The following is a 113,476-nucleotide window of genomic DNA, read 5'->3' on the forward strand; positions in this document are numbered from 1 at the left end:
GAGCAGCCTCCAGCCCATGTCCTCGCCCCCCGGGTCTCCCGCACAAGGTATATGGAGGGCCCATGGCACCTTACAGCTTCTCGGGCAGCTCTTAACCCAACCCAGCTGTGACTCTTTGGCCCCAAGGCCCCGCCCCCAGGCCAGGCCTGAAGCAGGAGCTGGGTCAGGATAAGAGCTGCCCAGACAGCTGTGGGGCGCCCTGGACCCACCATCTACCCTGACTGGGAGTGGGGCCTCAGGGAGGAAGAGAGGAGACTGGTGTGGGGCCACAGAGGGGCAGGGCCTAGTGGCCCCCCACTTTTATGAAGAATCTGTCACCCCTGCTAAGACTTCTTCATGGCAGCTTTACCTGCAGTTCACCCTCATACCAGTATGACTCCCACCCTAAAGGCTTCCTCTTCATGTATTCATTTCTTCACTTCTCCAATACCCAATTTGCACCCAGTACAAGTGAAGGGGAATTTATTGGGCTGTATTCAGGTTGGTGCTGTTCACCCGTCTCCTGTGCAATCCGATCCAAGAATCTCACGTATGGATATGATTCATTAGGAAATGCTTTAAAAAATGAAGTTTACAACGAGCAGTATTTCCTCCCTGGGAAGTGTATATTTTCTGTACCCATTCCGGAGGCAAGATCTTCTGTTCATGCATCCGATGAAGTGAGCTGTAGCTCACGAAAGCTTATGCTCAAATAAATTTGTTAGTTTCTAAGGTGCCACAAAAGGTACTCCTTTTCTTTTTGCGAATACAGACTAACACGGCTGCTACTCTGAAATCTGTTCTAAAGGGAAATTCCCAATAATATCTCACAGAAAACCATGGTCCTGTGTTGAAGTCTGTTCTCATTTACACCTGTTATAGTCCAGTGTAACCCTAATCAGGCCCTGTGTTTTCTGGGTTAGATCTCTGCTTGCTTAATTCTGTTTCAATGCACAGAGCACAGAGTTCATGTGTCACATTCACCTAAACTGGTGAAACACCATTGACATCAGATGTGAATCTGGACCCATGTCACTAGCTGTTACTCTGACAAAACATGTGACAGCCAGTCAATCAGGTAACATAACTTTCTAGCCCACTAACCATTATTTACTGAACAAAGCAGGAACTGAACATTCAAATGTCAGTCATCTGATTCATACCAGTACAGTATACTGCTATCTGATTGGTCAAAACACCAAAGGCCCGTTCACTATAAGGAAGACCAAACTAGATATCTAGGCCTAATGCTATGAAATGATGAAAGGTTCTATCATCACCTTGTTGTAGGTTTGCATCTCTCATAGGAATGACGGTCAAAATGTTCAAGTTTGGGTGCTTAAAGTTTGGCACTTAAATCCATGTTTAGGAACTGAAATAAAAATGGACAGACTTTCAGAACTGCTGAGCACCTTCAGCTCCCACTGAGCTCCCGCCCTCCGTGGTTGCAGAACATCTCTGAAATCCTGCCACTTGCTTAGGTGCCTAGATATTTATGTAGGCGCAAAGCTTTAACCACCCAAGTTTAATACATTTTGGCCTAGGTGTGTATCAAAGAAAACCAAGATGTGAGAAGCTACAAGAAACATCAGTTACAATGATGCAATGGATTCACACTTCTAACCATTCTTCAAGGGAAGGAAGGAACTAGGAAATCAGAAACTCAACAGGATTTAGAGACCAGAGTGGTAAAGGCTAGAGACCACAGCTATAGTACCTACTGCTGTTCTGGCCCTGCCCACCACCCACAGCTCGGCCGAGGCACCTCCTCTGATCCAAGCAGACATGCTGCCACTGATGTTCAGACATCACAGCGATCCCCACAGCATAAACACTAGATAGACAGATACATAAAGAGGAGCAGGAACCTCACTCTTCCTGCCAAAATTCTGCTAGGGGGAAGTGAGCCAGTGCAGTATCACCCTACCTTTCTCTGACATCATGGAAGCCCTTTCATGGAAACTCCAGGTTTCTAGATCTAAACTTACCAAGTGGGTTGGTTGGCCTAGCTGTGGCTGCAGAGACCAAGGCAGCATATAGCTCTTCTGAACACAAGATTCACATTAGAATTTCAGAGACCAAACCAAACTAAATAATCAATTCCATCCAAAAACCTACACATTAAGGTTGCTAAGTCAAGTATTCAGAAGTTAGACTTAATTCTGTCATTCTCTCTCTGTTCAACCTTAATTTGCCCCCCTTTTGTGTATGCATTATCAGATAGTCTTTAACTATATGACTGTGTCCTGTCCTGTTGTGTACACAGGACTCCTGCCTCATTCAGTTAACAAATTGTCATATATATGTCTGTGACATTCCCCAGGATGGCTCTCCAAAGAGGGGGCCATGCGCAGGGTTTGCCATGCCTGAGTCCCACCTGACCTGTCGAGGGCCAGCTGGGCCAAGGGAGGCAGCAGGCAGGCAGGCGAGCAGCAGTGTCTGGAGCGGGGGAGGGACCCAAGCTGTAGGGGGGCAGTTGATGACCAGCCAGGTGACTCCTCCAGAGCAGGGATGCCCCTCCTCCCCCCTACTCCACTGCTGTGTGCAGCCGCCACTGCTCCTGTTCCCCCTCCCTGCTCCCCCAGTTCCTCCCCCAGAGCCACCCCTGGCCACCCTGCTCAGGACTGGGAGTGTCCTGTCTGCTATGTGGGGGGACAACCGGAGACAGGCTGATGTCAGGGTGTCCCGCTCCTCCCTGCCTGTGTACCTGGTCTTCGCTGAGCTGGAGTGGTGAGACAGGGGGAAATTTGTCTGCGCTGCTGCCTCTCTAGGTCCGAAGCTGCTGGTGTAGTGTATTAAACTGTTCCACGAAGGAATGTGCTACTGGTAGCAGTTACTGATACATATTAGATTGTAAGAAACCGCTTTTGTAAAAAGAGGCTACTTCCTTTATAGTAGACCTTAATTTTTTTCCCCTTTCTTCTCTGGACTGTCTCCAATTTGTCCACATCTTTTCTGAAATGTGGTGCCCAGAACTGGACACAATACTCCAGTTGAGGCTTAATCAGCGCAGAGTAGAGCGGACATCCCAGAGTAATCTGTTTTTTTGCAGTAGCGTTACACTGTTCATTCATATTCAGCTTGTGGTCCACTAGCACCCCCAGATCCCTTTCTGCAGTACTCCTTCCTAGGAAGTCATTTCCCATTTTGTATGCATGCAGCTTGTTATCATTCACAAACTTTATAATTGTACTCTCTATGCCATTATCTCAATCATTGATTAAGATTTTGAATAGAAACTTAACCAGAACTGATCCCTGGAGAACCCCACTCGTTATGCCCTTTCAGCCTGACTCAGCCCTTTCAGCTTGTGAATCACTGATAACTACTCTGTCGGAATTAGTTTTGCACCCATCTTATTTTAGCTCCATCTAGTCTGCATTTCCATAGTTTGTTTATGAGAAGGTCATGGGAGACAGTATCAAAAGCCTTACTAAAGGCAAGATAGACCATGTCAACCACTTCCCCCCATCCACAAGGCTTGTTACACCGTTAAAGAAAACTATCAATGTGGTTTTACGTGAGACTGCTTGAAATAGCTACATCAGATGTCCTTTTTTAGCAAAGTAGGACCTCTCACTGTGGAAGTAGCCCGGTTGTACAGATAGCATTTTCACACACACACACACACATGCGCGCGCGCACACACGTAAGAAACTGCAATCTGTAGGGATGTGCTACTTGTAACACTGCAATCTGATGAAGCTAATTCCTACAACTAGCAGTATCTCTCACCATAGGTACATGAGACTGCTATCTGTAGCAATTAGCTACATCAGATGTCCTTTTTTAGCAAAGTAGGACCTGTCGCTGCTACATATGTTTCTGGATGGTATAAGGCCCTGGAATCTAATCATAGAATCATAGAATATCAGGGTTGGAAGGGACCTCAGGAATTCATCTCGTCCAACCCCCTGCTCAAAGCAGGACCAATCCCCAACTAAATCATCCCAGCCAGGGCTTTCTCAAGTGTGACCTTAAAAACCTCTAAGGAAGGAGATTCCACCACCTCTCTAGGTAACCCATTTCAGTGCTTCACCACCCTCCTAGTGAAATAGTGTTTCCTAATATCCTACCTAAACCTCCCCTACTGCAACTTGGGACCATTACTCCTCGTTCTGTCATCTGCTACCACTGAGAACAGTCTAGATCCATCCTCTTTGGAACCCCCTTTCAGGTAGTTGAAAGCAGCTATCAAATCCCCCCTCATTCTTCTCTTCTGCAGACTAAACTAGCCCAGTTCCCTCAGCCTCATAAGTCATGTGCTCCAGCCCCCTAATCATTTTTGTTGCCCTCTGCTGGACTCTTTCCAATTTTTCCACATCCTTTTTGTAGTGCGGGGCCCAAAAGTGGACACAGTACTCCAGATGAGGCCTCACCAATGTAGAATAGAGGGGAATGATCACGTCCCTCGGTCTCCTGACAATGCCCCTACTTATACAGCCCAAAATGCCGTTAGTCTTCTTGGCAACAAGGGCACACTGTTGACTCATATCCAGCTTCTCGTCCACTGTAGAACTGCTGCTTAGCCATTCGGTCCCTAATCTGTAGCTGTGCATGGCATTCTTCTGTGCTAAGTGTAGGACTCTGCACTTGTCCTTGTTGAACCTCATCAGATTTCTTTTGGCCCAATCCCCTAATTTGTCTAGGTCCCTCTGTATCCTATCCCTACCCTCCAGTGTATCTACCACTGCTCCCAGTTTAGTGTCATCTACAAACTTGCTGAGGGTGCAATCCACATCATCCTCCAGATCATTAATGAAGATATTGAACAAAACCGGCCCCAAGACTGACTCTTGGGGCACTTCACTTGATACCGGCTGCCAACTAGACATGGAGCCATTGATCACTACCTGTTCAGCCTGACGATCTAGCCAGCTTTCTATCCACCTTATAGTCCATTCATCCAGCCCATACTTCTTTAACTTGCTGGCAAGAATACTGTGGGAGACCATATCAAAAGCTTTGCTAAAGTCAAGGAATAACAAATCCACTGCTTTCCCCTCATCCACAGAGCCAGTTATCTCGTCATAGAAGGCAATTAGGTTAGTCAGGCATGACTTGCCCTTGGTGAATCCATGCTGACTGTTCCTGATCACTTTCCTGTTCTTTAAGTGCTTCAGAATTGATTCCTTGAGGACCTGCTCCATGATTTTTCCAGGGACTGAGGTGAGGCTGACTGGCCTGTTGTTCCCAGGATCCTCCTTCTTCCCTTTTTTAAAGATAGGCATTACATTAGCCTTTTTCCAGTCATCCAGGACCTCCCCCGATCGCAATGAGTTTTCAAAGATAATGGCCAATGTCTCTGCAATCAAATCTGCCAACTCCTTTAGCACCCTCAGATGCAGCGCATCTGGCCCCATGGACTTGTGCTCGTCCAGCTTTCCTAAATAATCCTGAACCACTTCTTTCTCCACAGAGGGCTGGTTACCTCCTCCCCATGCTGTGCTGCCCAGTGCAGCAGTCTGGGAGCTGATCTTGTATGTGAAGAGAGAGGCAAAAAAAGTATTGAGTACATTAGCTTTTTCCAGATCCTCTGTCACTAGGTTGCCTCCCCCATTCAGTAAGGGGCCCACACTTTCCTTGACTTTCTTCTTGTTGCTAACATACCTAATGTATACACATTAATCCTCACGGGGCACATCACTATACAAAAAAAGTTTTGTCTGTGCCGGTAGTGGGATGGCTTCCCCACTCCGATAAGCAGGGGGATAAAAGCAGCCGAGATAGGCTGATTGTGGGAAGCAGTCACAGCTGTGGCCATCTCAGTTAGAGCCCAGCTGGCCCTGGTAAGAGGGCTGTGGGCCAGAAGCTGGAGAAGTCTCACTCTAGCCCTGGAGTAGGAAAGGGAGCAAGGTACCTGAAGTGGAGCAGTGCTGGGGAAGGGCAAGGGTTGGGGGTAGACATAGTAACCATAGTGACTCTATGCTGACATAACTTGAGTTAACACATGCTTAAAGTATAGATATGGCCTTAGGTACATTAAATGTTTGGGAGAGGTAACAGGAACAGTATGAGGTTAGACTAAAATTCATTCAGGTGTTTAGGCTCAAGGCATTGGAACTAACCTTACTGCACCCTACAGGCTCAGGAACAAAGAGGCACATAAGAAAAAGATATCATTTATTTATTAAAATTTCTTGAATCGAGGGTGTATAACTCATTATTTTAGAATTCTTGTGGTTGTAAAGGTATCTTGGGGTTGTAGATGTGTGTTCATTATATTTTGAAAGGCAAAACTATGAATGGGTTGAACAAAGAATTAGATCAGTTCTTCAGGATAAGTACATTGGCTATTAGCCAAGACAATCAGGGATGCAGGCCCATGCTCTGCATGTCCCTAAACCGTCCTTTGACTGCCAGCTCCTGGGAGTGGACAATGGGATGGCTCATTGAGTCATTGCCTGGTCTGATCATTCCCTTAGAAGCACCTGGCATTGGCCGCTGTCACAAGACAGGATACTAGATTAGGTGGACTATTGGTCTGACCCACGATGGCAGTTCTAATTTTCTGCAAAAATTACAATAGATTTTTTTTCCAGGGAGAAAGATGTTCTAGGAGATAATATGCTGCCTTTACTGAATATCTGAGAATCAAGCTGTACACAATGGCATGCGGAAAAACATTAAGGGCTAGACTGAGAGGCAAAATAACAGTTGCAAAAAATGCAATCCCCCTTGGTGGATTGACTCAAAACAAAGTTTTGACACTAGGCCAGAAATCCAGTCAGCTCTAAAATAAGAAGAAAAAATTAAATTTAAAAATTCAGGGAATCCCAGCAGCAGAGAAGACAACTTGGGAAACTGCTATGAGACTCTCTGCATTCACATACAGTGAGAAGGGATTCTTTGTTCCTGAGGGGATATATGTAAAATGTTTCACCGAATTAAGTCTCAGGGATTATCCACGCTGGCAAGTTAAAGTGCTCTAACTTGCTGGCTCAGGGGTGTGAAAAGTCACCCCCCCGCCCCGCAGCAAGTTGGAGCGCTTTAAAGCGCTAGGGAGGACAGACTCGGCTCCCAGTGCTCTGAGCGTCCAGGTGGGTCACCAGGAGCACTGGCGCCAGCGGCAGCGCTTTGAACTGCGTAGTGTAGACATAGCCTCAGTAGATTAGATCAGACAAAGAGGAGCTGCATTGACTGGGCCTGGGGATGCCTTTAAGAGCCCAGCCCTGGGAAGCCGATGCTGAGAGGCGCTGTCTGTGAGGGGAAAGAAAAGAAGCCCCTTTGCCCCCCCCCCGACCATTTTGGCAAACACCCGTGTCTCAGTCCCACTGGGGTCACTGCTACCCCCTGTGCCCCTGCCTGTGCCGGCGTCTGCCCTCGGACACCCTCCGCCAGAGCCTCACTCCCGGGCTTATCTGCTGCTCCTCCCCCCCACGCAGCCCTGGCTTTGCCCTTTAGCCCCTCTCCTAATCCTGCCTCCAGCTGCTTGACCCCCCCGACCGCCCCCTGCCCAGAGCCTGGCCCCGTCAAAAGCCGTCCGCAGCATCCTACGGCTAATAAGGGCAGGGTGAAGGGCAGCGGCTTCAGCCACTGAACTGAGCATGCTCAGTACAGGGTCAGTAGCACTCGGCTAGGGAGAGCACTTTACTGCACTACGCCTGTAGCTGCTCACGAACGCTTCTGCTCTAATAAATGTGTTAGTCTCTAAGGTGCCACAAGGACTCCTTTCCTTTTTGCGAATACAGACTAACACGGCTGCTCCTCTGAAACCTGTCTGATCCCTGAGTCTGATCCCGAGTGCTTTCGTAAAGAGACAGCGCGCTCATACACTCACTCGGGCACACACACACTCCCCTCAACACACACACACACACTGTCTCACACATACACTCTCACACACATACACTCACATGTACGCTCTCTCACATACTCCCCCGACACACACACACACTCACACACACAGTCTCCCCAACACACACAACACAAACACTGCTTCCAGGTCACTTTCCCCATGTGGGCTGAGCTGTGAGGCAAGAATCAGGAGCTGCTGCTCTCTGCCCTCCCCTTACACAGCCCAGGCTGGGAAAGTGACCTGGATGCAGGGAGCCATGATGTTGCTCCTCGCTCCCCCACCTCACAGCCCCCTCGAGGTGCGTGGGGCGAAGGAGCAGTAATCCAGCGGGGGAGTGAGCAGCAATGCCAGCTGCTTCGAGCATCCAGGTCCGTTTCCCCATGTGGGCACATGAGGGGGTGTGGGGTTAGGGGCAAAGGAGGCACAGTGCAGGGGTTAGGGGCGCAGGAGGAAGGTTTAGGGATGAAGGGGATGTAGGGATTAGGGGCAAACGGGTTAGTGCAGGGGTCAGAGGTAAAGGGAGGATGGGGAGCCTGGGGAGACCATGGGCAATGTGGGGCCAGGGGCATCAAAATGCAAATATGCCCAGGATGCCATTTGCCCTAAGGCCGACCCTGCCTTTTACACTGCTTTGCTAGTGAACAGCAAACCTCACCACAATCTCCTCACTCGCAGCCACCAGCCGGCAAAGTTAGTCCCCGCTGAGTACATGAATACGATGCCCACCATCCATGAATAGATACAGGGCAATACCCATGTATTGCTCAGTCCCAGTCTTGCCCCCAAGAAAAGTGTGTCCTGTACTGTTCAGTAGCCCACTGGTCTGTATAAGTTCATAATTAGTTCATCATTCCAGCAAAGGATAATGAATATGCACCAGTCTTGTTGTCTCAAGTGGAGGCTTCCCAAACACTTCAACTAAACACTCTGGTTTAGATAGTAAACTTGTTTATTGTTTTAACTAGAGAAATATACATTTTAAGTGACTATAAGTGATAAGGCATATAAGTCAGAGTTGGATATAAAAGAAATAACAAGATAAATGTACAAGCTAATTCCTAAACTTTACCAAGGCTAATAAGCAAAAAGTTTTCTCTCACCCAAAAACTTTTCACAGTCTGTACTGGCTGGAAAACCTCCAGGCCGAGACCACTCCCCCCAGATCAGTGATGCCTTTCAAGTGATTTTGCTGCTGGCAATAGGGATGGGGGATGAGAGGTGATGAGGTGGTCACTGTCTCTCCTTTTCATACACTGGTCCTTTGTACTGGAAAAGTCTTTGCTGGGTCATGGGGTCAGGCAGTTCCATGGCGTATGTGAGCTGCCAATTGTCCTTCAGGTGAATAGTAAATTTCTTGTTTGCAACTCCCCTGCTGATGAATCCTGGCATGCCAGTGTGCCTTCGTCTTTGAGAAAATGGATCTGAATACCTAGAACTACAGCATATATCAGTAACAAGCATATAGCAAAATCTCAATTTTACATGCAGTGATGTTACACACATTTGAACAGGATAATAACATTCAGAAGATTATGAGTTTTCAAATGATACCTCATAAGACATACTTCATACAAAACATATCCTAACCATATAAAAGTGGTGAAAATGGGGCACAAAGTGTCACAATGTCATTTACCAGACATCATACAAATTTTGCCATAACTACAAAATCATAATCAAATCCCTGCTGAGGATTTCTGTGGTGCTCTCACTGTAGTATCTGAGTGCTTCACAAACATTTGACAAAATTTATCTTCACAACATTGCTGCTACAGGTGGGGATTTGAGACACAGAGCAATTAAGGTCAAAAGTGCCCATTAATTATGGGTGCCCAACTTGAGATACCAAGACCCTGATTTTTCAGAATACATTCTATTATAATAGCACTTTATATATTCGAAGCACAGCTCCCACTGAGATCAGCTGCAGTTGAGAGCTAGGGTGACCATATTTCCCAAAGGGAAAACAGGACATCGTGCAGGGTTTGTCCAAGCCCCCAGCCCCGCCCCTGCGCAGAGCTAGCCCAAGCCCCCGTGGCCGCCCACCACACAGAGCTGGCCCCACCCTCTCACACAAGCCCCCAAGCTCCCCACCGTACTGAGCTGGCCTGAGTTGCTTGCACAAGTCGCCCCCCTTCGCCTAGGCAGAGCTGACCCGATCCCCCTGCCCTCCCGCTTGCATGCGGAGCTGGCACAAGCCCCCCATCCTCCCACTGTGCAGAGCTGGCCACAGTCGCTTGCATGAGCCACCCCCCTCATGCGGAGCTGGTCCAAAGTGCTCACACAAGCTGCCCCTCCCCAACATGGAGCTCACGCAAGCAGCTCGCCTGAGCCCCCAGCTCCCTCATTGTGCAGAGCTAGCCTGAGTCGCTCGCCCGAGACACCCTCCCAACCCCAAACGGAGGTGGCCTGAGCCACCCTCCTCTTCTGTGCAGGGCTGGCCTGAGCAGCTTGGTATTGCTGCCCCCTCCACCTCCCACTAGGGGCGCACCCCACTTTTTGGGGGGGGGGGCAAAACTGGGTATTTGTCCCATTTGCTGTTGCCAAATGATCATCCAAATTTGGGATGGTCGGGACAGGATTAAAAAGGGATCTGTCCTGGCCAAAGCGGGACATATGGTCACCCTATTGAGAGCGCTCAGTGCTTCTGCAAGCCTGGCTCCGTGTCTCAAGTTGCACAGGCAACCTTATAGATTCATAGATACTAATGTCAGAAGGGACCATTCTGATCATCTAGTCCGACCTCCTGCACAGCGCAGGCCACAGAATCTCACCCACCCACTCCTACAAAAAACCTCACCTATGTCTGAGCTATTGAAGTCCTTAAATCATGGTTTAAAGACTTCAAGGAACAGAGAAGCCTCCCTCAAGTCACCCATGCCCCATGCTACAGAGGAAGGCGAAAAACCTCCAGGGCCTCTCCAATCTGCCCTGGAGGAAAATTCCTTCCCGACCCCAAATATGGCGATCAGCTAAACCCTGAGCATATGGGCAAGATTCACCTTAATTTGCCCCCTTGAGTCTGTTTTATGTTGTAGTCTTTAATTAGATGATCACAGACTATTTTTTCCACAGGACCCCTGCCTCATTCAGTGCACAGGCTGGATGATGCTCACTGAATTGGCAGCTCTTCAATGTGTCTTTTTATCTTATTCATCCAACGTGTGGCCCCAGGACTCATTTACAGCACATAATCTTCCCTTCCTTGGGAGTTTTACCATTGACTCCAGTGGGAACAGAGGCCAAGACACTTTTGAAAATCCTACCCAGAGACTTGAGGCCCCCAAGTTCATTTATCTCTCCATTAGAAGAAGGACAGTTTGTGATTAAAGGACTGCACAGGGACTCAGGAGATCTTGGTTCAAAGTCTGGCGCTGCCACTGACACACCAGCTGACCTTCAGCAAGTCAATCTCTGTGTGCTTCATCTGCAAAACAGGGATAATAATATCCACCTATTGGACAGAATAGTTGTGAGTATAAATCAATTACTGCTTGTGGGGCTGTCAGATACCAGTGATGGGGGCCTGTCACAGGCTAGCTGGCACTGTAAAGCAAGCCAGGCTCCGCCTGGCCTGTGTCCTACCAGCTAGCCCCTGCTGATGGTGATACAGCAACTGACTGATAACTAGTGACCCCAGCGGCAGGGAATCAGGAAGGATATTTAAATAGAGCTGGGCATTCAGTCTAGGGGGAGAGATTGTAGAGAGGGTAGGACGCTCCCATAGGCAGGTGAGCCCAGAGGAAGCAGATCAGGCTTCTGTGGGGGAGGCTCTCAGGTAGGGTCAGTAAAGGCACTTCAGTGGCCCCTGAGGGGGATAGCAGACTCAGTAGTTCAGCAGGTGCCTGAGAACCAAAGGGAGGCTGTGTTAAGCACAGGCTGGGGGGAAGCAGCCTAAGGGAGCTCAGAGGTAGGAAGTGGCCCAAGGAAACAGCAGCGTGTTTGAAGAAGCAGACTTGGCTGCTTAATACAGGGTCCCTGGGCTAGAGCCCAGAGTAGAGGGTGGGCTGAGTTCCCTTACCAGTCCCTAAGGAAAGGGAATACAAGCCCAACTGTATGAGCCAGTTAGGCTCTAGGGAGGGCCAGTAAGAACAATTCAGGGACCTGAGAGGTAGGGAAGAATTATTATTTGGATGCTTAGCTTGGACTTTCAGCTGGACCTTTTGTTATCCTGGAAGAGGACCGAACCATTGAAGACCTGGTGAGAAGCAGATGGCCTACCAGAGGTGCTGGAGACAAACCCTTGCAGCATTGCACCTGACACGGGGGGCTCTATGGGTGATGAGTACACTACCTTACAGGGCTATATAAGAACCTAGGAAATGGGAGGAGGAACATAACTGGTGATTTCCTGGATTTTTACTGATTGTGGTGGTGTCCTGGCATTGGAGTAGTCTTAAATCCAAACACTGAACAGCAATCCACTTATATCCCCGGTGTGGCCCCACTGGGTTGCAGTGTCCCCTATGGTACCTGCTGAGTCCTGCTTCCCCTATTGAACCCCCTCTATAGCTTCACTCCTCCCTCCTGGCCACTGTGGAGCCTGCTTTCCCCCATGTCTTTTGAACACTGCCTAGAGTGAAGTGGTGCTACTCCCCCTACGCAGCCCTGCTTTCCCAGATGGCCCTCAGAGCTCATCACACTCTTCTCGTATTCCCACTGCTGACTATGTCCTTTGACCTTAGCACTTCAGTATTGAAAAAATAAATGTAGTAGGTCAGTGAGGAGAATGGAGAGGAGGGTGGCTCTTTAGATTGCAGAGTCTGGAAAAACACAGGACTCTGAGGGTGTGGGGGAATCAAACAGGGCTAATGTTTATCCATTTTCTCTGCCAAAGTTAGTAAATACATCAATAAACAATATGGAAAATGCAACTTGCCTCTGAAGGGTAAATGTGTTTAAATTTGAAAATTAAATTCAAATATTAAGTGTGAACCAATGGGATCTAATGTTGGTTTGAATGCAATGCCCAATGCAACCTGAACTATGGAGTTGCCAGGGTACATCCATAAAAGTATGTAACATGATCCAAGTGCCAGTGGCAGGGCAGGGTGTTGTTAGTCAGCGAAGCTGTAGAGCTACTCCATAGACCAGTGGTTTTCAAACTTTTTTTCTAGCAACCCAACTGAAGAAAATTGTTGATGCCCGTGACCCAACGGAGCTGGGGATGAGGGTTTGGGGCATGGGAGGGGCTCAGGGCTGGGGCAGAGGGTTAGGGTCCAGGGGGTGAGGGCTGCAGGATGGGCCTGGGAATGAGGGGTTCAGGGTATGGGAGGGGGTCAGGGCTGTGAGCTGGGGATGCAGGCTCTGGGCTGTGGCTGAGGGGGTTGGTGTGCAGGAGAGAGCTCTGAGTTTGAGGGGGGGCTCAGGGCTGGGGGGAGGATTGGGGCATGGGGTTGGGGCGCAAGGTTACCTCTGGTAGCTCCTGGTCAGCGGCACAGACGGGGTGCAGAGGCAGACTTCTCACCTGTCCTGGCAACGCGGACTGCACTGTGCCCTGGACGCAAACAGCAGCATGTCCGGCTCCTAGGCGGAGACACACAAGCGTCCCTGCGCGACTCTCACCCGTAGGCACCGTCCTCCCATTTCTCAGTTCCCCACCTAGACGCCCCATGGCCCCCCCACCTGAGAGCCGGATCTCCTTCTGGCCGCTTCCAGGGTACAGCGCGGTGTCAGAACAAGTAGAGACTAGCCTGCCTTAGCCAGGCAGCACCACTGTTGGGACTTTTAACAGCCTGGTCAGTGGTCTGCCAATACTGGGTCACGACACACAGTTTGAAAACCACTGCTATAGACTACTCCAGTCTGATGCCTGGGTGAGATAAAACAAATTTAAAAGTCTGCTAATTTTGAAGAATCCATACTTATCCAGGGAAGTTACCAGGAGCAAGACCTCAATGACAATGCAAGCTATGTAGAATTGCATTCCTGAAAAGGCAAATAACTGCAGTAGCATGGGATTTGGGACCACTGTGGGTAAGCATATTCCCTAGATTGGCAGGCAGATTGTATACTGTATGGGAAGACCACTGGCTTGTTGGCCAAATTCTGCTCTCAGAAATACTGGAGTAAATCCAGAACAATTCTGCAGAAAAAAGAAAAGGAGTACTTGTGGCACCTTAGAAACTAACAAATGTATTTGAGCATAAGCTTTCGTGAGCTACAGCTCACTTCTCACGTGACCATTACATACAAGTTAAAGTTATTTAATCAACAATTAATTTTAAAAAGAATAAGGAAAAATGGGAAAGGTTAAAGGAAACATCACCCTGCTCTGTGGCAGGGAACATCACAAACAGTGTCTCTGGAATATCAGGGCAGTTCAGTCTGTTCCTTTTAAGTCCCAGGCCTTCCTCTCAGGCCCTGGCTGTGCTGCAGGGATGCTGTGGGTTGGACACTTGCTCTGGTGGTGGCCACACGGACTCAGGCTCTAAGTGGTAGGACCCTTCTTCCCAGTGTCGCCCCCGCCCTGTCGAGGTTACGATCCAAGCCTGGCCTGCAGAGCCTCTTGGCTGAGGCGTCTCCATGTGCTGGGCCTGCTGCTCAGGGTCCCCCTCGGTCTCCCCAGCTGCTCACTGCACCCAGCTCCGGACTGCTCCAGCCCCAGCTGCACCACGCTGTCTCTGCCTCCAGCTCCCTGGGTTGCTTCTCTGGCCCCTCTGGCTCTGGTTACTACAGCTCTGCTCCCAGGACAGGTCTGCTCTGTAGGCTGCTTCTGTGACTCTGCTCCCAGCACTGCCCTGCTTCGTGGGCTGCTCTTCTAGGCCCTCTGGCTCCGGTTGCTGCAGCTCTACTCCCAGGGCAAGTCTATTTTCTCTGGGCTATGCCTCTGGCTTTGGGGCTGCAGCTCTCATCCCTGGACAGGGTCCGCTCTCTCTGGATCTGGCACAGCTCTGCTCCCCAGCTTAGCTAGAGCCCCTGCTTTCTCCTTAGCTTGGCCCCACTCCGTCTGACCCAGACAAATCCAGCTCACACAGAGGATGGGACCTCCCTGGCCTCCTGACTCCCTGATTAGCCTGCTCGCCCTGTCATTCAGGCTGACCTAGAGCATTGGCCTCTCCCCATTGTTCCTGGGGACTGTCAGTCTCAGGGTCCTGATTCCCCATTGACCCTTCCCCCTTTTTAGTACTGGGAGCTAGGAACTAAAACATCCCCACTGAATGTTAGTAAGGGGGCAACAGTCCCCTTACATTCTGGAAAACCCCGACTAGTGTGACCTAGCACATCTGGTGCGTGTGAGGTCTTGCTTTGTAGAGGACTCCATTTGGAGAACAAAATGGCAGTTCTGCTGCTGATGCACAATGTGGAACAGAACCATTTCGTTGTCCCATTGTGGTCTATCTCTGTTGTGCCACTAGGGGTAAAGCAATTAAAACAAACATTATACTGTTGTCTCTGATGCAAGAGATGCCAACGTGAATACAAATAGGGACCTGATTCTCCTGTCACTCAAACAGGAGGGGGAAGACATTTCTGTACAGACTGTTTAATACATGGTGAGTATTGGTTTGTTATCTATTTAACTCAAACTCTTATAAAACAGTTGGGAGGGAAGATATCTTTGTTAAACATTCAACACCTCCCCCGCCCCGTCAACTGAGGGCTGAGCAATCACCCTCTCCAGTTTTCTGGTCTTCCTAGAAAAACAACTGCAGCTGTTTTTCACCCTCTGTACTTCAGCAAGGGCACCCCACTCTTAGGCTTCGGGCTTCCCTCGCCATCACCTCTCTTGCGTGGAGACATACCCTGGTCAGCATGGAGTGAGATGTATCCATGGAGTGAGATAAGCTCCCTGATTATACTGTGAATTCACCAGCAAAGTCAGCCTGCCTGAGCAGGCCTGCTTCGCCTTTCTCCTCAGAGACAGTTAACAGTGCAGTTGCCACAGTTATGAATTACCACACAGCACTTCCTATGCAAGCCTATTTATTCTTGGGGCATAAGCATTACAGACAAAACATATTAAAAACAATAAAAGAACCTACACACACACTAAAGCTTACCACAAATCCCCCCAAACTATCACCAATATGGGATCTGGTAGGTGAGTCCTTCAAACTGCCAAAGGGGTCTCTTTTTTATAGTCACACGTTCATATCAGCCTCAGCTCAGAAGTAACACACTCATGAAAAGTTTAGTCCTTCCTTTAAACAGTTTGGAGATCTTTGAACTGGCATATGGGGGAGAAAGCAATCTGTTTCTGTCCTCACTGTTCAGTTTCAAAAGGATGGATTCAAAGTGGGTCACTTGCATTCGGCTCATCCCCAAATATTTCCTAGGAAATGCACTTCACATGTAGTATCCCCACTTTGACATTCCTAATATCTGCCCAAGACTGCATTAATCCTTTCTCCTCCTAAAGAAGTTCCACACAATCCCACAATAGTACACAAACATTTGCATTTTCAATACAATGGTCCCCAAAGCTGATAAACATACATCCGTAAGGTTTGCCCAGGATATTGCAGAACACTGTCATATCTGTCGCAAACAGCAAAAACAGAAGACATTTCTGATATTTCTAAGGTAAAAAAAAATCCTCTCAGGCATTCTTTTCCTCCTAAAGGAATAACAAACTGGCACAAGTTTGGTTTCTGTTGCGGGTCCCCCTTAAGTTAGTGTTTTCCAGATTTCTCCTTCTCATGGAATATTCCTGTCTGTTATTTTACCCCAAATGCTTCAGGTGCTTCTGGTAGCACAGTTTTCCCCCCTTTCCCCTGTTTTTAAAGGTACCCCTTTCCCTGGCCAAGCTAGATTCCCCCCACCCCGGCACATGTTACAGTTTCTTCCTGTATATGCTATTTAAAAGGGCTTCAATCAGAATATAGATATTTTTAATGTGCTATTTTGACAAGTTGACAGTGTCCCTTTGAGCAGAACAAATGCTAGAGCCAACGGTTCTGGGAGAGGCTAGGTCTGCCCCCTCCAGCCCGGATCCACATCCCTCGTAGCTCATGAAATCAAGCAGGGTGGTCTTAGGCCCCTGTGTAGTTGACATAGCAATTCTTTCCTTTGCGAGGAATGGGGGTCGGTCTCTGGGATTTCCCTTCCATTGTGACTCTGCAGCAATAATGCTGCTTATCTCTGAATGGGGAGTCTCCTGCTCTGATTTTCAGTCACACTCCAGCTGCTACCAGCTGCTGCCACCCTGATGGGATATTTAGCCCGGGTGCTCCTTTATGGCCTTTAGCTTGTAAACTTTGGCCCCATCTGTACTACAACTCGTAACCAGCTCATGAGACCTAGCTACTGCACACATGTCCATAATACAGAATCCAACTGTGTCCCTATAACACAGATTGGTTAGGACAGCCTACAGGTTCAGCCCATTAGGGGGACTCAGTTAGAGTCCATCTTCTCTGCAACTGTTAACCTTGTGGTAATTGGATTGGGCTGGTTTGCACTGTGATTTTCCTGCTCATTTCTGGATTCCCCTGCCCTCCATGAATTCCCTTGTCTGGAATTTGCAGCCAGTAACAGCTCATCCTGCGTCTTCCTTTTTCCATGTCTCTTGCATTTTCTCATTCATGGCTTCGGAAGCTAGTTTTTAACAGCTTCATTTGTTTTGAAAAGTATTTTTATGAGGGCACATAAAACTTCAGTCTGATTAAGCATATTTTCAGTTGTAATTGATGATGTAAGAGGGACACCTGCTGGCTAACTTGGGCCATGACAAGGTAGCATATAAATAAATCGAAAGACAAATGCTCCAAAAATTGAATGTGCAGCTTTAGCGCTATGTTTCTCTTCCCACCAACCTGTGCAAATAAAACAAACTTATCCAAACATATTATAATTAACTATGACACTGATGGAAATAAAATAAACAGGCTAGAAAAATTATTGCTGTGGATCTCATGAGTAATTATTCAAATAAGATAGTGCATGATTTCTTTGCAGTCATTACTGATCCTTTAGAAGTTTTATGTTGCAAAGGACTTTTTTCCCTAGTGTAACTGGTAGTTTACAACTAGAGTCTTTTGCCTCTTTTTAGGATTACAACTGCTAAACTTATTTTTTTCCAAACGAATCGCAGTAATTGACCAGCCAAATGACACAGCTTCCTCTAGCTTTGCACAAGTAACCCATAGATCAGATATGCAAAAACCAATGTCCTTCAGTGGTAGACATGAGCCAGTCACAGCTGCCTGCCTCCTACCAAGATCACTTATGCAGCCTGCTGGAATCTAAGATGAGGGAGAATGCTGCCAAGCAATTGTTCCGTGTATTGTTGTCCCTTCTGCTGAGTGGTAAGTGGTCTTTGGGACCTTACGGTGGATACCTCATTGGGAGAGGAACTGGTGACACAAAGGCCTGGTGTACACCAGGAAATTAGTATAACTACTTCACTCGGGGTGAAAACAGAGCTAGGTTGATGGGAGAATTCTCCCATTGACCTATCTACTGTCTCTCAGGGAGGTGGAATACCTATGCCAATGGGATACTCTCTTCCATCGGCATAGGTACTATCTTCACTGAAGCACTAGTGTGGCACAGCTGCAGTGGCTGCAGTGTTTTAGGTATAGACAAACCCTCAGACTTACTGGATGTTTCCTCTTGGTCTATTTCCTCTTAGATTTTGTCTACATTAAGAGCATTTGAACCAGTGTAACTACAATGATTTTAGTTACACCACAGCAAATTTTATTAATATAGACAATGTAGGGTTGCCAACTTTCTAATTCCAGAAAACCAAACACCTTTGCCCTGCCTCTGCCCCACCCCTTCCTGAGGGCCCCCCTGCTGACTCGATTCTCCCCGCTCCCCGCCTCCGTTGCTTGCTCTCCCCCATCTTCTCTCATGTGCTCATTTTCACTGCAAGGCCCAAACAGGCATATTTATAGTTTTGATGGATGTACTATGCTAAGTTCAGGTTTTATTTGTTACAGGATGCTAGAGCTGGCAGCAAAGTAGTAAAAAGGGTAATTTAAAAAAAATTACATTTCACAAAGGTTTTCATGATTCTTTCCCTCCCCTCTTCCCATTTTTCTTAACCAGCTCCATCTTTTTTGTTCACTAAAGTTATTGTAATGTTATGTGTGGAATTAGGACCACACATCACAGCTGCAATGGGTCCATTAAAGGCCCACTCCTGAGCCCAAATACAAATCCATAGAGCACCACCACAGAAATGCACATCTGTCCACATACCCATATAAATAAATCTGTAGAAACTGACTCCCATACCTACATGCAGATACACACGTATTCATGTGTACACATCTAGCATGCACTAAGAGAGAGTCTGACCGCAGCAAAGAGTTTATAATGTACTAGACAAAGGTGGGGAGAAATGTATGATACATTGGCTCTTCTGCAATTACTAGTCAACAACATTCACTTTAAAAGAAATCTATTATATCTTAAAGAGTTCCCTTCTCTTTTAAAAACTTATTATGAAATGAATACACACATATTTTACGTCATCAATTTTTTTGTGCACAAGACAGCAAAAGGAATAAAAATCAAAGAGTTAGGCTGCAAATTTTATTCACACAGGTATACACGCATGCGGCAATACACACACCTCCCTACACAAAAACACACATACAGTAAGGTGGATAGAAAGCTGGCTAGATTGTCAGGCTCAGCAGGTAGTGATCAACAGCTCGATGTCTAGTTGGCAGCCCATATCAAGTAGAGTGCCCCAGGGGTCGGTCCTGGGGCCAGTTTTGTTCAACATCTTAATTAATGATCTGGATGATGGGATTAATTGCACCCTCAGCAAGTTTGCAGATGACACTAAAATGGGGGAGAGAGGTAGATACGAGAGGGATAGGGTCCAGAGTGATATAGACAAATTGGAGGATTGGGCCAAAAGAAATCTGATGAGGTTCAACAAGGACAAGTGCAGAGTCCTGCACTTAGGAAGGAAGAATCCCATGCACAGGCTGGGGACTGACTGGCTAAGCAGCAGTTCTGCAGAAAAGGACCTGGGGTTTGCAGTGAACGAGAAGCTGGATATAAGTCAGCAGTGTGCCCTCGTTGCCATTGGCACCAACTTTTCTCGGCGCCGGTGGCTGCTCAACCCCCCCAGCCCCGCCCCAACTCCACCCGGCCCCGCCCCTCCTGCCCCTGCCCCGCCCCCTTTCCAACCCCTTCCCCAAAGTTCCTGCCCCGACTCTGCCCCCTCCCTGCCCCATTGGACTCCTTCGCCAAATCCCTGCCCTCGCCCTGCCTCTTTCCTGAGCGCTCCGTGTTCCCCCTCCTTCCCCCTCCCTGCCAGCGCTTGCCGCCATAAAAAGCTATTTTGTGGCAGCAAGTGCTGGGAGCTAGGCATAGAAGTGGAGCCATGGTGTACTCAGGGAAGAAGGCAGAGCGGAGGCGGAGGTGAACTGGTGTGGCAGAGTGGGGTGCAGAGCTGCTGGTGGGTGCAGAGCACCCACCAATTTTTCCCCGTGGGTGCTCAAGCCCTAGAGCACCCACGGAGTCGGTGCCTATGCTCATTGCCAAGAAGGCAAATGGCATATTGGGCTATATTAGTAGGAGCATTGCCAGCAGACCAAGGGAAGTGATTATTCCCCTCTATTGGACACTGGTGAGGCCTCACCTAGAATATTGCGTCCAGTTTTGGTGCCCCCCACTACAGAAGGGATATGGAAAAATTGGAGAGAGTCCAGCAGAGGACAACGAAAATGATTAGGAGGCTGGGGCACATGACTTACGAGGAGCAGCTTAGGGAACTGGAGTTATTTAGTCTGCAAAAGAAAAGAGTGAGGGGGGATTTGATAGCAGCCTTCAACTACCTGAAAGGAGGTTCCAAAGAGCAAGGAGCTAGGCTGTTCTCAGTGATGACAGTTGGCAGAACAAGAAGCAATGGTCTCAAGTTGCAGTGGGAGAGGTCTAGGTTGGATATTAGGAAACATTATTTCACTAGGAGGGTGGTGAAGCACTGGAATGGGTTACCTAGGGAGGTGGTGGAATCTCCATCCTTAGAAGTTTTAAAGGCCCGGCTTGACAAAGCCTTGGCTGGGATGATTTAGTTGGTGTTGGTCCTGCTTTGAGTAGGGGATTGGACTAGATGATCTCCTGAGGTCTCTTCCAACCCTAATCTTCTATGATTCTATGGGCATGGCTACACTTACAGATATAGAGTACTTTGAGTTAAATCTGCCTTTGGAGAGAGCAGTAGGGAAAGCACTGCAGTCTGTCCACACTGACAGGAACTAGCGCACTGGCGTGGCCATATTTGTAGCACTTGCAGTGAGTGATATTGGGAGCAGTGCATTATGGGCAGCTATCCCACAGAGCTCCTCTTCCCATTCTGGTGCTGTGGCTTGTGGGAAGGAGCGGGGAGTGCGGGGCATTCTGGGTCCTGTCCGAACACCCCCTGATGCATCGGTTTGTGTCCCAGCAATCCCTGTGCTTCTGTCCACATTTGGCGCCATCTTTCAATGTTTTTTGTACTGCGTGCTCTGTCTTCCCTTTTGGTCTGTGGGAATGGAGCCCAAACTGCTGAGGTGTATGCTAACGAGTGTCGCCAGCACGTCACGTTTGGCAGTCAAGTTATTCCTTATGATCCAAAGTGACAGTGAGGGCTCTGACAATGATATCAACTCGAGTAACGCATATGACACGAGTTTGCTTGTGGCATTCACAGACATGCTCACCACCGTGGAATGCCAACTTTGGGTTTGGGAAACAAGCATTGAGTGGTGGGATCATATCGTCATGCAAGTCTGGGATGATAAGCAGTGGCTGCAGAACTTTTGAATGAGAAGAGCCACTTTCATGGGACTGTGTGAGGAGCTCGCCCCGATCCTGTGGCGCAAGGACACAAGATTGAGAGCTGCCCTAACGGTGGAGAAGTGGGTGGCTATTGCAATCTGGAAGCTGGCAACTCCAGACAGCTACCAGTCGGTCACTAACCAGTTTGGAGTGGGAAAGTCAAACATTGGAATCGTGTTGATGCAAGTTTGCAGGGCCATTAATCGCATCCTGCTCAGAAGAACTGTGACTCTGGGTAATGTGCACGACATTGTGGAAGGCTTTGCACAAATAGGTTTCCCTAACTGAGGAGGGGTGATAGATGGCACACATATGCCAATTCTGGCACCAGCCAACCTCACCTCCGAGTACGTTAATAGGAAGGGGTATTTCTCTATGGTTCTCCAAGCACTTGTGGATCACCATGGACTTTTCATTGCAGGAAACTGCAAGCTGGGATGTTTTTCCCAGACCAGAAGATCACTGTAGGGGAAGTTGAAATGTCCATTGTGATCCTTGGAGACCCTACTTACTCTTTAATGCCATGGCTCATGAAACCCTACACAGGGAGCCTTGATAGCAGCAAGGAGTGGTTCAACAACAGGCTAAGCCGGTGCAGAATGACTGTGGAGTGTGCTTTTGACCATTTAAAGGGCTGCTGGCAATCTGGAACCCAGCACAAACCCAGATTGTATGCGAAGCTGGACCTGGCTGATGTCAGCAACCTCTCAGTTATATCCGTGTGCTGTACCCTTCATAACATTTGTGAAGGGAAGGGTGAATGATTCACTCAGGTATGGAACTCGGAGGTTCAACATATGCAGGCTGAATTTCAACAGCCAGAGAGCAGGGCTATTAGAGGGGCCCAGCGAGGGGCTCCAAGGATTACGGATGCCGTGAGGGAGCAATTTGAGGCTGTAAGCCACCAGTAATGTCTGGTGCCCTGCACCGGAGTGAAGTGCAGTGGTTTCAATGTTAGTAGCAGCTGGGACTGGACAGCTTCCTCCCCCCAAACACTGATGAGGTCCAGCATCTCGCCATTGTTCCCTACTGGGGAGCATGGAGGCATGGTCACCTGGAAAGATTCGCTGAGAGCACCCCACACCTGGCTGAGCAAACAGGAAGGGGATTTTCAAAATTTTCAGAGAATTTAAAGGGTGGGTCTGACAGTTGGTCACCTGAGGGCAGGGCAGTAGAGTTCAAAGTGATGACTTCTGGAGGCCAATCAGAGGGCACTAACAGACCAGGGCATCCACACTGGTGCTGCGGTGCTCCAGCGGGGATGCACAAAACGTTATTCCACTCCCCGAGGTGTAGTACCAGGAGTGCTCTAGCCGCGGAGTCAGAGCGCTCTATGTGCCTTGCCAGTGTGGACGGGTAGTGAGCTAAGGCACCCGGGGCTCCTTTAATGCGCTGTAACTTCAGTGTAGCCAAGCCCTATTCTATGAATGCATGCATGCACACACTTGCCTATACAGAGACACTTTTTCATCCACTTTTCCTGGGGCTGCCTAAATCACCCAGCTGGGAATGGAGGAGGGTGGGCTGGAGGGCAAAAGATGGGGATAGAGGGGAGGAGAAAGGATGGGGAGGGAAAGAAGCCAAGGACAAGAGCAAGGTGGGGGTGAGAGGGGACAGTGAAGGAGAGAGGAGGAGGTGTGGGGGCTGGATGGGGATGCAGAAGACTACGGGTGCATGAGGATTTGGGGCACACAGGAGTGTATAGGGACATAATGGGTGTGCACAGTGTATGGAAGTGAATAGGATGCAGGACAGTGGGGGGTGAGGGACATGGGGGTGGCAGCTCTGGGAGGTGGAGAGGATGGGTGGGAGAGCGCTGTAAGGGGTACAGGGCTGGGATGGGTAGATGTGCAGGGCAGGATGGGATGGGGAAGGCTGCAGTAGGGGGAATGGGGGTGCAGCCCCATTTCTAGCATTTGGAGATGGGGATACACATACCTGGAACTCCTGGGGGCTGGTGATGGGGCAACAGACAGACCGCGGTTCGCCACAGGGCACATGCCACAGCTCAAGCCTAGCCACACAAGGAGCGTGACGAGAAGAGGGATGGGCAGCAGCAGGAGAGGAGTGCACCACCCGACCCTTCAACTGAGCACTCGTGCGTCACGCTAGCTCCTCTCCTGCCCTGATCCAGCCAATGGAAGCTGCACCTTCAGGTGGGGAGTGGGGCAGCTCATTGACTCCCCTGGCTGCCCCTAAGACTAGGAGCCAGACATGCCGGCTGCTTCCCAACCCGGGAGCCGTGCAGCGGCTAGTATGGAGCCTATCAGCCCCCCTACATGGTGCGGTGGCACCGCCAACTGGACAGTCAACAGCCTGGTCAGTGGTGCTGACCAGGGCCACCAGGATCCCTTTTTGACCAGGTGTTCTAGTCCGAAACTGGACACCTGGTCACCCTAAGATAAGATCTTACTCTGTTTTATGTACAATGATCCTGATACTCCTTCTATGCCAGTCAACTTCAAAAACCTAATTGTTACTAAAGCTGGTTGAAATATTTCGAGCAAAAAAAAGTTTAAATAAATGGAATTTTTTTAAAATTATACTTTTTTAAGTTTTTGATCAAACCTTTAGAGAACAAAAGTTAGCCTGTTGCTTGTTCTTCAGCACAGCTTTTCATTATTTTCATTTGCAAGATTTTGTTTTTCAGGTTTTGGTATGACTTTTTTTTGCAATTTTGATTGCTAGTAAAGTCACATGGTGGTATTTTTTTTCAAAGCTGAACATTTTTGTTTTCAAATATTATGATTCTCAACAATGGGGAGAAAGTAAAAAAAATAGTTCTATGGAAAAAAAATTTAAAATGAAAAATTGGTCAGTTTTGCAAATAATTAGTACAAAAATATTTTCAAACTCTGTGCATAATGTTTTTATTTTTCCAGTCCCCTCTAATTGTTTTTAACTTTATCATTCTCAGTACAGGAGATTCTAGATACATATATTGCTTTCAAATGGGCCATTCCCTGAAGTCCTTACTCAGGCAAAACTCCGAGTGCATAACTGATTTGGCCCTTTTTGTCTGAATTATTACATTATCCTGTAATTTTTCATTTGAAAAGTGGTTCTTACTTCTGAGATGACGGTTCTGATTTCAGTATATGCTATGTCTACACTAGGGGGCTCTGCTGATATATCAGGAAAGCATTTGTAATGTAGATGCCAACTAATCTCTTTTTCAGGAAGGTTTCAGAGGCAGGGCTGCAAAATAAGAGCTGAACAAATAACTGATTGTTCCATTCGAAGGTTGAACCAAAATATCTGAGAAAAAAATGTTTCAGATCAAATGAAACATTTCATTTGATTAAAAAAAATAGATTTTCATTTCATTTAATTTTTGGCTGTTTTTTACCTTTTTTGTTTGTTTAAATAAATTTAGCAACATTTCTAAATGAAACGTTGTTTCCAGATCAAAAGTTGAAATGTTTCATTTCCAAATGAATCATTTTGACTTTTCAAAAAGATTTTTTCATTCTTTTTTGGCCAAAATTATTCACGGAAATTACAAATTGTTTTGGTGCCTTGAAAAATGTATGTTTTGATAATCAAATGCACAAAGCCTTGGAAACAAGCAGGGAGAACTGGAGGTCCTGGTGATGTCAAGGAATTATGACGTGATTGGAATAACAGAGACTTGGTGGGATAACTCACATGACTGGAGTACAGTCATGGATGGTTATAAACTGTTCAGGAAGGACAGGCAGGGCAGAAAAGGTGGGGGAGTAGCACTGTATGTAAGGGAGCAGTATGACTGCTCAGAGCTCCGGTACGAAACTGTGGAAAAACCTGAGTGTCTCTGGATTAAGTTTAGAAGTGTGTGCAACAAGAGTGATGTCATGGTGGGAGTCTGCTATAGACCACCGGACCAGGGGGATGAGGTGGATGAGGCTTCTTCCGGCAACTCACGGAAGCTACTAGATCGCATGCCCTGATTCTCATGGGTGACTTTAATTTTCCTGATATCTGCTGGGAGAGCAATACAGCGGTGCATAGACAATCCAGGAAGTTTTTGGAAAGTGTAGGGGACAATTTCCTGGTGCAAGTGCTAGGGGAGCCAACTAGGGGGAGCGCTTTTCTTGACCTGCTGCTCACAAACCGGGTAGAATTAGTGGGGGAAGCAAAAGTGGATGGGAATCTGGGAGGCAGTGACCATGAGTTGGTTGAGTTCAGGATCCTGACGCAGGGAAGAAAGGTAAGCAGCAGGATACGGACCCTGGACTTCAGGAAAGCAGACTTTGACTCCCTCAGGGAACAGATGGCCAGGATCCCCTGGGGGACTAACATGAAAGGGAAGGGAGTCCAGGAGAGCTGGATGTATTTCAAGGAATCCCTGTTGAGGTTACAGGGACAAACCATCCCGATGAGTCGAAAGAATAGTAAATATGGCAGGCGACCAGCTTGGCTTAATGGTGAAATCTTAGCGGATCTTAAACATAAAAAAGAAGCTTACAAGAAGTGGAAGGTTGGACATATGACCAGGGAAGAGTATAAAAATATTGCTCGGGCATGTAGGAAAGATATCAGGAGGGCCAAATCGCACCTGGAGCTGCAGCTAGCAAGAGATGTCAAGAGTAACAAGAAGGGTTTCTTCAGGTATGTTGGCAACAAGAAGAAAGCCAAGGAAAGTGTGGGCCCCTTACTGAATGAGGGAGGCAAGCTAGTGACAGAGGATGTGGAAAAAGCTAATGTACTCAATGCTTTTTTTGCCTCTGTTTTCACTAACAAGGTCAGCTCCCAGACTGCTGTGCTGGGCATCACAAAATGGGGAAGAGATGGCCAGCCCTCTGTAGAGATAGAGGTGGTTAGGGACTATTTAGAAAAGCTGGACGTGCACAAGTCCATGGGGCCGGACGAATTGCATCCGAGAGTGCTGAGGGAATTGGCGGCTGTGATTGCAGAGCCCTTGGCCATTATCTTTGAAAACTCGTGGCGAACGGGGGAAGTCCCGGATGACTGGAAAAAGGCTAATGTAGTGCCCATCTTTAAAAAAGGGAAGAAGGAGGATCCTGGGAACTACAGGCCGGTCAGCCTCACCTCAGTCCCTGGAAAAATCATGGAGCAGGTCCTCAAAGAATCAATCCTGAAGCACTTAGAGGAGAGGAAAGTGATCAGGAACAGTCAGCATGGATTCACCAAGGGAAGGTCATGCCTGACTAATCTAATCGCCTTTTATGATGAGATTACTGGTTCTGTGGATGAAGGGAAAGCAGTGGATGTATTGTTTCTTGACTTTAGCAAAGCTTTTGACACGGTCTCCCACAGCATTCTTGTCAGCAAGTTAAGGAAGTATGGGCTGGATGAATGCACTATAAGGTGGGTAGAAAGCTGGCTAGATTGTCGGGCTCAACGGGTAGTGATCAATGGCTCCATGTCTAGTTGGCAGCCGGTGTCAAGTGGAGTGCCCCAGGGGTCGGTCCTGGGGCCCGTTTTGTTCAATATCTTCATAAATGATCTGGAGGATGGTGTGGATTGCACTCTCAGCAAATTTGCGGATGATACTAAACTGGGAGGAGTGGTAGATACGCTGGAGGGGAGGGATAGGATACAGAAGGACCTAGACAAATTGGAAGATTGGGCCAAAAGAAATCTAATGAGGTTCAATAAGGATAAGTGCAGGGTCCTGCACTTAGGATGGAAGAATCCAATGCACCGCTACAGACTAGGGACCGAATGGCTCGGCAGCAGTTCTGCGGAAAAGGACCTAGGGGTGACAGTGGACGAGAAGCTGGATATGAGTCAGCAGTGTGCCCTTGTTGCCAAGAAGGCCAATGGCATTTTGGGATGTATAAGTAGGGGCATAGCGAGCAGATCGAGGGACGTGATCGTTCCCCTCTATTCGACACTGGTGAGGCCTCATCTGGAGTACTGTGTCCAGTTTTGGGCCCCACACTACAAGAAGGATGTGGATAAATTGGAAAGAGTACAGCGAAGGGCAACAAAAATGATTAGGGGTCTAGAGCACATGACTTATGAGGAGAGGCTGAGGGAGCTGGGATTGTTTAGTCTGCAGAAGAGAAGAATGAGGGGGGATTTGATAGCTGCTTTCAACTACCTGAAAGGGGGTTTCAAAGAGGATGGCTCTAGACTGTTCTCAATGGTAGCAGATGACAGAACGAGGAGTAATGGTCTCAAGTTGCAATGGGGGAGGTTTAGATTGGATATTAGGAAAAACTTTTTCACTAAGAGGGTGGTGAAACACTGGAATGCGTTACCTAGGGAGGTGGTAGAATCTCCTTCCTTAGAGGTTTTTAAGGTCAGGCTTGACAAAGCCCTGGCTAGGATGATTTAACTGGGACTTGGTCCTGCTTTGAGCAGGGGGTTGGACTAGATGACCTTCTGGGGTCCCTTCCAACCCTGATATTCTATGATTCTATGATTCTATGATAAGTTTATTTATTTAAAAAATGTTCACCCTGTTCTAGGTTAAATACAGTGTAAAGTATATATGGGACTGATATGCCTTGAATGATTAATAACTAATGATTCCTTCTGGCCCTCAAAAATTAGAAAAGCTATCCCACCTCTGTTTATCCCAAGATAAGATCCACCTATGAAGACAGCAAGAAAATGGTTCACATGATGTGAGACGTTTTGTCTAAGGATTCACATCAGCCAAGGTCAGGAATTCCCCTCCCCAAATGTAGCAATTAAAATGGCTAAATGGAGGGTATTGTTAATCACCTAGGCAAGAATCTCTCATTATTTGCATATATATACATCTTTCCCCCTCACAATCTAGCAAAAAAATTCCAAGTTACCAAAAAAAGAATTACACCCTACTTCCTTTGCAAAGTGGTTCATTGCATGTTGAGTGGCTCAAGAAGAGATGGGTAGGGAAGCTGAACGTTTAAAAAAAAACAAGAAATGTGACCATACGATTGATGGTCAAACTGGGTAGACTTACCCCAAGAAATCCAAGCCATCTGTTTTCACCCCAAATTATAAAGTATACATTGTTTCCTTGTAAATCAAATATACCATGAATAATCTGTATATTGCCCCAAATTAACATCTTCACATTTGGTTGCCTTGTGAGCTAGATATATATCCCTTCTATATGTGGAAAAGTGTCTTGTTCTGTTGCAAGTCCTAAGTAAAGTGAAATGCTTAGTATAATCAAAGAATGTACAGAGTATGTCCTCCAAATTTAGAAAATAAGGATTTTGTTGGTTTTCATTGTAAATAATTGTTGCACTCTAGAAGCAATAGGAATTGTCTGTCACAAGGAAGGAGAAATTTTGAAAGATATATACTGTGACTAGGTTATAATTTTGGGATATTAAGATAAATGGATTAAAAGGGGAATCCCAATTGATAGTAGGGCTAAATAATTAAATATAATCCTTGAAATGAACCAAATTTAGAAAGCTTCTGACACGAAAAAGATTAAGGAAGTTTGTTATATGCCAATGCTACCTACTGGATACCAATGGAAGCAGCACAGGAACTAAGAGAGCTGACAGTTGAGGACCCACCTCACACATCTGTGTCCAATAGCCTTGAAACTAGCATACATAAACTATGGTCTCCATGTGCTCAGCAGAGTTGACTGAACTCAACACAAAAGGCAATAGAATCCCAAATAGACCGACACCCAGACCAGCCATGTGGAAGGACTCTCACTCATTCCAGCGTTTAGAGGATAAGAAGTGATGAGATTTCATCTCAAAGATTGTATTTCCCCTTCTATTCCTTAATAGAAATAGCTGTAGTTTATCTTCCTGAGTCTCTCTAGTGAGAGTTCGAATAACCATATTTTAGCTGTTAACTCTTTTATAAATCCAAGCAAATTGGCCAAGTAAGAGATTGAAAGGAATTGTTTTAAGCAATTGCTTTTAATATTCTAAACGTGTCCCTTTTGGACTAATCTAGTCAAAGAGAAATAACCACACTCTTCAAAGTGCCTAAAAGACAAGTGTACCCTTGGAAGTGCAATAAATGTGTTAGGTACTAAAGAATTGAGAATTGCTGGTAAAAAGAAATCTTGGTAATTTGCATTGTTCTTTGACATAATTGATGACCCTCAACTGGTTGTATCTACATTTGAGAGGTGAACTGTTGATTAAATATTAATGTGGTTCTACGTGAATTAACAAATTGTTGGCTGGTTAAGAATAAGCAAGTGTCCTTATCTGAGAAGTACTGTTTGGGTTAAAAGTTGACCTGAAAAAAACCCAACATTCAATTAGTAAGCTAATATTTCCTGGACTCAATACAAAGGGGTTATCCCACTGAATTCTATTATATATGAGCAAACCTCGTTTGTTAGATTTCAGCTTTAAAATCTAAATGGCACCATGACAAATTCAAAAAATTGACTTCCTTTCATGCTTACAACAGCCACAGCTCCTCTCAGCTGGATTTTCCCTCTTTTCCCCTCCTGACACTCAGATTTCATACAACAAGCTGGATATGCTGAAGAAGACCCTGGTCCTCTCAGTCTTGCTGGCTCAGTTTGTGGTTACTCCATTACAAGGCAATTCAACCCCATTATGGACATGGTCCCATTTGTTATTTTAATATGATCTCTTTCTTACTCTTGCTGAAGATTCTCATTCTCTCATTACTGTTTCCTCAGAAACCTTGCACAGTAGACCCAGCCACTGGTGAAGATCAGTCAAGATTGCAGACAGAAGCTGTGGGTTTTACAACAGCTTTTGTTGTTCTTTATTAAAGTGATATTTATTACTATAATTATTCAGCATTTGCACTTAGCAGCCTAGTTGTGCATGGCACTAGACTGGATGGATTCAGAACTACACACCTATTTGTCAGAAGCCATGTACTGCTAATGGTGATTCAATTTCAGCTCTGCAGTTGGGGCCTGGATTTTTGGAGCAGGAAGATGTGCGTCCTAGCCTTGGTGCTGCTTTGAATTTCCGAGTGAGCAGGGAGTGCAGCATGGTGACAACCATAACAGTTTAGGAGACCATATATTTCTTACAGTATTTTTATTTTTATTATAATTTTCCCCTTCTTTCTGGTTAGTCATACAGCTATTTTTGTTTGTTAACAATTCTCATGGCCCATCTTCTCCTCCTGCAGTGGAATGCAACATTTCCATTGCAACAGATAGCAATGTAAACATAGGATCATAGCAACATCATATTTTTCCAGGACTGATCTGAAGAGAAAATGAGCTGGGAGGGTGTAGTGTTACTAGACCCAGTATTGCATGCTGGGAGTTGTAATCTTTGTGTTTAGAAAACTAAGAAGCAGAAGTGTGTATACTGCCAGCAGGTACTGAGACAGGCAGGTCTAGGTCCACCCAACACTAAAGGCCTGCCCCCTCAAGTAAGGGACAGGATCCAGGCCACAACTGAGTACTTGGGACAACAAATGAAAACAAGAGTGAGGGTCAAAGGTTGAAAATTAGTGAACCAGAAGGGGACACCAAGCAGAGAACCCTGGCAGTGCCCACTGCTCCCCAAAGGCGTTTGAGGAGTCAGTGAACACCACCCAAAGGAACACTGCTCGGAGGTGTGATCAGACAAGAGACCAGAAATAGGCCCCACAGTTGCAGAGCACCTCTGTCCAGCTTCCTCCTCTTGAAGTGATGGATGGCCATCTTGAACTGTGGCAGGAGGATGTTGATAAGGAGGTCCCATGGCTTTGTGGGGCCAAGAATGGGATGTGAATGAATAGGGTGTGGAGAAAAGTGAAACTGGAGCTTCAGTGAGAGATTCAGGAGGAGCTGGAAGGGGGGCTGCAACCTGACTCTTTCTACATGGAGATGTGCCCGCCAGGGTCTCCCTCACACCCCAACAGGGGAGTCTGTAAACCACACCAGAACATGCTTGTGCTTACTGCTTCATGGAGAAACTGCCAGCTAATATCCCCAGCAGGCCATCAGAAATGTGTGTATGTGCCACAGCTGGGGTCTGGCGCCGCTGTTGCTGCAGCTGCTTCGGGTGTTGTTTGATTGTTGGATTTCATCCTTCCAGTTTTGGCCTCCAATACTCAACAGAAGAATGGAGGGAGAATGCTCTAAATAAGACTGAAGCATCTTTAGCAAGTAGTATCTTAGAGATTGGTGTGCAAAGTGAATAGGATTTTATACAAATATTTCCTTCATTCCCATCTTCGTCACTCCAGATAAATTGACCCCACAAGACTGGCATGGGATCTCAGTAGTAGTGCTGACCATGGAAATTGCATTATTGGGAAGTTAAGTTATTTTTCTCATATTTTCTATTCTTTTCTTTCTCCAGGAGAATCCAATATCCCTGAATCTGGGGAACTGAGAGGGGAAGCTAGTGGGGAATTAAGCACGGAAGCAAGATGAGAACACAGTAGAGAAGTTAGCGGAGAAGAAAGAGAGCAAACTGTTGGGGCTTAGAGTGGGGAAGTAGGTGGGGACTGGAAGATGGAAGGAGGTGGGGGACAGGGTGTGGAAGCTAGTGGGAAAGCTAGCAGGGATATAAGTATAGAAGCTAATGAGGAAACTATTGGGGAACAAAGTATGGAAAAACATGGGGAAACAAATAGAGAAGGCAAGTGGAAAAGCAGAAGGGGAACAAAGTAGGGAAGCTAGTAAAGATCAAAGTGGGTAAAGAGGTGAAGCTAATGGGGATTGGAGTAGCCAAAAGTGAAGCTAGTGGGGATCAAAGTGGGCAAGTTAAATTGGATCAGACTGTGGAAGCTAGGGAAGAATATAGTTAGGAAACAAGTGAACCTAACCTGGGGCAAAAAGGGCAAGCACATGGTGAACAAAGCCTTGGAGCTAATGGGGCACACACTGAGGAAGCCTGTGGAGAACAAAGAGGGGAACCAGCTGGTGAATTAAATCTGCGTCTATCTCCCTTTTTTTCCTCCCAATCATTTCCCCTTAGCTCTTGGTAATTCAAAGCCCCTGCTTTCTTGCACTGAGTTGGACTGAAATGCCAAAAGCACATTTTCCCTCTTTTTTGCATCTTCTCTTTACCCCTTATCCTTCTCTTTCGCATGTTCTCTCACCAGATTCTTGCTCTCACATATCTTGAGCAGCTCCCTGATTCAGCTCTTTGGATCACCTGGGACAGGACAATGTGTCAATGTTAACAAGTCTAATGCTAGATAAATGTCCTCTTTAGTGCTCTCCTCACCCCTGAGACCCACTGACTAGGGCTCCCTCATGTTCTGGAGTTAGTTATTAGAGTTGCAAGATGTTTTTTTACAAATGGGTTCCTAGGGAAATGACTCACTGGGTTTAATACAGAGGAATCCACCTTCCCTGAGGAAAACTGCAAGAGCCTAAGTTTCCTTCCTTTATTTATTTATGATGCCCCCATTACTCATTTTCCCTATAAAGTGTCACATCCTTGCTATTTACACACCCTTTAATTACTTGGACTTGCAATATATCTATCTGTTATATTTCTAGGGATCCTATGATCTTTTTATCTAAGGTTGAAGAATCCCAGATGAAATATCACCACAGGCTTCTGCTTACTTCATATTTCAGTATCTAGGGATTTAGGGGAGAATGTCCCTGCCATGCTGGCAAAGAGAGCCTTCCTGCAAGGCACAGAACTGACATAGCCGGTGGAACCACACAAAGAAGATGCTGAATATAATGAATCCACAAGGCTTCTCTTTAAATGAGATCATCCTCTTTGTAACACAGGTTTTAGCTTTTAACTCACACTGTTGGCAGGGGGAGTTGTATTTGTAACTCAGAATTACACACAGGTATATTCTGAAATATTTGGAGCTGAATCCAGATTTGCATTTTGAAGCCCCCGTGTCCCAAAGCTTTGGAGTTATTTGAATGCAGGGCTTTGGTTCAACAATACAGGTCCATTGCTACTCTTTATAACTGAGTTGAACTCTCTTCTCTGATGCCAAGCGCTGGGGCCCTCAACCGTTTTCTTTCGGAGGCCCCCCCAACATGCTATAAAAATTCAACAGCCCATCTGTGCCCAATCTGCATATAAAATCCAGGGCCAGCATTAGGGGATAGCAAGCAGGGCAATGAAGCTAAGCTGCTCAAGCTTCATGTTCACCTCCAGGAGGTGGGGTTTCGGCTTTCTGACTTTGGACAAGTCTAATGCTGGCCCTGCTTGGCAGGCCCCCTGAAACCTGCTCACAGCCCCCCAGTGGGCCCCGGATCCATAGTTGAGAACCACTGCCCTAGTCCTTCCAGGTGGAAGGAAATGACCTGTCTCCAAGACTTCAAATTCAGTGTTGGAAAATTAACCTTATAGAAACGAGCACAAGTTTTCTCCCATCCCAGAACTGTTTGTAAAATGTCAGCAATAGCTGATGGTTGGTTTCTATTATATTTCAAATAGTGTCATTTTCCTTTATAATGTATCAGACTTCAATGAACTGGATGGATCTGTTCAGAGACAATGTGTATTAGTATTTATTATTTGTATTATTGGAGCACCTGGGATCTCTAGTCATGAACCAGGACTCCACTGTGGTAAGTGCTATATGAACACAGAACAAAAAGTCAATGATAACTGGGTCTTCACCTCTCCTTTGAAAATAAACAGGTGATACTATTCACTCTGTCACTGATGTTGCAACATTCTCAGTTCATAGGAGATTCAGATTAGTTAGGGATTGAAATGCACTTCTCCCACCGAAAGCCAAAGTATTTCAATCAGCGTGGCAACATCTGAGAAGAAATGGTTTTATTGCTCCACCATACTGGTCTAATAGGCTCATATCTTTCTCTCCTAAGGTCTTCTGGTAGCTCTTTTTTTACCCTGAACTTCCTCCTCCCACATCTCTGATGTCTGGAAAACTGCCTAGCACCAACTCTGTACTATTGTATAATGAGATTGCTGTTCCCCACAAATTATCTGGTTCATGTTTTCAGTTTATCCCTATTGCATTAATAGTCTTAGGTTACTTAGTGACCAAAAACCTGGGAAACAAACTTGCTCTGAGCCATTGGAACCCTTTTCCCTGCACAGCCCAACTGGTGCAGGTGTCCACCCATATAGAGTAATTGTCAGGATTGGGGCCCTGGTCACAACTATTACTACACCAGCCAGTAATGGCCAGTGCAAAGGCAAGAAAGTCTTGAGGTGCTCTTGGGACTGTAATACTGGTAGACGAGGTGCCAGATCATGCCAAGGCTGTAGGCATCAGCTGAGCACTGACAAATTCATACCTGGAAATCAGACCAGCTCACCTGTATGTTAATATTGTTCCAGATAGGTGTTGCGCTTGTAAGAATATGTTTAAATTCTATAAAATGCTTGTAAGTTGCTGAATGCATTAATGTTACTTGTAAAGTCTGTATCCCATGCTAGAAGGTAATATGTAAGTGTGACTTCCCCTGGTGTTATCTGGACCAGTGATCTGCTAGGTCACTCCAACCCTCGACTCTGGGAGCCAGCCTTACCCTTCTCTGCTGTGAGAACCCCCACTCATGGGCTGTTCACATACAGCCTCTAACATGTAAGCTGCTCCTTGGATTGTGCAACTGAATGACACTAGCCAATATCTCTGGTCCCAGACACAACCCTAGGAATCTCCATCTTGCAGTGTCTAGTTATGCCTGCTGAACACTGCAAGCTTACATGAGTTCATCAATTTAACAAAGAAATTGATATGCACCAGGCTTGTTATCCCAAGGGGAGTCTCTGACATGCTTCAAACCAAATGCACTGCTTCAAGTAGAACAAACAAATTTATTAATTACAAAAGATAGATTAAGTGATTATAAGTCAAAGCACAAGAAATCAGATTTGGTCAAATTAAATAAAAAGTAAAACGCATTCTAAGCTGATCATAACACTTCCAGTGCCCTTATAAACTTAGATGCTTCTCAACACAGGCTGGCTGGCTGCCCTTCAGCCAGGTTCTCCCCTTTGATCAGTGCTTCAGTCGCTCAGTGGTGATGTCTGTAGATGGAGGTGGAAGAGAGAAGAAGCAAACGTTGCTCCCTTTTATCATGTTCTTTCTTCCCTCTTGGCTTTGCCCCCCCCTTTACCCCCCACCTTCAGCGTCAGGTGACCATTACCTCATTGTAGTCCCAAACTGACGAAAGGAAGGTGGGTGACTTACTCTAGAGTCCAAAAGATCCTTTGTTGCTGCCGAGGCCAGTGTCCTTTGTTCCTGTGAGGCTGGGCTGGGTTTATCCCATACTTGACCTGATGAGGTGTGAACTGCTCTTGGAGAGTTTTTCCTGGGTCTGTTTTAAGCCACGAGGACACATTTTCAGCCTCAACCATATACATGAAATTACAACCTATAACATTACTGTAACATTACTGCAACAACAATTACTATAACATCACTATAACAACAATGCTCAGTGCATCATTAGCCTTCCAAAGACACCCAACATGACAAACTTTGTATTGGATACCACACAATCATTTAAGGATTAGCATGGGGTGCAGGGTGTTCCTATGAGGTACAGAACATCACAGGAAGTTTTGCCTTAAAACAGTAAAAATGCCTACTCTGAACCCTTGTGAACTAGAAGGAGTGGTTCCCTCACCCGTCAAGATGGACTATCAAAAGTGGGTGATTGTGAAGCATCATGATACAAAGACAGGACTGAGGGCCCTCATACCCATAAAGGTGCTGTGTGCAAGGAAGCTGGAATTCTGAGAAAAGGAAATAAAGATAGCCAACATGAAAATTCTTCATCTCTTTGCTGTTTGGACTGCCGCAGGGCTGGAGCAAGAAACAAAACTGAAGATCCCCAGGGTCAATCCAAAAGACAGTCAGAGCTGACAGGTTACTATAACTATCACCTTTTGGAACCATAGACTAACTTATCTGTGTATATACTTTGCCTGCTTTATCATGTAAATGACTCATTTCTTTTTCCTAGTTAATAAATCCTTAGTTACTTGACTATAGGATTGGCTATAAGCATTGTCTTTGGTGTGAGATCTGAGGTGCATATTGATCTGGCATAAGTGACTGGTGTCTTGGGATTGGGAGCAATCTGAATATTTTATGATTTTTGGTATAAGTGACCATTTATCACTAAATCCAGCTTGTCTGGATGGCAAGAAAGACTGGAATCCCCAAGGGAACAGTCTGTGACTGCATGGTAAGACTTAATATTTCAGGAGTTCACTTTGTTACCTGACTGGTGAAATCTAATCACAGAACATACCACCAATTTGGGGTCTCAGCCCTGCTTTTTGACAATCTGCCCTGAGGTTGGCACTCAGTCATTAGCCATTCTAGACAACATGACAGGGATTTTTTTTAATTCTTGTTTCTGTTTGAAGGATACCAGGAAAGTGCTCTGTTGAATCTTAGAGAGAAAAGCATTTCAGTGCTATGAGCAAAGAAGTTTGACTGCTATCCTTCCAAACTAGTGGACATCAGCTGATGCTAACTAGGCCAACAGGTCATCCCCATATAATTCCAGCCTTTAAATACTTCTTGAACAAGAAAAAAATACAAGTCATACAGCAAGCAATGGAACCCCTGGCTGTGATCAGTAAACCAGAGTACTTTGCATAAGGCTAAATCTTGCAATCCTTTCTCAGACAAAATTCGTATTGGAATCAATGGGAATTTTAACTTAGGAAATACCTCACAGTTTGACCCCTAGACACTGAAGATCTAACTATTAGGGTAGATCATTTTACCCATCATCTTATCTCCATTGCCAGTCCCAGAATTGTAGACTGTCCACGGAAGAGAAGTGGGACTATTTGATGTTCTCAGAACTTTTTTCCCCAGTCTTTTTCCTACACAAATTCTCAGTGAAGTCAACACAACTTCATGAAGCATTTCTATTTTGACAATTTTGAAAATTCTGTTTGCAATTTTCTGATGCACCAAAGCTTTTCTGACCAGCTGTCAGGAACCAGGGCCTGCAGCAGAACTAGTGCACAGGCAGCCCCATTAGTACAGTTGGCCTGCAGCAGGAGGCTACCTGATTGGCTGAAGGCCAGCTTGCTGGCTGCTCAGTGCTCAGACCCACCACTGTGCCTGCTCTTGTGTTACCTGGTTCCTGCAGCTACTACCTTGCACCCAGCCTTGCCTGCTACCCTGCTTGCTCCAGTTTCTGCCCTCCAGCTTGACCCTGGGCTATAGCTTCTAACTACTGACTACCCTAATCCTTGGTTCCTGATGCCTGCTCCGACCACTAAGCTACACCATCCTCAACCCAGTCAGCTGACACCAGCTCTACTAAATTCCCATTGGCTTCAGTAGGAGGCGATAGTGCTTAGAACTTTGCAGAATCAGGCCCTAATAAATAAGGCAAGTTAAGCAGGATATGGGCCACAGTTGTAAACAAGACAGCAAAAATAGTTGTACTGTATATGTACAGTATACAGAAACAAAATACCGATAAAATACATCATTGGGAGACTGAAGAATAAGTTTTAAGAGGGCTAAAACTGTGAAATCACATTTGAAAGAAATACAGTAGCTTGTTTCCTTCCTTTGTAAATGCCTCTAGTCCTTGTCTTGACCCAAAGCAGCAACATGGGTGTGGTAAGGAGTGGAAAGGATGTAATGCAGAATGCATATCTTCTATGTAATCAGTTTACTTTCAAATCTCAAGACACTGTCAAAATGGCGAGTGAAGTCATTTATGCAGATATATAGATACCACCAGAAGAAAGAGTGTGTTTTACTTTATGAACTTTGGAACCAGGTAAAAAAAGAAGTCAACTTATTTTTTAATTTTTTTTTCGCATTTTAAATGACAATCTTAAAATGTTCAAATAATAAATATTTAAATAAATATTTTAAATAAAAATTTGGTAGGAAGAAGTGTTAAATTCTGAAGAAAATCACTCTTAAAGCACTAGAACGATATTTAACCTATCTACCTTTATTAATATGAGGACACTCTGAATTGTGAATTCTGGCAAAAGTAAACTATGGTCTCCTGATTCCCAGCATGTTAGTCCAATAGTGTATCTGAAACATGCTATGTTTGCAAATGGTTAAAAGTTAACAAAAAGTCACTTAAAGGAACTATTAGAAATCTGTGGTTACCTTCACTGTAAAGACAGCCCTAACTGGAAGCCCTTTACTTTTAGTTCTTTTACATTTTAAAGGAGTGAATTCCTGTAGTCACCATAAAATATTTTCAGGTCTGTCTACATTTAATTCTCCTTTTAAATTAAAGACACATTCATTCTTTGGCAGAGAATGGCTGATGCTGATAAAACTTTCCTAAGACTAATAATCACAGTACTTTTAAAAATACAAAAACATACTTATACATAACCATCTTTTGCAAAATTTATTAATTGTAATCTTTTTTTCACCTAACAGTTATAGAGCCGACATGTTGAAAAGAGAAAACTAGCAGTCCAAAACCAATGGACAGTTTTATGATCATTCTAAAAATGTTTAACTGTATGATTTGTATACGATCTATTGATAAGACCTCAATATAAAGCTATTTCTTGAAAAACGGGTTTTTTTATGTAAAGTTCATCAGATATAAATTAGAAGGTATAACTAGAAAATAGCTCATGTTTTTAATAAATTGTCATAATTCTCATCACATATATAGTGCTTTAGACAAAAATTAACTAATCTTAACTAAAAGTGTCTTCAGAATACAATATTAATTGCTTACAACAATGCCTCACATTTGTATTATATCAACAAAAGCATCAAGCATGCATGTTTTTTACATTCATATCACAAAATAATTTCTGCTGGTTATAGGGCAATTGTGTGCGAGATATGTTGAAATTATAATATTTATCAAAGTAAAATATGTCCTTCTGAATGTGCTGTCAGAACAGTGTTTTCTCTATGAAAACAACTTCTACAAACCCCCACTGGGACACAGAGACTGAACAAGCTGACTGTACAAAATGTTTTTGTTCTTTAATCCATTGTGTGTGGTTTGGTCCTGATACTGAAATTGGATCAGGACAGAAGGACCTTTGTGTCTCTATGTAGCCCCACTAAAGTCAGTGGGGGTGCCAGGATCAGCTGGGCAGATGCAATGGATCAAAGCCTCCACCTGCACACAATGAGTGAATTAGTAGAACCTAGTGTTGCAATATCTGAATGCATGAAACTCTGTTTTTATCTGAAACGCCTCTGTGTCCTGTCATGCCTGATAGAGTATTCTTCAACGAATAACCCAACATTGTCATATTATATTATAATGGTAATATTAGTTTTTAGAGTTTAATTGCTTTTAAGATTTTCTTTAATTTGAATGAACTGAACTCAGGAATTGCCATTCTGGATCAGATCAATAGTCCATCTAATCCAGTGTCCTGACTCTGCCCATTGCCAGCACCAGATATTTCAGATGAAAGTGCAAGAAACCAGTTGTGGAATAACCAACCTCCAGGCAAAATTCGCTTCTAAATCCCAATAGTTAGAATTTGGCTTATGGTCTGAGGCATGAGAGTTCTTATTCCTTCAAAAAAAATTTTTTTTGAATATTTATTACTATAACTGTGGATGTTCTGCCATCCATATAAATGTCTAATGCCTTTTTGAATTTTGCTCAACTCTTGTGGCAATGAATTCTACAGGCTACTAGTGCATTGTATGAACAAGTATTTCCTTTTTATCTTTATTGAATGGGCTCTAGCTTTTGTATTAAGAGACTGGGTGAAAAGAAGTTCCTAATTTATGCGATCATATGAAATTTTCCCCATCCCTCTAATTATTCTCATCTCCTGTTTCTTAACTTTAAACATGGGTGTAGGTGCTTTGCTAAATTGGAACTCTGCTTCACAACCTGGTGGCACAACTATGTTAATATTTTTGCCAGCCTGAAAATTGACCCTTTATTCTGACTTCTTGTTTTCTGGGTGAGGATAACAGTACAAAATATAGATATTTGCAATAACATATGGATTTGATTAATATTGTTTTAAGCTGGGTGAAATCTTGTTATGGGTTGGGTTAAACCCCATTGAGATTGATGGGTGTGACCTCCCACTTTAACTGCAAGCATAAGACCCCAGCTAAAATAAAAATGTATGTGAATCCACTCAGTAGCTTATGGATGAGAACTGTTTTGGTGGCAGGGGTGTGTGGGAAGAGAGTTCACGCAGAAACTGAACAGACAAGAACAGAGACAGAGGCAAAGGCAAGAAAGCCAAGCAGGAGCCTAGAAGCATAGTGTGACTATGGAAGAAGCTAAGGCAGTGGTTTTCAAACTTTTTAGGCTGCATACCCCTTTCCAAATAATGTAATTAGTACATACCCCCAACTGAGATAGGGTCACAATATATCTTTGAAAACAGGGGGCTGTGGGGGAGGGGGGAAGGTCTGCAAGGAATAACATGATATGTTGTCCACCATTACAGGATTTTTCTCACGTGTCCCCTGACAACAGCTCAGGGGATGCGTACCCCATTTTGAAAATCACTGAGATAGAGGGAGACCTTTTCAGTCTGATTTTGGCTAGAGAGACTTAGGGATGTAAGCTAAGAAACTGCTCCTTTAGTTTTTGGTTCCTCCTGCATTTGGAGAAGCAGGACTTTATTTACAAGGAATGTACAAAGAAGATTGCACCAAAGAAAATACCAGACTCCTTCAATTTATACTTCCAACTGGAACATTCCCACAGTCCCAAACTTTAACTAGCCATTTGGGTCAAAAAGGGACAACAGTACTGAATGTATTAAATTATGTTAATTTACTAATGTTGTTGTTTAGACATAACTTTCTGCATAAGCCTGAGAAATCATATAGGATTTCTGTGGCAGTTAATATAAACTGTTTTTCTTTCAGTAAAAGCTGGTGACAGTTTCACTCCAATACATTTTAAGTTAAAAGTAAATACATTTATTAACATACCTGCTCAACAAAGGTCAAATGAGGAAGTTACTGTTTTATGCTATGTATGTAGATCACTGACATAAAAAGACAGACCGGCTTCATGTGATTAAACAGCCAAATGTCTCTTTGGATGAAATAAGAAGAATGGGTAATAAAATGGACAAATCAGTAGAGAATAAAGATATTAAAATGGGTGAAACCTGACATATAGCTGAGAAGTTGAAAAGCCAAGTGAAAGTCCTAAGACGGATGCTATTGATGCATGTCAGAAGGACTGGCTGTTTGCCCACAAGGCTGCTAACTGCTTGGGTAGTCATGCAGATCTGTTACATTGTTGAAAATGGAACACACAGCAGACCAGCTCAGAAATGTAGCACCATTAATGATTTTAACTGAATTACAGAAGGGAAAAGTCAGAGATTTGAAAGGTAAAGAGTTAGAGGGATTACGTTCTGCCATTTCATTAGCTGTCTCCTGCTGGTAGTGTCCTCAACTAAGAAAAATTATACTTAGTCCCTATAAACTATGCTAATGACTTAAAGTCAGCAAGGAATATGGAAAGACTGTAAAGTTCAGAGAGTGAAGATTGGCCATGTCTGTAAGGAGACAAGAAGCCAACAGAGACTTTACCATGATAGCTAGCCAAAGACAGACTGATTACGGGCGGGTGGGGGGGGGGGGGAAGGGAATCCCTCAAAGGACTTTTTACAAAAAACACATACAGAAAAACCAGATGCTTTTGGCAGGTACTCATCCTGGCCTCAACTACTAAGTTATGAAAATAATATCTGGGGAAAGTCCATAACGTGTTTGCACGTAAAAGATGCATGGGCTCTCATGCTCTGAAAATGAGCCCAGAAGCAAAAGATGCCCATAAATGTGAACATGGAGACAGTGAGATACAGCCACAAGAGTGTGGTTAAATGTTGAGGCTACAACTTTGTTAACTTAAACCATAACTTAACTGACGTTAACACTGCTCAGCTATCTGCCAGCTACCTGTATTTTGAGATTGCACTGCTCACAATGATTGGGATGCATCACACCAGAAGCTGTGGGGAGATCAATCATCTACCTACCACTTACATTCAGCTAGCCTGGACGCCTGAACATCAGCCTTCTTCTCTCCACACAGAAGGGTAGAGAACTGAGATGAGGGGAGCCTCAAGTTGGGCCAGACATAGAAATTTATTCCTACCTGCTGAAGTGAAAAAAGAGATTAACAGAGCCAGAAGAGTACCCAGAAGTCAGTACTACAGGACAGGCCCAACAAAGAAAATAACAGAATGCCATTAGCTGTCACCTTCAGTCTCCAACTAAAACCTCTCCTGTGCATCATCAAAGATCTACAACCTATCCTGAAAAATGATCCCTCACTCTCACAGATCTTGGGAGACAGACCAGTCCTCACTTACAGACAGCCCCCCAACCTGAAGCAAATACTCTCCAGCAATCACACACCAAAAACACTAACCCAGGACTTATCCTTGCAACAAAGCCCGATGCCAACTCTGTCCACATATTTATTCAAGTGACACCATCATAGGACCTAATCACATTCGCCACGCCATCAGGGGCTCATTCACCTGCACATTTACCAACGTGATCTATGCCATCATGTGCCAGCAATCCCCTCTGCCATGTACATTGACCAAACCGGACAGTCTCTATGCAAAAGAATAAATGGACACAAATCTGACATCAGGAATCATAACATTCAAAAACCGGTAGGAGAAAACTTCAACCTCTCTGGCCACTCAGTAAAAGACTTAAGGGTGGCAATTCTGCAACAGAAAAGCTTCAAAAACAGACTCCAAAGAGAAACTGCTGAGCTTGAATTAATATGCAAACTAGATATCATTTAACCTGGGTTTGAATAGAGACTGGGAGTGGCTGGGTCATTACACTTATTGAATCCATTTCTCCATGTTAAGTATCCTCACACTTTCTTGTCAACTGTCTAAATGGACTATCTTGATCATCACTACAGAAGTTTTTTTTCTCCTGCTGATTATAACTCATCTTAATTAGCCTCTTACAGTTTGTATGGCAACTTTCATCTTCTCTGTATATCTATCTATCTTCTTACTATATGTTCCATTCTATGCATCCGATGAAGTGGGCTGTGGCCCACGAAAGCTTATGCTCTAATAAATTTGTTAGTCCCTAAGGTGCCACAAGTACTCCTGTTCTAAAAGCATCTAAGTGATTTAGGCCATATTTTCAAAGGTATTTAGATAGCTAAAGATGCAGATAGATGCTGTGACAAAGTTCCTCCTCTACCTTGGTGGGTCTTGCACTTATTGGCAGATTTGCTTGCCTTGGAGCTTCATGCCAACTTTCAGCTTGGCCATTTTTGTGAACCCACAGTCCAGGTCAACTCCTGTGTCTGACCAGGAGTTGGGAGGTTTGGGGGAAACCCGTCCTCTACTCCAGGTTCCAGCCCAGGGCCCTGTGGAATGCAGCTGTCTAGAGAGTCTCCTGGAACAGCTGTGCGACAGCTACAACTCCCTGGGCTACTTCCCTATGGCCTCCTCCCAACACCTTCTTTATCCTTACCATAGGACCTTCCTTCTAGTGTCTGATAATGCTTGTACTCCTCAGTCCTCCAACAGTTCACATTCTAACTCTCAGCTCCTAGCACATCTTGCTCCCAACTCCTTACACACACACACACACCACAAACTGAAGTGAGCTCCTTTTTAAACCCATGTGCCCTGATTAGCCTGCCTTAATTGATTCTAGCAGCTTCTTGATTGGCTGCAGGTGTTCTAATCAGCTTGTCTGTCTTAATTGTCTCCAGAAGGTTTTTTTATATATTTACATATATTCACATATATAGGATTACTGGTGACAAAGTTGTATGTAGTTTATCATAAATATCATAACATACATATTGTCAGAAAGTGCAAATTAGACAAAATCTAAAGAAACTTCACTTTATGACCAAACAATACATAAAAAACCTAAGTAAAAAACATTTTGACTGGAATTTGCAAGAGTGCTCAGCACTGGCCTAACTCTATTTGCACTAAGAAAAGGAGTACTTGTGGCACCTTAGAGACTAACAAATTTATTTGAGCATAAGCTTTCGTGAGCTACAGCTCACTTCATCGGATGCATCTATTTGCACTGAACTCAATGGGAGTTTTACCAATGACTTCAGTGGGAGCAGTTAGGCCAACAGTGAACATATTTAAAAATCCCACCCTTACAGTTGTAGATTGTTTTTGTTATTTAGGGTGAAATAGAAAATAAGCATAGCTATTCTAACAATTTTAAAATGCAAAGAATTTTACAAATAAATTATATTTAAATGGGGGTTATAGATTGTTTAATATAATTGATACTTTTTTAATCAAAGTCCTTCATTTATTGGGAATTTTCTAAAAGCTTTTAAAATGTCTTGGTCAGCTTACTCACAAGGTGAGATTTTAAAAACTTTCACAACATTTTAGAAAATGTCCTATTGTGGAAACGATAAATGATAAACAAAAAAGGCCAATACAATTTTGATTAAATTTTTAGTAAATTCTAATATTTTTTTTAACTATTATGAGGGGAAATTCTCTTAAAATATATTATGATTTTTTCCATTTTTGAAACTAGCTCTGAAAATAAATACAGTTTTTAAAAGTGAGCACGATTGTAGTGAAGATGTTCATTTTAAATCTTACTTATCTATGTTAAATGAAAACTGAGGAAGAGGAAGAATAAGAGTAATAAAGATGAAATTGAGACACTGAAAGAAAAGTTATTAGAGAGTAACTAGAAGGTTAAACCAGAAAGCAAATTAATCCCTTGTGTTACTCCACAGAAGCTAGAGGAATTGTACCATGGCTGAATCTGAGCCATTTATTCACCTTGTAAATACTCTGTTTGTGCCTTTTAATTTTCAGCATTACTGATAATATAAAGCATGTTCTAAATAACACCAGTAAACACTTCATGAATGAATGGAAAACAACAGGAGCCTTTAAGATATGTTTAGAGGCAATGCTAACCACAGAAAAATGCTAAACGAGCACACCCTATGTATTTCCATTGTTTGGTTAATCTGAATTTCTTAACACAAATAAAAGACAGACCGAATATCTCAGTATGTGTTTCTTGGTAAAAGCGTGGTGGACAGCCTGAAGACAGAATGGGTCAGAATCTGATCTCAGTTACAACTGTGTAAATATAGAAAAACTTGGTTGACTTCAGTGAAGTTCCTTCTAATTTTACACCAGTGTAACTGGGATTAGCCTCTGTCCTAGCAAATCTTATTGGTGACTTTGGTGTGTTGACATATTAGTAGGCTGTGTCCTTCTTAGCCCTGCTAAGTGTTTATTGCCTTTTCCATTGTAAACACCTAGCTGTTTCAGGTTTTCAGCGTTTTGTTCTAATACTCTCCAGGCTGCAATGCCTCATAAAGGATCTCAACCACTTCCCTCTCTTCATTTAAATCCCTTAAAAAAAACACAGGGGGACAGATGCTCAGCCTAGCTCCATCATCCGATAGGGAATTTCACTCAGAGAAAACAGGATAAGTGTGTCCGATGAAGTGAGCTGTAGCTCACAAAAGCTTATGCTCTAATAAATGTGTTAGTCCCTAAGGTGCCACAAGTCCTCCTTTTCTTTTTAAGGAAAAGTGTAGAGGAATGGGGATGGGAAGAAGAAATGAATGGGTGTTAAGACAAGCATTATGGGTGGGAGCAGAGATGATGCAAATGGGGATTAATGGATTAAACTTTTTTCCCCTACGTCATAAATGTAAATACAATCGATGGTCTTGCTGGAAGAATAGATTAGAGAAAATGCCTTTTACTCCTGAAAGCTTGTGTTAAACTCCTGATTACATCAAAAATTAAGAGGAGTTTGGTGGTTCTCTTGTAAATCTCGGTACGGTTCCCCCAGAATAGCATAGATTGACATGAATGGCAGGTTTCTCCTCAAGAGAGATTACAGGACTGGAATAGCTGGAGGCTATAGGGCAGGATTATGGGGCATTGGCAGAGCAGTGAGGGGAGCCCAGGGCTGGACTAGCAGGGGGCTGCAGGGCAGGACTGAGCAGCACTGGCAGACCTATGCATAAGCACTAAGGAATGGCAATAAGCAGCTCTTTGTCTTCTTTGTATCAAACCATTTCCTTGCCCTCCCCTTTTCTTCTCTCCCATTGTGTTGGAAATTCACTCTCAAGCCCTACCTGCTTTCCATCTCTTCATAAGGCTTAGGTTATTTACCACTTCTATAAAGTAGAACCACAAACATTCAATGTTAGGAGTCAGGGGTCCATAATCTAGAGATTGGTTTAACAATTTGGAGACCTTAAAGATCTTACATTTGCGGTTCTTTTTATATGCTGTCTGGCTTTTCAGCCTTTGAAGTTCACATTTTCAGGCATTTTCTCCTCGGTCACAAAGGCTAAAAATTAGCACTGGTCAGACTATGGGTATGAGTTTTCTCCAGTGATGGAAAGGGTATTTCTCTGGGAGACAAAACAGGCAGCACAGTGCTAAACGTCAGTAGCTTCATTCCACTGCAAACCACCTCTTCCTTTTCTTATGGACAGGTCCCACTTCTCAGTGCTCAGGCTGGTTGTATATTATTGCAGTCCTTGGGAATATTACACTGATTCTGCTAGTTACCATGATCCTCTTATCTCTGCACTGTGTAAACATGTGATGGTAAGTGCTGCAGACCAATTGACACAGAGTAAGTCACTTTTATCCAAGAATTTGTTTTCATGAAAATATGATCAGACATCAGACCAGGATGTGGAAGGACCCCCTTCAGCTATATCCCCGTCACAATTCACTTGTCCAGCCACTTCACAGCCGCATTCAGATAATATCTAGCTCTCCCTGGTGGTTTTGTGTATAATGGGCCATTTTATATTTTACTAAGCAAGTTCTGACACAATCCATGTTTTGGTGGAATTACCAATCAGGCTAACTACCAGGACTCTGCTCCTTTTATCTGAGGTCACTTTTTAGAAGTGGTAACTTAATTTTAGATTTTTCAAGTTGGATGGGAGATAACACCACAAATACACCAAATATCTTAACCATCATACTGTTAGTGTAGCCCAGTAGTTGCTTCCATAACTGCTGAGTCAGGGTCAGGACTAAGGAAGACCCTGTGTGCTGCCACCAGGCAGCACAAGGTGTGTTAGCCTTGGACCTTGTGCGCCCAAGAGAACAAAAGGATCTGTGCCAGGGTCTTCAAATAAAAAATCCTCATAGTAATGGCAGCCAGTGGATATCAGGGTGCAATTTCAGAAAAGTACTGCAGCTGTCAATATTAGGCATATGGAGGCATTTAGCCATTTGTGGAGATAAGAAAAAAGTCCTGTGGGGATTGGTGTCTGTCTGGATAGAGGGCACATCATGCTGGGGATGGGAGTGACAATGGAACACTGGGCTTTTGCAAAGAATGGAGAGTAGAAAGCAGTCCCACTACTGACAGGAGCTGAATAATTTCCCACAGGCCTGCAGAATGTGTTTCATTCCCTCTCATGATTGTTCTCCCAGGAAATTGTTAGAATGAAGACAAAACAGCAGCTCCTGTGGCAGTTGTTGTGAGGGCATCATGGGAATGGGGAAAGGTGGAGGAACCTGATACAAGCAAGAAGCCTAAAGAGGGCGTGTTGTGGCAATGGCTCCCCATTCGTATTCCTGATCACCAGTTCTTGGCCGTGCTGAAATTTATGGCAAAGCTCAAAATTACACAAAATTCTCCTACTCCCCAAGATAGGGCACTCACTCCAGTCCGGTTATACATTAAAAAAAAAAGTCTGTAATTAACATCTTTTGTCTCAATCTTTTCCAGATAACTCAACTAAGCAAGTCTCTCTTCAATGAAAGATCATCAAATGCTGGTTGAAAGTGCTCATAAATTACTCTTTCTTTGAAATGACTTTGATAAAAGATAGGCTTTCAGTTTGATCACTGTGACACTCTGTACCTTGGGGGAACACCCTACACCTCCATGTTCATCCTTATAATATGATTGTGTGGGATCCAATGCTAAGTTTGTCATGTTGGATGTCTTTGTAAGGCTCATGATGCACTGAGCATTGTTCTTATAGTGATGTTATAGATTGTAATTTCATGTATATAGTTATGAGGCTGAAAATGTGTCCTCATGGCTGAAACAAGCCCCGGCAAAACTCTCCAGGGGAAGAGAGGCAGTTCACACTTCATCAGGTCATGTATGGGACAAACCCAGCCCAGCCTCACAGGAACAAAGCACACTGGCCTAGGGAGCAACAAAGGATCTGTTGGACTCTAGAGTGAGTCACCCCCCTTCCCTTGATCAGTTTGGGACTACAATGAGGTAATGCTCACCTGACTCTGAAGGGGTGGGATGCAAAGCCAAGAGGGAAGAAAGAACAAGATAAAAGGGAGAGACATTTGCCATGCGCTCTCTCTTCCACCTCCATCTACAGACACCACCACCAAGAGACTGAAGCGCTGATCAAAGGGGAGAGCCTGGCTGAAGGGCAACCAGCTAGCCTGTAGTGAGAAGCATAGAATCATAGAATCATAGAATATCAGGGTTGGAAGGGACCTCAGGAGGTCATCTAGTCCCAACCCCTGCTCAAAGCAGGACCAATCCCCAACTAAATCATCCCAGCCAGGGCTTTGTCAAGCCTGACCTTAAAAACCTCTAAGGAAGGAGATTCCACCACCTCCCTAGGTAACCCATTCCAGTGCTTCACCACCCTCCTTGTGAAAAAGTTTTTCCTAATATCCAAGTTTTGGATCTAAGCATCTAAGTTTGTAAGGGCATTGGAAGCATTAAGATCACTTTAGAATGAGTTTTGCTTTTATTTCATTTGACCAAATCTGACTTGTTGTGCTTTCACTTATAATCACTTAAAATATATCTTTTGTAGTTAATAAATTTGTTTGTTTATTCTACCTGAAGCAGTGCGTGTGGTTTGAAGTGAGTCAGAGACTCCCCTTGGGATAACAAGCCTGGTGCATATCAATTTCTTTGTTAAATTGATGAACTCATATAAGCTTGCAGCGTCCAGCGGGCATAACTGGACACTGCAAGATGGAGATTCCTAGGGTTGTGTCTGGGACCGGAGATATTGGCTAGTGTCATTCAGATGGAGGCTCCTAAGGTTGTGTCTGGGACCAGAGATATTTGCTAGTGTCATTCGGTTGCACAATCCAAGCAGTGGCTGGCCAAAACTGCTCACTCACATAGTTGGGAGTGGCTTACATGCTAGAGGCTGTGCGTGAACAGCTCGGGAGTGGGGGTTCTCACAGCAGAGCAGGGTAAGGCTGGCTCTCAGAGTTGAGGATTGGAGTGACCTAGCAGATCACCGATACAGATAACACCACGGGAACATCACAATCACACTGCAGTTGTGTCTCATCAATGTAGTTTCTTTGAAAACTGAACCATTTGAATTTATTGCTTATTCCATAATGCCAGCAATTATCAAATGATCGGCTTTGTGCAAAGATATTGGCCTAAGTTGCAAAATTCAAATCTGGAGTTAGAGCTGGTCTACACAGATAACTGGATTGACATAATGTGGAAAGGCACCTCCTCCCTCTGACGTGGCTTAGCTCTTCCCCTTCTGACAGCGGTAGGGTTTGGAGTAAATCAGCCCCACTTTGGACAGTGTTTGTCTTCCCACTCTGTTTATTTAGCACTATTTTTGCTAACTTACTGCAACACTTCATTTTGTTTTAATCTTCCAACCTCTGCAGATTCAGTGAAACCACTGTCCTCAGCCTGAACTGAGCTCTATCAGGCTCAGACTCCGTTGTATTTAATTTTACTTATTATCATGTTAGTGTTTGTTCTTAAATTACATTCCTAATTAAATTACAAGAAAACTTGTCTCTCTTACCAACAGAAGTTGGTCCAATAAAAGATTTCCTATGTTCTACCAGTTCTGAACTGTGTGGGTTTTCACCTCCTCTGTATAAGCTAAAATTTATGGGCCCCAGTCCTACAGTGCAAGTTCGGCATAAGAAGCACATGCAGGATTGGGACCCTGTAGTTAGGCATTTATCTCTATTTGCACTTATGTTATTATTTTCAATGCACTGTATTGATTTCTGATGAGCCTATTGTAAACAATAAAGAGTTTTATTAAAAAACAGCTCGACCTTATAATAGTGAAATTGGAAAAAATAGTATTGATAAGGCAAAGATATGAATTTTTTGTACTGAGCATAGCATGCTCACTACTTCATTTTGTACACCGCAGATACATGCACTGGGCCAAAATCATGCCTGGTATAACTTCACACAGCAACAGAGGAGAGAAACATTTTTTTTAAAATTAGGGAAATGTAGTTGTACAACCATAAGAATTGGCAGGAGGCCTCGCAGGCGCTGAAGAACCTGAAATGACTAATGACAATATATATAATAAATTGACTAGATTTCAAATTGAGGTTGTCTCTTTAGTAATACCTGTCTTTAATTTATGGATCTCAAATAACCTTATACTAACAAATTAAATCTCCAATCTAAATTAATTAGTCCCTTCATTAGAAGAAAGAGAAGGCCATGAACCTATGGATTCTAAAACGATATGGGGTTTTATGTCATTTGTCCAGTAAAACAGCAGAAACCAAAAGTAATAATCTGTAGCAGAACTATGTACTGGAAAATCTCATTGCTAGCTCCTGCAGTACCTGCCACATAAACTCCTAGCCCTTACAGTAAGTCATCGGTTCAGAAATGGGCAGCTCCAGAGTAAATTGCATATATGCAAATATGGAGATGAGAAACAATTTTCAAACCAATTAGAAATCATCACTGACTATAAGCCAGACAGACGCGTAAGCAGATAACCAGGTGTCAGGTTGCTGCACAAGGATCTTCAGTGGAGAGGTCAATCTTCTGAAGGTAACTATGAACGATGGTGCAGAGAGCTCTGTGTGTGTATGTAGCTCACTAAAACTGAAGGGGGGATAATCTTTTGACTAAAATAAGGAATTGTGAATTAAAAAGATTTAAGGTGTCATCTTGGTTGGTTAATGTGAAATTGGCACACAGAGCTCCCATATCCTGTCTGCTGGCATGTGGCTTTGGCACACAGCCCATTACAATGTTTTAGACATCTTCAGCTGAGAAGTTTAATCTCTCCCTCATTCTCAGCAGAGGGAAGTTATTACTGCATATGTGGGACTATGAGCTGAGTCTGTGGTTTTCAGTTGTCAGTGTTTGATTTCTACTTAGTGTTTCTAAAGTTCTGTCCAGAAATATCTGGCTGTTGATGGTTGCTGGCACACAAAAATCAACTGATGACAGATGGGTGGGTATTTAGTGGGTTCTTTGAGTTCCCTGCTCAGCTCTGGTTTCATTTTGGATGGTGTGGTCAGATCAGTTGATCAGTTTTTTAATTCATCAGTCTGAGGATTCTCAGGTACAGCTTGCTTTGCGGACCATGGCTTCTTAGGCTCCAGATCAGGATAATGTAATCTCTGGCCCTTCAGCAGTTGGCAAACAAAATCTCTCTCTCTCTCTCACCCACACATGCACGCACGCACGCACACACACAAACATATAAAGCCTCTTTGACTCAGGACATTTTCCTCTCTGATGAGATATATGACAATCCCTTTTTCTGAAGTGTTAAAACTAGGCTGTCCAGGCTTTCTTAATTATAAAACTTTAGAGAAGACTTGGAAGTCACCTTTCTGAAGAAGATTGATAATAAGAGTTGAAATACCAAGGAGGGGAGGAACTGTGTAAGTGATCAACGAGGGTATAAACGGAAGAAAATAGGAAAAAACTTTGCAAAGGAAACTAGGTTCCCTGTTCAGAAACATTTAAGAAGGGGAAATGGCCATATGGTTAAATCACAGACTTTGGCATCAGAAGACTTGGGCTGTGTTCTTGGCTTTGCCATAGGCTTCCTAGCTGAACGTGGCAAGTCACTTCACCTCTGTTGTATGTCTTGGTTTTCCCATCTGAAAAATGCAAATAATAATGCTCACCTGGGTGTTAAGATTAATTCATGAATGTTTGTAAATCTGCAGAACTTTGGATGGAAGATGCTTTAGAAATTCAAAGTATTGAGTCAAATCTGTTGAGACTGTGGAATTGTCTCCAAGGAGGAAAGAGATTCTCTAAAAATAACTTTGTATATTAGAAATCAAAATAAATAGTTATTAAAATTAAATAGGCTGGTCAAAGCTGGTGTTACAACATTCTCAGAACGTCTCTCTCTTTTGCTTTTCACCCGTCTCCTTTTGTCTGGAATCCTCTGACTGCTTAGATTGTCCTGGCTTTTTCCTTGGTCTCAGTTCAATGGCTCTGATTCCTGATGGTTCTGTCTCAGGCTTTCTCTCTGCCCTTTTACCCACTCTCTTAGCCTTTCCTGATAAGTGCTGCCTCCCTTGATGTATTATCCACATAGTATTAGCTCTGTGAGGGTTGAACAAGATAATTAAAAGAATGCAAGCAGGATGGAGTGACCTTGTTCAGCAGGCACAGCATAGAACAGACATTTTAGTGACTTGAGAAAGGTAACTAGTAAAATGTTAGACAAGTTTCTGAAATCTCTTAATATGGAAAATTTTAAACCCTTTCTTTTGGGAATTGAGTGCATTGTTCCTACAGGCTGCTTTACAGACAGGTTATCAGGGGACAGGGTAAAACTGTCTAATATAGGGAAGGGTTAATTCCGCAGAGATGGGAGTTTGTGACATTTCACACCTTGCCCTGGAATTCTGTCCATTAGCAGAAAACTTAATATTCAAGATCCCTAGCAATCTTCAGCATTTTCTGGGGAGGCAATTCCTGGGATAAACCGTAACAAAGTCTGCTTATTGGGAAAGAAACAGAACAGTGTTCCTGCTAATATGCCTGGCACCAGATCATAGAAGTTAGATGTGAGAAGTGCTTATTACTCCTGTCTTGATTGGAGGGGACTGGACTAGGTGACCTATTGCGGTCCCTTCCAGTCCTACACTTCTATGATTCTATAATATTTGCATGTCTGGACATCTTTCCTACTTCATTCCTTTTGACCTTATAACTCATTATTTTCAAGGCCTTTCTTTACAACACATATATATTTTCTTAACCAAACTTAAGCTAACTCTAATTCTTTATTTTTATTATCCAACATGTGTGTAACCTGAACCTCTTGTTCTCAGGTAGATTGTGGAGAGGGCAGGCCTGGGGATTTGCTTTACATACACCCCTAAATCCTTTCAGCTGGACACTGAAACCTTCATTTTTCTTCTTCACCTGTCACTCAAGCTTCACACAAGATACCAACTATGCTGAAGAAGATCTTGATCCTCCCAGCCCTGCTTGTTTTGCTTATGCCTCCTCTCATACAAGCACAAGGTAACCTGAACACATTAGGAAAATCCCTGAAGTCACACAGGGATGGATTTGATCCATTCTCTTTCTTTCTCCTGCTTAAGGCTCTCACAATCCTCTCTTCTGTGCTTCTTACCCAGTAAATCCAGTTATTTCAATATTGTTATTATTTGTTACTCCTCTGACAATGTGCTCATTGCTGTACAAGAATCAGAGAAAAAGGCACAGTTAGTCCCTGTTGCCCTAAACTGCCAGGCCCCCCCCAAAAAACAGCCTCAGGAGCAAGCCAGAGAGAAAAACTAAACTAAAATAAAAACACTAACCTGAGATCCCTCAAACCCTAAGGAAGAACCGTAACCCTAACCAGAACCAGAACCACCGCCTACATTTTGGTGCAAGACATTTTTTGTTTTGATTTCTTTTGTAATGAGCTTTTGGTTTATATTACTGGCATTTAAACCTCCTCTTTGGCAAGTCTCCAAACATGTCTAGGTCTGTTCTGTTTCCTGCACATTCTGGTTAATCTCAGTAACCTTCTACTTGTGTTTGACATGTACACACACTCAGATCCGTGTGATCAGGATGGGAAATGAGCCCTGAATATGTGGGAACATTTCTGAGCCAGACAAGTTCTTGTCAATTCTGATGAACTTCTCTTTTATTTTTACAGAGGATCTAAGTGGGGACAAATCTGGTGAGTGTATCCATCCTTTACTATATTCTGGTACATTTGATTTACCTCCTAACCAATGAGCCGAATTATAATTAACCACCTCAGGCCCTGTAGCAGCTGGGGTGCAGGTTCAGGACGATCCCCATTTATCACACAGGAGCTTAGACCCTGCTGGACATCACTAATACTTACTCTTATTGCTCCCTAATATCCTTGCCTTTAGTTTTCCAAAGGGTTTCTCCTCTTCCTAGTGAGAAAAAACTATCACACTCCTCTGAATCCCAAGGATGGGGTTGGAAGGGAGGCAAAAAATGGAAGCAAATGAGAGCATCATATACTGTGTACATTTTGTTCCCCAATCCCATGGGACTAGAGCCCAAAGCATAAGGATAACATTACTGACGGAGAGTTGTTACCCTAATTGTGATACATATTTATATATTATTCTCTTTTGTTTCTCCAAGAGGAATCTGGTGCCTTTGAATCTGGGCAAGCAAGTGGGGAGCTTAGCGGAGAAACAAGTGGTGAACCTAATGGACAAGTCAGTGGAGAGTTAGGCTGGGAGCCCAAGGGGCAACCTATGGGTAACTTAATTCTGTTTCTTTCTGTTACTTTGTTACTGCTTTTACATTTCTCTACTTACCTGCCAAGAGAGACTGACAAGGTGAAAGAAGCCCCAGACCCCTCTTTACACCTGAATCCTCCACAATGCACTGAATTTTAGCCTCCTACTCATCCACAACCTAAGCAGCTCCCTGATTTGGCCCTCAGGAAAGGACAGGCTGAGTCCAGTGCCATATGAATGCTCTCCTCAGCTGTATATGATTTATCCTGATATCTATGAATTAAAGGGACTCTGCACTGTAATGAGTGTCATCTGGGCCAACACCAGGAATTCAACCAGGGACCTCCACAAGCTAAACATGAGTCATTACAGATTGAGCTAAAAAGACAGGCTCTCTAGCTCAGCACGCAAGCAGACTCACATTCTCTGTGGGTTAGGCTGAGAAAGAGGTTTAGTTCTTACTAAAATAATAGTGATAATGCCTAGCTCTGATGGATCACTTTTCATCAGTAGATCTCAAAGCACTGACTATGTAGAGTTTCCAGGATTAAGCCCTGATTTTTGTTCATTGTAGGTCAATCCAGCCTCCCTGACGAAAGTAGCGGAAGTGGATCTGACCTCTGTAAGTGGATTCTGCTCTCTCTATTCTGTTGTGATTCCTCTTCTCCTCCAAAAAGATCACAGTCCTTCCATTTCTGCATGCACCATTTGACTCCTCTCTTCTGTCTTAATCAGAGGTGGCCTTAAAGGCTAAAGAATCCAGGATGAATTGTCATTGAGATGTTCCCATCTCCTCCTGGCGTAAGAGGCCAGGGACTTAATTGCTGGAGGTGAGAGCAACCAGTGGTGGGTTTTTGTTTTGCCAAACCTTGTCACCCTGGGACATGTTTTGCAAAACCAAGGTCTGTTTGGATTAAGGTTTAATTATATCTGAACCATTGGCATTCAGGATGGGATCTGGATACATGGTTCCAGTTTTGGTCTCTCCGTATTAATCATTCATAAGGCAATGCAGACTACCACATCCCAGATGCTCTCCTTCTCTGAGGTCAATAGTTATGTGTCTGCTCAGCCTGGGATTTCTTGACACCAGGACACAAGGTCCAGATCTCTGACTGCATCCTCTCAGTACCTTTTTCCAACCTGCAGGCTGTTGTGGATTGGTAGCCCATTTTTATAAGGCCCTTGTAGCATCTGGGCAGTCCCTATAACATCCGTAACTTATAAAATCCAATTAAGAAAGATGCTAAATGGGGGGATACCATATTGTACATCTCTATCCAATCTCTCTCTCTTTTGTACGGTGAAGGCATGCTGGCTCCAGACCACAGAATTCAATTCCATTTTACCCATGCATTATACCCTTTCTCTCCCTTTAGCATATGAAATAGATTGAGAGGGATGAAACTTCCCCCCCTCCCCTTCACATCATCAGCTGCATTGAAGGAAAATCCAAGCCTCAAAATGAGAAGCACAACATCACCCTTGAGAAATGTGTGTGTAGAGCATTAGCAAGAGTGCTGCTGAGTTTGTTAAATTTCTAATACTTGTGATTATTCACTTAATAAAGTATTTAGGGTGCATTATATTCTGAAAAGTGACTATGTAAAAATGGTCACTTTTCATTCAGTAGCTCCGCTGAGTGCGTGTATCAGACTCAGAGTGACTGACTTTAGTGACTAAAATATGTTTTTTATGTGTGTTCATCCTGAAGAGCCAGCAAAGTTCAGAGAGAAGAAACTGGAATCTATGCCTTCTTCTGCATCATCCACAGAATTATTTACTGAAGTCTGGTTACACCTGTGCAAATCCATTGATGGGAATGGAACTGCACAAGTTACTGAGGGCAAAATTTGGCCTGGAGTGCTTTTATTATTGGTGGTGATGTACGGGGAAAAAAAGAACCCTGCTTGATTCTTAGAGTTCAGGCTGAGTTTGCAGAGTCAGCAGCCTGAAAAAACACCATTTTTATTTTTATTAATTTGATCTGGAGTCCCAGAAAGATTATATGCATGGAGCCCCACAATGCCATTTATATAGTCACTTTTCAAAGTATGACCATCCTCCAAGCTGTGATGAATTGGAAGGATCTATTGAGAGGGGATGTGCAATAATTAAACTGTGACCTCTGATAATTCTCCAAGCAGGTGAACATTCTGCCATTCTCTGAACTAATATCTATCCCTTGCTGATATAGCAATCACTGAAAATAAAAAATGATGAAATTAAAATGCTGATAGTGTGGCTCTCTATTGCAGCAGCAGATCACATCCTCTCCTTGACTATGTAATGTTTTTTAAACTTTTTCACTTCATGATCTTACACACTAGCAACAGTACTGCATATTACAATCTAACAATAAATAAAGCCCATAGTTGGGACACAAGTGATGTACATGTGATACTAGTCAACCTAATTAATGATTGGTGAACAATTTTCTTGATCCACTTGCCTTGGGAGTCCATTCCACAGCCTAATACATCTCACCATGAGGAAGCTTTTCCAGACGGCCAACCTAAAATTGCTTTTTATCCTTCTTTCATAAGACAGTCTCTCCAGCCCATTAAGTTCCAGTGCTGGGAACTTGTCCTGCCTTTCTTCCACATCCTGAGCTCCCAAAACCCTCTGCAACTGTGGGGTCACACAGTTCTCTGGCATCCCACCTACTGTCCATACTTCAGGTTTGGACTTCTTGCAGGGCTGAAGTCATCTGGCTGTCCCCTCTAACATATGGCCACAGCCCTGTCCTGCTTATAGGCTTGATCCATCAGCACTGGAGACCATGGAAGTTATGTCATTGACTTCAGTGAGACCTAGACCAGGCCTTAGTTTTAGGCATATATGTGTTCCTATGTAATACATGTTATACCAGTATCACCGCTGGAGTTGATCCAGAATCAATGCTAAAGATGTTTGTGGAATTTTGAGTCCACATTTCCTGCCTTTCAAATGGTTTTTATTTATATACTTCAATGAAAACAGGTCACTGGGTGAAATTTAATGGCCTGTGTTATACAGGAAGTCAGACTTGGTCATCTAAGGCCGTGGTTTCCAAACTTGTTCCGCCGCTTGTTCAGGGAAAGCCCCTGGCGCGCTGGGCAGGTTTGTTTACCTGCAATGTCCACAGGTTCAGCCGATTGCAGCTCTCACTGGCCGTGGTTCGCTGCTCCAGGCCAATGGGAGCTGCTGCAAGTGGCACGGGCCGAGAGACGTACTGGCCGCAGCTTCCAGCAGCTCCCATTGGCCTGGAGCAGTGAATCGCGGCCACTGGGAGCCGCGATTGGCTGTACCTGCGGACATGGAAAGTAAACAAACCGGCCCGGACTGCCAGGGGCTTTCCCTGCACAAGCGGCAGAACAAGTTTGGGAACCACTGATCTAAGGACCCCTTCTGGCTTTAAATTCTATGAATCTACAGCTCCATGAATCTATTTTTAAAAATTAAACATGGTCCTGAAACATTTTAATATCCTTTTTAATTGAACTCCTATCCATAAGTCTTAAACAAATCAGCCTAATAAAACACGTCTCCATAATACATTCAACTGGAAAATTAGTTCTGGGCTCCCAATTCTTATTTTAGCAATGGACAAGCTGCTTCCCAGCCCAGATCCTGTTCCCATTGGTATACGCTTTTTAGCTTTAATGTTGCAGGATCAGGCCCAGTGTTTCTCAAGTGGAGCTTAAATGGGAAGTCATAATTTCAAATAACAAAGAGCAGACACTAAGAAATTAAATGATACCATAAGAAATCATGGCCTAATACCCAGCACTCAGATTGTACATTTTGAAACATTCATACATCTGAAGAAGAATTCTCCATAAATCTTTCAATAATACCTGGCATTCAAGTTCTTTACCCTTTTCAAAATAATAAATTCAAATTAGTCCAATTTCAGTTTAAATTGTCTATTTCTTTTTCTCTTCTTCCACAAGGTTTGGTAATGGCAACTTTCCAGTAATACTGATTTAAATGAATTGAGATGTACTTACAACTGTGGCTCATTTGGCTATGTGACTGTTATATCTTTGTTTTCTGTGTAATGTGTCTTTAAATCCCTAAGAACTCTGCTGTCTGCAGAGAGAGGCAGCAATTCTCTCTCTAGCTCTCTCACTCACTCACACTCACACACACACACACACACGGCTCTCTCAGGAAGGCTTTACTTTTGTTCTTTCATTTTTCATTTTCAAGTTATGGTGATGGACAGTACAGGTATCTGTTTGTATCTGTGGGGAAATGCATTCATTTTAATGCTATCTTAAAAAAACTGCATATCTATGAATATTAAAAACTCGGTGTCCCTTATAAATGTACTGGATGATTGTTAGGGAACAAGAGGCAACCTCTTTCACTCCTCTGGTGAGCCTTTGCTCTAGGTCAGACAAACCCTGAATAATTGGTAGATTTCAGCTCCAAACTCAGAAGATCATAGAATTAGAAGGGACAGCATGGGTCAGTCTAACTCCCAGATATCTGGCTCCATAGTCTCCCCTTTGAACTTTCTCTCCTTTGCCCCATTTCACTCTTCAGCAAATGCATTTGCCTCAGTAAATGACACTGGAAAAATGTCCAAAGGAAAACGCAAGGGAAAGCCTTGTGCTGGGCACCACATGTGCACTGGGACTCAAGCACTGAAGCTATTAGCTGTCAGTAAGATCCCTTTCTAAACTCCTCTCACCATCGCCTTGCCTGTTTTAATTCGTGGTAATTTGGGGGAAAGACATTCAAACAGCAACACAGGAGGTGAACAAGTTTTGTGAAACTGCATGAAATGTGATGCAGGTCAGGCCCACAGAGTGGCACCAGAAGCTAACAAAAGTTCCTTTTAGTTCTTTCATTCTTAGAGATGGCACTTCTTTCTACCCCAGAAATATGACCAACCTTATGATATGCAGGACAAGAACTTGTGATTGGGGGAGAAATGGGGCGATGGGGTGCTTTTCTCTCCAGACCTGCAGACAGACAGGGGATAAGGATAGGATGAGGTGAGGAATCCATCCATAAGTTACAATAACCAAGTCTATACAAATAGAAGTAACAGTCTGTGAGGCTAAGAGAAGCAATTTCAATCTGCCTGATTTTTCTGGGTTTGTGGAGAAGGAAATACGTTTTGTTATTTACCCTCCTTTTATTTCAGCCTCATAACACTCCTGCTCGATTCAAGAGAGAGGATGTAGCCCATGAAAAATGGGATTTACCCAATGAGACAATGTGACACAGTGAGAGAAGCACACAACACCAGCTAGTGAGAAAATGGGAGAGAGCAAGGGGAGTGTAACACCACCAGTCAGCAGGGAGACTTGGCAACATGGGATAATATGGAGCCATTAGCAGAGAGACAAGGCAATACAAAGAGGGTGACCCCAGGTCACCAGCAAGGGCAATGGGAGGATTGAAGCTAGGCATTCAGCAGGCAGCGAGGGCAGCTGGAGTGTAAGTTCAGGAGAGTGATTACAGGGATGTAGGACATATCTACACAGCAAAACTGTGCATGAGATAACCTACCTGAGCCTGCTTAAATCCAGCTAGTGCAGGTACCAAAAGCTATTATTGCAGGCTTCAGCACAGTTAGTAGTATAAGCATGGTACAGATCCTGGGTACATACTCAGCTCACTAGCCCACTCTGCAGCCTACATTGCACTGTCTTCACTGTTATTTGTACCTGCACTAGCCGGATTCAAGCTATTTCAGGGAGCTCAGCCATAGTCATGCTGGGCTGACATATGCTAGTTTAGTGAGAATCTACTCTGCAGTGCAGGCACAATTCTCCATTCCCATCCCCTTTCACTGCAAGAGGAAAAACATTTCCTCTCCTTTCTCCCAGTGTCTTCTCCCTAGGGCCATTAGCAGTTATGTAACAGAACCAGTCAGGCAAGATGAGGTCAACTTGTCAGTTTCTCATCACAGCTGGAAACACTGGTTTGCTCACTTTTTTAATTCATGGTTCCAAGGTCCCACACTGACTGAAACAAATATTCCTCCCCAATGGCACAGGGTTACAATGCCACTCAATTTTTTTTTTTTTGGTGGGGTGAATCAGAATGGGGCCCTGCTTGGGGCAAGGACTACAATTTGCCCCACCCTTCAAGAAATATCTGAATTGGCACCATTGCCCCTCATCCCCATAACTTCTCATCACTAGGTCTCCTTGAACACCCTGTTGCATCTGTAGGAAGCAGAGACCTAGTGTTTAATATCTGGGCTGCACGAGTAAGAGAACTTTGGGCCAAATTCTGTACTCATTTATACTAAGGTAAATCTAGAATAACTCCACACCGATGCTTATGTTGGTGTAATTTATGTCGCTCAGGGGATGGAATAATCATCCCCTTGAGCGACATAAGATATAGCAACATACTTGATAGTGTAGACATAACCTCAGCCTACAGCAACAAGAGTGCTTTTTCTATCACTGGCTATGTCTACACCAAAACTTATGTCACTCAGGGGTGTGAATATTCCACCCCCCTGAGCAACATAAGTTACACCATACGTGCTGTAATGGTGCATCGGTATCGGTATAGCAGTGCCACTGCAGCACTGTATGTGTAGACATGACCACTGTAGAAGCACAGGTTTCAGAGTAGCAGCCGTGTTAGTCTGTATTCACAAAAAAGAAAAGGAGCACTTGTGGCACCTTAGAGACTAACAAATTTATTTGAGCATAAGCTTTCGTGAGCTACAGCTCACGAAATGCATCTGATGAAGTGAGCTGTAGCTCACGAAAGCTTATGCTCAAATAAATTTGTTAGTCTCTAAGGTGCCACAAGAACTCCTTTTCTTTTTTGTAAAAGCACCACCTCCTTGAGCGACAGTAGCTGTATCAATGGAAGCACTCGTCCATTGACCTAGACGCGTCTATGCTGAGATTTAGGTCAGCATAACTACGGTGCTCAGGGGTGTGGATTTTTCACACCTCTCAGCACTATATCAATGATGGCCTAAATGTTTAGTAGACCAGGCCTCAGTCTCCGAAAGGATTCAGGAGGCAGTTGAGACAGAACAGCCTCAGGGTAACTTTGACCATCAGTGACATCATGGGTCCGGCACAGCAGTTACTCCTCAGTGTCAGCTGTGTCCCCTTATGCAAAACTTCAAAGTGCCAGAATATTTCTCTCTCTTCTGAGCCTCTGAGCTGTATGGGAGTTTATTTAACTATGGTTCAAGCTTCACTCATACAGACACTGCATTCCTTGCTTCTCTTCCTCTCCTGACACCTTTCCCTACCAACCATGCCAAAGAAGGTGCTGATCCTCTTGCTCTGCTGGCTTCTGCTCCAACAGAAGGTAGCCCAATGCCATCACACCCACAGATTAGGTGTTGTCCTGCAGGTGAGTTTATTCACCTTTTCACTTGAGCATAGTGGGTATAACAGTGATGTTACTTGTGGTGATGCTGATCTGACAGGCACATTTCCAGCTGCCCAGCATGAGGTTTAACAGCAGTAGATTCACACAGCAATTCTGAAGATCTAGGTTCCAGTTCTCCCTTTGGGTGGATTTATCCCTAATGAACATTGATGCAAATCACCGAACCATCATAACCTCCAGGAGAAATGGCAATTCTCAAGGGAGAGTAAGAACTGGAAATAGAAAGGGGTGGGGAAAACCAGGGCACAGGACATTCAAGCAAAGACAGGGGTCTGACATGCATAAAGTATCTCTAATCCAGCCTCCATGAATGCTTATGGGGAATGATATGGCCTACATTCTTTGTTCCTAGGTGTGTACGTTTACATTTAGCCATGTTAAAACACATATTGTTTGCTTCAGCCCAACTTACTAAGTGATCCAGATCACTCCATCTCAGTGACCTGTCCTCTTCATTATTTATTACTACCCCAAGTTTTGTGTCATCTGCAGAATAAGGCCAATGATATACAGCTATATTGTTCTGATTCCATACAATGGAGGGCAAAGGTGTATGCCTGCGTGCATGCACACACACATTATATCTATAATTTCTAGTTCTGAACAAATCTCTGCAGAGCCCATTTCTCTCCAAGCCTGTCTTGGTCAGATACAGAGAACAGATCAAGGAGGATTCCAATCAGGTTCCCTCTCCTTGCAAACCAATGGACACTGGTAGGATCACTATGTGCCCCTTCTTTGGAGCTGATGTCACTATATCTTTTAAAATGATAGGTTTCTAATTGAAAGATAAGACTTTTGTACAGTGGAATTTGGTTTCAGTAAGGTCTCCACTTGTAGTGAAAATCTGGTTCAATTTTAAATTAGATTAGATTACACAGCAAACTACATAGGTTTCTACTACTTCCTTCACTGTAATAGCTATGCACAATGTACATCAATGAGAAGGACCCAAACCTTTTCCACTTCTGGTTTTAACCACTGGCAATTGTCATCCAGAAACAGATGTCTGGACTTTACTATAGCTCCATTATTGTGGAGAGGACATTTGTAGTTATTCATGCAAAGGCAGGGGTCTGGCATGCATAAAGTAGTCTCTAGTCCAACCTCCAGGAATGCTCCACAGTGCTCCAAGAGACCTGCTTCCCACAACTTGTGCAGTTCAACTCTCAGGAACAGACAGGACAAGAAAAGCTTTTCAGATTTAACTTAGTGACAGGTTAATGTTCACTGTACTGTATGTGATTAGCCCTGAAATCTAACTGACTCCTTGTTATGGATTCATATCATGTGGGTCTGATTCTGCATCCGTTGAAGCCAATGTCAAGACTCCCATTGATTACATGAAGCAGGATATTAGGTGGTTAGGTATAACAAATGTCTCAGCTGTGCATGTCTCTTGCATGAGATCCCAACTGTTTCCTATTAGGCCTCGTCTACACATACAGCACTGCAGCGGCATAGCTGTACCAATACAGCTGCGCAGCTGCCTTGAGTCTGGTGAAGATGCTCTATGCTGACAGGAGAGAGCTCTCCCGTCGGCTTAAAATTCCACCCCCGTGAGTGGCATAAGCTACACTGACATAGCGCTATGCACACTAGTGCTTATGTCAGTGTAACATAGGTTGCTCAGGGGAGTGAAATATTCACACCTTTGAGTGACATAAGTTATACTGACATACGTGGTAGTGTAGACATAGCCTTATTTATAGGTGCAACTGTAGCTGGGAAGATGAATCCCAGGGGTTTAACTCTTCTGTATTGTTGTTACAGAGAATTCTAATGATCCTGATTTTGAATAAATTAGTGAATAGAATGAAGGTTGATTCTGTTTTTTCTCCACTCCCCATTTTCCCTTCATAAGAACATAAGAATGGTCATACTGGGTCAGACCAAAGGTCCATCCTGCTCAGTATCCTGTCTACCAGCAGTGGCCAATGCCAAGTGCCCCAGAGGGAGTGAACCTAACAGGTAATGATCAAGTAATCTCTCTCCTGCCATCCATCTCCACCCTCTGACAAACAGAGGCTAGGGACACCATTCCTTACCCATCCTGGCTAATAGCCATTAATGGACTTAACCTCTATGAATTTATCTAGTTCTCTTTTAAACCCTGTTATAGTCCTAGCCTTCACAACCTCCTCAGGCAAGGAGTTCCACAGATTGACTTTGCGCTGAGTGAAGAAGAACTTCCTTTTATTTGTTTTAAACCTGCTGCCCATTAATTTTTTTTGGTGGCCCCTAGTTTTTATATTATGGGAAAAAGAAAATAACTTTTCCTTATTAACTTTCTCCACACCACTCATGATTTTATAGACCTCTATCGTATCTCCCCTTAGTCTCCTCTTTTCCAAGCTGAAAAGTCCCAGTCTTTTTAATCTCTCCTCATACGTGACCCGTTCCAAACCCTCATCATTTCCATCACCCTTTTCTGAACCTTTTCTAATGCCACCTTCTGGTCCACTGATCCACCCCACCCTTATGCTCCGATTCCCCCCATCCCAGTTCAATTGTCATGTATTATACTGTCTTCTTAATTCTGCGGAGACCACTAGGATCTTCCTATTCTGGGCTACCATGCAGTAGGATTATTTGCATTGTTCTCATTGGCTCTGGACCTGGCACATAGGCACTCCTCACCTAACCCCCCCACCCCACTTCTTTCAATTCATCTCTGTGCTGATGCTGAGCTTGGCAAGACAACTGAAGGGGCAGCTTGCTTCCCTCATGTCTTAGGGCTACTGGGGGTTTTGGGTTGCCTCCTGGCACTGTTTAGAGCAGGCCTAAGGCTAAAGGCAGGAAGCATAGTCCAGTGATTAGGGTGTTAGCTTGGGACTCGGCAGACCCAGGTTTGCCACAATCTTCCTGTGTGACTTTGAGCAAGTCACTGAGGCCCAGACCCACCCAAAATTATTTAGGCTCCTAATGGCCAGTGAAATGGAAGTCTAAATGCCTTTGAGGATCTGGGCATCAGTTCTCCAACTGTAAAAAAACATAGCACTTCCCCACCTTGCAGGGGTGGTGTTGTGAGGATAAATACATTACAGATTATTAGCCAGACTGTAAAAGGCCCTCCAGTGGCCTGCCCCAGCACTCTCCCTTACAAGGGGATATGGGGAGGACTGTCTAGGACTGGAATGGGGAGTGGCAATCCACGGGTAGGGGAGGTCCCTTATGTTGGGCTTATTTTCTGCTAATGTAAAGTGCCTACAAAGTAACCATTAATTCCCCATCTCAGCTGTCAGCTCTTCAGGTGGCTCCTTTTCCCTCAGGCCTCTGCAGCTGTGATGTTATGATCCCTGACAATGGTATCTGTTACCCTCCCAGGGCTATCAATTACTGCTGGAGCTCTTTGTTAGTTGTTTGTGGTTCATCCATCCGCAGGTTTTCAGAAGGGTTAGGCAAATTGGTTTGAATAAACAAAGATCCTCCCAGATGACTGGCTTGGCCCAGAGCTTGGGAAGCAGGCATTGCCTGCTATGTACTTCAGTTATAGCAACAGAAGAATAAGAGGGGAGGAACGCATCTGAGAGCAAATATTGTCACTGAGGGTATGCCTAAGCTACAGTGGCACAGCTGGACCGCTGCAGCATAGATGCTTTCTACATGGATGTAGGTAATCCACTTCCCTGAGCGATGGTAGCTAAGCTGACAGAAGAATTCTTCCCTTGGCCTAGCCACATCTACACCTGGGGTTAGGTTGCCCTTATTAAGGTGCTCAGGGCATGACATTTTTCACAGCTCCGAGTGACCGTAGCTAGGTTTGCAAAAAGAAAAGGAGTACTTGTGGCACCTTAGAGACTAACAAATTTATTAGAGCATAAGCTTTCATGAGCTACAGCTCACTTCATCGGATGCATTCGTAGCTAGATTGTTCCAGTTTTTAAGTGTAGACCAGGCCTGATGCAGGCTTGCTTCCTCATTATGGCACTGTTTAAACTGTCTTAAACTATTTAAACCCTCGTCTACATTACAAGTTTAGGTTGGATTTAGCAGCATTAGATCGGTTTAGCCCTGCACCCGTCCACACTACGAAGCCATTTTTTCTGACTTTAAGGGCTCTTAAAACTATTTTCTGTATTCCTCCCTGATGAGTGGATTAGCACTGAAATTGACTTCGCTGGGTCGAATTTGGGGTAGTGTGGACGCAATTTGACAGTATTGGCCTCTGGGAGCTGTCCCAGAATGCTCCAGTGTGACCGCTCTGGACAGCACTCTCAACTCAGATGCACTGGCCAGGTAGACAGGAAAAGCCCCGCAAACATTTGAATTTCATTTCCTGTTTGGCCAGTGTGGTGAGCTCTTCAGCACAGGTGATCATGGAGTCCCACAATCACAAAAGAGCTCCAGCATGGACCGAACTGGAAGTACTGGATCTGATCGCTGTATGGGGAGGCGAATCCATGCTATCAGAACTCTATTCCAAAAGATGAAATGCAAAAATATTTGAAAAAATCTCCAAAGGCATGAAGGCCAGAGGCTATCACAGGGACCCGCAGCTGTGCAGAGTGAAACTTAAGGAGCTCAGGCAAGCCTACCAAAAAACCCAAGAGGCAAATGCCCACTCGGGGTCAGAGCCCCAGACATGCTGCTTCTATGATGAGCTGCATGCAATTCTAGGGGGTGCTTCTACCACTGCCCCACCCCTGTAGGTGGACTCCTGCAAGGGGGGAGTCTTACGCAACAGGGATGAGGATTTTGGGGACAAGAAAGATGAGGAGAAGCGGTAGGTTGAAGATAGAACACACCAGGCAAGTTGTTTTCCCCAACAGCCAGGAACTGTTTATCACCTTGGAGCCAATACCCTCCCAATCCAGGCTCCCGGACCTTGAAGGCAGAGAAGACAGCTCTGGTGAGTGTACCTTTGTAAATATAATACACCCATTTAAAAGCAAGCATGTTTAATGATTAATTTGCCCTGATGACTTGGGATGCATTCACGGCCAGTACAGCTACTGGAAAAGTCTGTTAACGTGTATGGGGATAGAGCAGAAATCCTCCAGGGACATCTCAATGAAGCTCTCCTGGATGTACTCCCAAAGCCTTTGCAAAAGGTTTCTGGGGAGAGCAGCCTTATTCCATCCTCCATGGTAGGACACTTTACCACGGCAGGCCAGCAGCATGTAATCTGGAATCATTGCATAAGAAAGCATGGCAGCATATGGTCCCGGTGTTTGCTGGCATTCAAGCAACATCCGTTCTTTATCTCTCTGTGTTATCCTCAGGAAAGTGATATCATTCATGGTCACCTGGTTGAAATGGGGGAATTTTATGAAGGGGACATTCAGAGGTGGCTGTTCCTGGTGGACTGTTTGCCTGTGGCTGAACAGAAATCATCCCTGCTGTTACCCACGTGATGTGGGGAGGGGTGAAGCCATCATTCCAGAGAATTGGGGGAGGAGGGGCGTGGGGGGGGGGTTTAGTTGGGTTTGTGCTGCACGTTAACCCAAAAACTGCAGTCCCTCCTTTTAAAGGGCCAACCCAATGGGTGCTTGGTATGTGAAATGAGGGTGCTGCTGTTTGAAACCATTCCCACATGATAGGAAGGGTAAAGAAGCCAAAAGACTCTGGCTTACCATGCCTGCTTGCAAGCCAAATTCTGTTGCCCGCCGGCCCTGCATGTGTGATCTCTCACACCATGCTGGCAGCCCTCGATATCAGAGGCAAAATGCGACCTTGTAAAGAAACCACACGTGCTACGTAATGTTAACAGCTTGGTTCATCGTGAAAGAGTCTACCCATTATTTTCTAAAATGTCTCTTTTTAAAGACTAATCTCCTTTTTTTCCCTCCTGCAGCTGCAAATATTTCAATGCTCCTCCTATCATCTCCGTCCCAGAGGGTATTGAAGATTAGAAGCTGAAAAAAATGCACTCTGAGCTCATGCAGGCCTCCAACGCTGAGAGAGCCCAGCACAATGCATTGAGGGAGACAATGTCAGAGTCCAGGAAAGCACAAAATGAATGTGAGGACAGGAGGGATGAGAAGAGGAGAGGTGGCATCAGCGTGATGAGAGGAGGCAGGATGCAATGCTGAGGCTACTGAAGGATCAAACTGATATGCTCCGGCATATGGTTGAGATGCAGGAAAGGCAGCAGGAGCACAGACCGCCACTGCAGCCCCTGTGTAACCAACTACCCTCCTCCCCAAGTTCCATAGCCTCCTCACCCAGACACCCAAGAACGCGGTGGGGGGGGGGGGTCCTCTGGGCACCAACCACTCCACCCCAGAGGACTGCCCAAGCAACAGAAAGCTGGCATTCAATAAGTTTTGAAGTGTAGTGTGGTCTTGTCCTTCCATCATTCCCTCCTCCCCGACCCCACCCAGGCCACCTTGGCAGTTATCCCCCCATTTGTATGACAAATTAATAAAGAATGCATGAATTTGAAACAACAATGACATTATTGCCTCTGCAAGTGGTGATCAAAGGGGGGAGGGGAGGGCGGTTGGCTTACAAGGAAGTAGAGTGAACCAAGGGGCGGGGGTTTTCATCAAGAAACAAACAGAACTTTCACACCATAGCCTGGCCAGTCATGAAACTGGTTTTCAAAGCTTCTCTAATGCGCAGCACGCCCTGCTGTGCTCTTCTAACCGCCCTGGTGTCTGGCTGTGTGTAATCAGCAGCCAGGCGATTTGCCTCAACTTCCCACCCCGCCATAAACATCTCCCCCTTATTCTCACAGATATTGTGGAACACACAGCAAGCAGTAATAACAAGGGGAATATTGGTTTCGCTGTGGTCTAAATGAGTCAGTAAACTGCACCAGCATGCTTTTAAACATCCAAACGCACATTCTACCACCATTCTGCACTTGCTCAGCCTATAGTTGAACAGCTCCTGACTACTGTCCAGGATGCCTGTGTATGGCTTCATGAGCCATGACATTAAGGGGTAAGCTGGGTCCCCAAGGATAACTATAGACATTTCAACATCCCAACGGTTATTTTCTGGTCCGGAAAGTAAGTCCCTTGCTGCAGCTGTTCCCACAGACCAGAGTTCCTAAAGATGTGAGCGTCATGTACCTTTCCCGGCCATTCCACATTTATGTTTGTGAAACGTCCCTTGTGATCCAACCAGTGCTTGCAGCACCATTGAAAAGTACCCCTTTTGGTTTATGTACTGGCTGCCTTGATGGTCCAGTCCCAAGATAGGGATATACTTTCCATCTATCGCCCCACCACATTTAGGGAATCCCTTTGCAGCAAAGTCATCCACTATGACCTGCACATTTCCCAGAATCACTACCCTTGATAGCAGCAGCTCAGTGATCATGTTGGCTACTTGCATCACACCAGCCCCCACAGTGGATTTGACCACTTCAAATTGATTCCCGGCTGACTGGTAGCTGTCTGGCGTTGCAAGCTTTCAGAGGGCTATCACCACTTGCTTGTGAACTGTGAGGGCTGCTCTCATTTTAGTATTCTGGTGCTTCAGGGCAGGGGAAAGCAAGTCACAAAGTTCCATGAAAGTGCCCTTACACATACGAAAGTTTCACAGCCATTGGGAATCGTCCCAGACCTGCAACACTATGCCGTCCCACCAGTCTGTGCTTGTTTCCTGGGCCCAGAATTGGCATTCCATGGCATGAGCCACGAGGATGTCCAAATTGCCGGGGCCCATACTTTGAGAGAAGTCTGTGTCCATGTCCTCATTACTCTCCGCACCATGCTGCCGTTGCCTACTCGCCTGCTTTTGCAGGTTCTGGTTCTGCATATACTGCATGATAATGCGTGTGGTGTTTAGAGCGGTCACAACTGCCGCGGTGATCTGAGTGGGTTCCATGCTTGCCATGGTATGGAGTGAGCAGGAGAGCAGAATGGCAGCAGCAAGCGGCTGGTGGATGATGATGCTGACAGCAATATGGTGCCCGCACGGAAAAAGGTGCAAAATTATTGTTGGCTGTTGCTTTCATGGAAGGAGGTGTAGGCTGGCAGCAGACAGGGCTGCTGTTTGGGAGAGCAGCCTGAGGCAGAATGGCCCCTTCAAGGATTGAACTCACAACCCTGGGTTTAGCACGCCAATGCTCAAACTACTGAGCTATCCCTCTGCCAATATTCCAGGCAGGACTGAATCTCCATTGGACAAAACTTAAAGAAGAGAATGACCGGAGTCACTCCCATTTATGTGCAGGCGCCCCTGACAGACTTTTCCCAAGGTCCACCAGGAGCACCCATGTCCAACTAGGCACCCCTGACAGACCTCACCGAGATCTGCCAGGAGCACCTATGTCTGCCCAGGTGCCCCAACCGACCTGACCAAGGCCGGCCAAGAGCACCCAGGAGACTATGAGGACGGCTACTAGTCGTACTGCACTATTTGCTGCCACAAGGCAATGAGCTGCTGCTATGTAGCAATGCAGTCCCATGTCTGCCAGCACCCGGGAGGCGTACGGTGACGGTGAGTTGAGTGGGCTCCATGCTTGCAGTGGTATGGAGTCTGCACGGGTAACCCATAAAAAAAGGCACGAAACGATTGTCTGCCGTTGCTTTCATGGAGAGAGGGAGGGAATGGGGCCTGACGACATATACCCAGAACCACCTATGACAATGTTTTTTGCCCCATCAGGCCTTGGGATTTCAAACCAGAATTCCAATGGGTGGCGGAGACTGTGGGATAGCTACTCACAGTGCAACGCTCCGGAAGTTGATGCTAGCCTCGGTACTATGGATGCCCTCTGCCGACTTAATGGTTTTAAGTGGGGACACACACAATCGACTGTATAAAACCGCTTTCTAAAAATTCGACTTCTATAAATTTGACCTAATTTCATAGTGTAGACATACCCTAAGACAAAAGTGTTTTCTTAATATGTGTTAGCTTCTAATATGTTTTAATTAGCACATTTTTAATCACCACTTAGCACGTTAGGTTATTAATTACAATGTGTCAATTAAAACTTTTTCTAACACAACTAATTTTCCCAGTAGATCAAGCCTTACTTATGCGGGGGCTGGTGCCATGGTCCAAGGAATGAACAAATGGCATAAAGGCAGCTTTGCTGCTGAAACTCCTGCTCCCCAGCCCCCAGCCACCCTGCCCCTGGTACTATGCTGAGCACAACTGGACTGGACCAGAAATCTGGGCCCTAGAGTCCTGTACAGGTATACTCTGGGCACATTTTAAAACCTGTGTAAATTCTGTGGAGGCAGGCTTGTCTTCATTTGCCACAAAGACCTGCCCAGGAATACAGAAAGGATCTTCCCAGGACACCATACACACCACAGAGCAAAACACATTCAAATCCAACATATTTTCCTATTCCCAGCTTTGCCTCTGAATTGCTGGTTTTGTCATGAGTCTCATGATAATTATTACTTTCCTTAAAGCCCCATCTCCTGGAATCAAGTGGATATGTGATGATTTCAGCCTTCATTCTTAAAAAAAAGTAAGTTTTCTTGTGGCTGTGCAGAAAGCGTCAAAATGTGACTCCAGTGCACCATACAGACTCAAAAAGCTGAAGGCAAATAAAAACACCACATCTATTATTTTTATATAATCTCATGATTTTAAAGCCAATCTCATGGTTTGTGATGGGTCTGACTCACAATTTTTGAACATTTGGGGTTGGCAATACTGCACCATGTCTCAATTCAGCCCATTTGCAGAACGGCTATGTTACAGTGACATCACAAAGGGTGTTGGGAAGCTTAATAAATGTTTGTAATGTTCTTACATGCTCTGAAGAAAGATGCTAGAGAGATGCAAAGTGTTATTATCAACAATAATTTCATGGAGTAAACAACTGATCCAAAATCATTTCCTGTGTCTAAGTATCATCTGACAGAGCAGGAAGATGGTAGCTTCCTATCTGTATTGAAATCCTGATTTGCTACCCTTTGAGTGATCTAAAGATGATTGCAACCGTAAAACCCAATCCTACAATTCTTAACCATATGAGTAACTGCATTGACTTCAATAGGGCTACTCACATTAGTAAGAGCAGGCAGATCAGGCCACTAATTCGCTACTTAAGAAGATTCCCCAAGAGGAAGTGAGACTGGAGTGACAATGCAATGATGAATGAACCTTTTGTATTGTTCTAGGTAGAAAAAACTATTGTTCTCAGTCCACTAGAACTAAGGGCAAGAAGTAAAAATCTCACCCCCTATACATGCATAAAACACTGAAACCAAATATGATGACAAAACTTCAAGTATATGCAAAAGTGCACTGGATATAGCATCCATATGATCAGAGAACATCCAGGATGCCATAACAAAACACAGTTGAGTAAAGCAAAGTGAAAATGGAAATATTTTATGAGCCCCCCCTCCCCAGTGTTTCTCTCTTTGTCTCCCTCCCCTGCAGCTACTGGTTATTACTCCTGGGTTACCATCACCTAGATTCGGAATTGGTTACTGTCCCCTTCTGAAACCAGGTAAATCCAGGACTGCGAGTATCTACCCTTGGTTAGTTTCAAATGTGGAGTTGGGCTTGGACTGGACAGATCATTTCATAGCAGTATCATACGTTGTTCTATATTGTGAACTTAAATGAGAATGGTCCTATTCAATGTTCTCCATGTCAGTGTCTCTACATGCCTTTTTTGTAACTCTCTCAGTTTAAAAAAAATTCTAATAATGAAATGAGCACACCTGTAAAGTGGATCATTATAACTATAAATCTTCAGTTAATTAAGATTTTGTTTCTTCAAAATTATTTACTGCAGCATAGAATTTTTATAATACACATGGGCAGCTTTTATTCATTACAGCCTGTTCTTCAACATTCTTACCTGATCAGATCAAAATGATTCAAGTGTTCACCACTCTCATTGGGAGATTAGAGCACAGTGCAATAGATCCACACTATTAGAAAATAGAAAAGGAGTACTTGTGGCACCTTAGAGACTAACAAATTTATTAGAGCATAAGCTTTCGTGAGCTACTGCTCACTATTAGGAAATGTTTCCTGATTATCTAGACTTACATGTTCCCCTTTTTTCACATTCAACCCATTCATTCCTATTTATAACCCCTTTCTGGCACCCTAAATAGTTCCACACCCTCCTTCATGTTTAAACTAGTCTAATATTTTGTAAGTGGTTTGGACACAGTAAGTATTGATTTATGCCCCTTTCCCTCCTAGTTTTGGTCTGACACTTGACCCCAAACAAACAGAACTTTTTCAAAGTTTGAAGGAGGGTTGTGGGTCTTTTGTATCTGTGATTAACAAGTTCTGTGCTCCCACTCTGCCTCCTGCAAAACAGATACAAACTGCCCTGCAGTGTCTACACATTGGTTACCCACCAGATATGGGATGCATGGTTTAACCTGAGAACAGGCATACAAGAAATACAGGTTTTGTCAAGTTAGAAACAATATTAGCAAGAATGGTAATCATAGTAAAATTCCCCATTGTAGACACAGCCTATGACTTTGCACAGGAACTTAGCAAACTACAGTGTAGATGATGCACAGGAAGGAATAGGCTCCAGGGCTCAGATCCTCAAAGGTATATAGACTCCTAATTCCCATGGAAATCAATGGGATTGAGGCACCTAAATACTTTTGGGGATTGGGGCCCAGCTCCCTACTTTGAGTTGTGATGGCTCTGCAGAGTGAACAGGAGCAATTAACTGGAAAGTCTTATTCTTTTCACTAAAGTCGACTGTTCTGAGTCTAAACCCTGGTCTATGCGACAAACTTATGTTGATATAACTAAGTCATTGACAAATGCAGATATACTGACCTAACTCCCAGTGTAGACAGCACTATGCCAATGTGGGGCTTCTCCCGTTGACCTAGCTACTGCCAGTGGTAGTACGAGGGGAGAAGCTCTCCCATCGGCATAGCAGCATCTTCACTAAGCACTACAGCAGCACAACTATGTGGTGCAGCTGTGCCACTGCCGCACTGTAAGTGTAGATAAGCCCTGAATATGCAGAGGGAGCAGGTCTGCTGAGTAAGATGGGGCCAAATTTAAAGAATAGAACTTCACTTTAAGGACTTGTTCCCAGGGGAATCAACAGGAGTTTTACTATTGAATTTAGTGAGTGCAGGTTCTAGGCCTAAAATTGTTTCGCCAAAATTTTTAGAAGTGGCATCTCACTTGAAGCATATCATTTTGGAGTGCCCAAAAATTGAAGTATCGAAGATGAATGGTCACTTCTGAAAATATTGGCCTTAGTGTCAGAAGGGTCTGAAGGGCCTACAGTATCCCAATTCCTGTCCTTAATGGGCCTCAGTTCTGTTTTTTCCTGTGTGAGCTAAAGAATCCTCCATTTCAGAAAGTGCCCCCATTCCTTTTCCCAGAGGTGGAATGCAAATTCTAAAGGGGATAATAATGCAGGAGATGTAGGTGAGTCGCTCAGTGAGTGACCCTCCCCCAACTTATCTTGACTCCACTTTGCATTTGCAAACCAGTGACTGAGGAGAAAAACAGGAATTTCCACTGCCTGCTGGGCACATAAAATGTGGGAATGTGGTTTCGGGAGCCACTCGCGCCACAGGCAAACTGAGTAAGGTGCTTAACAGCATGGCTCCCTAGAACTCCCTTGAGGCATCCTTTGTTACCCTCCCCCATGCTACTGCCATCAAGCTGCAATTATCATACCCCACGGACCCCCACCCCCAACTTCCCTATAAGGTACTTTCCTGATATTGGGAGGGGAGGGGCCCTGACCAACAGGAATGATGCTACCTGCCAAGGCCAGAGGTTTTAAGTAGAGACAGAACCCCCCCTCAACTGCACACTGGCTGCAGTCTTTGGCTCTCATACATTGCTGTTGCTTTTACTTCCTACAAGTTGCTAACCATGCTGAAGAAGTTCCTGTTCACCTCGACCTTGTTAGCTTTGGTGCTGGCTTTCCCAAGAGAAATACCAGGTAACTCTTATGCTTTATAAACAGAGAGGGTAGAGAGATGGACACACAGAGGGAGAGACAGATAGAGACACTCACCGAGGCAGATGTTTGGCTATTCAATAGGTGTCAGCCTACCACCAAATCAGAAATGGACAGTGATATAGAATGCACTTGTATACACACACATACACATACACACACAGAAGCACACACACGACTCATGGGGAAAGACAGAGATCCAGAGAGAAGAGACAGAGAGAGAGGAAGTGTTTGTGTAAATATATAAAGGGCATAAGGACACACACACACACAAAGACAGAGAGATGAGGGGAGAGACACATGAAAAACAGACAAAAAGAGAAAGGATATGAAAAGAAAGTGAATGGGAGAAACAGGCATGGAGAGAATCAGAAAAAGGTATACAGTTTGTATATTGTTTCACAACTATTGTATTGCTCAATGTAGTAGGCCCTTTTTCATGGTAGCTTTTCTGCAGACCCCTAATTTGGTATGAACTGTGGACAAGTTATTTCTGCATATCTAGGGAATCTGTTAACCCCAACTTGGCCAAATGATATGATATGTGACATTGACTGAGACTGTGATCACATAGGGAAAGATCCCTCTTTGTAATGCATACTCTGGAGGCTAAGAAAATTTAGTAACAAAACCACTAATTTAAAATGCCAGTAACTGGTACTTCACAACAATACCTGGCACTTTATAAACCTAGCTCTCAAAGCAATTTACTAAGGTAGGGAAGTAATTGTCCCTGTATACAGAGAGGTAAACTGAGGATTAAAGGGGTTAAAGCATAGTCAATTTGTGATCAACTCAGGAATAGAATCCAGATGTTCTGATTGCTATTCTAGTGTCTCAGCTAATAGACCACATCAACTTATTTTAAGGGTCCCATTTGCCCCCTTTGCTGTTCCCTAGGAGGGACACAGTAGTTTAGCTATAATTAATTACAATTTTCCCCTCATTACCTTCATTTTTAAAATGATCCCTAAATTCTCTATCATCACATACATTTTCAGAAAATATATGCTATTTAATCATAACAACCTACCTATGTTGACTGATGTGTATTATATTTCCTAAAAGTGAGATGGATTCTCTGCTGCTGAGAGTGTGTGTTTGTTGGGGGGGGATGAGGAGGTTGTCAGTTGGTGTCACCCAAGGCTGAGTTCTGCCATGTTAGCAGAGAAATCGAGCTTGTTGGCCTGAGTCTCAAGCCCTGTTCATATGAGCTGCTCCTACAACTCTACTGTGGGGGCACAGTGAGAGCAAGGAGGGAAGCAGAGTAGCCTTCAAAGGGACATCAGGGATATCTGAAAAGATGAGGTGAGGCCCCATTGTCTAAAAATCCAACATACTTTTTTTTTTTTGGAAGCTTTAACAAGTTTACAAATCCTAGCCATGTAGATATAAGAAAGAAAGAAATCAAGAAAGCAAGCAAGCAAGAAAGAAAGATCTGGGTTTTTTTTTTTGGTTTTTGTTTTTGTTTGCAGGTGAATGGGCTTTGAGTATAGAATAAAAAGTAACCAAATATTTAAATATCTATCCGCCCTCTGTCTATTTTGCTGGATATGTAATTGGTGTGTTAATTTTTCCATAACCACAACCTCCCCTACTTTTTTGAACCATTCCTGTATGGTTGGGTTATTTTTTTTTCCAGTGAGAGGCTACCAATAGCCAAGCAGGTACTAGCAGATGAAAAAATTCTTCATTTCTTCTTGTGTGACTGTTTCTGCTAGGAAGTCCTAGGAGGATTACTAAAGGACTGCTTGGCAATAATATCCAAGAATTTGTGATATTTGGTTATGCCTTGCATCCCAATGTTCTCTAATGATTACATATCCCACAAGCAATGCAGGCAGAGCCCTCAGGCAGTAGCACAGCCTCCCCTAGAGCTGCTCCCTCCTCCCCCCACAAGAACAGTGTTTCAATCTCCATTCCTCCAGCCACTGTCTCAAACCCAAATCACCTGTAACCCAGCCAGTGGGGGAGGGGAAGCTCTTTGAATTATTCATCATCAGTAGCTGAGTCCTCTTTCTTTTCTAAACTGCAGACAGAAGCTGACTACTTTTCCCACTGTTGCAGGCAACCCACAGGATATCAGGGTGCAACTGCAGAAATATTCTGCAAATCTCAACATCTCATGGACATTGGAACATGTAGCCATTTGTGAGGATAAGGAAAAAGCCCTCAAGTGATCAATGAGTCTCTGGACAGAGGACTTCTCAGACTGTGGGTCCTTTAGACACAATAGGGCACTGGAGTCTTTCAGAGCCAGGCCACTTGCTGTATGGATAAGAATTGACAGGAATTAATTCATTACCCCAAACTCATGAGAAATGTTTAATTATTATATATGGTTGTTGTCCCTAGATATGGTCACGTCTTACCGTGATGACACAACAGCAAGTCCTACTGGTGAGTCCCCCTTCTAATACCTTAATAATCCATTATAAGGTATGGTTGCTCTAGAATGGGACAAGGAGGGTGCACAGACCCAGAACTCCTATGTACAAGTGATAGGCTCAGAGGAGTGTGTGAGGCACAGCTCTGTGCTCATGTGCAAAGGGACAAAAGCACTAAAGGAAGGGCTAGCTATATCCTCTCTCAAGATGTAGGAAGTGTGACTGGTAAGGGTGTTCTAGGAGGCATTATGGCTGCTCCTGCCCAGTGCTAGCATAATACCTCCAGCCTTCACTCTTGTAGTGCACCTCCTCTCAAGCCTACCATTAATGTGGCTCTGGTGCTAGGAGCCTTAACTGAGCTCTTTTTAAATCTTGTGTAATTAACATGCTGAAAATACATTTCTGCTCTGAAAAGTGGTTGTGAATAAATGGCACCTTGGGGCTCCATGGTCAATGTCTTAGTGACTCCAGATCAAATGGCCTCCATTTACAGGTTAAAAAGTCCTTTTTTCAAACTGTCAAGCTGGGCTCTTAATTGATCATGCACCATCACCTGCTGATACAGGTTCTGCAGGCCAGTTATTGTCCTGAGTGACAACTAAGCCAGCTTCTTTATCTTCAGTGGGCTTGCCCAGGTCCAGCTGATTGAAACTTGATAATCAATTCTACTGATGGTGCACACAAAGGAGTGGAATCCAGCTCCCTCTCTCTGAGAGAGGCTGGGATGATTTAGTTGGGGATTGGTCCTGCTTTGAGCAGGGGGTTGGACTAGATGACCTCCTGAGGTCCCTTCCAACTCTGATATTCTATGATTCTATGACCCCTGTTCACATTTCAGGGCTAACAGGAATAAAAAGGAGCAAAACCACCTGCCTGTTAGACACTAAAGTTAGCAGGTAGAACTCAGAATACACATAGGGAATAGACTTGCTGAGTAAACAGGAGCCATTTTTACACAGTCACATTTCAGAGTAAAACCACACTTTAAGAACATATTTTATATATAGCACTTTTCCTCCCAAAGTGCTTTAGACACTGGACAGAACAGCAGACAGCAATTGCAGCCAAATTCTAAAAAGTGGGCACTTGTCTTGGGAACCTCTATTTTTGGGTATCTCCTGCTGGGCTTCTAAGATCAATATCCAAAACCAGCAGCCACTTTGTAAAATGTTCACCTTAAAGTCCTCAAATCACTGTATAAACATTAATGAATGAATCCTGGCAACCCTTTTGTGGGGAGGGTAAGTGTTGAAACACAGGAAGCCTGATTCTACAACCTTTGCTCATGAGCTCCCTCAGAGATCTCCTATCCAAATATTGCTCAGGCATTTTTGACTTCTTTGTGATATTCAATGAGATCACAGCTCTAAGGTGACCTACAGTTTCAATCGTGTCTGAGAGTTTCCTCATCTTTTATGATTGATATCCCCAGATTTCACCACTTCCTACATAGTGGAAACAACATCACAGACAAATGGTGAGCATTGTTTCTTTGATTTATCCTCTAAATTGCTCAGATTGTTGTCCATCTTACTCCTGAGCCTTTCACAAACAACCATGAGGAGCAACACAATATCTTAAAAATTAGATATGGAAAAGATGTATTGTATTGGATCACATCTTCTCAATCCCCAACCTGGCTAATGCAGGATTGTTCCATACACTATATTATCCATGGCTAAGGCTATGTTTTAGTCATGGGTATTTTTAGTAAAAGTCATGGACAGGTCACGGGCAGTAAACAAAAATTCAAGGCCCATGACATGTCTATGACTTGTACTATATATCCCTGACTAAATCTTGGGGGGAGGTTGCCTGGGGGCACCGCAGGTGCTGGGGGGTGAGGAGCAGCCCTGGACCCCCTGCTTGTGTTGAGGGGCAGGCAGCAGTGTACGGCCCGGGATCCCCACTGGTGCTGGTGGGGGGGCGGGGCTGGCAGGCTCCCTACAGGGCTCATCGCCTCCCTGGAAGCTGCGACATCCCTCTCCCTCAGCTCTTAGGTGGAGGCGTGGCCAGGCAAATCTGCGCACTGCCTCTGCCCCGAACGCCAGTTCCCATTGGCCGGTAACTGTATCCAATGGGAGCTGCGGGGGCGGTGCCTGCAGGTGGAGGCTGTGTGCAGAGCTGACTGACCATGCCTTCACCTAGGAGCTGAGAGAGAGGGATGATGCCATTTCCGGGGAGCCCCCCTGAGGTAAGTGCCCCACCCAGAGCCCTCACCCCCTCCTGTGCCCCAGCCCTGAGCCCCCTCTCACACCCAAACTCCTGCTGGTGAAGGGGGCACAGTGGCCCGAGACTGCCCCAGCAGCAGCTCCAGCAGCTGGTCTGGGGGCCGCCAAGAGGCTCAGGCAGCCTCCAGGGCCAGCCGCACCAGCCACTGCAGAAGTCATGGAGGTCCCAGAAAGTCATGGAATCCTTGACTTCCATGACCTCCATGACAAACTCACAGCCTTATCCATGGCTTTTTCTTGTCCAAGAGACTCAAGTAATGAAACTCCCACAGCTTTTCTTGGGGACACTGATCCACAGTCTAATAGAAACTCCCTGTTTCTAAATATTTTCAGAGACAGCATTTCCCCTTTTTTCAATTTCATCCCTGTTAATACTCCATTAGGATATAAGACTGTTTGATTAAGTTGGTGTAATCAAAAGGAATCAAGTCATTTCCCTCAAATGCTTCTAACATTTTTCTATCTCTCTTGTTTTATCTCACCAGATTTCACCAGATTTTATACTGAAGAGGCAACAGCAGAAACAGTTGGTGAGTCTCCTTTTGAAAAACAAGATGATTTAGTTTCCTAGAGACCTCAGAAAGTCATTGAGTCCAGTGAAAGTATCTTAAGATCCCTAAACCTCTCCACTATTAATGATATTCAGCACTACAAGTCCTGTACAAAGATGAACTAGTGAGTACTCCCAATCCCCCCATGAGAAAAAGGACCATTTGAAATCTTCTTGCACTTCTGTGCTCCCAAACTCTGTCCATTGAGAAAAAACAGAAAAACAAAACCAGATTAATTTCCCTCACGTGTGCCTCAAAATGTTTTCCATCTGCTGTTGGTTTCTGTAGACTTCACCACTTCTTACATTGAGGAGACAACGGCAGAGTCAAAGGGTGAGTCTATTCCTTTAATGAATCTTCAGAAGTTTGTCTAGCTCCAATGCCCAAACCATCTCTAACAGTTCAACACCAAGTATTAACTTGACATTTTTTAGTGATGGTGATTCCACCTCTTTCCCTGGAAACCACACCCACTGCTAGAGTTGCCAGCCATCCGATTTTCAACCGGAATGCCCAGTCGAAAAGGGACCCTGGTAACTCCAGTTGGCACCGCTGACTGGGCTGTAGAAAGTCCAGTCTGCAGTGCAGCAGGGGCCCAGTGCTAAGGCGGGCTCTCTACCTGCCCTGGCTCGACATGGCTCCTGGAAGCGGCCACCAGATCCCTGCAAGCCCCTAGGTGCACAGGTGGCCAGGAAGGCTCCATGCACTGCCCTTGCGCCTGCAGGCGCCACTCCCATAGCTCCTGGCTAATGGGAGTTGCGGAGCCGGCATTCAAGGTGGGAGCAGCGCGTGGAGCCTCCCTGGCCACCCAGGCACTTAGAGGCAACAGGGACCTGGCGGCCACAGTAAGCACCGCCAGGACCCCCAACCCCCTCCCACATCCCAACCCCCTACCCCATCCCGGAGCCCCGTCCCACACCCAAACTCCCTCCTGTAGCCCGCACCCCACACACCCCCAGCCCTGAGCCCCAGCCCAGAGACCACACCCTCAGTCAGAACCCTCACTTCCCCCCATACACCAACCCCAGCCCAGAACCCCCTCCTGTACCCCAAGCCCCTCATCCCCAGCCCCACTCCAGAGCCCACACTGCAACCCCCAGCCTAGTGAAAGTGATTGAGGGTGGGGGAGAGAAAGCGACAGAGGGAGGAAGGATGGAGCGAGCAGGGGCAGGGCCTCGGAGAAGGGTCGGAGGAGAGGGTGGGGCAGGGTAATTCGGTTTTGTGCGATTAAAAAGTTGGCAACCCTACACTGCACATTGAACTGGTGGCTAGCATATATAATTTTTCCTTTTGTTTTATCTCAGTGCACTCTACAGCTTAAAGTTCCACCAGAAATGTGGCTTTTTATAAATAACACCTTGTTACTCAATTTACTTGCTCCATGTGCATTTTGAGTCCCATCTATTAGAACAAGAGCAAATGTTACAAAACATTTTCTCCAGTATTAACTGTGGAAAAAAATGGAATTTTGTTCGGCTGTGTTCACATTTCTAACGTATTTACTTTCGATGCTATGTTTATATTTACTATGCTATATGTTCATGGAAACAGAAAATTTTAAGGACATAGAGAATATTTACAGAAAGCAAAATTCAAAACTCATAATTGCAAACATCTGCAAAATACATTGATTCTAAGAATTACACTTATCTAGTCAGAGAAGAGAAACAATGCCATGTGACCTCTGTGTCCAATGAAAGTTAACCAACACAGTTTACATTTGAAATATTAAATCTAGAGACTAATTTTCAGAATGATTAACAGTGAATTATTATTATTCATCTAATAATAAATATATTTAAGAAATATATTCCTAAACTGCTCATGGACAATTTATGAACAAAGAAGCTTAATTTGCTGAATAAATGAGTCACTGAGAAGTAGTCAGTCAGCTTGATTTTATTGATAGAAAAAAGTGTTTGCCATGGTTAATGCTGCAGGAGAAACTGCAGTTTTGGGAGAGAAGGCTGGAGTCTATTCTGTCTCGTGCAACATCAGCAAATTTTCAGCTAAATTCAGATATAGAACCTCTAATAATAGATATGATGCAGCAAGAACACATCTAGATTTCCAGATCCCAGTTTGCAACATGAGCAGTTAGAAAAAATTAGACTTAAGCAACCAGAGCTATGCAGAAAATATTTTTCCCAATCCATGAAAATTCTCACATTTTCAAAAATGTCCTGTTCTGCTGTGGGATGGAATCAAGATTTTTTATATTTTTTACAAGAAAACAGAGGCAGACCACCAAACGGTCAAGTAATTATGGCATTCACCTGGGACATAGGACAACCGGCTTCTTCAATTTCCTGCTCTGCCTTAGCTGGACTTGAAATAAGTCCCCTGCGTCCCAGGAGAGTGTCCTAACAACTAGGCCCTAACAACTAGGATAGAGAGTCAGTTTCTCACTCTTTCTGGACTAATGAATATTCAGTTATTTACATGTAGTGGAACACATGCTCTGTAGCCCAACGGTTAAGGCATTTGCCCATAAGTTAGGCAGTTTGGGTTCAAGTTCCCACTTCCCCCTAAACATAGCAAGAACTTGAACCTGCCTTTCCAATGTCACTTGCATGGTCGGTGAGTGCCATAATCAGAAGACTATTAGAGGGTGGGTACCTCTCTGACGAGGAATTTCACCCTAGACCTGAGAAACTTTCCCAGTGAGAGTTTTATTGAAGCCATCCATTTTGTGGCCTTGGCTACACTTGTGAGTTACAGCGCAATAAAGGAGTCCTGGGCGCCATAGCTCATTCCCCGTCCACGCTGGCAAGGCACGTAGAGTGCTCTGACTCCACAGCTACAGCGCTGCTGGTACTCCACCATGGCGAGTGGAATAACATTTGCTGCGCCCCCCCCCCCCCCCGGAGTGCCATGGCCCCATTGTGGTCAAGGTGTTGCATTACTGCACTCTGATCAGCCTCCAGGAACATCCCATAATCCCCTTAAGTCAAGTGGCCTCTCTTCTCATTGTTTTGAACTCACTGTAGGAATGCGGATATGACATTTGAAAGCTCTGTTTCTGACAGCTGGCTGCTTATGTGCTCCCAGACTTAGTGTGGAATGCTGTGTGTGAGAGACAGAGGCGGGGGATGGAGGGGGAGGTCTGCTGCTGTCTAAATTTACCAGACAGCATTCTGACATGCTCTCAGACCCCCCAAAACCCACTCTTTCACCCCTCACATACACACAACACATGTCCTGTCACACTCCACCGCACCCTCCCCAACTGAAAAGCACATTGCAATCGCTTGCATGCTGGGATAGCTTTCAATAATGCATCCCTCCCAATGCCGCTGCAAGTGCCGCAAATGTGGCCACGCCAGTGCGCTGTCAGTATGGACAGACTGCAGTGCTTTCCCTTTTGCGCTCTACAGAGCCAGGTTTAAGTCACAGTGCTTTCCTGTGAGAAAAGTTTCTTGCTTGATGAATCTGCATTTTTCCACTGAAAAACACTGAAAAATTCCCAACCAGTTCTCACAGTCAGAGGAAATATATGTGAGACTCACACAAGGTCATTTTCCAAGGTGTGATTTTCAGAGTCTAACCACACTTTAACTTTAGCAGCAGAGAGATGAGAAGAGAATTTCTTGAAAGCAATTAATTGATCTTTTGTGTTGGCTTTCTCTAGATATAACCACATTTTATACTGAAGAGTCAACCTTAGAGGCTACAGGTGAGTCAATCTCAATCTGCAATGTCCCTTGTCATTCCAAATCTAATCATGGAGAAATTCATTGAGACACTTTATCTGTTCTTTGAATTTTCCAATATTTGGATATTGTTTTATGCTGCTTTTCTAGAGGACCCTGTAACCAGTCTGAGTGGAGAATACAAGACTGGATCTGGTAGGTTAATTTTGTTTTTCCTATTACTTTGCTATCATTATTTCTTTACTGTTCACAATGGAGGTGGCAGTGCTGCATGGGACCTTTTGTGGGAACTGATGCACACAACTCTACCGGTGCCTCTCAGTCCTACCACAATACCTCCTGTTATTTCCATTCTGAGACATCCACGCAGCTCTACCAATGTCCCTAAATCCTGCACAGCACCTCCCACTATTCCAGTTCTGGACTCCCCACACAGCTCTGTGTCTGCCCTCCAATTCTGCCCAGCAGTCCCCCTGCTATTCAAGCCTTGGGATCTTCAGAGGTCTCTGCCAATGTCCCTCAATTTGACCCACAGCTGCTCCTGTTACTCCTTGTAACTTACTACCTAGCTCTGCAGCTGTTCCCTTCTCCCTCTGGGTCCAGTTGCAAGCTCTTCTGGATGGCCATAGCAATCAGTATAAATGGATGATGAGGGCCACCAAACTATGAAAAATTCTACTGAAGAGAGTGGCATTAATCAACTCTCCTAGCTGATATGCATATGATGTGTTTCTTTTTCTCTAGCTGAACCTACCTCTTTTGTGACTGGAGAAGAGTTCAGTGAGTGTCCTTTGATTGCATGTATTTTTTTAATGTCTGATTTTGTCCTTGTGGTGAGCCATACAAGGCTTTTATAGCTTGACAGATGAACCATTTGTAACTATCTGTGAGATGTTATTGATCGCCTCATGGTATTGTTTCTGCTCCTTAACTGAATGGCTAAAACATTTAAAAGAGAAGAATTCAGACTAACAAACAGCATTTTTAGACAAATTTGTGTTATATTCCTGAAGTGGCCAGGTTTTGTGAACATTTTAACAAATCCCCAGTAGACATCAGAATCCTTGTGAATATGTCACTATATATAGCAACAGAATGATGCTTGCCCATTTATTTACCAATTTCTTTTTTCTTTAGTTGAGCAGCTTTACTCTGGAAGAAACTTTGGGGTATGCTTTACTTCAGAAGGTCTCATCTGGGTATTTCCCGATATTCATATGTTCTCTAACTTAGTTACATTGATGTGTAGGACCACCTGCTGGCCACAGGCACCTACATACCTGGAGCAATTTGACGGTAAATTAACTATCTCTGTCCTATATACCCTACTGTTTCTTTTCTAGAGGAATCCAGCACCAGTGGAAGTGGAGATCTGTGGAGTGAGTACCGTAAGTCACTCCTGCATTTTTCTGTTACTTTGTTATCACAGTTCCCTTCTTTTCTCTTCTTGCTATCAAAGACCCTTATTCCTATTAACTCCTGTTCTCCCTCCCTCCAAGAGTATTGCCATTGTAATTCAATCCTGCCCTGCAGCACCCCTTGCTATACCAGTCCTGAGCTCCCCACACAGCTTTGCCACTGCCCTTTAGTCCAGCCCTACAGCATCCTCTGAAGCTTTCTTTCTTCTTCCACAGCTCTGATGAAAAACTACTAAATTCCACCTGAGACCATAAATCAGAATGACTTGTTATTAAATTTATTCAAATCTTTTAAAAAACCTGAGTCTGGGATTGGCTTGCTTAGTGGCTCCCAGCATCAGTATTTCTCAGATTGTCCCATCAGTTTCTGCAAAATTTGTTTCTATTAAAAAAAAATCTTCTAGCCTTTCTGGTTGCAAATAAAATCATTTTAACATGCACAGTGCTGTCTTCCTTAGACTTTGGACAGCCACACACAAAGCTCTTAAAGGTGTGAATTTTACTGTTCACCTCTGAACCCTAATAATGGCAATTTAAAAGTCAGCATTTTAAACTTTCTCGTTCCTCATCTTTTAAACAAACATCCATTTACTCTGAGACGGTTGGCAGAGTTTCAGATTATGGGCAGGGCTTAAATAGAATATCCTTTTTTCCCCTCAGTCAGTGATGAGCTGCCAAAATCTTAACAACTGGTTCCCTCCTCACCCCACGAGGGGGTCGTTGCCCACCCCCACCCCTCGGGACTCCTACCCCATCCAACCCCCCGCGTTCCTTGACACCCCCCCCAGGACCCCTGCCCCATCCACCTCAGCCCGCCCCGGGTTCCATGCAAACAGCTGATTCGCGGGAAGCCAGGAGGGGGCGGAGAAGCAGAGCGGGGCGGTGCGTTCAGGGGAGAAGGCAGAGGCGGAGCAGAGGTGAGCTGGGGCCAGGGGCGGGGTGGTGAGCTGCCAGTGGGTGCTCTGCACCCACCAAATTTTCCCCTTGGGAAATTCCCCTGGAGCACCCATAGAGTCGGCGCCTAAGGTGCCACTTTTGTCCGGTTAAATTTAAAAGCCCTTTTAGAACCGGTTGTCCCTCGCAGAACAACCGGTTCTAAAAGGGCTTCTAAATTTAACAACTGGTTCTAGCGAACCGGTGGGAACCAGCTCCAGCTCACCACTGCCCCCAGTCTGCCCCTGGTCTGGCCCAAGTTTTTCTGCAAAGTGAAACCTGAAACATATGTGTGTTTTATATAGGACTGGGTTTTGTTTTCAAGGTTTTGCACAGATCTTTTGATTTTCCCAGAAAGTTGTTGTTGTTTCTTCCATAGGTGAAGCCAGCACCCTCACAAATGAAGCCTATTCAACTGGAACAGCCAGTGAGTTCCCTTTACATTCATTGTTTTATTTTTCCATATGTAATTGTCTTTATCGAACTTGCTCATTGTACCTCTCATTCCCCTAAAAGAGCCACCTTATAGAATCCAACAGCACAAAGCAATGTGGAGAGGAGATTAAGATGGAAAATTTTAAAGGTGTCATACAAATGATGTTTTAAAAATTGGGTTTGTGAGCTTTTTCTTTATTTATGAGATATAAAGAGGGCTATAAGGGTTGTTTGTCTTCCTTTTTTTTTCTTGCTTTTTTTATCCTTAGCATTAATTCAAGTTTTGTCTCCTCTAGTTTGGCTAGAGGAATTCTTGGGGCTCTCAGGAGATGTGTATTGTTGGCTTTCCATAACATAACAGAAGGTGAAAACTGGAGTGACTGTTCAGTCTTTAACAAAGACTTCCTTTTTCCTGAATGTTCTACTTATTTGAGTTAAATAGACATTAGCCAAAGCAAAAATAATAAAAATCAAATTGTAAACAGTCTGACTGAAAAATCCTTCTCTCCGCTGCACTGCTTTCAGTCTCTTGGCTCTTGTGTTGTGTTTTTACTAATTATCTAGTCATCATAGATTCTTCCAGTCTGGACTGGGCCTGAATTTCTAATAAACACAAGGGGAGGGAGGCTAATCTCCCTAAAAAACATACCATAGAGGCCCTTTTTGTGTTTCAGTGAGAAGGAAAGAAAAGGCACAAGTTCAGTTTTTCCCTTTGTGGATCATTATAACAAATTGGCAGTATTTGCATGGAAAAGCCTGTTAGCAGGTGCTGACATTTTTGGGAGAGGGTTCTGTGGGTTCTGCTAACTGGCGTTCAGTCCTGTCCCTGCCAAGGTCTGCTAATGCCCCATAATCTTGCCTTGCAGCCTCCTTGCTGCCCTAGTCATGGGCTTCCCAAACAGATCTGCAAAATGCCCCTGAATCCTGCCCTGCAGCCCTATGAGGTTTTATACAGAATTTTTCTTTAAAATAATGCAACCATACATTTCCCTATAATTTTGATGTTCTTTACATAGATGACTCCAGGACCATCTCCACTGAACTACATACGCTGGATGGAACATGTAAGAAGTCTCTTTTTCATTATTTTAATTTAGTTTGCAAACTACAGTTCTCTCTGTCTAAATTATTCTCCATAATGGTCCTGGCACCATCTATCTTTATTCTTTGAAGATCAATAAACGTTAGTTGAAATATAAAAGACCACAAAGGTTTCCTAGCCCTGAGGGGGCATCAGCCCAGGGTTTGCTCCAGTATTTTTATTCAAGATATACAGAGGGCACAAAATTTGGGATTTAGGAAAATATTGTAGAGATCACCTTTTTGTTCTGTGTTTGTACAGCGCCTAGCACAGTGGGGTCCTGGTGCATGATTGGGGCTCCTAAGTGCTACAGTAATACATGTGATATTTAAAAATAATAATCATAAATCAACAGAACCTATAAACTTATCACAAGATTCTGATTTAGAGTCAGAAATATGCAGCTCATTAACAGCATATCATAAAGTGAGATGTTGATAATATCTACAGGAGCCATATGAGTCACAAGCACAGGGTGCTACCAGTGCACCTCAACCCTCACTTGATGCAATCCCTGCCATTTTAGTCCTGACTCTATCCTGCTCTTCCTGCAACTTTGCAAATGCACCATAGTTCTGACATGTAGGATGCCTAGTGTCCCCGACCTGGGCTTTTCACACTGCTCTGTTGGTGCCCCTCAGTTTTGTCCAGCACCTTGCACTGGATTGTCCTCAGAGAACCTCATTATAAATTGAAGAAAGGTCATAGCTAGTGAGAAAAGTGGCCCAATAAATTGTAGAGAGGTTCATTCTGAGGAACTGACCCTATGGATTTTCCTGATATTTACATGTTCTTGTTTTCTGCAGCTGAACCCAGCACCAGTTTGAATGGAGAATCTGTGACTGAGGGAGCACGTGAGTTTTGGTTTCTGGTCTCCTTTTTTCACCTCCATAACACAAGTTGCACTACTCTGGTGTTGTCCAGATAAACAGTCCCTAGTCGGAGGTTATTTGGGATCCAATGGACTGAATTTGAGGTTCTCTCTACTTCTGAGGTTGATTTGGTTGGATGGAAAGAGAGAGGAAAGGGTTGTGGCATCCTTGGATGGATTAGAACAGAGGTGGGCAAACTACAGCCCATGGGCCACATCAAGCCCGTGGGACCATCCTGCCTGGTGCTTGAGCTCCCAGCCGGGGAGGCTAGCCCTCGGCCCCTCCCATGTTGTCCCGCCTCCCCCACAGCCTCAGCTTGCCACGCCACTAGCGCTCTGGGCGGCGGGGCTGTGAGCTCCTGCCGGGCAGCGCGGTGGCATGGCTGGCTCCAGCGGGGCTGCAAGCTCCTGATGCTCTGAGCGGCATGGTAAGGGGGCAGGGAGTGGGGGGGTTGGATAAGGGGCAGGAGGTCCTAGGGGGCAGTCAGGAGACAGGGACCGGGGGGGTTGGATAGGTGTGGGAGTCCTGGGGGGCCTGTCAGGGGGCAGGGGTGTGTATAGAGGTCTGGGCAATCAGGGGACAGGGAGCAGGGGGGGTTGGATAGGCGGTGGGGTCCCGGGGGGGCAGTTAGGGGTGGGGGGTACCAGGAGGAGGCGGTCAGGGGACAAGGAGCAGGGGGGGTTGGATGGGTCAGGGGTTCTGAGGGTGGCAGTCATGGGGTGGGAAGTGGGAGGGGGCAGGGGCCAGGCTGTTTGGGGAGGAACAGCCTTCCATACTTGGCCCTCCATACAGTTTTGCAATCCCGATGTGGCCCTCGGTCCAGAAAGTTTGCCCATCCTGGGTTAGAATCTTCCTAGCTGCCTCCTTGCATGGCTTCTTCTTCCAGGCAGATGGGAAATCATAACTGCTGTGAGCGAAAAAGTCCTTTCTAGCCTTTTTCGGGGCATCCCTTTTTTCCATCCTCTACCCTTGGGTCACAGTAATCTCCTTGCAGGCCTCTTCTCATTTCCACCCACTTCCCCAGGCACGACAGTGTCCTGTTCGGCTGATCCAGACCATTCAATTTCTCACTACAGCCTTTGGTGAGTAGAATCCCAGAGCAGTGACTGTTTGGTTTTCTCGTTACAGAGGGATCCAGCAACCCCCAGGGTAATGTGGGAAGTGAAGATCAACCCTGTGAGTAAATCCTGCTCTGCCCCTTAGCCTCCAATGTTGTTTCCCATCTTATTAACAAAGTCCTCCCACACCATTCTTTGAACAAAGGATACCCTAATCCCTCTCTATGCATGAGCCCTACATTCTAGGATTCTGTGCTAACCAAAGGGACACGTTGCCCCCTTTCCATGAGACATTAAGGCCAACATTTTCAAAAGTGACCATAAAATTTTGGGTCCCAAATGGAGGCAATTAGATTCCTCAATATAGGAACCTCAGAATGGAGGCACCCAAAATCAGTCACATAAATGTAATCTATCTAGCCAGGTTTTTATAACAGTGCCCGTCACTATAGTATCTACAAACTTTTTAGAGCATCCTATAATCAATAAATGGGACCATAATGGAGATGTGACTGAGAAATCCACAGATCTCTGAATACATAGATTAATCTCTTTGTGACCCTAACGGTGATTCTTATTTCATCCTGGGGGGATTCCTCAGAACTTCGTAATTCAGTAGAACTTTACTTCTTTCTTCTCTTTCTCTTTAGAATATGGCGCACAAATAAATCCAGACTGAAGAGGCATAACTCACCTCCCAGTGACATCAGCTTTATCATAGAAACATTTGAGTCTTAGAACCACATAGCATTTAGGGTTAGTTTTGTAGGATATTGCTGTTAAATTCCTAGAGGTATTTTGCATTCTGTGGTACTTTGATTCCTATTTGTGTTTTATAATTTATTAACAGGGTGGAAAAAAGGCAGCTCCTGAGTTTTAGTCCCATCCCCATTTTGTTCCCAGGAATATAAAGAAGATGAGACTTCCTGCAGGTCACAAACAACTGCTCAACCCAAACTCCTCCAGACTTTTAGGGGCTCTTATTGCACCTTCACTCACAGCTATTCACAGCCTCACATAGGCCCCCAGAATCCTCAGTGCTGATTCCCAAGATGTGAAAGGGCAGTTATAGTTATAAGATTTTATACATAAACCGTTGCCTTTAACCCTTTAAAAAACTGGCTGGTCATCTGGTGGATGGAACCTGGGGACAGGCTAATAGCTAAGGCTTTTGGGTGGCCACTGGGAGGTACTGTGGGGAGGAAACGTTTCTGGCCACTGATAGACAGGTTGTGTTAGGACTCTTGCAAGGAGAACAATGTCCTGACCTGCCTTTTTCCATGATTTACCAGGCCTGAATTCCTAGTATGACTTGCTTGCCCCTGCTGCTGGTTCCTGGCTGCTATCTCTGCAGAGAGGGAGCTATGTTGTATTAGGAGAACAGTATGGGAGTGAGCAGGAACTGGTAGGCATGTGGTTCAGAGTGGCTCCAGGAAGAGAGGCAGGACCAAAGGCTGTAGGCCTAGAATAGGCGGGAGATCAGTCATCACAGTGTGAGGTGTGGGGATAAGATGGTGTGTGTTGTTTCGTTCCCTTTGGGGATGGCGAAAGAACAGGAGTGGATAGGGGAATGCTGTGAGGACATCATCTTCAGGGCCTTCTGGGAGTAAGCAACTGGATTTAAAGGTGATAAGAACCTGTGTATTTCTGTCAAATGAGTGCCACTGTTGTCTGGTGATTAGAGTTGGGGGGTGAGGGGAGGGCTGCAAGTGTGGATTGCTGAGTTCTGCTGTCATTTCTGGGAGCAGAGATCTGCCACAGGCATGCTGTATGACCTTGGGCAAATCAATTTGGCTTTGTTTTCAGAGATGCTGAGCTCCAAAAACTCCAGCTCAACCTGTGGGTAGGGTTACCAGGTGTACGTTTTTTTACCGGAATGCCCAGTCGAAAAGGGACCCTGGCAGCTCCAGTCAGCACCGCTGACTGGGCTGTTAAAAGTCCAGTCAGTGGCACAGAGGGGCTAAAGCAGGCTCCCTGCCTGCCCTGGCTCTGCGTGGCTCCTTGAAGTAGCTGGCATGTCCCTCCCAGTCCTAGGCGCAGGGACAGCCAGGGGGCTCTGAGCACCAGCTCCACAGCTCCTATTGGCCAGAAACCACAGCCAATGGGAGCTGTGGGGGTAGCACCTGAGGACTGGGACAGTGTGCGGAGCCACCTGGCTGCGCCTCTGCCTGGGAACCAGAGAGACATGCTGCCCACTTCTGGGAGCCGCCTGAAGTAAGTGCCGCCTGTAGCCCGAACCCTCACCTGCGCCTGAACCCCGTGCCCTAGCCCTGAGACCACTACCGCACCCAAACTACCTCTCGGAGCTCGCTACCCCTCCCGTACCCCTGCCCCAGCCCAGTGAAAAAGAGCAAGCGAGCAACGGGGTAGGGAGGGATAGAGTGAGCGATGGGGGGGGGGATGGAGTGAGCAGGGGTGGGGCCTTGGAGAAGGGCAGGGGCAAAGTCTCAGGGGAAGGGGAGGGCAAGGGTGTTTGGTTTTCTGCAATCAGAAAGTTGGCCACTCCGTGAAATTCAGGCCCTTACCTGCTCTGATTCCCAGTCTATAAAATGGGGACAATAACATTTGTCAACCTCACTCTGAGCAACTTGGATAAAAGTTGTTAATTATCATCATGAAGAGGGTGATCATCTGAAAAGACAGAAGAGGTGGCTGGAGCTGCGCTGTAGCCTGGATTAACTGAATTGGTGATGGACTATATAGGTCAGTGTTGGATGAGCATGGTTCGACCCATTAGATTTATGTCAGAGGTGATGTGTATTCGTTGTACTGCAATTATATCTGAAAATGCTCAGAGTTGCTATTTTTTCTTTCTATCACAGACATAAGTTTTGTTTCCCCATGTCTGCAGTAAGCTCTGTTTAAATAATAAATATACCACAATGAAATTAATGAGTGTGGGACATACACTGTTTACACTGCATATCTCTTCCATGTTCAGCTTTCTGCTGGATGCTAAGAATCATTTCCTGGAACAGATTCACCATCCTGCTAGTATTTTATGCCAGGTTGGCCTTCCCCCTTATTATCTTTTACTATAACTTTGTGATAATAAATTGGCATCATAAATAATTTTAAAAAATATTAATTTAATAATTCTTTTCATTCACCCTAATCCTTCTGAACCTCCACAGCAGAACTGTAAACTCTGAGTGTTTTGTGGAAAACTGGTCTTTCCACAGAGTGAAGGAACATACCACAAATTAAAAAACAAAGCAAATGATAACTGTTCAGACAACTTCCAAATATTATGGCTGCATTGAAGAAAACTCAGCTGTGTGCACTGCTACCCTCTAATGTTTGAAATAAGTCAGAACTACTCATGTATAGATTCTTTATTGTAAGAAGAGTTGAATCTAAAGGCATAAGATGCTGTGGGTGGTGTATTTTCACCACTGCTCCCTACTGTCTGGTCATGTGTCAGTACTGCTAGTGTGTATATCCTTCCATGCTGCTAGCTGGCTGAGTAGGGCTGCTCTTTTAGGGATATATAAGCTACCTTGTATGTCTCCTCTGCATCTGGGGTACTTGGAACAATCTCCTGAAAACTTATGTTTGAGATATGTTTAACCCCTTTTGTGACTGCTAATTTGAAGAAAGAAATAATTGAACTGGAGATGATCTGAGTTATAACAGTTCTCAGAGTGAGGACTAGTTGGTCCAAGTCTCTGAGGAATAGGATTCAGAATTTTTCATCTATGGGCTGCTGATTCCAATCTGGCACAAGATGGGAATGACCAGAAGTCATTCTTGCCTGATGTGACATGAGGTAATGGGTCTCAGGCTCTTGGGTGAACACGTGTCTAAATTACAAAACAAACCCACCATATAATCCACTGATTGCCTTCAGTCCCCTGAAAGGCTGAGTAACTGTGTGTGTGTGTGTGTGTGTGTGTGTGTGTGTGTGTGTGTGTATATATATATAGCAGGCACTGCCTTGCCCATTCTGCATCCAATTTGGGGCTAAAGAGAGAACTTCAGCCTCCAGAGACTATGTGAAGTCACTCAAAACAACACATGGACACACAACATGGAAAACGTTTTTTTTAAATGCTGGGTTTTTTTTAATTGTACACCTTCTAGAGGAACATCTGATTCATCCTCCCCTCCCCCCCCAAGAACCAAGACAATTAATGATGGAATCTTCAGGGTGTTTTATGTTGTCAGCTGGGCTTTCTAATGAGAGGTTTCACACACTTTTGCCCACACCGTTCAATTGCACAGCACTTCAGGCTTCCTTTGCAGTCTGAATCTCCCCTACAGGCTGCAGCCAAGCAAGGATTCTGGCGACCCCAACCCCTGCTTTCCTTCGAATCTGAACCAGACTCATCAGATTAGTCATGATTTGGATGCCCACATTGTGGGGAATCCCCTGTGCCTACCAGGTCCCCATGTATTACCTCCATGGACACTAGAGCACAATCCAGGCTTCACTGTCACAGCAGAAAAACCTGTAGTAAAAGTGATCACAAGATAGATGACCATAATGGTCCCTTCTGGCCTTGGAATTTATGAAATGGAGAATGATACTAGTGCAGATAACCTGGAACAATCCTGTTTCAATAATAACCTATTTCTACTTCGTCCCAAATGATAACTATTACATTACTCTTTCTTCCGATTCACCATCTCCTCCAACCCCTTGCAACAAAGCTCCCTTACCCACTCTGAACAGCTGTTCCCTCCCTACAAGAGACCTGACCTCCCTTCCAGGCCCTTACTCTCCTACACTGCCGTCCCCGTCACAATAGCTGCTGGAGTTCATGGATGCTGACACATAGGTGAAGGGGCTGTACTTTTTTTAACCCTGACCCATGTCATGCTACTAGGGTTAGAAAATAGTTTGCTTTTTTACTAGCACTCCTATGCCTCAGAACTTTATTACATGATGAAAATGATTTAATGTTTGTCTTACTGTAGTACCCTGAGGTCCCAGGTGAGATCAGGACCTCATTGTGCTAGACAGTGTACAAACACATAACAAGACAGTCCTTGTCACAAACAGCTTGCAGTCAAGATACAGAGAAAGGGATGAAACATAAGAGCACAGCAATGACTGGCAAAAGTCTTGTTAGTTGCAAGAGATTTGTATGTGGGGGCACCGTTTGGTTTTCATTTTCTCATCCTGTTTTTATTTTTACTATATGCTGGGAATCAGGGGGAGGTAAGAGAGAAAGGCAGGAGGATCTTTGGAAAAAAATATGGAGCAAATGAAGCCACTTGAACCCCTCAGTCTTGAAGGAAGCCTGGCAAAAAACTGAAAGGGGAGGCAGCAGTGCGTCAGAAGTTCTTGGAAGTAATTTGCACTGCCCAGTAATTGGGAAGAAACCTCCATGTGCTACACTGGGCAGTTGCAGAAGCCCTGGAGATCTCAATACACTGCAAGGGGTGTGCAATGGGGATTGCAAACAGCTACCCGCAGCCTTTCGGAAATATATAGTATAACGTGGACTGTGAAAGAGTGTCATTGGGAAGGGCACGTTTTCTTTACAAGAAACTAGCTGCCAATTAAGACCATTGGTCTTTAAATAACAGGCCTATGTAATTAAGCAAAGTCATGTAAATTTGAACAATTAACAAATGGACTAATTAGAGATGGAATTATTTGTGATATAATGGATAATGAGAACAAAGTGAAGTTATTCAAAAAAATGGACATGACTTTGCAATGAACAGTGGTTATTTATAGGGCTAGAGAAAAATGTCCTCCCCAAATGAAAGTGTTGATAAGAAGTCAGAGAACTGAAGGCATCTAATTCATAATGCATAGCAAGGCATAATGTCAGGATACAAGGGCAAAAAAAAAGCAGTGAGGTGCATTAGATTATAGAATACATTCTCAACATGGAAAGTGGCAGAAGCCTCAACCGTTGAGTCATTTTCATGTGGGATGGAAATACCTAGAGAACTTGCTCTGGAGAAGTCATTTCCAAAGTTTTCACTTAATCAGATATCTTCTCCTTGACCCAATTCCCTTCCCAATATATCAGTCCCCCAGGCAACCACAGGAGAGGCTGCATGGGCACTGGTGGTCCCCCGGCCACTGTTTGAGAATCACCATTCTAGGGAGCAATCCTGCTTCTGCTGAAGTCAGTGGGAGTTTTGCCATTGACTTCAAAGGGTACAGGAGAAGGCCTCTAAGGTAGAGTGCTGCAGTAGCTGAAGCAAGGAGGAAAAGATGTGGTCTCTCTCTACATCTAATGCCTATGATACTAGGCTGTTCCTCATAAGCTCCAAAAGTAGTTTTTAGAGACAAGGAAAATAAAGCAAACAATGACAACAGTAAATTTAAAGTAAAAAGGACTCACTTGTCAGTGCTATGGTGACTTGCTCAGAGAAAAGGTTACCGGCACCTAAGGAAACCAAGCATAAGTAATAAGAAAAAAGCCCTGTGATAACATCTGGTTTCAGTGAACTCACTCTAGCTGGTTGTGACACTGCGGAATATTGGGCCATGGAATAGACGCCCCATGGTGAGTTGTGGAAGGTTTCAGCATTTGAGACATTTTAGAGTAGAGTGGACAAAGCCCTGTAGGCAATAATCCTACACCAGAAGGCGGGGTAGAAGGAAGATGGGCAAGATGGGACCTAATAGGTAAGTATACTGGAAACAGTGAGGATTTTTTGCAAAATCACTGCAAGCCTCTCCTGAAACCTGAAACATTGGGTCACCAGCAATCCATGTGTAAAACTGAACCTCCAGATGAGCACAAAATCCAGGTGCATGGATTCCAAGGGCCCCTGGTTGTAGAACTTTTCATTTGCTTCAAGTTCTATGATGTTAGACTGTGCCTTAAAGGTGCAAGAAAATGGCTGTGGTGAAAAGGTAAATAAATTGCACAATGCAAGAGTACATTTTAAGGAGAAACTCAAGTTATAGGGGACTCACCAGTGGGAGTGTCTAAAATGTCATCAGGGATATCTACGTCCTTTTAGGGTTGAGCTCATGTGATATCCCTCGAGCTCAACAGGGACAAGCCTGGTCAGTGTTTAGATGGCAGATCTCCAAGAAGAATCCATGTTTCTTCAGGAAGTGATGCTAATGATGCAATTAGAAGGTGAGTCAATATTGAACAGAACGGATCATGCAATGATTTTTTCCCCTGATACATTTTTAAATTATTATTTTTTCATTCTTGTTGAATTTTTGCCAGGAACACTGCCCCACCTCCGAAAATGGATTCTCCCATTCCCTCTCTCCCCAAGTTTGAAGAAAGGTGATTTTTTTTCCACACCAAAAACTCAATTTTTTTGAGAAGCCATTTTCCATCTAAAGAGAAAAAAAATCAAGGGAATATTTTTCAAGCTATTTTTACTGTATAGAGTGCTGTCCTGAAGGGATTGCTGTGGGTGACTGAGCAGCGTGCACTCTTCCATTCCTCTGCACACGACAGATGGTCATCATGTTCCTCGATGCACACCTGGTCTCTCACTTCCCCAGGTCAGCAGGGCTGGGAGCGCTGCAGTAACAGTGTGATCAGGTCTTGCTTTGGAGGAAGCTTATCATGTTGCTCTCAAGCAAACCCTAAAGCAGAGCAACCAAGGTTAAGGGACTAACTCCAAAGTACTTCAGCTTTCCAGCAAGGGAAGATTCTGGCAGTGAGGTTGGGTAATGTGTGTGGGAGTTTTGCCAGTGGGGGCTCAGGGGAGTGTTTTGGAAGCTGTGCATTTTGAGATGGGCCAGCAGTGTTTGAGGAGATGAAAGGCTTATCCTACGATGTGGAACGGTTTGGGAGCCAGCCAAGAGGTTCCACTTGGTGGCATCTTGCTAGAGTGGGTGAAGGGAGTTTATTCCTTTCCTTCCAAACGCCTCACTACACCCGTAGTTGTTTTCTAGACACCGCTCTTCATCTCCAGAATCTGTCAGTCTGAGGCGCTAAGGACCTAGCTGCCTCAATGTGCAACACCAGGAGGTTAGCAGCACTGGGACCTAACACAAAGACATCTGAAACTTGCCAAGTGGAGGAGGTGGGGCATGGTAGCAGGAACAGGCAGCAGGTGAGGGGTAGAGAGAAGGTGGTCAGGCAGCTAGATGTTTATGTTGAAACTGGGACAAAACCTAGGATTGACAGTTTTGGTTGGATGTATTCCTGGAGGTTTCATCACATGACATAATCTTTAATTTAAAATTAATCTTTAATTCCTGGAGACTCCAGGACAACCCTTGAGGATTGGGAACCCTAACAAAACCTGCATTTCAGCATAATTTCTCATGACACAGGCACATCCCCTGAGCCATCTTGTTCCACTGGAATGTTGGCCCCCCTGCTCTGGTGCAGTGCAGGGAGAGGAGTCCAGTGAGGAGGAAGGACAGTCAAATCTTACAGGATAGTCAGTTGGTCCAGTCTTTAAAGCAAGCAAGCTGACATCTTTTCAAATGCGTGGAACATCCACGCTGGATAAGCACATTAGTTGGTTGTTTCAGAGATGAACAACAGCAGGGAAATAAATAACAACGCTTAAAATTGCTCTATGCATCAGTCCAAACCCCAGAGAGGGCAACAGAACTGTTCATGCCTCACTTGTGCTGTTGCTAGTTTCTCTGCAGACTGAAGCAGACAGCACTTCCTGTGATTCATAGAAGATTTCTTCTTAAATAGAAAGTCTAGCAAATACCATTGGGGGCGGGGGTAAATTCTGTAGAAAACACAGGGTCCCATAAATCCATGTTAAAACTGAACCTGCAGTGGATGAGTGGAAAACCCAGGTGTATGAATTCTCAGGGCCCTTGGTTGTATAGCTGTTCCTTGGCTCCAAGTTCTATAATTTTAGGCTGTTCCTCATAGGTGCAAGAAAATGACTGTTTATGGTGACAAGGTAAATAAATTGTACAATGAGAACAGTAAGTTTCAAGGAGACACTCAAGTAATGGGGGACTCACCAGTGGGTGTTGCTAAAGTGTCATCAAGGATAGCAGATAGCTCTAAGGAATCAAGCAGAAGACATTAAATTCATGGCAGGTAGTTTTATATAATCTAAGCCCTTTTAGGGTTGAGCTCAAGTAGGATCCCACAAGCTCAGCAAGGAGAGTTTTTGTGTGGGAAACCTCCAGGAAAAATCCAGGGTTCCTCAGGAAGTGGAGCTAATGACTCATCTAGGAGTTCTTTTTCTTCTGAGTCAGTATTGATCATGGAATGATTTTTTTCCTGAGAAATATTTAAATTATTATTTTTTCACTTTTGTTTGAATTCTTCTTTTTAGTTTTTGCCAGGAATATATGCCACCCCCCAAAAAAAACTTGTTTTTTCCCCAGATTTTGAAGAAAACATTTTTTAATTTTCATTTTATTGAAAAATCATTTTCCATTAAAAAATGTCAGGGGAATATTTTGAAGCTGTTCTTGTACTGAGGGGAATCCTCCAATCGAGTGCTATGCTGCAGGGAGTGCTGTGGGTGACTAGGCAGAGTGCACTTTTCCTGTTTAGCAGTTGCCAGGATCCACAGCTCAAGGGTGATCCCTCTATATATGAAGCGTAATCTGTGCTTTCAGACACTTCAGTATGAAATGTTGTCTATTAAGATAAGCTAATAAAATGGAACTCACCACCTGGATCTGCCGTTGTTACCACAGCATCCAAAGACTGGATACTTAGGGAAAAAGAGCATGAGAGCTGAGAAAAATAACTCTATGATAAATGCAGGAATGTGGTTTCACTGGACTATGTCAAACTAGTTGTGTGCAGTGTTGTTGTAGCCATGTTGGTCCCAGGATTTTAGAGAGACAATATTTTTTATTGGATCAACTTCTGTTGGAAAGAGAAAAGTTTTCGAGCTCCACAGAGCTCTTTTGAAGATATTACCTCGCCCACCTTGTCTCTCTATTTCAAACTAGTGTTAGTAGTGATGTGCACAAGACAGTGGGAGAGTATCCTGAGAGAAGCTAGCAAAGTCCCAGTATCTTTGCTGCCCTTTTCTCATTCCTCATTCTTTCCTGCCATCTTCTGGCCATTATAAAACATAGCCACTATTTTCCTGCCTCTAACAGCGTGTGTGTATATTCGGCTTCTTTAAAAGCTACAGACGTTTTCATAAACCTTTAACCCCCCACCTCCCATACTATGTAATGCTTTCTCTATTTTTGGTTTTGTTTTATTGGTACCTCTTAGAGCACTGACACGTCACACAGAGTCACTAAAAATGAGATTTTCCATCCTCAGCCCTTCAGGTCTCTTCCAAATACTCCAGTGCTCTGTCAAATGCTGATCTTACCTCTCTCTGGATACGTGCTCATAGCTACCCACTTGCTTTCTGATACACTCCACACTGGATACCTTCCTGACTGATGCTTCCTACACAACCCACCTCCATAATCCCTGTTGAGAATTCCCAATCCAAAAATCAAATTAGGAACAGGAGCAAGTTTCCAAGTTGCTTGGAAGCTCACGTCCAGAGATCAAATCAGGAGCAGCAGCTGGGACGTAGGTTGTGTGGGGAGGTTAGGAGGGCTTCCAACGTCAAACAAGAGTTTAAAGAGCTCCTCTCCACTTCGGCTCCTCAATGCTGCAGAGCCTTGGCCTAGAGCCCCAAACCTGACCCTCTTCTCACACCCTTACAATGGCTAGTTCTCAGGTATCCCTGAATATAAAATAATGCAGAAGACAGAGAAAGGAATGTAGGTCAGGAAAAAAAAAATCCAACCCATAAGGGCACAGGAGATATAGACGCTGGCTTTCTATGTATCATGACTCTACAGAGAGAGGTTTCCTAAAAGATTTAAATAATTCTTCTTGGAATTTATTTCCTTTACTAGGATCTGCCTAGTTGTCTATCTTATCTCTGCCAATATTCAATATTTATTGCTTGAGAGGAAAGTAAATTTCCACCCACACCATATATCTATGGCCCTTTGTGCAGTGCCACATATGTCAGGGTGGGGTGTGGGTTGGGATTTTTTTCTGATCCCGGTATATGTGATCAGGAGATATTCAGAACCATGAGATCTGACTTCCCGTAACTTAAAATCACAAACCACACCAAGTCAGGCGAAGTCAGAAAAACTGAGTTGCTACAGTGATTCAATAAAAGGGGCTCTTTTCCCCGTTGACCGCTAAAGCCCCGCTGTGGTGCTAGGAGGTGTTGTGCTTAAGGGAGAGGTGTGAGTGACTGAAATAAGGGCTACTCCTCCCTCTGAGCCACTACTGAACCAATAGCAAAGTGACACCATAATGTTTTCAGATGAGATGTAAAACTCAGGACTTATCCCAATGTGGTCATATAGGATTCAACAGCAATGTCATTCAGACATGGCATTCTTCTTCATTTTCTCTCTTCCAGTCATTGCAGTGCTCCCCAGAGAGGGCTACATTTTACCAGAGGGTGACTTCCTCCCTTATCTGCCCAAATTAGGGATGTCAGGAAGCTTGAGTGAATTCATGTTTGTAAAGTGCTGTGACATCTAGGGTAAAAGGGGCTACAGAAGTGAAGATTAGTACTTTGGAGCCATATCCAATTCACACAAGTAGTTCCATTGATTTCATCAAGGTTACTTATGTGAGAAAGATGAGCAGCACTGTTATTATTAGCATGTGTAATTATAAATGTCATCATGACGATAAAATTATCCACCTCAGCACTTATAAAGAACTGTGATAAATTACAAGATGTGGCAAGTGTGCTGCAAACTATGAACTTTGACCATTTCATTTATTTTGAATCGTGCCTGCTATCTTTTAATCTATTTGCTGTTTGTGATCTGTGTTCTGAATAAATCTTACAATTGGCTTGTAACCCTCCATTACTGCCTGTCAGCACAGGATAAGGTTCTATAAGCCTTGAACATGTTGACTGGGGAGTTTTAGAGGACACTGGTGTCTTAAAGGAATGTTTTGAAATTGGTGCTCAGAGGAACTTGCCCAATGTTATATGTCTGGTGCACAGCATGAGCTAATTTTAAAAGGAAGGGGATTTGCCCTTAGAGGTTGGGTTTGAGTCTACTCTCCTAGTGGTTTGACTCTAATGTAACTTCATTGACTTCAATGGAACTACTCCTAATTTACTGGGGGTGGAAGTGAAAGATGAATCAGGGACATGGGACAAAGGTATTCTAAACTGGCAGTGAGCAAGGTACACTTTACGGCACTAAGGAAGAACTTTTTCTGCTATAGTAGCTTGCAGGTCATCTTTCAGTATATTTCATTAGCTCAGGGCCTAATGCTATTTTCCCTAGTTATAGAACAGGTGTGTTTAATTATAACTGCTGTTGTGTAAGGACCTGGGGACTAGAATCCAGGTCTCCAGAGTTTGGAGCAGTTGATATCCCCACAGTGCTACCAGAAAGCACTCATAGTTAGGGTACCCATCTGGGAGGTGGAAGACCCAGGGTTCAATCCCCCTGCTACAATCACTCTAAGAATCTATAAAGACTAACCCCTGGGCTAACAGGTAGGCACCACCACCTCCTCTGGTCAGATTTTGAATGCGATTTGATGCAGTAGGCAGCCTCTGAGCATGCCTACTGGATTGGACCCCCCAGGTGAGATAGATTCCTCCACCTGGTTGAAGGATCACTCTGGGCTTAGGCAGGAGATGGGTCCAGACACCCAGAGTGAAGCAGCAGTGTGCATGCCTAGAGGCAGGAACTTAGGCACCTAGGGAACTTTTACAATTCAAAGTTCAGGCACCTACAGAATTTGGCGGCAGTTGAGCAGAGGTTTTGTGGATCACATCAGAGCCTAAACTGGGACTTAGGTGCCTAAGTCCAGGGTTTAATGGCCTAAGATGAAGTGAGCTGTAACTCACAAAAGCTTATGCTCAAATAAATTTGTTAGTCTCTAAGGTGCCACAAGTACTCCTTTTCTTTTTGCTAAGTACCTTTGTGGATCTGGGCCTTAGCCTCTCTGTGCCTCAGCACCCCTACAAAACGTGAGTAATAGCACTTTCCCTCCACACAGGGGTGTTGTGAGAAGAGATATATTAAAGACTGTGAAGTGTTCTGACATTATGCTAATGGAGGACAGAAAAGTACCTTAAAAAGGGAGAGGGAGGGAGAGAGAGAAACACTGAACTAGAACAAATGAGAGCCAGAGCCAGGGGTAGTAATGCTTGGGTATGAGGGCTCAGACACAGAAGGGGCTGAAGTCTCTCTTCCCGAACAGTGCCACAGAAGGGCTGATGAGTATCGACATCATGCAGAGAGCTGAATGATTAAAGGACGTTATGTCTACACTGCACACTGCTCATGGCAGCATGTGGAGTATATACACTGCATGCCCCTCCCCCCAGTATGGGTATAAATAGCAGTGTAGACAGCGAGGCACTGCTTAGGAGAGTAAAGGCACACTTTAGGGTATGTACCCTACCTGGCTCTCTGTTAATCCAGCTGTAGGTTTCCCATGCATCTCTGCTAATGCACCACATTCTGGACCCTTCTAATAAACACTTTTGTCTCTCCTGACCAGAAAGCGAAGGCCACAGCAGATTATGCTACTTGTATTAGTTTTGTAATGTTAAGAAATTCATATTCACTTGTGCTCTAAGCAGAATGTGTTGGGGAATAACTGTGTGTGGTCTGTGTATTGTGTGTGAAAAGGGATGTGCATGTTTGTGGTCTGTGATGTGCGTATGTGGCTGTGTTGAGATTCCAGAGCCTTCAGTTCAGGTATAACCAGTCTTTTTTTTTTTAATATACCACTGTAGCACAAATGATACCTTGCAATATCCTTTAAACACACAGACCACTTGTTCCTTTGCCCTTTGCCATTTCAGATAGGGCCAACAGCTGGCTCAGATCCAATCTTCTTAAATATTAAAGGAACAAAGATAATAATAGTGTGACATTTGGTGTGAATGTCACTACACAGTTTAGCACTTTACCAAGCAGAGAGCCCTTATCTTGATAAGCTCCTTCCAGATACACCCTAGTTTATAACCCAGTAGAATAATATCACCCATTGTACATTCAACTTGTATCCCATTAACCCTTAAGACATCGCCTGGGTTCCAGGAGGATTGATAATGATACATGGAAATTGGGAGTGTCTGGGGGGAATGCATAGGGGGTTGGGTCCAGATCCTTCCAGCAGGTTTTGGCAGGTGAAGCGGGGCTGGACTGGGTGCTTGTTGGTGGGAGAGGGTTGTAGGAGGATTTCAGCAGAGAAATCTGAGCAGCAGAGAGAGGAACTTGTTCAGATTATTCTTGTAGGAATTGCACAAGTAATCAATAGCTGGGGGTGGGGGAGAGTCAGGTGTTTTTTTGGAGGGAATTTCAAGTGGGCTGCAGTAGGTACAGGTTACTTGGGGTTGTTACGGAGTAAAGAGTAGATTTAATATTAATAGCTGCTTCAGTGTGTAAACACAAACATTCATCTACAGATGAGTTATACTCAGCAAATTAGGTACATAGGAGAGTACTGTTCTGCAGGGAGTGGCATCGGTGACACAGTAGGGGGTGGTATTCCCCCTGAGCCGGCACTGACCCCAATGCCCCAGTGTGGTGCTAGGGGCGCTGTGCTGTGGGGAGTGACATGGGTAATTTATGTAGAACTCTACAAAGTTCAAGCAGAGGACGAGCACTAGGGCCTTGGCTCATTTCCAACTGTAGTAATTTCACTACATCTCCCAAGAAAGTCTACTTGCAGTTTCCATAAGGAACTTATTCTTTATTTCCTCTCCTATGGTTCTGCTGTATAGTGTCACAGACTCAGAATGGCTGCTGTGTTCCATCAAGTGGGATGTGTGGTTCAGACCTGGTTGAAGTAGTCCACAATCACTGAGTTGTAAAGTGGTTTGGAAACGTCAAGATGAAAGTAATTATAGGAATGTCATTTTTTTCAATCAAAATATGCCTACTGTGGAGTCTACAACCCTTCTCAGTGAAATAATTTCACATATTCAGCTGCTTGTGAAATATCAAGAACCTCCTTGATATTTGTCAAAAATTAAAAATTGTGAAATTGAAAAAAAAGCTGCTGATGGTACAGAATGAGAATTTTGTAATTCAGAAGATTAAGAGCCTGATCCAATGGTGAATGAAGTCACTGGGAAAACTTCCACTGGGCTCTGGATCAAAGCCTAAGTGTTTGGTTGGCACTAGGAAGAGCAGAGTTGATTGGTCTTAATATTTATATAAGATGCTACAAACAGCCTTTTGTAGGTAAATATCAATGTTTTTGTTTTTCATTAAGAAAAGTGAGCAAGGGTTTTAAGAGATTTGCCTGAATCACTGTCAGATTATTCTGTATTATTTGTATTGCTATATCATTGATGGGCTCCAGCCAGGATCAGGGTCCCATTATGCTAGGTGCTAGAGTTTACAATCTACATTCCTGATTAAAATCTATTAGTTCCTTGACTCTGCAACCAGAGTTGGACAGGAACTATATTTTCTGTTTCATGGTAATTTCCACAATTTTAATTTTTTTTCCATTCCAAAACTGAACAAAATCAAAATATTTCAAAATGTCCCATAAAATGACATTGAAAAAAAAATTCTGCTGAAAAGTTGTTTTAATTTCAACTTTTTAAAAAATAAAATAAATTTTGAAATGAAAAGTTATTTCAAAATGAAAAACCAAAATGTTCCATTTTGATCCTATCAAAACTCTTTTTTTTTCCTTCCAGAAATGAAATTTAGTCAAAATTGACACATTTCCACAAAACATTTTTCTTTTGATTAATTGGCATTTTCTGTCAAAAAAAGTTCTGTTGTAAAATTTCCAACCAGCTCTATCGGCAACCTCTGCCTGACCCATAAGTTAACAGTGCCTCCTCTTGGTATTTCTAAGTACTTCCCAGCTCCAAATCCTTTTCTTATCCATTAGACCAGGTGGCTTTTAGTATCGCTGTTTTTTTCTGAATTCATGTTTAAATTTTATAATGAAATTGGCTTTTCATGTTTTTGCCTGCTTTGTGGCTAATCATTTTCAGTCTCCTGAAATGTTATGAAAATCAACATTTCAGTGTATGAAATCATGTAACAAACCCGAGAAAAAATTTGCATGGGTTTTTATGTTTATGGGGACCAGAGACTTGTGAGTATAGCTGGTTGAATAACACAAAACACAATTTGCAAATATTTTCACAAAGAAACTTGATGAGTTCAAGTATGCTACACATTCAAGTATTTGAATGGCCAGTGTTTCTTTGTGAAAATGTGTGCAAATGCTAAAAGTTTTATTAGTTTTGGCATTAATAATCATTTGTCCAAGAAGACATAATGAGAGGGAGCTATTTTTTATTCACTATTCAACATTTCCTTTAATCATTTTGCTGCTTAGAAGAGAGGGTTACTCACCTTATGCAAAAACAATGAGGAGTACTTGTGGCACCTTAGAGACTAAAACCCACTTCATCAGATGCATGGAGTGGAAAATACAGTAGGCAGGTATATATATACACACAGTACATGAAAAGACTGGAGTTGCCTTACCAAGTGGGGGTCAGTGCTAACAAGACAATTCAATTAAAGTGGAAGTGGGCTATTCTCAACAGTAGAATACCAAGGGAGGAAAGATCACTTTTGTAGTGATAATGAGGCCAATGTAATCAGGGTGGCCCATTTCAAACAGTTGACAAGAAGGTGTGAGTAATAGTATGGGGAAATTAGTTTTTGTAGTGACCCATCCACTCCCAGTCTCTATTCAGGCCTAATTTGATGATGTCCAGTTTGCAAATTAATTCCAGTTCTGCAGTTTCTTGTTGGAGTCTATTTTTGAAGTTTTTTTTGTTGAGGAATTGCCACTTTTAAGTCTGTTATTGAGTGTCCTAACAGACTTAAAAGTGGCAATTCTTCAACAGAGTGAAGCAGCGGGGTTGGCCTCGGGGTGGAGCAGGGATTGGGCCATGGCAGACCATAGGATGAGCTTCAGGGGGAGGGGCAGAGCGGGGGAGTGGCCACAATCCAGGCACCAGCGGCCCCTCCACTTCTAGGGAGCTTTCGGTGATCCTGGGCATAGCCTCCCCAAACGAAAGACTCACGCCGCCTATACACCTCGTCCTGGGGCCCTAGAACCAGAACCCTCGTGTTCAAGGAGACCCGAGGCTACAGAGGGTGACATACACCAGAGGGTCTGAGCTTACATCCCGACTCACAAACCAACAGCATCTCAGACCTGATCACAGGCGGAGAAACCAGACCCCCATCCAGTACAAGAGAGGAAGCCAATGAATGAGCTCAGCCAACATGATGAGAAAGGTGGAGCCTAGTTGTCCTGAGGGTGACCATGCCATTTCTGCCGAGACTGCCCCTTCATGGATTGTATGAGCAGGCATGGACAGCAGACACCTGGGCCAGGAAGAAAAGAGCCGCCAAGCTGACCATTCTGGTGTGGGTCTGGTGTGGGTCTGGTGTGGGGTGGCCATGACAGGACTAGTAGACTCTGAGTGTAGCCAGACCATGGTCTGGAGGCAGCTGGTAGGTGAGGAAGGTGAGGTAGATACTGTGTCCCTACGGTGTGCTCATGGGGATGTGTGCCAGTACTGCATGAAGGCTACAGAACTCAAGATGGGGGATGCATCAGGATGGTACAGATTGAGGACACACAGACCCTCGCATACCTAGTGATCCCGGGACAGGACTGAGAAGTAAAGGCTTGGAGGTGACGAACCCTTTCAGAAAGGAGGAGATCCCAGAGGGAGGACCCAGACCACCAAAGGTGAGGAACTTGGATCAGTTAGGGGGCGACAATGACCTTGGAGAAGGCCCCTCCACTCAAAAGCCATCAGAAGGGAGGCAGGAAGATCGCAAACCCCAAGACTGGGAGGAACTGACCACAGAGGTGGAATTTATTAGTGCCCAGAAGGAGGACCTGATGCTCAGCCAGGCCTAAAAACAAATTGCCAGCACGAACAGGGAGACAGTTTCCTGTTTGGAGAAGTTATGGCCCTATTTTGAGTTGCGGGAAGAAAGGTTGTATAGGATGACCCAAGATGTACAGATGGGTGAGACCTGAGCCCCACTACTGGTGCTAAAGGCTGCCCTGCATGCCGGGGTGCGCCAGGTTCTCGGCTGCCTAGCGCAAAGGGGTCCGGCTGCCTGCTGCCCAGTGCAGCGGAGTCGGCAGCGGGGCTGCTGGCCCACCCTGCGTGGTGGGAGTCCAGGGTCGGGGCTGCTGGCCGGTTCCACAGGGTCGGGGCAGCTGGCCCACCCCACGAGCTCTGGGGTCCTGGGCAGCCACCTGGCCCTGTGAGCTCCGGGGCAGCCACCCAGCCCCAGTCCGGGGCCGCCGCACGACAGGGCTCTGGCCCACCCCAAGTGGTGGGGGTTTGGGGTTGGGGCAGCTAACCTGCCCTGAGCGGCAGAGATCCAGGGTTGGGGCAGCTGCCCAGTCCCGTGAGCTCTGGAGTCTGGGGCAGCCACGCAGCACGGGTTCAGGGCAGGTAGCTGGCTGGCCCTACACAGCAGGGGTCCAGGGTTGGGGTCCATGCTGCCGCTACCCTGCCATCTGGCCCCTGCCGTCCAGGTAATACATTGTGGGCCAGATATACGGCCACAATGTGTAATAAATTGAGAACCACTGACTAAAAGTGTCTTCATTAAAGCACCACAGCGGTACAGCATTTTGTGTAGATTTGCCCTTAGATTGCAGCTTTGGTTGTAAATTCTTTGTGGACAGGGACTGTCTTTTGTTCTGTGTTTGTAAAGTGCCTAACACAATGGGGTCCTGGGCCATGAGTGGGGTTCCTAGGCACTATGGTAATACAAATAAATGAATACTAATAATGAAGAAGAAGGCATGATGACTATCTACAAGTGTCTGATGTGTGTAAATGCCAAAGAAAGAGAGGAAAACTTTAGATGGGAATGAGGGGGCTAATTAGAGGTAAATGGGATGAAATTGAACTCAGCTACACATCAGAGGACATTTATGGTTATATTTCTTAAACAGTGGAATAGTCTCTTTAAGGGACGTAGTGAAACTCCAGTTTGAGATGTTTATAATTAAGACTAGTCAGTGTTAATATTACACACAAAACAAAACAAAAGAAGCAAAGTTGAAAGAACATTATTTAGGTGGCAAACTCAAACTCTCAAAAGTCAGTAAACCCTGGATTTACAGTTACCTGTGAAACTGTAATCCTATCCCTGGTACATCCATCTTCTGCACTGAATAAATCAGGAGTCTTGTAAAAAAAATACTATGTGATCATGTAATTTGTCTATATCATAATGTATAAAAGATGAGAGTTAAGGTTGCACGGGAGTCAGGCTGGGTGGTCATGCCTAGTGGTTGGAGCTGTGGTTGAAGCCGGACGTAGGGTTGGAACAGGGCCAAGGGCAGCACTGAAACTGGGGTCCAGAGACAGGCTGTGGGTCAGAATCGGGGTCAGAGTTTATAGAATCATAGAACATCAGGGTTGGAAGAGACCTCAGGAGGTCATCCAGTCCAACCCCCTGCTCAAAGCAGGACCAATCCCCAACTAAATCATCCCAACCAGGGCTTTGTCAAGCCTGACCTTAAAAACTTCTAAGGAAGGAGATTCCACCACCTCCCTAGGTAACACATTCCAGTGTTTCACCACCCTCCTAGTGAAAAAGTTTCTCCTAATATCCAACCTAAACCTCCCCCACTGCAACTTGAGACCATTACTCCTCGTTCTGTCATCTGCTACCACTGAGAACAGTCTAGATCCATCCTCTTTGGAACCCCCTTTCAGGTAGTTGAAAGCAGCTATCAAATTCCCCCTCATTCTTCTCTTTTGCAGACTAAACAATCCCAGTTCCCTCAGCCTCTCCTCATAAGTCATGTGTTCCAGTCCCCTAATCATTTTTGTTGCTCTCCACTGGACTCTTGCCAATTTTTCCACATCCTTCATGTAGTGGGGGGCCCAAAACTGGACACACTACTCCAGATGAGGCCTCACTAATGTCAAATAGAGGGGAACGATCACGTCCCTCAATCTGCTGGCAATGCCCCTACTTATACATCCCAAAATGCCATTGGCCTTCTTGGCAACAAGGGCACACTGTTGACTCATATCCAGCTTCTCGTCCACTATAACCCCTAGGTTCTTTTCTGCAGAACTGCTGCTGAGTCATTCGGTCCCTAGTCTGTAGCAGTGCATGAGATTCTTCTGTCCTAAGTGCAGGACTCTGCACTTGTCCTTGTTGAACCTCATCAGATTTCTTTTGGCCCAATCCTCTAACTTGTCTAGGGCCCTCTGTATCCTATCCCTACCCTCCAGGGTATCTACCTCTCCTCCCCGTTTAGTGTCATCTGCAAACTTGCTGAGGGTGCAATCCATACTATCCTCCAGATCATTAATGAAGATACTGAACAAAACCGGCCCGAGGACTGACCCTTGGGGCACTCCACTTGATACCGGCTGCCAACTAGACATGGAGCCATTGATCACTACCCGTTGAGCCCGACAATCTAGCCAGCTTTCTATCCACCTTATCGTCCATTCAGCCCATACTTCTTTAACTTGCTGGCAAGAATACTGTGGGAGACCGTGTCAAAAGCTTTGCTAAAGTCAAGGAACAACAGGTCCACTGCTTTCCCGTCATCCACAGAGCCAGTTATCTCGTCATAGAAGGCAATTAGATTAGTCCGGCATGACTTGCCCTTGTTGAATCCACGCTGACTGTTCCTGATCACTTTCCGCTCCTCTACGTGCTTCAGAATTGATTCCTTGAGGACCTGCTCCATGATTTTTCCAGGGACTAAGGTGAGTCTGACTGGCCTGTAGTTCTCAGGATCCTCCTTCTTCCCTTTTTTAAAGATAGGCACTACATTAGCCTTTTTCCAGTCGTCCGGGACTTCCCCTGATCGCCATGAGTTTTCAAAGATAATGGCCAATGGCTCTGCAATCACATCTGCCAACTCCTTTAGCACTCTCAGATGCAGCACGTCCGGCACCATGGACTTGTGCTCGTCCAGCTTTTCTAAATAGTCCCGAACCACTTCTTTCTTCACAGAGGGCTGGTCACCTCCTCCCCATGCTGTGCTGCCCAATGCAGCAGTCTGGGAGCTGACCTTGTTTGTGAAGAGAGAGGCAAAAAAACCATTGGGTACATTAGCTTTTTCCACATCCTGTGTCACTAGGTTGCCTCCCTCATTCAGTAAGGGGCCCACACTTTTCTTGATTTTCTTCTTGTTGCTAACATACCTGAAGAAACCCTTCTTGTTACTCTTAACATCTCTTGCTAGCTGCATCTCCAGGTGTGATTTGGCCTTCCTGACAAGCCAAATCAGATTCGTAGGCAGAGTCCAGAGGCAGGCCAAAGACTGAAACCTGGTACAAATCAGTCCAAAAGTTGGGAAGTCAGGAGGCGGGTGCACTCCTGGAGCAGGTCAGGAAAAGGGCTGGAGCAGGGTTGCGGTATGACAGGGAGAAGGCTGAAGTGAGCTGGAACAAGGAGCAGGTAAGGCTGGGGCAGGAACAGGATCAAGGGCAGCCTGGAAGCCTACGGGGTCCGTGACACCATGAGGCAGCAGGAAGATTCCTGGCAGAATATTGCTGTTGTCCAGACTAAGGCCTGGTCTACACTAGGAAGTTAGGTCAGTTTAACTACATCGGTCAGAAAAAAGAAAAGGAGTACTTGTGGCACCTTAGAGACTAACAAATTTATTAGAGCATAAGCTTTCGTGAGCTACAGCTCACTTCATCGGATGCATTCGGTGGAAAATACAGTGGGGAGATTTATATACACACACACAGAGAACATGAAACAATGGGTTTTATCATACACACTGTAAGGAGAGTGATCACTTAAGATGAGCTATTACCATCAGGAAGGAGGGGGGGAAGGAGGAAAACCTTTTGTGGTGATAATCAAGGTGGGCCATTTCCAGCAGTTAACAAGAATGTCTGAGGAACAGTGGGGGGTGGGGTGGGGAGAGAAATAACATAGGGAAGTAGTTTTACTTTATGTAATGACACATCCACTCCCAGTCTCTATTCAAGCCTAAGTTAATTGTATCCAGTTTGCAAATTAATTCCAATTCAGCAGTCTCTCGTTGGAGTCTGTTTTTGAAGTTTTTTTTGTTGAGAACTGAAGTGATGGGAGCTGGGGAGGTTGGACTGAGGGGAGGACTGGGTGGGGACAAAACTGGTAGGCAGAGTGGGAGGTGGGCAGGAGCTAGGGTGCAGGTAGGGAGGGTAGAAGGAGAAAGGAACAGAGACCGTTTTGGAAGGGGGTGGAGGTCGGGTGGGGGCAGAAGAGTAAATTTTAAGTCCTTGGGAGGCATGGACCATCTTTTTTCTGCGTCTGTACGTTGACTAGCACAATGGGGTCCTGGTCTATGACTGGGGCTCCTAGATGCTACAGAAATACAAATTAATAATAATTATTATTACTAATAAATAATATATTACCACTACAGCATGCTCCCTTTGAGAACCTGGAATTGAACTCAAGGAGTGCTGAGCATTTACATTCCTGTGCTATCAGTAAATAGCTGTGAAACCCACTGGCAAGATGTATTGATCCACATACACAGCCTACTATTGCTATCAGTTACCTCAAGTAGCAGAGCTCTGTGTTGTGGCTAAAAATGCAAACACTGCTGATGACCCCATTTGGGAGTTAATATCATTCCAGGTGATGGATTTCTGTTTCCCAGCTTTGTGTTCTGTGTTTTGGTTTGTTTGTTTCATGAAATTACATAAAAACCCTTATTTTAAAAGGAATGAGATGGTTGCAAAGTCAAGCACTGGAAAGTTAGGAAATGCTGGACTTAAGGCTGTCCATGTAACCTTAATTCTGCCCCCTTGTACATATGTATTGTGATATAGTCAGTTACATGATCCCATACTTCTTTTCTACGGGACTCTTCCCTCATTCAGTGCAGAGGATGGACAGTGATCTGGGATTTAATTAGGATTGTATAATGAATGAAGCTGTTGTATGTACTCATTTCTTGCAGAAGCTGGAAGGTGAACAGTGAATGAGGCAGGGATTTGGAGGAAGAGAAAGGATGGTCTCATGGTTAAGGCAATAGAATGCCATCCTGGGTTCTGCCTCTGCCACAGAATTCCTGGGTGATGCTGGGCAGGTCACTCAGTACTGCCAACTCTCACAGGGTTGTTGGTGGGTTTTTTTGGGGTAAGTAATGGGTTTTCAGACAGGGCTGGGACTTGTCTCATGATGATGTGAAGAGCTCCAGTCCCCTCGTGAAGTTCAGCCCTGCTAGAAGCCAGCAGAGTCTCTTCCCTCCACTCCCCATTCTCATGGGAGTGGGGAGGGGAGGACGAGGAGTCAGCAAAGAGCCCAGCAGCCAGGGAAGGGGGAGAGGGGACACAACTGCCACCCCACCAACCTGGGGGGGCATTGAAGAACCTTAAGAGGAGCAAAGGTGAGGCTGGGTAGCTGACTGAAAGGGACTGTGAGGAGAACTGAAGTGATGGGAGCTGGGGAGGTTGGACTGAGAGGAGGACTGGGTGGGGACAAAACTAGTAGGTGAGACTGGGGGACAGGATTAATTGCTGGGCAGGGGATGGCCAGATGTGAGGGTGAGAGGTTTTTCAGCAGTGGCCAAAATCATCTTTCCCAAATGTATAGGGTAAGTGGGCAACACTTATTGTCACACGCACACTAGGGAGGGACATGTGGAGTTCAAAAAAATCAAAAGACAGAGTAAAAAAACCTCAAATCTAAAAATCTGGAGTTGACTCGTTATTTTTGATCGCTTTGAGGTTGGCAATAATGGTTGCTTAAACCAAAATGTTCAGTTGGCCATTTAATTGTCTATTTGTCGTCATTTTCTCAGTGCCCAACATGAGACACTTGGAGGGAGATTTGCAAAGTGCTGAGTGCTCACAACTAAACCTGAAGTCAATGTGAGCTGTGCTTTGAACATAAGGTGCTAAGTACTCTGGAAAATCAGAGACTAGGTGTCTCAAATTGGGCATCCAAAATTAGCGGACACTTAACAAGTTAGCCTTAATCTCTCTGGGCTAGATACACAAAGGGACTTTAGTCTAACTCCTAGGTGCCCTACTACCCAGTGGAATTCTCAGCTCCAG

General features: G+C 44.6%; 2 protein-coding genes across 3 annotated transcripts; both read left to right on the forward strand.

Moving 5' to 3' along the window:
• Nucleotides 1–50,325: 50,325 nt before the first annotated feature.
• LOC122460016 (chondroitin proteoglycan 3-like) lies at nt 50,326–56,963 on the forward strand. 2 transcript variants are annotated; one of them, XR_006281050.1, is made up of 6 exons: nt 50,326–53,518; nt 54,165–54,188; nt 54,632–54,751; nt 55,307–55,354; nt 55,468–55,562; nt 56,112–56,963. XR_006281050.1 is itself a non-coding variant. In XM_043513689.1 (5 exons), exons 1-5 carry the CDS (start codon nt 53,449–53,451, stop codon nt 56,126–56,128), a joined length of 279 nt encoding a protein of 92 aa, XP_043369624.1. In that variant the 5' UTR covers nt 50,326–53,448; the 3' UTR covers nt 56,129–56,963. The 2 variants fall into 2 exon arrangements, 1 of the variants encoding a protein (XP_043369624.1); XM_043513689.1 differs by lacking the exon at nt 55,468–55,562.
• A 17,804-nt stretch (nt 56,964–74,767) lies between these two features.
• On the forward strand, nt 74,768–92,939 carry LOC119840928. Its single transcript, XM_038367721.2, has 14 exons — nt 74,768–74,932; nt 77,306–77,350; nt 78,770–78,814; nt 80,054–80,098; nt 80,408–80,452; nt 83,751–83,795; nt 83,923–83,967; nt 84,517–84,552; nt 85,116–85,160; nt 86,503–86,550; nt 87,575–87,622; nt 88,446–88,493; nt 89,640–89,687; nt 90,220–92,939. Coding segments are annotated over exons 1-14 (615 nt in total). The 5' UTR covers nt 74,768–74,862; the 3' UTR covers nt 90,222–92,939.
• Nucleotides 92,940–113,476: the final 20,537 nt, after the last annotated feature.

Source organism: Dermochelys coriacea, chromosome 1, assembly GCF_009764565.3.
Source record: "Dermochelys coriacea isolate rDerCor1 chromosome 1, rDerCor1.pri.v4, whole genome shotgun sequence".
Taxonomy (NCBI): Eukaryota; Metazoa; Chordata; order Testudines; family Dermochelyidae; genus Dermochelys; species Dermochelys coriacea.

Bases quoted from the DNA above. Each gene is read 5' to 3' on its own strand.
- LOC122460016 (XM_043513689.1), top strand. From the start codon at position 53,449: ATGCTGAAGAAGATCTTGATCCTCCCAGCCCTGCTTGTTTTGCTTATG. The intron at 54,189-54,631 runs GTGAGTGTATCC...TGTTTCTCCAAG, and splicing joins TCTAAGTGGGGACAAATCTG to AGGAATCTGGTGCCTTTGAA. The intron at 54,752-55,306 runs GTAACTTAATTC...TGTTCATTGTAG, and splicing joins GCCCAAGGGGCAACCTATGG to GTCAATCCAGCCTCCCTGAC.
- LOC119840928 (XM_038367721.2), top strand. From the start codon at position 74,863: ATGCTGAAGAAGTTCCTGTTCACCTCGACCTTGTTAGCTTTGGTGCTG. The intron at 74,933-77,305 runs GTAACTCTTATG...TGTTGTCCCTAG, and splicing joins TTTCCCAAGAGAAATACCAG to ATATGGTCACGTCTTACCGT. The intron at 83,968-84,516 runs GTAGGTTAATTT...CTTTTTCTCTAG, and splicing joins AGAATACAAGACTGGATCTG to CTGAACCTACCTCTTTTGTG.